The 142,210-nt window shown below is 42.6% G+C and overlaps 11 protein-coding genes across 25 annotated transcripts; 3 read left to right on the forward strand and 8 right to left on the reverse strand.

Annotated features, from left to right (window-relative positions):
* Nucleotides 1-2,056: 2,056 nt before the first annotated feature.
* LOC109872100 (zona pellucida sperm-binding protein 3) lies at nt 2,057-6,262 on the reverse strand. Its single transcript, XM_020463212.2, has 8 exons — nt 5,820-6,262; nt 4,376-4,488; nt 4,191-4,294; nt 3,733-3,910; nt 3,436-3,553; nt 3,271-3,356; nt 2,786-3,021; nt 2,057-2,528 (listed from the first exon to the last, which is right to left on the reverse strand). Exons 1-8 carry the CDS (start codon nt 6,198-6,200, stop codon nt 2,302-2,304), a joined length of 1,443 nt encoding a protein of 480 aa, XP_020318801.2. The 5' UTR covers nt 6,201-6,262; the 3' UTR covers nt 2,057-2,301.
* A 1,389-nt stretch (nt 6,263-7,651) lies between these two features.
* Nucleotides 7,652-9,620, reverse strand: LOC109872245 (interleukin-12 subunit alpha). Its single transcript, XM_020463416.2, has 6 exons — nt 9,383-9,620; nt 9,199-9,285; nt 9,009-9,068; nt 8,720-8,836; nt 8,478-8,522; nt 7,652-8,271 (listed from the first exon to the last, which is right to left on the reverse strand). The coding sequence occupies exons 1-6, from the start codon at nt 9,599-9,601 to the stop codon at nt 8,116-8,118; spliced, it is 684 nt and encodes a 227-aa protein (XP_020319005.2). The 5' UTR covers nt 9,602-9,620; the 3' UTR covers nt 7,652-8,115.
* Nucleotides 9,621-10,607: 987 nt separating this feature from the next.
* Nucleotides 10,608-26,676, reverse strand: LOC109872182 (schwannomin-interacting protein 1-like). Its single transcript, XM_020463319.2, has 7 exons — nt 26,248-26,676; nt 24,199-24,311; nt 18,422-18,539; nt 17,963-18,166; nt 12,515-12,638; nt 12,126-12,219; nt 10,608-11,869 (listed from the first exon to the last, which is right to left on the reverse strand). Exons 1-7 carry the CDS (start codon nt 26,275-26,277, stop codon nt 11,818-11,820), a joined length of 735 nt encoding a protein of 244 aa, XP_020318908.1. The 5' UTR covers nt 26,278-26,676; the 3' UTR covers nt 10,608-11,817.
* Nucleotides 26,677-32,456: 5,780 nt separating this feature from the next.
* LOC109871944 (zinc-alpha-2-glycoprotein) lies at nt 32,457-38,104 on the reverse strand. 2 transcript variants are annotated; one of them, XM_020462984.2, is made up of 9 exons: nt 37,955-38,104; nt 37,035-37,289; nt 36,659-36,955; nt 36,059-36,349; nt 35,700-35,847; nt 35,532-35,555; nt 35,287-35,346; nt 34,344-34,373; nt 32,457-33,336 (listed from the first exon to the last, which is right to left on the reverse strand). In XM_020462984.2, exons 1-5 carry the CDS (start codon nt 38,025-38,027, stop codon nt 35,720-35,722), a joined length of 1,044 nt encoding a protein of 347 aa, XP_020318573.1. In that variant the 5' UTR covers nt 38,028-38,104; the 3' UTR covers nt 32,457-33,336; nt 34,344-34,373; nt 35,287-35,346; nt 35,532-35,555; nt 35,700-35,719. The 2 variants fall into 2 exon arrangements, with proteins under 2 accessions (XP_020318573.1, XP_020318571.1); XM_020462982.2 differs by lacking the exon at nt 35,287-35,346.
* Nucleotides 38,105-52,461: 14,357 nt separating this feature from the next.
* On the forward strand, nt 52,462-63,069 carry LOC109871564 (glutamate-rich protein 6). Of its 5 annotated transcripts, none has more exons than XM_020462447.2 (12): nt 52,462-52,548; nt 52,618-52,729; nt 52,971-53,029; nt 53,120-53,248; nt 54,764-54,850; nt 55,187-55,356; nt 55,685-55,752; nt 55,935-56,101; nt 58,276-58,358; nt 58,455-58,607; nt 58,693-58,927; nt 60,293-63,069. In XM_020462447.2, exons 2-12 carry the CDS (start codon nt 52,666-52,668, stop codon nt 60,557-60,559), a joined length of 1,482 nt encoding a protein of 493 aa, XP_020318036.1. In that variant the 5' UTR covers nt 52,462-52,548; nt 52,618-52,665; the 3' UTR covers nt 60,560-63,069. The 5 variants fall into 5 exon arrangements, with proteins under 5 accessions (XP_020318036.1, XP_031662895.1, XP_020318038.2 ...); XM_031807035.1 differs by having other exon boundaries at nt 52,497-52,548; nt 52,643-52,729; nt 55,205-55,356; XM_020462449.2 differs by having other exon boundaries at nt 52,498-52,548; nt 52,643-52,729.
* Nucleotides 63,070-70,207: 7,138 nt separating this feature from the next.
* On the reverse strand, nt 70,208-74,712 carry LOC109872264 (thioredoxin reductase-like selenoprotein T1a). The gene is made up of 6 exons (XM_020463441.2): nt 74,352-74,712; nt 73,387-73,497; nt 72,574-72,700; nt 71,257-71,344; nt 70,961-71,127; nt 70,208-70,680 (listed from the first exon to the last, which is right to left on the reverse strand). Exons 1-5 carry the CDS (start codon nt 74,489-74,491, stop codon nt 71,003-71,005), a joined length of 591 nt encoding a protein of 196 aa, XP_020319030.1. The 5' UTR covers nt 74,492-74,712; the 3' UTR covers nt 70,208-70,680; nt 70,961-71,002.
* Nucleotides 74,713-75,928: 1,216 nt separating this feature from the next.
* LOC109872265 (stress-associated endoplasmic reticulum protein 1) lies at nt 75,929-79,572 on the forward strand. Its single transcript, XM_020463442.2, has 3 exons — nt 75,929-76,198; nt 76,544-76,619; nt 78,324-79,572. Exons 1-3 carry the CDS (start codon nt 76,115-76,117, stop codon nt 78,362-78,364), a joined length of 201 nt encoding a protein of 66 aa, XP_020319031.1. The 5' UTR covers nt 75,929-76,114; the 3' UTR covers nt 78,365-79,572.
* A 1,975-nt stretch (nt 79,573-81,547) lies between these two features.
* On the forward strand, nt 81,548-88,875 carry LOC109871868 (choline-phosphate cytidylyltransferase A). Of its 3 annotated transcripts, none has more exons than XM_020462878.2 (9): nt 81,548-81,907; nt 85,010-85,130; nt 85,280-85,379; nt 85,558-85,674; nt 85,886-86,037; nt 86,154-86,232; nt 86,331-86,473; nt 87,161-87,349; nt 87,566-88,875. In XM_020462878.2, the coding sequence occupies exons 2-9, from the start codon at nt 85,017-85,019 to the stop codon at nt 87,743-87,745; spliced, it is 1,074 nt and encodes a 357-aa protein (XP_020318467.1). In that variant the 5' UTR covers nt 81,548-81,907; nt 85,010-85,016; the 3' UTR covers nt 87,746-88,875. The 3 variants fall into 3 exon arrangements, with proteins under 3 accessions (XP_020318467.1, XP_031662898.1, XP_031662897.1); XM_031807038.1 differs by having other exon boundaries at nt 81,556-81,721; XM_031807037.1 differs by lacking the exon at nt 81,548-81,907 and adding an exon at nt 84,451-84,889.
* Nucleotides 88,876-89,688: 813 nt separating this feature from the next.
* LOC109871770 (AP-2 complex subunit mu-A) lies at nt 89,689-103,967 on the reverse strand. 2 transcript variants are annotated; one of them, XM_020462761.2, is made up of 13 exons: nt 103,738-103,962; nt 102,760-102,878; nt 93,647-93,912; nt 93,463-93,545; nt 93,305-93,310; nt 93,043-93,178; nt 92,606-92,750; nt 92,195-92,215; nt 91,590-91,715; nt 91,267-91,402; nt 90,957-91,054; nt 90,728-90,839; nt 89,689-90,610 (listed from the first exon to the last, which is right to left on the reverse strand). In XM_020462761.2, the coding sequence occupies exons 2-13, from the start codon at nt 102,831-102,833 to the stop codon at nt 90,476-90,478; spliced, it is 1,338 nt and encodes a 445-aa protein (XP_020318350.1). In that variant the 5' UTR covers nt 102,834-102,878; nt 103,738-103,962; the 3' UTR covers nt 89,689-90,475. The 2 variants fall into 2 exon arrangements, with proteins under 2 accessions (XP_020318350.1, XP_020318351.1); XM_020462762.2 differs by lacking the exon at nt 92,195-92,215 and having other exon boundaries at nt 103,738-103,967.
* Nucleotides 103,968-112,945: 8,978 nt separating this feature from the next.
* On the reverse strand, nt 112,946-126,402 carry LOC109871753 (segment polarity protein dishevelled homolog DVL-3-like). Its single transcript, XM_020462735.2, has 15 exons — nt 124,807-126,402; nt 122,130-122,199; nt 119,988-120,109; nt 117,867-117,979; nt 117,440-117,572; nt 117,231-117,321; nt 117,069-117,138; nt 116,747-116,886; nt 116,449-116,525; nt 116,030-116,097; nt 115,738-115,887; nt 115,323-115,454; nt 114,963-115,130; nt 114,639-114,860; nt 112,946-114,134 (listed from the first exon to the last, which is right to left on the reverse strand). Exons 1-15 carry the CDS (start codon nt 124,965-124,967, stop codon nt 113,764-113,766), a joined length of 2,088 nt encoding a protein of 695 aa, XP_020318324.1. The 5' UTR covers nt 124,968-126,402; the 3' UTR covers nt 112,946-113,763.
* Nucleotides 126,403-130,949: 4,547 nt separating this feature from the next.
* LOC109872064 (piggyBac transposable element-derived protein 4) lies at nt 130,950-138,090 on the reverse strand. Of its 7 annotated transcripts, XM_031807126.1 has the most exons (5): nt 136,338-136,495; nt 135,986-136,080; nt 135,630-135,788; nt 134,158-134,373; nt 130,950-133,650 (listed from the first exon to the last, which is right to left on the reverse strand). In XM_031807126.1, exon 5 carries the CDS (start codon nt 133,602-133,604, stop codon nt 131,427-131,429), a length of 2,178 nt encoding a protein of 725 aa, XP_031662986.1. In that variant the 5' UTR covers nt 133,605-133,650; nt 134,158-134,373; nt 135,630-135,788; nt 135,986-136,080; nt 136,338-136,495; the 3' UTR covers nt 130,950-131,426. The 7 variants fall into 7 exon arrangements, with proteins under 7 accessions (XP_031662986.1, XP_031662984.1, XP_031662980.1 ...); XM_031807124.1 differs by lacking the exon at nt 134,158-134,373 and having other exon boundaries at nt 136,338-136,584; XM_031807120.1 differs by lacking the exon at nt 134,158-134,373 and having other exon boundaries at nt 135,986-135,996; nt 136,338-136,498.
* Between the last annotated feature and the right edge of the window lie 4,120 nt (nt 138,091-142,210).

The following is a 142,210-nucleotide window of genomic DNA, read 5'->3' on the forward strand; positions in this document are numbered from 1 at the left end:
GCTCTGTGCAGGCCAGTCAAGTTCTTCCACACCGATCTCGACAAATCATTTCTGTACGGATCTCGTTTTGTGCACCGAGGCATTGTACTGCTGAAACAGGAAAGGGCCTTCTCCAAACTATTGCCACAAAGTTGGAAGCACAGAATCGCCTGGAATGTCATTGTATGCTGTAGCGTTAAGATTTCCCTTCACTGGAATTAAGGGGCCTAGCTCAAACCATGAAAAACAGCCCCATACCATTATTCCTCCCCCACCAAACTTTACAGTTGGCACTTTGTATTGGGGCATGTAGCGTTCTCCTGGAATCTGCCAATCCCAGATTCGCCTGTCAGACTTCCAGATTGTGAAGCATGATTCATCACTCCAGAGAACGCATTTCCATTGGTCCAGAGTAGCGCTCGGCCATGGAAACCCAGTTCATGAAGCTCCCAACAATTATTGTGCTTATTGTACATTGCTTCCAGAGGCAGTTTGGAACTCAGTAGTGAGTGTTGCATCTGAGGACAGACGATTTTTACACACTACACTCTTCAGCACTCGGTGGTCCCGTTCTGTGAGCTTGTGTGGCCGAGCCAATGTTGCTCCTAGACATTACCACTTCACAATAACAGCACTTACAGTTGACCGGGGCAGCAATTTGACTAATTGAGTTGTTGGAAAGGTGGCATCCTATGAAGGTGCACCATTGAAAGTCACAGAGCTCTTCAGTAAGGCCATTCTACTGACAATGTTTGTCTATGGAGATTGCATGGCGGTATGCTCGATTTTATACACCTCTCAAACTGGTGTGGCTGAAATAGCAGAATCCACTAATTTTAAGAGGTGTCCACATACTTTCGTATATATATAGCGTGTAAAAACATGTTAAATATGTCAATTGTAATGTCAATCTGTAATGTCTTTTCCTGTGTCAACCCACAGTAAGACTAGCTGTCGCCATTGGCTTCAGCTAATGGGGATCCTAATAAATCAAATTAGTTCTGGGTCCGCTCCAAAGACCAAGTGCTAATGCTGCATTCGTAACCAAGTGGGAAGGTGGAAATTACCAGTTGGAAGTTCTAAATACGAGTTGGATACATTCACTATTGTCAATCCATCTGCGTTGGCAGTGTTACGGCCTCTGCAGAAGTCAGGGCATTCATACGTCGTGCACTGCACCGAACTGTTAGTGATTTTGTTTATACAGGACCTCCCACCCACCATCAAGTCAAAGCCCTCCGTGTAACAGTATTGCTTCAGTCCCTCTCCTCGCCCCTACCTAGCGTCGCACCAGGGACCCTCTGCACACCAGTCACCCACGAAGCAACGTTATCCATCGCTCCACAAAAGCCACGGCCCTTGCAGAGCAAAGGGGAACTACAAGGTCTCAGAATGACGTCACCGATTGAAACGGTATTAGGGCACACCCCACTAGCTAGCCATTTGACACTGGTTACATTCACATTGCAACATTTGGGAAGCACACAATGTGGCACTTGATGTCCTCCAGAGGTTCTGCCATTTCATCACACTCTCCATACAGAGCCTTGAGCACATTTAAAGCATAAAATGGCTTTAATGGGCAACAGCAATCATAAACTTAAAGTACAGCCATCACGCTGGTAAATTGTCATTCAATAACCTTAAAGCTTTGTTTCTTTCATCTGCCGAAAAGCAGGGAATTTTCTTACGTGACTTAAGCGCTCAGGGATGATTAGTTTGATTATTAGTTTGATGATTAGTTTACTATGGGCATTTAAATAGATTTTGCCCAGTTGTATGTGGTAAATGCCAGTCACGCTTGGTCATGAATGCAGGGCGTCATGTATTTCATAATCTTGCAGTTCCTTATGCTACAGACGAGTCATATTTTATAACTGCTACATGACAGGAGTGCTGAGAGCAGAGGGTCAGACTAACAGCAGAACAGTGTACGTGCTCCCGAGGCAGCGGCTTAGACCGCTAAACCACCCCAGAACCATAATTTGACACCTATTGCTTGACTTAATGATCCAGGGGCAAGCATTGAGGCAAACTCATAAATTGAAGAGCTAAAAACAAAATCAAATAAGCAAACTACGGATGTAAATGTTTTTATTTGCATTGGCCATGGTAATGTGAAATGGAACAGCAACATTCAAAACTTGAATTCACAATTCTTTAAAAAGGACCTAGAACTTGTTTAGTGGTTTAAGCCAAGGGTTGGGCAATTGCCATCAGAGTGAATTGCATTCAAGTTCCACAGTTGACTTCCTGCATAGCACCCTTCAATCCAGTGAGATGCCATCTTGTGTGACTGGAAAGACTGTTCACAGCAGTGCCTCATTCAGAAAGCGTGCATTTCCTGCCTTCACTTTTGCAAGTACCACCGGTGCCCATAGAGATGTCTGTTGTAGCCTCCTGCATTTCTTTGGGATGGACTGCCGCCGAGTCTAAGGTCTCACCCGGTGTCAATTTTGAGCGGAGTGTCGACGAGTCAGTTGCCAAGCTGATAACTTCCTGAGTAGGGACAACAATCAGGGGCCCCAAGATGGTAGTCTTGCTCCACTCTGAAATAAAATTCTGATTTAGCTAAACCTTGAGTTAATTTTAGAAAACATTGGTTGTCAATGACATTCAAACAGTTCAAGAAGTGTTCAAAATCTTTCCTGAATTCTAGCTAGAGCACATTGCTGGACCGTTAATCTTAACATGCAACCAAAAATCGCATGGGAGAAAAGCATAGGCTGGAGCAAAAGCCAGTACATAGTATACATGCAATGAATCTAGGTTGCCTCTGATTGGCTTTGCATCATCCGTAACCCACCTTCTGTTGTGTCTGTTCCCCTCTTCCAGGCACCAGAGTAAGGCTTTTTGGATCTGGGCTCAACCTTTTGGAGCTGCTCTGTGCGCTGGCCTGGGTGAATGCGGAAGCTGGATGAATTTGGTTTGGGAGTAGTAGTCTTAGTGTTGGTTCTGGTCATGGGGGCAGTAGGCTCCGCAAAGCGTTTGGAGACTACACAACTTAGACAGACCTGGTCGTTCCCATCTGCTGACCTCCAGCTGGAATGAGAATAAGATCTGGTTCGATTGCAGCTCAAAGTTAAATAACTTGCACTCATTAAGGCCATGCACAGTAAATACTTTACAGTATCCATCCGTTAACCTGACAATAATTTAAGGTCTAATTCTACAGTCAATATTGTACAGAATGAAATCCCATGGCAGTGCTAATGAAGAAACCATTCATGTTTGCAGCCTACATACAAACTTCAGTTTTAAGAGGCAGGATGCCCATTCTCCATCTCATACCTGTTCTCAATGAAGGAGCACGCTCGACTCCTTGATTTCCCAGAAAACATGGCGGGGACAGCTTTCAGATGGCAGGTGATGAAGATCTGTGGTGACGGAATGGATATCAGAATGGCCAAAAAGGTGCAGAACATGACAAAACTAAACACAGGAGTGGGCACTTGCCAAATTGGAATCCTCCTGGTAGAATCTGAAGGCGTCCAGCATGATATGCAGCTTGTCATCCTGGACCCTGGGCATGTACCGTGAATGAGAGCCGGTCAGCTGGGCGTCAGTGAGGCATCTAATTAGGCAAGACAGGGAGCTAGGTGTTTAGGGAAAGGAAATAGCCAACTAGATGGCTTTCTACAATTGTTTACCCAACCACAGTTGAGCCAACAGCCAAGCATTGGAAAAAATGTAATGTATCCTACGGCAAGCTGAAGCAACAATCACCAGTCAATACCTTCTAGATGACCTTACCCGTAGTACTCTATGAAGTTGTGTCTAGGGTTTGAGTCTGCGTCGGGAGTTGCCGTGGCCACACAATGGTCCACATAGACGTGGAGGGGCATGTGGTTGCCCATGGTGACAGCTGCCTCCAGGTGTATGGTTTCACCCAGAAAGTAGGCATTTGATCCCCTTTCAGAGCGCCAGTCATCTGTAGAGAAGGTAGGGATGAGCATGTGCAACCAGGCAGCCATTTGGGGATGCTTATATTAGTGTTTAATACCGAATGTTATTGGTTTGAATTTCATAATACACCAGTCACATTGAAAGGAGATTGATGCAAACATTATCAAATGGTTTATGCTGATAATATGGACACTGGTCTACACTGGCATCTTGCACACTAGAGTGCATGTTTGTGTGAAAAGGTTAAGGTCCATGAATAACTGAAAATGTACAAGTTAATGAAGTGAACAAAACAAATATCCTACCCGTGATGAGGCGGAGGCTGAATTGCAGATGGTCCTCAGCAGTCACTGTTGAGGCAAAGGGGATCCAGGTGGGAGCCAGGGCAGCACTGTCAACAGCATACTGCCTAAAACACATTCACATTATTTAAGTGTTTAAAAACCATAATCAAAATACTAGGCATCAATGTTTACTACAGGTAACTCACCTTCCGTAATGGCATTCGATGGGAATCACAGCCGAATCAAATCTTACAACACCAGAAGAGGGTGCAGGTGAATAGCTGAGAATATTGGAATAAACCAGCTCCGTCTCCATAAACTGTGGAAGAGGTGGAGGTTAGGGGTGTTATATGTGCAGCTTGAAGATTCATAATGGAAGTACTGCAAATTTGTTTCCTCAAGTTGCAACTTGAGCGCTGTGTATATGCAGATATTAAAACTCGAGCCACACAAACCTTAGGCTAAATATATCAACTCTGCAAAAAAGAAAGCATACTGTGACCTGCATTTATTTAAAGCAAACTCAGTGTAAATCTTTGTATGAACATAAAATGCAACTACTGAGACAAACTGAAAACAAGTTCCACAGACATGACTAACAGAAATTGAATAATGCGTCACTGAACAAAGGAGGGGGTTGGGGTTAAAAATCAAGTCAGTATCTGGTGTGGCCACCAGCTGCATTAAGTACTGCAGTGAATCTCATGGACTGCACTAGATTTGCCAATTATTGCTGTGACATGTTTACCCCACTCTTCCACCAAGGCACCTGCAAGTTCCCAGACATTTGTGTGTGTGGAGGGGGAGGGGGCCTAGCCCCTCCGATCCAACAGGTCCCAGACCTGCTCAATGGGGATCTGGGCTCGTTGCTGGCCATGGCCTATTGTGGACAGTGAGCACTGATGGAGGGATAGTGCGTTCCTGGTGTACTCGTGTAGTTGTTGCCATCCTGTACCTGTCCCGCAGGTGTGATGTTCGGATATACCGATCCTGTTCAGGTGTTGTTACACATGGTCTGTCACTGCAAGGACAATCAGCTGTACAGCCTGTATCCCCGTCTTAGGCATCTCACAGCATGGACACGGCAATTTATTTCCCTGGTCCCGTCCACACAGATGAGTAGGGACTCCAGGAATCTTTCCTCTGGTGTTTGAGTCAGTAAAAAGGCATCTTTAGTGACCTAAGTTCTCATAATTATCCACCATCTGTAAGCTGTTAGCGTCTTAATGACCGTTCCACAGGTGCATGTTAATTAATTGTTTATGGCTCATTGAACAAGCATGGGAAGCGGCGTTTAAACTCTGTACAAATGAAGATCTGTGACGTTATTCGGATTTTTAAGAATTCTTTGAGACAGGGTCCTGAAAAAGGGACGTTTCTTTTTTGCTGGGTTTATCATGGCCTTGGGCGGGTGCCCCTTTCTATCCATGTAGCCATAGATTCACGAAACCATTTGCAGCTGCGGAGTCCATGGCTACCTTCCTGTCCATGGAAGCGTTTCAGGACATTCTTTAGATAGCCCTTTGGCTCAGCCCCCGTGCATTGAGTCCCATAGCCTTGTGTAAATTAGTTTAATACGTGAACCTAATTAGCCTACTTAGAACTGTGGCACGATTAACTTAATGAAGCTGCAATTTTCGAAAAACTTACTGCGAGTTTGGTTCCACATGCGGTCAACTGGGCAAAGATGATAAACTCTGCCTCCCCCGTTGGAACCGCACTGCAAGAATCTTCAACGCCCTTGCTACCCATTTGATTGAAACCTAGGTGCAGATCGCTGCCGTCCACCAGAATGCCTATGTCAAATAGGTCAGCATTCACCACGACTTCAAGAGAATCTTCGTGGCACTTCACTAGGACTGTTCTCGGCCTAGGAGGACTGGTTGGCTCTGCACTCGGTTTAAAGGATTGGGCCTGACTGACATCTTTATAACTATAACCACGAGGATTAAAAGACTGATAACAATCAGCGAGGACAGAAATTGACAGCAGGGTCGCGACCCACCACGGAGATTTTTGAATAAACTCCATTTGTGAGCTTGCAATCTGAATGTAGTTTGGCGGCTTCGCAGACCCACTAAATTGCTTAAACCGAATTACAAACATTTATATGACAAAAATCTCAAAGCATAGACCAATCATTGAGAACAGGTGGTGTTACCGCACCTGTGTCAAATCAGCGCTAATTAAAGATGAAAAAGTCCTGTGTAACCTAATGAATTTATTTTGACAGTACCGTGCACCTTCCACTGGGTGTCAGTGGTACATTTCCATTGAATGAAAATGACTGATATTTGTCTGTGTAGGCTGTTATGGCCAGGCAGCATGTCGTAATACAAATATACAAAATATAGACTGCTTTGTACTCGCCATCTTCTCAACTCCATTAAATTGCTGACCAACCGCACCCCTTCACCGACGGTGCAGTCTAATGTACCAACCTTGTCCTCGTGGCCATCACATAAACCTAGCATGGTTATCGTTCGAAAACATCCAACAATGCCCACAAATAGACATGTTATTCCTCGTCAACATAGTCTTTATAAATTCACACCTGTTTGAATTTATTGAGGTAAGACATTTATTACCCGAAGGAGAACTTATTATTGCACTTGTCCGCCCTGGCCTAGCTACTAATAATGGGAAGAACATAGGCCATTTGTGAGCTCAAACCGAATGCAAAAATCTGACTTTCGCACAATGTCAGTCAGCGTTTTCGACTGCATGCGGGCTCACGTTTCTCGAGAGTGAAAAAAGGACCAATGCGAGGGAGTCACTTGGTTGTGTTCAGTTAAAACCATACCACCCCCGAAAATAAGAGAGTATAGGAAGGCCTAGTAGTAAACTACATGTCATCATGTCTGCTTAATCTATACGCCTACACAAATGTATGGTCGTTTCTGAACTTTCTCTCTGATCTTAACTTCGCCCTCAAAATAACCGCCCACATATTGCACACAGTTACAGTAGGCTATGATTCCAAGTAAAATTAGTATAATTGACCAGTGTAGGCCTACAAGAACGAGCATATTGGGTGGTTTGGGCACCACCCAAGTCAGTGATATGGGGTTACCACTGTGTATTTTCCTGGAAATAAATCTTACTGTTTCCCATAATTTAACTCAGTTTAATGTATTGACTATATATGGCAACACACACACACTATTCTTGTGGGGGCCAAACAATTTATTCCCATTCAAAATCCTATTTTCCTTAACCCCTAACCCTTAACCTAATTCTAACCTTAACCCCTAGCCCTAATCCTTATTGTAACCCTAAACCTAACCCCTAAGACTAAAATAATGGGGACCGGTGATATGTCCCCACTTGTCCAAATATTCTTGTTTTGCTAACTTTGTGAGGACTTCTGTCACAAGGATAGTAAAAACCACAAAACACGCACACATACAAACAGACAGAGAGAGAGAGAGTTTGAGTAAAATACCATGAAAACAAAGAGAGAAATAAAACAGCTGGCATTAGGCTATTTTAATTCATTGCTTAAATGCATTTTATTTTGGAGATGTTCAAACAAAAACTGTGTAAACATTGAAATAAGTTATATTGATATGTAGAAAATAAATATTTTTAAATCATAAATTAGGCAAATAAATAATACAACCCATTAGGTTGATAATAAATATCACATTTAATATTATTTAGCTTTTCAAGTTAAAAAAAATCAACAAATAAATACTTAGATTAAATACTTATATATTAAGTCATAAATATTTGATTCCTGTCAATTCTAAATCCTCAATAGCTTAATCAGACTGTTATTTGATGATAATATTAAAGAACACTTGTCCACAGGACAAGGCAACTTTGTTATGGTCATGGAAACAATAATTTTTCCCTTGGGAGAATGGTGATGACGACGATGATGGCGATGAGGAATAGTCTCCAACAGCATAGGCGCTTGCCAGGTCCATGATGACATGCCAACTTACATATTGTGTTCTCCAGCATGAATATATCCAATGATTCTGTTGATGGTTACGGTGCGAACCTGGAGCCCCTTCAGCACTTTACACAAATGTACCCTTTCATCAAAGGAATTTTGGTTAGCAGTACCTTGAGTAGGCCTACAACCTTGTGTATCCTGAAAAGAAACATAGTGCACACTGTGTCAAGTTAACTTTATCTCTATTTGGTTACACACAGTTGACATACAAATGACCATATTTGGTTAGGAGATATTTTAGGGACCATTAATTCCACCACCCACATCCCAATGTAATCCCTGCTAATTTTAGTCCGTGAAAGGCCTCTTTATGTTAGTCACGGTTGCTTTTGAGAATCTCTCACCTGCTGAGAGGACCAGACTCCCAACAAAGACAAGGGGAAGCACTTCTGTTTAAAAAACGAAAGCAAATGAAAGGGTGAGAGAAGAGGCAATATATGTCAGTAGACTTGTGTATCCTAAACCTGCAGCTACAATGACTTTCGTATACAAAACTGGTTGTGTTAGAAATATCTCAAAAGGCTATTTTTTTTAGGTCATGTCCTCTCCATGCCAGTATTTTAGCATAGTTATTCCCATATTTTACCTCCTTAATCTCTCCGAGGCTCTGCAGCACATTGGGTCCAAGCAGTTTAGGGTCAATAGCTTGTAGCATGTCACTATAACAACGCAGATCCTCCTCAATGTTCCTCAGACACTTGTCCTATGTGATACACAGGAAAAATGACATGTCAAAAAGTTACCAATATAGGCAGACAGTATGTTAGATTTGCCCCCTTTAGACTGTAAATAAACATGCCATTTCTTATGGGAAAAACTGTTGCTCTGGGCAACAACAGTAATATGTAATTTATAGACAATAGCAAATAGCCTACCTGATCAAACTTTACATTTGTCACTCTGGAACATGTTGAGTGCTGTTGAGTGCTTTTGGTCTGTCAAACAAAGTATAGATTATTCAGCAAAGGATTTCAACATTGATCTTATATAGCCTTATATAGGGAAATTCACATTATTGTCTGAAAAAAATGAATACAGATCACAGAATGGGGTTATTTTTCTTACCTTTGGCGCACACACTTGCACCGTCTGTGTTCTCGTGTTCAACTCCATACCCTGGTCCGTGCAGTTTATTCCTTTGAACAGGTGCTCCTAGTATTGATACGAATTTAATGAATAGGCTGCAGATATGAATTACATAAATAGTCTACCATCAAGAACAGTATTGGAAAATGTGCCTGTGTCTCACCTGTGCAAGTGCGTCCGTGATGTTCCAAAGTAGTGTTTGCGCAGTGGTAAGACAGTTGTCAGTTATCGGGCGGTTGCGCGACACCACTGGGCTGGACATGTTCACGTGCCAGAGAGAACATGTGAGCGCGACCAAGAGCAGCCAAGTGGCAAAATCTGACAGGTTCGAGAAACAACGTAGAACAAATACTTCAAACTTAAACTTTCTATACAAATACATTTGTCAATAATATGCCAATAATTTTTAGATGATTTTGCAATATTCACATGCAGGAAAAAACTATTCTCAGATAACCTGACCTATTCTAACTTTAAGCAAATAATAAATAGGCTACCTACTTAATAACAATCCTTTTGTTAGAAGAGAAAGAGATATAGGCTATAGATTACTCACAAAGCTGGTCGTTTGGCATCATGGTAGTAACAATGTATATCCTTGGTTTATCCTAATTCTTTTGTGTGTCTTGCTTCATCTCTCAGTGTTTTTATACTTTCCTGAGCAGGGAATTCCCTACCACAATAATAATGTTTGAAAATATAAATTGAAAGTAAATCAGGTAACAATGTCACAGTGTGTCATTTTCCTAGATGCCAGTGATATCAATATAATGAAACGTTTTCCCAGAGTGGAACTGGAATTAACATTAACTGCAGTTGAGTTGATTGTATTACATGTTTTGTTTGTGGCCACTATAACCACAGCAGTTTCTCATAGTTTGGTAGAAAATATGTGGTCGCCTCCTCTGCTCTCTAGTGGTTGGCTAGGCCTAGGTCTAGGTAATGATTCAGTATGGGCTTTCACTATGGCCAAAACTCAATAACATAAGTGTTTGGAGCATTGTAGTGCAACATGAGAAAGTAGGGAAGAAGCTGCCTGTTTTGCACACACATGCAACAGTCACTTGCCTATATTCAGATATGTCATAGCATTAATGCCAATTTAATTATGCAATTGTTAACACCCGTAGAAGAAAATAGCTAGTAGGCTACCCTAACCTTATCCAATTTGTAGTTTGGTTTGTATTTATAGGTTTTATGTGTTTATATATATTTATAAGGCACATGTAGGCTAATGTAGCCTTCTTAGGTCCCTCAAGCATCCTTCTGTACAATTCATTAATTCATTTGGACTGTCTCATCTACTGTCAGTTAGATCTGGTTCAGATGGCTATCAATACTGACCATAAGAACACAACATTGAACTAATAAAGACACGCACTTCAAACGTTTATCTATCATTTTAATCTCTGTACACAAAACGTTTTCAGAATGCAGCATAATACAGTTGAAGGACCTTAGTATAATACGACAGAGAATAATAAATAAATAAAAAGAGCTGATGGAAAATGACACTCTCTAAATGCTGATGATGGACTAATCATACTGAACAAAGATGCCATCTTGAACCAGGCCACAAGGCCTCCAAGTCTCTTTCCTGCTCAGCAACGGGTTCTTTATTTAGTCCAGACCGACCAGCTATCACTTTACCAGTGTCAAGAACAGTCAGCTCAGACATCTTTAGTTCTTAACCATTGAGATTTGACTTTGTCAATAATATCTTGTCTTAAAATAATTTGTTTTTCTGTGGAGTAGCATTTGGGTCACAAAGCAGGGATCGAATTACATACTGACCTTTGGTCGCGCCCTAAATATCTGTTCATATTTTGAACATATGGGGTATCAATATTAGTTAAGCACCCCCATTATTTGAACTCTGCCACAAAAAACACCAAAGGGACTCTTATCTTCCATTTAATTTAAAGTGCAGACAAAAGTAAGGTCATTGCAATCTGTCTGTAAACATTTGGCAAAATCAAGGATCAACCAGTAAAGCTTCAAAACATCAGAATGTTTAAACAGGTGGAATTATGCAACAACAGCTGTACTACATCCATTTGTGTGTATAAATTATTCATACAAGATCTGTGTAGTTGCCGCAATGTTTATACACTGGGAAGCCTAGGAGCTAATTCCTTAGCAACAGCACAAACAGCTATGTGTGTTTAGTATTCTACAAAGCACCACAACTGGCTGAGCGGGGAAACAAACAGAACCCTAGTCATCTTCTGTGATCAAACTGTCACTACCACACATGGTTTATGACTAGGGCCCGGAGTTTTGCCTGAACTCTTAAAACTCAGGACTTTGTATGACTCCCGGTTGGGTTTGGTTCCTTTGTAGCCGTGGACAACAACCCTCGTTCTGGAGAGTTAAAGCATATCCAGGCTTTTGTTCCAGCACTAAAACAACCATGAATCAACCATTTGCCTAGTCATCAAAGGTATTAATCAGTTAAATCAGGTGTGAAAGTGCTGACCTGGAACAAAACCCTGCATGCCTTATTGGTCTCCAGGACCAGGGTTGTTGACCACTGCTCTGAGTTGGTTCTGGCTGTCATGTGACATAGGTGATGATGGGTACAGGTGACTATGGGTTTTATTTGGATAGGGTTTTCTCTGCCATGTGTCTCTGGAGGCTCTGAGCATGCCTGTGACAAGAGAGAACAACAAATAACAGGTACATTAAAGAATGCATGAACAATCATCATTAGATCCTTTTTTTTAAAGTCTAGTTTGTTTTCAGAAGATTGTATTTTAGCGTAGACTTTCCATGGCATTTCACCTCCAGAACTAAGGTTACTACAGAGGCCTAATGGTGGTGCTATTAGTGGTGTTGGTGCGCAAGTGTGTGTGTGTATGTGTGTGTGCTTCTATGTTCACAGTACTGTACAATATGATCTTCACCTGGTCAGGTCCTCTATGTCCACCAGCATGGCGTCCTGCTCCACATGGAGCTCATCTCTCATTAGCAGCAGCTGCACCAGCTCCTCATTCAGGCCTGCAACGTCACCACAACGTTATCTTAACATCCTCATAGCCCCTGGAACAACAGAGTTATGATGGTGGTGATGAAAGGTAGATTGGGTGTGTACCACATGTGGCTGGGGCCACCTTAATTGGGGAGGACAGGCTCATAGTAATGTCTGGAAAGGAATTAATGGAATAGTATCAAACACATGCATTCTATGGGTTTTAATACCATTCCATTTATTCCATTCCAGACATTATTATGAGCCGTCCTCCCCTCACCAGCCTCCGGTGGTGCGTGTGCATACGTACGTGTGTGTACTCACTCTGTATCTGCGAGTGCAGATCGTTGGTGATGACCTGAAGCTGGCCCAGGCTCATGTCCCTCATGTCTCCCCTCCTCAGACTTCTCTTCATCAGACCCTCGCTGATATGGGGCAGGTGGGGCAGCTGCACACAAACAGACATGGGGACAACGTTAGAACATTAACTAGACAAGCAGGGGAACATTAGGTACAGTCATGTTTAGAGAGAAACAAGGCAACATACAGTGCAGCCTTGACTTTCTCCACATTTTGTTATGTTATAGCCTTATTCTAAAATGGATTAAATAAATAAAAATCCTCTATCTACTATACCCCATAGTGAAAAATCAAAACAGTTTTTTAGGAGTTTTTGCAAAAAAATAAAATAAATAACAGATATACCTTATTTACATAAGTATTCAGACCCTTTGCAATGAGACTCGAAATTGAGCTCAGGTGGATCCTGTTTCCATTGATCATCCTTGAGATCATCTTTGAGTTATTTCTACAACTTGATTGGAGTCCACCTGTGGTAAATTCAATTGATTGGACATGATTTTGAAAGCCAAAAAGCAGTCAATATAAGGTCCCACAGTTGACAGTTAATTTCAGAGCAAAAATCAAGACATGAGGTCAGAGACAGTATTGTGTCGAGGCACAGATATGGGGAAGGGCACCAAAAACGTTCTACACCATTGAAAGTCCCCAAGAACCCACTGGCCTCCATCATTCTTAAATGCAAGAAGTTTGGAACCACCAAGATTCTTCCTAGAGCTGGCCACCCAGCCAAACTGAGCAATTGGGGGAGGGAGGTGACCAAGAACCCGATGGTCACTCTAACAGAGCACCAGAGTTCCTCTGCGGAGATGGGTGACCCTTCTGCAGCACTCCACCAATCAGGCTTTTATGGTAGAGTGGCCAGATTGAAGCCACTCCTCAGTAAAAGGCACATGACAGCCCGCTTGGAGTTTGCAAAAAGGTACTTAAATGACTCTCAGACCATGAGAAACAAGATTCTCTGGTCTGATGAAACCAAGATTGAACTCTTTGGCCTGAATGCCAAGCATCACGTCTGAAGGAAACCTGTCATCATTCCTACAGTGAAGCATGGTGGTGGCAGCATCCTGCTGTGGGGATGTTTTTCAGTGGCAGGGACTGGGAGACTAATCAGGATCAAAGGAAAGATGAACGGAGCAAAGTACAGAGAGATCCTTAATGAAAACCTACTCAGGACCTCAGAATGGGGCGAAGGTCTCTGAATGTCCTTGAGTGGCCCAGCCAAAGTCTGGACTTGATCCCGATCGAAGATCTCTGGAGAAACCTGAAAATAGATGTGAAGTGACCCTCCCCATCCAACCTGACAGAGCTTGAGAGGATCTGCAGGGAAGAACGGGAGAAACTCTCAAAATGCAGGTGTGCCAAGCTTGTAGCGTCATACCCAAGAAGACTCAAGGCTGTAATCACTGCAAAAGGTGCTTCAACAAAGTACTGAGTAAAGGGTCTGAATACTTATGTAAATGTGATATTTCAGTGGAAAAAAATATATATATATATTTTTAAATTGCACACATTTTTAAAACGTAACAAAATGTGGAAAAAGTGAAGGTGTCTGAATTACTTTCCGAATGCACTGTATTTGGGCCTTTGGGGTTATGGTGATTACAGTGCTTTCAAAAAGTATTCACGCCCCCAACTTTTTCCACATTTTGTGTGTGTTAAAAAGTGGGATTGAAATGGATTTAATTGTCTTTTTTTGTTGTCAATTTTACGCATAAAATTCTCTAATGTCAAAGAGCTTTGCACACCTGGATTGCACAATACCTGCACATCATTTTTCACATTATTTAAAATCTTCAAGCTCTGTCAAGTTGGTTGTTGATCATTACTAAACAGCCATTTTCAAGTCTTGCCATAGATTTTCAAACCGATTTAAGTCACAACTGTAACTAGACCACTCAGGAACATTCAATGTCGTCTTGGTAAGCAACTCCAGTGTATATTTGACCTTGTGTTTTAGGTTATTGTCCTGCTGAAAGGTGAATGTCTCCCAGTGTCTGTTGGAAAGCAGACCGAACCAGGTTTTTCTCTAGGATTTTGCCTGTGGTTAGCTATATTCCATTTCTAAAATACTCCCTAGTCCTTGCTGATGACAAGCATACCCATAACATGATGCAGCCACCAGAATGCTTGAAAATATGAAGAGCGGTACTCAGTGATGTGTTCTGTTGGATTTGCCCCAAACACAATGCTTTGTATTCAGGACATTAAGTAATTTTCTTTGCCACATTTTCTGCAGTTTTACCTTAGTGCCTTATTGCACACAGGATGCATGTTTTTGAATATTTTTTTCCAGTCCAGGTTTCCTTCTTTTCACTCTGTCATTTAGGTTAATATTGTGGAGTAACTAAAATGTTGTTGTTTCATCCTCAGTTTTCTCCTATCACAGCCATTAAACTCTGTAACTGTTTTAAAGTCACCATTGGCCTCATGGTGAAATCCCTGTGCGGCTTCCTTCCTCTTTGGCAAGGGAGTTAGGAAGGGCGTCTGTATCTTTGTAGTGACGGTGTGTATTCATACACCATCCAAAGTGTAATAAATCATTTCATCATGATGAAAGATATTCAATGTCTGATTTTTATTTGATGTTTTACTCATCTACCAATAGGTGCCCTTTTTCGCCAGGCATTGGAAAACCTCCTTGGTCTTTATGGTTGAATCTGTGTTTGAAATTCACTGCTTGACTGAGGGACCTTACAGATAATTGTATGTGTGGGGTGTGGCGATGAAGTAGTCGTAAAAAAATATGTTAAACACTATTATTGCACACAGTGAGTCCATGCAACTTATTATGTGACTTCTTAAGCACATTTTTACTCCTGAACTTATTTAGGCTTGCCATAATAGAGGGGTTGTATACTTATTGACTCAAGACATTTTAGCTTCTGATTTTTAATGAATTGGTAAATAAATAAATAAAAACATAATTCCATTTGGACTTTATGGGGTATTGTGTGTAGGACAGTGACACAACATCTCAATTTAATCCATTCTAAATTCAGGCTGTAACACAACAAAATGTGGAAAAAGTCAAGGGGTGTGAATAATTTCTGAATGCACTCTATATGCAAATAATTCAATCCTTTCTGTTATCCTGATCTTAGAGCAGTTTCTTTAGACCGGGGCGAGTTAAATGCCATCATCTCACCATTGTTTGTTTAGGTACTGACACACACATCAACAGTTCAGTAGAACTCCAGTCAGGGGGGAATTCGCTCGGTCTGACACACAATGACTGTATGGTCGTATTCTCAACTCATTCACCACAATCTTTGGGGAGGGGAAAATATAAAAATTACATCTAGGTAGCTACCAATTTCTTAGAAGTGCTAAAGCTTGTTCCAAAAAAGCACTAAGTCGACTACAAAGTTTATTCCAGTAAATTACTAGGTCGACCAGCTGAGGCTAATAAACGCACTGTCCCGCCCCGGCTGCCTGTCAGGCCTCTTGCACGCACACAGTCACACGCACACTGTCATAGTCACACACACATAGTCACACACACAAGTCACACACACACACTGAGGACGGAGGACAATCCAATCCGGATGCCATATCCTAATTATCTTTGTTTGCAATCATAATAAGAGTAACCTGCTTAATTGCTTGCTCATAAGTTAATTGCTTGCTCATACGTTAATTGCTTGCACATACACTACCATGCAAACGTTTGGGAACACTTAGAAATGTTCTTGTTTTTGAAAGAAAAGCATGTTTTTTGTCCATTAAAATAACATCAAATTGATCAGAAATACAGTGTAGACAATGTTAATGTTGTAAATGACTATTGTAGCTGGAAACGGCTGATTTTTTATGGAATATGTCACATATACTCCCTCTCCGGCCTCTAGGTCATCAGGGTGCTGATTATCCCGCACACCTGTCCCCATCGTCAAGCACACCAGCACCTCATGACACTAACCTGGACTCCATCACCTCCTTGATTATCTTCGCTATATCTGTCACTCCCCTTGGTTCTTTCCTCAGGTGTTATTGACTCTGTTTCATGTTGGGGCGTTGTTTGCGTATTGTGTTTATAGTTTTATTTATTAAAACACTCACTCCCTGCACTTGCTTCCCGACTCCGAGCGTAGAAGGCCAGCAAGGCCAGCATCCCGGAGTCGCCTCTTCACTGTTGATGTTGAGACTGGTGTTTTGCGGATACTATTTAATGAAGCTGCCAGTTGAGGACTTGTGAGGCGTCTGTTTCTCAAACTAGACATTAATGTCCTTGTCCTCTTGCTCAGTTATGCACCGGGGCATCCCACTCCTTCTATTCTGGTTAGAGCCAGTTTGCTCTGTTCTGTGAAGGTAGTAGTACACAGCGTTGTATGAGATCTTCAGTTCATTGCCAATTTCTTGCATGGAATAGCCTTCATTTCTCAGAACAAGAATAGACTGACGAGTTTCAGAAGAAACTAGTCTAAAGTTGGCCAGTTTCATTGCTTCTTTAATCAGTACAACAGTTTTCATCTGTGCTAATATAATTGCAAAAGGGTTTTCTAATTATCAATTAGCCTTTTAAAATTATAAACTTGGATTAGCTAACACAACGTGCCATTGGAACACAGGAGTGATGGTTGCTGATAATGGGCCTTTGTACAATAATGTAGATATCCCATTAAAAATCAGCCGTTTCCAGCTACAAGTCATTTACAACATTAACAATGTCTACACTGTATTTCTGATCAATTTGATGTTATTTTAAAGGACAACAAATGTGCTTTTCTTTCAAAAACAAGGACATTTCTAAGTGACCCCAAACTTTTGAACGGTAGAGTAAGTTAAAATGGTTTGAAGTACAAGTGTTTTTCCATCACCCTGGGCCTCAGATCACACAGGAAAGAGTTCTCAAAGGCCTCAGGAACTCATGACAATCCAATCTGGAACTGGCTGAGACGGCAGAATTTCACTCTCTGTACCAGGAAACATGAAAAAGTCTCATTGTTCTCATTGTTTGACTGAAAGTGGTATCAGTTTCATTTCAACCAACATCTGATCTTGAGAATAATTGGCTTCTTAGCCATTACATTATAGGGCTTTTTAGCAAGTGCTTTTAACACCAACAACTGTAAACGGAAATACCATGCTATTCATTTTGTACTATGCCCTTGCATCTAAGATGTAACTTGATCTCGCAACTTGCATATTTAATGTAAATGCATGTACCCAGAATAATTCTAAATACATTTTTTTCTGACATGGGGAAAGATAGAGGTTGTGTCAAAGGGCAGTAGCCTGGATTCTAACCTATGTCAACACTAGACATGTGTGCCTTAAGCTGTGGCTTAGACCGCTACACCACCCTAGGTATTAAATGTGTTATTCTGACTGCACCATGGCCTCAAGTGTCCTCTCTTTCCAGCCAAGTCAACTTATCAGAAATGACAGGTCTACAACACACACACTGACCAGGTCGGCGACAGGCGAGCGGCGGTGGATCTGGATCTGTCTCTCCACCTCTACCTGCATGCGGGCCATAGGGCGAGCCAACGCCAGGGCCACCCGTGCCTCCTCTTGGAGCCGCCGCTGCACCCGCCAGAAGCCACAATCCTCCAGGGGGTCTGAGTCCTCCTCTCCCGTGTCCCGGTCCGACAGGGATGAACTCTGCTTGCTCTGGATGGACGCACACATACACCACAGTAAGTACACATACACATGCTAGTTATACAGAATCATAGATTGTAATGTAAATACATGCATACTTCATAGTCATCAAACCCAAACACATTGGTGTGTGTGCTCACACACACATTCCACAGTCAATTAGCTTATTTTTCTCCTGTTAAGTCCTGTTATGTCAGGTTCCAAAGTATCAGTTGTGTGAATGAGAACACACGCCACACACACATCTACATCTTTAGCGTGTACCACAGGTGACAGTGGCGTGTCCAGGCTGGTCTCTGTCCTGCTGTCCTCTGCATCGCTGTCCTTGTCACTGTTGCTGTCATTCACAAAACACACCTGCAGATTCACACCACTTTGAGGCCTGACAGTGAGAGAGAGAGAGAGAGAGAGAGAGAGAGGGACAGGAGATAGAAAAGGAGAGGGGGAGAGATAGATTGAACAATCAAATCACAGCCTGAAAAAAGGGGAGCAGGAGGGAGAGGCATACAGTTAGATGAAGCAAGGGGGCAAGATAATCGCTCAATTCCAAATGTATCCATATAACCCTACCCTGATCCATATAATCCTACCCCTGATCCATATAACCCCACCCCTGATCCATATAACCCCACCCCTGATCCATATAAGCCTACCCCTGATCCATATAACCCTACCCCTGATCCATATAACCATACCCCTGATCTATATTACCCCACCCCTGATCCATTTAACCCCACCCCTGATCCATATAACCCTACCCCTGATCCATATAACCCCACCCCTGATCCATATAACCCTACCCCTGATCCATATAACCCCACCCCTGATCCATATAACCCCACCCCTGATCCATATAAGCCTACCCCTGATCCATATAACCCTACCCCTGATCCATATAACCATACCCCTGATCTATATTACCCCACCCCTGATCCATTTAACCCCACCCCTGATCCATATAACCCTACCCCTGATCCATATAACCCCACCCCTGATCCATATAACCCCACCCCTGATCCATATAACCCCACCCCTGATCCATATAACCCCACCCCTGATCCATATAACCCCACCTCTGATCCATATACCCTACCCCTGATCCATATAACCCCAACCCTGATCCATATAACCCCACCCCTGATCCATATAACCCCACCCCTGATCCATATAACCCCACCCCTGATCCATATAACCCCACCCCTGATCCATATAACCATACCCCTGATCCATATTACCCCAACCCTGATCCATATAACCCCACCCCTGATCCATATAACCCCACCCCTGATCCATATAACCCCACCCCTGATCCATATAACCATACCCCTGATCCATATTACCCCAACCCTGATCCATATAACCCCACCCCTGATCCATATAACCCCACCCCTGATCCATATAACCATACCCCTGATCCATATAACCCCACCCCTGATCCATATAACCCCACCCTCATTGAAGTCAAACAGACTCTCAGTCACCTTCAGTAAGCAAGACTTTCAGTCATCATACAAGATGTGAGAATTTGGTTGAAACCTAGACTCCTTGCTTCAAAGTTGGAATAGGAACCGCACTCAACCCCTAAAAGCCTGTTAGCATTGGAATTTCCACCTGACAATGTACCGGTAGGTACACTTTGACCTCCACTAAGGGTCATGTGACTAGAGAACGTTCAATAGGAACAGTGGACAGAAAGAGGCAACACTTCTTTATTTCCAGTAGCTTGACCACAGACAGATGAGCACTTCCCTAAACTGGACTGAAAAGGGGCGGTCCCCTTTATTTAGGATAAACACCAACCCCTTTTCCAGGAAAATGTGTAGGTGTAGGTACTCAAGTTCACTCGTCAGAGAGACTTGCCGTTTCTGAAGGCATGGCGTAACCTTGTGTGTCTATACTCATAAACCTAGTATGTGGGTGTAGTATACTTTGGGTTTGTGGGTTCAGTGGTTACGTGTGAATGCACAGTATTTTAGTGTGTGACGTGTCATTTGAAGTTTGAGTTTATTTTATTTTTTACAGGGACAGTGCACATTAATCAACGTTTCAGTAAAAGTGCCGGTTTTAGCCAGCCGGCTAATTTTCAACCACAGTCACTGGGCAGGTTATTAAGTGACATTGTGCATTTGTTTTTGTGTGTTTGCACTATGCTATGAGCTGATGAGTATTTATAAGTCAGTGTGAGAAGATTACATTGATCAGTGTGTGCATGTGCTGTATGCTTATTACATCTGTATGCTTCCCCATTCAGCCATTTACAGTCAATGACTCTCGTCTTGCCCTTTAGAATGAAGTTCTGGTGTTACTGTTACTGGGTGAAAAACAGAGAAAACAATGTAGCTTTCCGGGAAGCTCTTTCTCTATACCTTTTCTTGTCTCCCCCTGTGGGATTTTCTCCACTTAAATGACTAATTTCAGGGAGGATAAACTAACACTCTGACATGAATATTTAAAAAAAAGGCATCTGCTGCTTCCAGACAATGGGCCAATCCCAAACTTCCCCCTATCCCTTAGGCCAGTGGTTCTGTTGTTTCCCAGAAGTAACTCGCTCAATGGCTTGGTAATTATAATGAACACAAATATAAAAGCAACATGCAACAATTTTAACGATTTTACTGAGTTACAGTTCATATAAGGAAATCAGTCAATTGAAATAAATTCACTCGGCCGTAATCTATGGATTTCACATAACTGGGCAGTGTCGCAGCCATGGGTGGGCCTGGGAGGGCATTTGGGAGCCAGGCCCAGCCAATCAGAATGAGGTTTTCCCCACAAAAGTGCTTTATTACAGACATAAATACTTTTCAGTTTCAACAGCTGTCCAGGTGGCTGGTCTCAGACAACCCCGCAGGAGAAGAAGCCCGATGTGGAGGTCCTAGGATGGCGTGGTTACACATGGTCTGCGGTTGTGAGGCCAGTTGGACGTACTGCCAAATTCTCTAAAACAACGTTGGAGGCGGCTTATGGTAGAGAAATGAACATCCAATTCTCTGGCAACAGCTCTGTTGGACATTCCTGCAGTCAGCATGCCAATTGCACGCTGCCTCAAAACTTGAGACACCTATGGCATTGTGTTGTGTGACAAAACTACACATTTTAGAGTGGCCTTTTATTGTCCCCGGCACAAGGTGCACCTGTGTATTGATCATGCTGTTTAATCAGCTTCTTGATATGCCACATCTGTCAGGTGGATGGGTTATCTTGGCCAAGGAGAAATGCTGACTAACAGGGATGTAAACAAATGTGTGTACACAATTTTAGAGAAATAAGCTTTTTATGCGTATGGTATATTTCTGGGAAATTTTATTTCAGCTCATGAAACATGGGAGTAAAACTGTTGTGTTTATATTTTGGTTCTGTGTACTGTGAACATGCTTTTCCTGTGTGTTTATGGATCCTCCATAATATCTAGCATGCTCACGTGAGAGATGTAACACCTGGCTCTGGTCTACTTAGGGAGGGATCGGAATTTACAGCATGGTTACCTGGAGGAAAACGGGCGAGTTTCATCGCTTATTACATTTCAGTCAAGGGGAGGGTTTAGTATTTTGTAATTGTAATTGATGGAATGTCTATATTTCTCAGTGTTTTAGAGTTAGTTGCTTATTAGGATATTTATATCGATGTGTGCCCGATGCCGCCCCTCATCTCTGATTCTCTGCTATCATGTGCACCTATAGTCTATTTAGTGTGGTCTCAATCAAATGATCCATAGCCTATAGGCTACGAAGAGCATGCTCGGAGAAGCACAGAGCAAAGTTGTATTTCTAAGATAGCTGCTAGGATGGTGTAAATAAAACTAGGCTGCATTGGACATTACAACCCTGAGCCCTGGCATTTTTGCTTTGTGGGCCTACGGTTGCAGTTCAGGAGTAGAGTCAAAGGCTTCTCCCGAAAATAATTGATGATTAGGCCTAGTCTAAAAAAATGCACTATCTTGCATGCAGACTAGTCTATAGCCTATGTTCTGTTCAGTTTGAGAAGGAGAGGTGAAGATAACTACTTTGATAGCTTGCTACTAACTAAAACTGATTTGAATAAAAACAATCTGTTTCTTGCCATTGATGCATTTATCAGAGTTATTGACCTCACAATTAAGCCAGATTTCAGTAACGTACATTGTGGTGCTGAAACTTGAAGCAGCAGCCGCAGCACAATGAATCCGAAATGGGCCGCTCATGGTGCTGAAAGTAGTCAAATTCCAGTAGGCATAATTCATTTAAACTGTCTTAATTTTAGTTAGACTTTACTAACGACAAGAGGGCTTTGTGTTGGAGCCTGTTTCTTCCTATTTACAAAATATGAGGTCGGTCTACCTGTTTTACAGATTAAATTAGGCTATAAACTGTTATATCCATAGATTTTGTCGATCAATACCTCCACCCGCCATACACTCTTTAAATGGCCTACCTCCTTGTCGGTGAAGGGCTGTAAAGTTAAAGAACATTTAAAAATGTACAGGCCTACCCCTTGTTAGTTTTGAAGAAAATAAAATAGATCTCATTAGTGCTTTAGCCCGTAATGCTTTATGCTAGAAACAAGCTGTAAAAGATCCCGGTAAGACGTGACTCGGATGCATATGGGGATATTTTGTTTTGTTTCTTTCAGATGCTGAGCTACAACCTTCTATAGCCGAGGAGACAAAACATGGACTTTGCTTGGGAAGTAGTATAATTATGTCACTATCAATTGATTAAGGTATTCACTTCCTGTATAACAGGCCTGGAGTATGTTTTAACCCAGACAGCTTTTAGGGAAACACTTGTGACCTTCTCTCGTTTTGTTAAGCAACAGAAGAAGAGTAACGTTAGCCAGCAGTTAATGCTTACATTTGTTTCCGTCAGTAGGCCTACTCTGTGTGGGGTGGAAAGATAGGCCTAATTTTTGAAAGTACCATGCTCAGATTCCTAATGACATCTCAGATTAAATTATTTGCAAAAAGGGACAGTTTCGTTGCAAACACGACACACTGATTTGGCATTAAGAAATATGATCAAATGAACACACAGGCCTATCTCTCTGTCCATTCATAGCCTGTAATTTTGGTAAATTGTGTGGTAATAAAAAAGATTCAGCTAATATGTACATGGCATGACATTTTTATAAAAGGCTATTTTTTTCTCTGACCTGCAAACACAATGATTAGATTCAAGCAATGCTTTTACTATAAAGGAGATATTTCCACCCCTAATCTTGTCCATGGTTTGTCTGCAAACCCAAAACCTTCTGGCCCGCAGTTCTTTGCTCTATCAAAATTTGTGCGCTGCCATCTAATGCTTACAGGATAAAGAACAGTTTCTAAAACTGCATATCTAAGGCTCTGGTCTGTCCAAGAAGTGAGGTTAAACGGTAAGCATGTTCTCTGCTATCCACTTGATGTTTTATTATTATTTTTTGTATAGGGGACGGTCATTTGTTTTTAAGCTTAGGGAAAATATATTTTGCTGAAGGGAGGGCTATCCATTTCTATTTCAGAGAGGTCTGATTTTCTCCATGTAAACCTTATTATAAATAACGTTCACTCTCTTATTTTCCCCTCTCGTTCGCCCGTGAGATGTTTTGCCCAGGGGAAATAAGTAGACCAGAATGGTCCCGCCCCAAAAAGGAAAAATAGGGAGTGGGGTGTATCGATTTCTCTACCCTCTCTGTTCTCTATACAAGGACTAGAATGAGACGATGATCCGTTTTTAACAGAAGGAATGCTGATCCTAGACCTGTGCCTAGTTCTCTTCCGCTAGAAAGTACGTCAAACACTCACTGAGCTCCACAGCGTCACACCATCTAGTGGTGGAAAAGGTGCAACACAACTGACTCAATATTTTTAGTATGGCGCTATTATCGCATACTGATACCGCAGCAGCTAAAACTGTCCTAAAACTATGGGCGATCCCATATTTCATAATCGTACAACACACACTAAATTAAACTCAACATTCCAAATGAACCTACCTATTTCAGATAAAGAGCACAAGCAAGCAGACAGACACATGCACGCACACTATCTGGTATACTCATGCATTATCACCATCAGACAAACCCACCTGGAGGAAATGCCATTCTTGCTGCAGCTGGTGTAGATGGCTGGCTCCTCGTCGTCATAGAAACTGCCAAAGGCTAGCTTCTGCCTGATGGACTCTCTGTCATTCCTCTGGGCCTGGTGGAGGCATATTGAAGAAAATACAACAATACCACAATAAACCTGAAGTAAAAACCCTGGTGATAAAAACAGGCATCAACCCAATGATAAAGATGAAGGATTTTAATTTATTGCCATTTTTAAGAGGCATAGAAAACTAAGATGACTGGACAACAAACTGGACTGGACAACAACAAATAAATATAGCCTACAACATTAAAATATATAGTAGGTGGGCCAATTAAATAAAATGTGAAAACTATAGTCAGTATAACAACGAATAGCACATAATATACTATTGCTTAAACCAAGGGAATAGAGAGATGTAGAGTTGGGGTATTGTCATACAAGCACACAAAGAGAAGAGATGGGTGGAGGAATTGAGGGAGGATGAAGAAGAAGGGATGGGATGGAGCGTTTTAATGGAGTATGTCTTGCTGGTATGCTAAATCACTGCGGACTCAGTGAGTCGTGGAGAGAAGGGAAAGAGCAATGCAGCCAGGCGGAACACACACAGAGATAAATGTCCAGTCACCTCGCATTGATTTTATCTCATCTTTCTTTGTCCTCGTCTTTAATATCTTGTGTCATCTTAACTCTCATTAACTCTCTCCTCTACTCTTCCTCTCTTTACCTGGTCTGTCCCATCTCCCACGTCTGACTACGTTTTGATCTACCTGTATCTCTATTTTTCTGTTCTTTCTGTTTGTACTCTACACCCACTACATCCAAAGAACAGGGCAGGTTCTTCATAGAGGCCTGCTTCTGCAACCACACAAATAGAGATCCAATGGAAATGCATCATGCAACAGTAAACATTACTTTCCTTTTGAGATTTTATGTTTACAGTCTGTGACTGCACACACATCCCTCAGGGCCACTCACAGTTTGGGACATCACACACGTATGCACACATGTATGTTACACACACACACACACACACACACACACACACACACACACACACACACACACACACACACACACACTTAGACTCTACCCACACTTCCTCAAGCCCACTTGTAGACTGTGCCACATCAGCTGTGTACACACACACGCATAGTGATTAGATGGTGCTGTGATGTAACGTCATAAATCACAGATGGACGCTCCCATTGTAGAAGAAGCGGCCAACGCTCCACCCCCTCTAGTCTCCTCACACTGGAGACCGCGCCAGTTACTGTCTTACTGGGTAGATAGACCATCTACACACAGCCAGGTACTGTCTTACTGGGTAGATAGACCATTTACACACAGCCAGGTACTGTCTTACTGAGTAGATAGACCATCTACACCACAACCAGGTACTGTCTTACTGGGTAGATAGACCATCTACACACAGCCAGGTACTGTCTTACTGGGTAGATAGACCATCTAAACCACAACCAGGTACTGTCTTACTGGGTAGATAGACCATCTACACCACAACCAGGTACTGTCTTACTGGGTAGATAGACCATCTACACCGCAGCCCATATGAAACATAAACAACACACACTGTATGATGTTTTCGGTATCTTAACTGTAAAAAGCATGGCATTAACATACTCTCAAACAAAATCGCACGCATTGTACAAAATGTACACACCAAAATGTACACACCACCTAGGCGAAACACTAACATACCTCACACGTACACATACACCTAGCAGCACATACGCAGAAATGCACACCTCCAAACAACGTAAACAGCAGAAATGTACACAGACAAGATGGCAAACCAAAAACTACAGGCTAATATATGTAGTCGGAAATAGACGTGCAATCTTGTCAAATATACGCACGGACACACCCTGGTGTGATACAATCAAACACACATAAATACATAACCCACAGATTCATCTAACATACCTATATTAACCATAACATAGCTATATGAACCTAACATACAGTATTTCAATACATGTAAACACATTATACTACAAGAACATACACACACCATACAAACACACACCTGGTAAACACGTTTCTCCTGGTGCACCATTCTTCAGCACATTGTACAGGCAGCAGCCCTATCCTTCCATACACTGCAGTGAGCCAGACCCAGGAGACCCACTAATATGCCTCAGCTACATGCAGAAGGGAGGAGGAAGAAGAGGGAGAGGGGGAGGGAGCGGGATGGATAGAGGGAGGGGAGAGATTCTGCTCAGCTGATGGAAAGACGTAGGCGCTCTCCACTACTCTCCTCTGATGGAAAGACGTAGGCGTTCTCCACTACTCTCCTCTGATGGAAAGACGTAGGTGCTCTCCACTACTCTCCTCTGATGGAAAGACGTAGGTGCTCTCCTCTGATGGAAAGACGTAGGCGTTCTCCACTACTCTCCTCTGATGGAAAGACGTAGGCGTTCTCCACTACTCTCCTCTGATGGAAAGACGTAGGCGTTCTCCACTACTCTCCTCTGATGGAAAGACGTAGGCGTTCTCCACTACTCTCCTCTGATGGAAAGACGTAGGCGTTCTCCACTGCTCTCCTCTGATGGAAAGACGTAGGCGCTCTCCACTACTCTCCTCTGATGGAAAGACGTAGGCGCTCTCCACTACTCTCCTCTGATGGAAAGACGTAGGTGCTCTCCACTACTCTCCTCTGATGGAAAGACGTAGGTGCTCTCCACTACGCTCCTCTGATGGAAAGACGTAGGCGCTCTCCACTACTCTCCTCTGTGTGACTGTTTAGCATGGCTGCTGCTTTCTATACCTGCTACCTGCTCCTCCATCTCTCTCTTTCTCTGTATCCTCCATTCCCCTCTTTCTTTCTTACATTTTTTAACATTACAAAACATACACAAGTAAAAGGGCTCACAAGTGGCGCAGTGGTCAAAGGCACTGCATCTCAGTGCAAAAGGTGTCACTACAGTCCCTGGTTCGAATCCAGGCTCTATCACATCTGGCAGTGATTGGGATTCCCATAGGGGGGCGCACAATTGGCCCAGCGTTGTCCGGGGTAGGCCATCATTGTAAATAAGAATTTGTTCTTAATGGACTTGCCTAGTTAAAGAAAGATATAAAAAAAAATACAACAGACATACATCAAACCTACCCAGACCCAGCTGTTTTCACACTTATCTCCTCAAATTGCACCATTTTGTTCCTCTCCGTCGCCCACACCCTTTCAATATTTAGATAATGAAGCATATTATTTGCTAGAGTTACAGTTAAGTATATATATTTTTAAAGAGAATTGACAAGAACAGAATTGTCCAACCCATCGGGTATCTCACTGCACCCTCATATGCCATGTCTTGAAATATACCGACAGACGGATTAAAAGTAGATTTACATTGGAATACTTCTGACAGACAACATTCTAACTCGGCTCATAACTTTTTGACTTTACAGCATTCCCAGAAGGCCATAGATTATTGAGTCATTGTTAGTTTTACAATTAAGACATGACTCTGCCGTCGTCTCTTCTATAATACATTTTAAACATGAATGCATACTGAACTAAGCTTACATTTTCTGTTAACTGTAATTTCGTTATTTATGTTCCAATATTCCCTCTAGATTGTGCCATTATTAGAGATTTTGAAGTCTTGATTCCAATAGTTTATATTGTCAGTTACATAGAGGTTTTTATGTATCTTACCTATCATATGAATATCCTTTTCTGACTCAAATCTCTCTGTCTTTCTATACCTCCATCTTTCTATCTCTCCATTCCACCATGGGAACACCATGATTGATAGAGCGTGACACGGAAAGATGGCATGATGAAGAAATGTGAAGGAAGAAATTCAAGGACATGTTGAGATAGATAAAGAATTAGGATGGGAGTGAATGGAAGACAAACCAAACCAATGGTGGCGAGACCAGGCTAATAGGTGTGTCCAAACTAGGGACTGCTCCTGTATGTTTTTGACTGTACACTTTGCTTGTTTTCCTCCTGGAGAATTGTTCTTCTTTCTTGACCATCATTCCTCGTGTAGTGAATCATAAGACACATAGAAGGCAAACACGCATGCACTCACGCACACGCACACACACACACGGAGGCTGCTGTGTCACTATGCAGCAGTGGCTCACTGTGGCTGATTAAATGAATGAACCTATGAGTCATACTCCATCACTTCCCCTCATCTATTAGCGATATACTGTGACTATAAAAGAGTTTTAGAGGAAATACTAGTCCACATGGTACAATTGAAACCCAGTGACGAGATAAATGTGTCACAACACTCTTTAATGGTACCCCACTTCCTCATGACCTCTGATTGGTCAAAGGATGGATCAGTTTCCAGCTAATTGCTTACTCTATTCTATCACTGGCTGGCTGAGGTATGCTGTGTTATATTCAGTCTGTGTTGGAGTGGAAGGGACTAAAAGACAAACAGTGCCATCAACTGGACAATCCGTACACACACACTCTACCTTTCATCACCATCTTCATAAGACTGAGATAAAGAGAGAGAGAGAGAGCACTTACAGTAATGTTTAATGATCTGCTTGTTCTCCTTTGACAGTTAGCCTCAGCCACAGGAATGAGAATGTCCTGCAGCTCCTCAGCCCAGCTCAGACTGTTAACCATCCTGCCCTTTTCTCTTCTTCCTTCCTCCATCTCCTCACATGCATCTTTGTTGCACTCGCACCACTGCCCTGTGACCTTCTTCCTGTAGCCCTCTTCCTCTACATCCATGTCAAAGTCCTCCATTAAATGACCCTGACTGTGGAAAGAGCCTGGTTCAAGCATGGGGGTGAGGCTGAATTCTTGGTTGGGGCCTGAGGCAGGCCTGGGATAGAGGTCAATTCTTATCTCCAACCTTTCCCCCATTTTCCTGAGAGGAAGAGGATGAAGATGGATAAAGGAGTGCTTTTGGTATGCAAATGTTCTCATTAGGCAACACAGCAAAGGTTTACACTAGGCTCTGATGTCATTTGTGTAACATCATACGTCGCTCACAAATAGGCCCCCATACGTGATTACATCTAATGTGATGTTTAGAGAGCAGCAAAAAGCTGACCGGATCTCCATCTGAACATACTGTATTTAAACATCCCTTCAGAGTGATGGCTCACAGAGAACCGATAGTGTTGCTACGACAGTGTTACTCAAAGACAGAGAACGGTCAGTAAACAATCAAATTACCATGCGAGTATCATGGAGCCATATAATGTAATTCTGACATGCTATCACATATCTATTACCCATGCCAAAAATAACACAAAAAATGGTACTTACTGTCATTGCAGAGACACACTTGCTTCTGAAGAGACTAGTGATCGAAATGCCAACCCACCGAAGGACAGCGATGAGCCGAGAGTGAAACCATTGAGCCGGATGTAAAGACCGCTTCTGGACGATACAGGGAGAGATGTAGTGTGATCGCCCAAGGATATCAGTCATCTCCAGAATCCGTCGTGGATCACTAGAGCCGGAGACTCAAAGCCCTACGGCAACTAACCAGCTGACATTCAAGACTTCCAAGTAAAGATACATGAAGACCAAAACCCCTGATCTATGCTAGACTTTCAAAGACGCTGACACTTCATGTTCCGTAGTTCTTGTGACTCAATTCCAGGGATGACGACACAGCGATGTTCAATTGTCTGTGTGTGTGTTCTGTAGAGTAGATATGAAAATATATAGTGGTGGACAGAATGGGGTGAACGAGAGGGGCCTCCGTGTAGTCAAACAGTATCATCAGGAGCGAAATGATAAGACTGGAGGTGACAATGAAGACAAAGAAGAGACCGGTATTAAAAATAGGGAGAATCTCAATGGCATACTCCTTGTGTCCTTTCATCTCACCTCCTCAAAAGGAGATGAAAAATCCAGAAGATGAGAAAATCCATAGGTCCCGCCCCTCTGACCTTCTCCTCCAATGGGTTTTGAGAAGGAAGCAAGGTGAGAGGATGCGAGGAGTATGCAATCGAGATTCTCCCATAGTGGACAAAATGTGGAATTGAAGGAAGGGAAGAGGGAAAAGTCCAACCAGGTATAAACCCAGGTTGTTACTGTAAAACATAACTGTAAGTCCGCTGAGCTAAAGCCTAGGCATTATTTTGGCAAAATAACACAAGCATAATTCACTGAACAATTGACTAAACCACCTCCTGTCATGGATTTCTTTATCTGAACGAGAGGCAGACCAAAGCGCAGCGTGGTTGTTTTGATTCATGTTTTAATAAATCCCTTCACATGAACAAACTAACAAAAACAAGAAATGTGAAAACTCAAAACAGCCCTATCTGGTGCAAAACACAGAGACAGGAACAATCACCCACAAACACACAGTGACACCCAGGCTACCTAAGTATGATTCTCAATCAGAGACAACTATTGACACCTGCCTCTGATTGAGAACCATACTAGGCCGAAACATAGAAATACCCAAATTATAGAAAAACAAACATAGACTGCCCACCCAACTCACACCCTGACCATACTAAATAAATACAAAACAAAGGAAATAAAGGTCAGAACGTGACAGTACCCCCCCCCCCCCCCAAAGGTGCGGACTCCGGCCGCAAAACCTTGACCTATAGGGGAGGGTCTGGGTGGGCGTCTGTCCGCGGTGGCGGCTCTGGCGCGGGACGCGGACCCCACTTAACCATTGTCTTTGTCCGCCTTATTGTCCGCCTCCGTGGCATTCTAACCATGGCCACCCCTCTCAATGACCCCACTGGACAGAGGGGCAGCTCTGGACAGAGGGGCAGCTCGGGACAGAGGGGCAGCTCGGGACAGAGGGGCGGAAGCTCTGGACAGAGGGGCAGAAGCTCTGGACAGAGGGGCAGAAGCTCTGGACAGAGGGGCAGAAGCTCTGGACAGAGGGGCAGAAGCTCTGGACAGAGGGGCAGAAGCTCTGGTGCCTCTGGGCTGAGGGGCTCTGGCGCCTCAGACTCCGGCAGCGGCGCCGGACAGGCGGGAGGCTCCGGCAGCGGCGCCGGACAGGCGGGAGAAACCAGAGCTGGTCATGGGAAGGCTTGCTCATTAGTTTTTTAACAAGAGTCTATTTCAAATCAGGACAGGTCGTTTCACTGAGCAGCCATTATGAACATAGGTTGTAAAACAGTGATCACTAAGTTCACTACAGATAACAACAGACTGATACCTATCAGGGTTATTTGTGAGGATAACATCGAGGAGAGTAGCCTTTCTGGGTGTTTGGAGTCATACCTTGTGGGATTGGTAATAATTAGTACTTGGTCAGGTGGTTTAAGCATATCCCCGTTTAGGTCACCTAGCAGGACAAATTCAGACTTAGTCTAAGGGGCCAGGAGAGAGCTTAGGGCATTTAGGGTACAGGCCGGTGCTGATGGAGGACAATAGCACCCAGCAACAGTCAACAAAGAACTATTTGAAAGTTTAATGCTTAAAACCAGCAAATCAAATTGTTTGGGGTCAGACTTGGTGGAGACAACCGAGCACTGAAGGTAATCCTTGGTAAAGATTGCCACTCCCCCACCTTTGGAAGATCTGTCTTGCCGAAAAAGGGTATAACCAGAAAGGTTAACAACACTCTTCCTTAACCACGTCTCAGTAAGCCGGTAATTAGATTCACGGTGTAAGCCGGTAATTAGATGACTTATGACATTATAAAAAGGGGGAAATCATTTAATGAGAATTAACTTTAATGTATGAACAAATCTTTATTATACTGGATGGTGGTGGGTTAAATAAATGTATGTATTCATTGATGTGAAAAGGTCTTTGAACATATAGTTAGTGTCCTTCTGGGAGGTCAGAGATAGTGTCAAAGATCAGGAGTTTAAAGCTATACAGCATTTATTTAAATTGATCATAGCAGAAAATATATACATGTTAGATGAATTTAGTTTTTGTGTTCATTAACCAATTCAATTTAAAATACTCTGTCCGTTTCTAAGAATTTGTAAGATCCTTATTTGCATAAAATGGACAGAGACCAGTCAACCGAAATTAGCCAATAGCATTTATTCTCGAGAGCGCTGGTCATAATGCCATGTATATTGGTTAATATACCTCACATTTCATCATAGAGTTTTTAGATGTCCCTCCTCTTCTCCGACAAAGCAGCTTCAAAAGTCCATTCCAACCCACTAACGCACACACTATATCTGGATTATCTCCTGAAGTCTCACAAGTTTATTACCACTTAGCTGACAGTTCCAGTCCCCCCCCCCCATGACTTGTAATTCCGATGTGACGTTTTATCAAGGTGGGTGGAATCAGGCGCAGAGAGCAGGTTTAGTGATTCGACAGTTTATTCTCCGGCACACAAAAACACACGGTCAACCCAACACACAGGGTGAATAATCCAACACAGGATCAAAATAGACCGGAGAATAAAACACAAGTACTACACCAAATGACATGAATACAAAAACAATCCCGCACAAAACAAGGGTGGGACAACCTACTACATATAAGGGCGTTAATTAAACTAAAATACACACAGGTGAAACTAATAAGACAAAATCAACAGACAAACGAAAAAGGGATCGGTAGTGGCTAGTAGGACGGTGACGACGACCGCCGAGCACCGCCCGAACAGGCAGGAGAGCCAACTTCGGCGGAAGTCGTGACATCCGAGTACATTTACAAAATAAGAGCAGCTTACAGAAGAAAGTGCATATATTTTCATACTTCATAATGCTCCCCCGTGGGAATAGAACCCACAACCCTGGCGTTGCAAGTGTCATGCTCTACCAACTGAGGCACACAGGACGTAACTAGCCTGCTTTACAGAAACATTACAAATACATAGTAAAATATCTATCACCATCTTAGGAATGAGCTCTATAACAGCCAGACAACGATCAGGACACATGGAAATGTCTCTAACAAGCACTTAATTTCCTCACTATTCTTTACTGTATTGTGTGTCAGTCCATGTTAGCGTTGAGCGTCTCCTCTTGTAGTCAGTTACCTCTGGTAACTTGATCCCAGGCAGAGGTAATGCATAATTATAAACTCTGGGTTTTCTTCAGTTGGCACGTAAAACGCTTGGAAATTGACAATCCGATAAGAGTGTTTCAAAGTACCTACTTAAGACCCTGTACTAGTTGTCAGCTGGCTCTGTGTTGAATTCCAATAAGGTTAGTTGAATCTGTGACAGGTCTGAATCTGTGAGAATGGAAGAAAGATTTGTTAGTGGGCTACTATAGCACTAATATAAGAAATAGGACTGTCAGTCAATTTTTTTTTGTTGATGATTATTTTATATTTTGAACTATTATGATTGGCAGCATGGGACAAACATCTACATTTGAAAACACTTTTCATGCAAAGATGTGGTGTATTTAATTATGCCTCACACTATGTTCCCATCCAACCATTTTTATGCAAGTAAAGAATAACCTGTCAGATAAAAAAATTCACGACAGGCCTGATGGAAAACAGCAAAACTTTGTCGCTGTATATTTGCAGTCACGTGATGCTATGTTGTGGTCCTCCCACTATGACTTGGAAAAGCATGAAGGGTTAAATAGGCTACAGATGAAATGAATTAAGATGAACTTCACAGGATTGTGAAAGTGCATGGCGATGAGCTTGATGGTCATTTCCAATAGGTTAAATATCAAGGATTATTATTTGTAGGCTATGCTGGTGACATGATAGCTGGTGCTTGGCTGATAATTGACAAATAAAAATTATCTTTGTCTTATCCATAACCTCATCGTGGCTGTGTTCACACAGGCAGCCCAATTCTGATATTTTGCCACAAATGGGACTTTTGACCAGTCAGATCAGATCTTTTGCCCATAATTGGCAAAAGATCAGAATTGTAGCACACACTCTCCGCAAACTGTTGTCTAGTGAGCATGCACCAAGACCAGATTGGGCATGTTTGCTTTATCAGAACACAATTTGTGACAAAAACATCAGTATAGTTGAAAACGCTATGGAAACACATTGAACTTCGTTTTTTTATTTGAGACATGAAGACATGATGCAAAGTTCTTTATGTGTGCACTGCATCATTACCCACTGCATTTGATCTGCAACAAGACAGTTTGATGGAAACACACCTCCGCTGGTAAAATGTGCATCTTTTTTTATGCAGGTAGAAGATAATTCACATAAATATCTTGACAAGTGGATGGAAACCTTGCTAGTGCTGTAATACTCACCAGAGCTTCCACGACTTCCATAGGCTTCATCTAAAATGACAAGCAAAGGCAGAAATCAATATTAGTAGCATAGTACAGTAGTATTATAGTACTATAGTGTACTGTATTGAAGGAAAATCATGGGCTTAACATGCTGACTAGACCACCTTTGCGAGCAGGTTTATTTTGTCCAACCACTCTAGACGCGATCAGGACACGCAGGTTGAAATATCAAAACAAACTCTGAACCAATTATATTAATTTGGGGACAGGTCAAAAAGCATAAAACATTTATGGCAATTTAGCTAGCTAGCTTGCTGTTGCTAGCTCATTTGTCCTGGGATATAAACATTGGGTTGTTATTTTACCTGAAACGCACAAGGTCGTTCACAGATAAAAGGGTAAACCGAGTTTGTTTCTAGTAATCTCTCCTCCTTCATATGGCGGTTGGCAACAAACTTTAAGTTGCATTACCACCACCAACTGGATTGGCGTGCGGACCTCAGTTCATCTTTCAATCACCCATGTGAGTATATGCTCCTAAAAACCAATGAGATGGAGAGGCGGGACTTGTAGCGTATCAAGCGTCACAAATAGAACCAAGTTCTATTTTAGCGCCTGGCTACGCAGATGCTATGCAGATGCTCGTTGGCGCGCTCGAGCAGTGTGGATGCAATGATTGAATAACATGTGTGTAAATTTATTTTGCGGTGTGGTCAGTACGTTAGGGCTTAAATAAAGCCATTTTTTGTTTAGACGCAAATGTGACAATGCATCAAAAAGCCCTGTAGGAGAATACTATACTCTGACGTTGACAAAATGAACAGTGAGTGATGGCCATGAAAACACACATGACTCATGGCTATAGCTATGTTCAATAAGTATATATTATTCTGTCTTTATCTAGCTTTATTTGTGAGAGCTAGATAACCTTTCATTACTGGCCAGGAAGTTATGATCTCACCGTTTTCACCTTCAGCATCGGGTGCATTTGTAAGATCTACTCTCTCAGTGGACAGATCGACTACAGTAGCCAAGAAAATAAAACATTTTATGCCATTATTCTTTTTCGGAAACCCACATCTAATAAAAAATGAAAATAGTCAGGGGAATACACACATCTATTTAATTTTCACCACTTGTTAAGAGTTGTTGATCATTTTCTAATTGACCTCATGAAATAATACTGCACATGAATTGAATACTTACCATAAGTGGTTTCACCTCCTTGATCTAAAATAATCAATACACAAAGACATTAAAACACAATGATTATCATGCATCAGCATCAAATATAAAAAGAGGTCCTGGAAATGAGACACCTTGTCTCTGTTTAAGTTGGGCTGACATTCATTTGGTTTAATAGACTATACTCACCAGCCAAATGTCCATTACGCTCAGATCTCTTGTCTGTTTTTCAAAATCCATACAACAACCACTATAAAAACAGGCAGTAGAAAAACAAATAGTCCTATATAAGCTGATCCCTCCACTTGACTCTTCACTTCTGAATGTTTTTTCACCTCTGTAAGAACACAAAGAAGTAATTCCATTGGTTTCTGCATAGTTGTTATACAAGTGTTCAAAATCCAACAATTATCTTTGAATGGTGTCCACTTAATTTATCCAACATTTACTAATTCTGACCTTCGAGACCATTTGAATTGCTCATAAACATCATAGTGTCCATGTGCTTTGAAGTAATTTCAAGACATTGAATTGAAACAACATTTTACCCCAAGTGTTTTTCCGTGTTCCGGGAAAGCTTTTATGATTGACCACACATTGATACACTTCAGACTCGGAGGCGTTAATCATCACTGTCTTTCTCAGCTGGTAGGTATTGTCTTCGTTAGGTCTGACCCCTGATGACCGGACACCCTCCATCTCTGTTAGGTTTACATTATTCCTAAACAGATTAATCTCGATGGGTGAGGAGCTGGGATAGGTTCCGGTTACTAGACACGTCAGGTTGTTGTGCCCAGGTTTTAGAGAGCCACGAGGGACAGTGTAGATAAGTGGATCAGCTACAACATTGCAGAGACATAAGAATACATGGTTAATTACAGAACATAAATATGAGACCTGGAAAAAAAGGTTATAAATACAGATATGATTGACAGTGGGATAGGTGAAAAGAATGTTATTCATACAGTTGGTGATTGCATGACTTGATATACAGTAGTTGAATGCACTGACTAAGTGGCTTTGGATAAGAGTGTCTTCTAAATGACAAAATGTAAATGAAAATGTTCTGAAAGAACGAACATACATCTGGAACAGCTTATGAAATTATAAATATGCAAAACCAATGACAAACCAACAGTTACACTCACATGAGTTATTGTACTGAGTTGCATTGAGTTCAAATTTCTGAAAATTATAGAGTGCCTGATAACATTCCACATTCAGAAAGTTGGTTATTTGATATTTGATGCTCTTTTTTCTGTTCCAATTGTTTATAATTAACTGAGCAGCAAAATCTACTGGAGTCCATTTATTTGTGTTATGAATGAAGTTCATTGTTGTTTCTCCATCATAGGCAAACTCAGCAAACAGGGTTTCCTCATCGTGAACAGGGTTGCGTTCAGGGATGTTCTTACAGCCAAACCTCATCTGCACAATATCACCGCCTACAACAAAGATGAGAGGGATGAAAACAAGGCTGATAAAGCAAAGATGGTAAACTATGAAGTAATAGCTGCAACTCACTTTGATTTTTTGTCATGTGCATTTTCAGGTCTTCAGCTCCGGATAAAAACCACTTATCAATCTTCTGTCGACTTGTAATATGGTCTTGCCAGTACTGATTCCCAAAGCTTCTCTCCTTTTCATTCCAGATCTTTTTAGGTACAGGGGACTTGAGAACACTACTGTAGAAATCCACTGGTTCCCCATCCAACAAACCAACAACTTCATAGTGGGAGGAATTAAAGAAGGTGTACATGTACTCAAGTATATGTTCCTCTGTGAGCAGAGGATGTTGGGAGAGAAAGGGAGAAAAATTATGAGAATTAAAACTATTTTAATGAAAAAACAGAACAAATAATAGGCTACATTTACATTTGAGTCATTTAGCAGACTCAGTCTTATCTTGATCGACTTACAGTTAGTGCATTCGAGAAATTGAAAATAAATGTAAGTGATGTCTTGTCTGAATAGATAAACATCTCGACAATATAAACTGTTAGAATAAGGTTGACTATAATATAAGCGTGAAATAAAACGTATGCAATTAATGACTTTGTTCTAGGTTTCATTTTCGTTTTACATTAATGGATGTTTCGCCTTATCAGTTGAGAATCCAATGTTTTGTAGCCTAAAGGTGACGCAAAAATGTAATTTTTCTAGTTTTTCAGTTGCCTACTATACGTATAAATAATTTAAAGATACCGAACCCGGTATTTCGGGTAGCTGATGGTGTAAATAATGCAGTGGACAGTAGCCTATGTGAATAGACGCAAACATAGAATATTTATAGAATCCATTCCCTTCCGTATCTAATTCTATATTCTAGATATTCTGTATCGTATTCCTTATAACGAACAAGTTCAGTTAAAAAGTTACATAGACTATCAGAACAGAACCTCAAAACAGCCCTAGCCAATTAATTTTGTAAAAACATTACATACCTTCAGAGCCTAACTTTACATCAGATTGGGAAATTAACGAGAAAAGCATGAATATACATAAGTATCGGAACATATTTTTGGGTTAGATTCTTACGATCAAACCACCCTCGCGGATAGAATATTTTTTGCATTGCAGTCAATTCTGCAGTCCTCCTAACATATGTATTTTTCTTTAGTGAGTTTGAGCCAATTACATGTCAACAAATATGACAGTCACGTGTTGTTAGGTGAAAATCCTTGCGATAGGTACCATCCATCTCCAGAAATAAAGAAAGTTAGGCTACAATCTTCGGGAAAAAAATATTATATCACTTGCCACACTAATATATAAAACCCTTTTGTAGGATACATATAACCTTTTTCTGAAAGTTCATAACATTTCGACCAACCTAAATGTTCTATATAGCCTACAAAAGGGTTTTATATAGAACCTTTTAGGCTGCCATATGTTGCAACCTGGTCTCAGAGCATTTCTTATTATTCTGTATGTAAATCTGACGTCCTCCATTCAGTACACTATGTTATGTTTCGTATGGTATGTATTAATTTGTGAATGTCCATCATTAATTTTGTATAATATGGTACAAATGACAATTTTTATGATATGTTTCGAATTGCAAACTGTACAAAGGTTAAGAATATACAAACGTACAATATGTTACGACTTTGCAAAAAGTATGTAATAAATTCCAATTTGTTGTTGCTAACGTTAGCTAGTTGGCTAAGTTTCTAACGCTAACGTTAGCTAGGCTAGGGGTTTGTGTTAAGATTAGGAATTCGGTTAAAGAGTTAAGGTTAGGGTTAGCTAAATGGGTTGAGGTTAGAAGGGTAAGCTACAACCAACCATCCTCCTTTTGTTTTTTCCTTAAGTAACCATACCAAATGTAACATATTATAGCAAGATGGCGCCGTACTGGATGGCTGCCGTTTTGCAAACTCCGACCCAACTTTGCTATTTTGTGATTATTTTGCTGTTTATTTTTACTTTATTTTCAAGAACAACCAACAAGAAATGTTGAACATCAGAGCAGCAGTTACTTACCCAAATTCCGGCTTCAAATTTGACTCGTCTGCCCTGAGCACTCTCTGTAATTTCGACCCAATTTTCGGGCTACCCAAGAGGAAACTCCGGCATTACAGAGGCAAGAGGGGGGATCCTGGTGAGATTAAGGCGAAGAGAAAACCGGCCACCTCCTCCCTCATTCTACATACTACAGTCACTTGATAATAAGATGGAGGACCTTCGATCGCGGATCTGCTACCCACGGGACTCTCGAAACTGAAATATTCTTTGCTTTTCTGAAACATGTCTCTCTGACAATTGGCTATCCAACTCAATGGATTCTCCATTCACTGAGCAGAAAGGACAGTGGAGTCGGGGAAATCGAGGGGGGGGGGGGTCCCTTTTCATCAACACCAACTGGTGTGCCAACTCCAGCATGTGGAAGTACTGACCCACTGTTCACCCTTCTTGGAATACCTGATGGTCAAATGTCGACCCTTCTACCTCCCAAGGGAGATTTCAGCTGTTATCCTTACTGTTATATACATTCCACCTCAGGAAAATAAAAATAACAAGCTGGCACTTAAACTGTACAAGACTATAAACAAGCAGAAAAACTACATTCAGAGGCTGCTTTTCTGGTTGTTGGCAGATTCATTTAAATCTGTGTCACTAAGACACGTGATGCCCAACTTCCATCAACACGTCTCCTACACTACTAGGGGTGATAAAGTCCTATACCGCTGTTATTCTACCCACAAACAAGCCTACAAGACCCTCCCTCATCCGCCATTCGGCAAATCAGTTCATGACCCTATACTCGTGCTTCCTGTTTACAAGCAGAAGCTCAAACAGGAAGTACCCATGACTCTCTCCGTTGAGAAATGGTCACCAGAATCAGAGATTATGCTACAGGACTGGTTTGCTAGAGCTGATTGGAATATGTTTCAAGACTCCTCCGATAACATTGATGAACTATCCACCTCCGTCACTGGCTTCATTAGAAAATGCATCAAAGACGTTGTCCACACAGTGAGGGTTCACTGCTTCCCAAATCAAAAGCCCATGATTGGCGCTAAACTGAAGGACAGGGCTATCGCACAGAGCTATTATAGACAACCCTGAGGCTACGGCTGAGGACAGGAATAAGTACAAGAAGTCCAGCTATGACCTCCGCAGTTTCAAAAGGACAATATAGGAATGAGGTGGAATACACAGGCATGTGGCAGGGGCTGCAGCGGAAGACCCAACCGTGATCTGCATTGTATGCATTCTTATGCATTCTATGACAATCACAACATCGTGCCAGGTGTGAGGGCCACTCTCCGAGGCTGACGTGATAAAGGTCTTTAAATCAGGTCAACACCCGCAAGGCCCAACGGTATTCCAGGGCACGTTCTCAGACATGCGCAGAACTGGCAGGCATATCCATGGTAATTTTCAACCTCTCTTTTCCCAGTCTGTAATCCCCACGTTTTAAGATGACCACCATAATTTTTGTTCAAGAACTCTAAGGCTTCATGCCACGTCTACCTCCCTGTAGCACTCACTTCTATAATCGCGAAGTGCTTTGAGGTGCTGGTTATGGCACACATTAACCCCACCATTCCAGACACCCTACACCCAATCCAATGTGTATACTGCAATAGCAGATCAATAGAAGACACAATCTCAATCTGAACACCTCCCTCTGCAATTGGATCCTTGACTTCCCGACGGGCCGACCCCAGGGTGTAAGAGGAAGGAACATCACCTCCGCCACGCTGACCCTAAACACAGGGTCCCCACAGGGCTGTGTGCTTGGTCCCTTCCTTTACTCCCTGCTCACGCATGACTGTGTGGCCACGTACGACACCAACACCACCATCAAGTTTTCTGACGACACAACGGTGATAGGCCTGATCACCGGCGATGATGAGTCAGCCTACAGTCAGGAGGTCAGAGACCTGGCAATGTGGTGCTGGAGCAACAAACTCTCCCTCAATGTCAATAAGATCAAGGAGCTGATCGTCCCAAAACACGCACCCAGTCTTGAAGAAGGCTCAGAGAGCGCCTCTTCCCCATCAGGAGGTTGAAAAAGTTTGGCATGGACCCTCAAATAGTTCTACAGCTGTACCATTGAGAGCATCTTGACTGGCTGCTTCACGGCTTGGTATGGCAATAACACCGCCCTCGGATGGCACCACAGAGTGGGGTGCGGACATCCCAGTAAATCACTGGGGCCGAGCTTCCTGACATCCAGGACCTCTATATCAGTGAAAGGAAGGCCCGGAAAATTGTTAAAGACTCCAATCACCCAAGACATAAACTATTCTCTTCCGAATTGACTAATATTTCCCTGTGTATAACTGCAGTTAAGCTATTCTGCAAACGAAAATCCTCAGTCAAGCAATCCGCATTGTAGAATTTCCTGCTCACATGCACTGCACATTATGGTAGGCTTATCAAGTAGAATATGCTTGACAGGACACTACTGCATCATGGGCAGCGCCATAGAAGCAGCAAAGAGGTCAATCGAACTCAACCGGGTGGGACTTCAAACTTCATTGGCTGATCCCTCCTAGTGACCATGTTTGAGTCATGTTCACCTGGGTCATCAGGAGGGGTCAGTCAATGGCAATTCCATTATTTTGGTTGAGTTTGATTGACCTCTTTACCGCATCTATGGCGCTGCCCATGATGTCACAAAGGCTATAATGGCACACATACAAAGAAGAGTTGGCATTTAGCCGTCACTACTTCTAAACCTGAAAAGAGACAACTTCTACATGTTATGCAGGGAAAACAGCTAAATATATCCAAATCTGACTTAAGTAACCACATTGTGGGCCTGTTACAATATATAAATCATGACTGATTTAGCAAATATCCACTATAAGATTAGATTTGTTGAATGTACGCATATCCTTTACCGCATCTATTGAGCATCTTCAATTTGAAGTAGTACAATTTCTTCTTCACGATTGCCTGACCCCTCCTGACGACCCAGGTGGACATGACTCAAACAGGGTCACAAGGAGCCAATGAAGTTGGAAGTCCCACTCAGTTGACTATGTAAAATAGTGAAAGCCCTCAATGGCGCTGCTCATGCTAATACAGCCTTTTGGCCGCTAGAGGCCTCTATCATTCTCTATTGTATTAACCAATGATTTACAGTGCATTCGGAATGTATTCAGACCACTTGACTTTTTCCACATTTTGTTACAGCCTTATTCTAAAATGGATTAAATCATTTTTTTACACACAAAAAAGAATACAATAAAAATACCTTATTCAAATCAAATCAAATGTTATTGGTCACATACACGTGTTTAGCAGATGTTATTGTGGGTGTAGCGAAATGCTTGTGCTTCTAATTCTGACAGTGCAGCAATATCTAATAAGTAATACCTAACAATTTCGCAACAAATGCCTAATACGCACAAATCTAAGTAAAAGAATGGAATTAAGAATATATAAATATATGGATGAGCAATGTCAGAGCGGCATAGAACTGTGAGGGTCAACGCTGGAGACAGGAAGCGGGTGCAGGGAGAACATTTAATAAATAACAGACATGAAACAGGACAGGAACAGTGTCTGGACAGGGGAAAAATAACGACATCAATGCAGACACAGGGAACAAACGGGGAAGCAGACTGTTATAAACAGGGCAATCAACAAACGGAAGGAGTCCAGTTGAGTTCAATGAGTGCTGCTGCGCGTAATGATGGTGACAGGTGTGAGTAATGAAGGGCAGCCTAATGAAGGGCAGCCTGGCACCCTCGAGCGGCAGAGATGGAGAGCGGGAGCAGTTGTGACAGTACCAGGGGCACAGCATTCCACCTGGGCGAGCCTGACGGGCCTGGCCGAGGAATGAGCGCTGGACAAGCCGGCTGGGCCGTAGAAGCCCGACGAACCGACAAAGGCGTGGGAGGCTGGCGAACCGGCTGAGACGTGGGAGCATGATGATCCGGTTGAGGCATGAAAGCCTGATGGCCTGCCGAGCCCACCGGGGCAAGAAAAACCTCTCGAGTTAGCTAGGGCTTGTAAGCCTGACGAGCTAGCTGACACACCCCCGGGTTCCATTGACGACGGCACCCGGACCTGACTTCACCAACAAAAAACAAGGCCTCCCTGATGCTTCCAATTTCGGTCTCTGCATTCTGTGAGGGTCGACGCTGGAGACAGGAAGCAGGTACAGGGAGAACATTTAATAAAGGGCACAAGGCGAGACCCAGATGCAGATGGTTTGAGTCTTGATACTTATTAAACAATCCAAAAGAGTTAGGCAAGAGAATGGTCGTGGACAGGCAAAAGGTCAAAATCAGTTCAGAGTCCAGGAGGTACAGAGTGGCAGGCAGGCTCGAGGTCAGGGCAGGCAAAATAGTCAGGCAGGGACAGACAGAGTCCAGAAAACAGGTAAGGGTCAAAAACCGGGAGGACTAGCAAAAGAGAATAGAAAAACATACAACATGAACTGGCACAGAGAGACATGAAACACAGGGATATATACACCAGGGATAATAAGCAACACCTGGAGGGGGTGGAGACAATCACAAGACAAGTTAAACAGATCGGGGTGTGACACGGACATGAAATAGGACAGGAACAGCATTTGGACAAGGGAAAAACAACGACATCAATGCAGACATAGGGAACAAATAGGGAAGCAGACAGTTATAGACAAGAAAATCAACAAAGAGGAGTCCAGGTGAGTCCAATGAGCGCTGCTACGCGTAATGATGGTGACAGGTGTGTGCGTAATGAAGGGCAGCCTGGCACACTCGAGCACTAGAGTGGGAGCAAGGGGTGACAACACTAAGAGACAGTATATACATATGAGATGAGTAATGCAAGATATGTAAACATTATTAAAGTGGCCAATGATTACAAGTCTGTGTATGTAGGCAGCAGCCTCTCTGTGCTAGTGATGGCTATTTAACAGTCTGATGCCCTTGAGATAGAAGCTGTTTTTCAGTCTCTCTGTCCCAGCTTTGATGCACCTGTACTGACCTCGCCTTCTGAGTGATAGCGGGGTGAACAGGCAGTGGCTCGGGTGGTTGTTGTCCTTGATGATTTTTTGGGCCTTCCTGTGACATCGAGTGCTGTAGGTGTCCTGGAGGGCAAGTAGTTTACCCCCGGTGATGCGTTGTGCAGACCGCATCACCCTCTGGAGAGCCCTGCGGTTGTGGGCGTTGCAGTTGCCGTACTATGCGGTGATACAGCCCAACAGGATGCTCTCAATTGTGCATCTGTAAATGTTGGTGAGGGTTTAAGGTGACAAGCCAAATTTCTTCAGTCTGAGGTTGAATAGGCACTGTTGCGCCTTCTTCACCACGCTGTCTGTGTGGGTGGACCATTTCAGTTTGTCAGTGCTATGTTCGCAGAGGAACTTAAAACGTTCCACCTTCTCCACTGCTGTCCCGTTGATGTGGATAGGGGGTTGCTCCCTCGGATGTTTCCTGAAGTCCATGATCTTCTCCTTTGTTTTGTTGAAATTGAGTGAGAGGTTATTTTCCTGACACCACACTCCCAGAGCCCTCACCTTCTCCCTGTAGGTTGTCTCGTCGTTGTTGGAAATCAAGCCAAATACTGTTGTGTCGTCTGCAAACTTGATGATTGAGTTGGAGGCGTGCATGGCCACACAGTCATGGGTGAAGAGGAAGTACAGGTGGTGGCTGAGCACGCACCCTTGTGGGGCCCCAGTGTTGAGGATCAGCGAAGTGGAGGTGTTGGGTTACGCCGGGGCCCCCTCGATGTCCAGGGGGGGCGGAGGGACCTCCCGCACCTCAACGTCCTACAGTGGTCCAGCTACCACCGGCCTGAGGAGAGACAAATGAAACAAGGGGTTAATACAATAGTAAGGGGGAGCTGTAACCTATAACACACCTCGTTTATTCTCCTCAGGACTTTAAATGGCACCACAAATCGCGGGCCCAGCTTCCGGCAGGGGAGGAGGAGAGGCAGGTTTCGGGTCGAGAGCCAGACCCGGTCCCCCGGTGCGAACACGGGGGCCTCACTGCGGTGGCGGTCAGCGCTCTCCTTCTGCCGCCCATCGGCCCGTTTCAGGGCTTCCTGGACGGCTCTCCAGGTCTCCTTTGAACGCTGCACCCATTCCTCCACCGCAGGAGCCTCGGTCTGGCTCTGATGCCACGGTACCAGGACCGGCTGATAGCCCAAAATGCACTGAAACGGCGACAGATCCGTGGAGGAGTGGCGGAGTGAATTTTGAGCCATCTCGGTCCATGGGACGAACTTCGCCCACTCTCCTGGCCGGTCCTGGCAATACGACCGCAGAAACCTGCCCACATCCTGGTTCACTCTCTCCACCTGCCCATTACTCTCGGGGTGAAAACTCGAAGTCAGGCTGATCGAGATTCCCAGACGCTCCATGAACGCCCTCCAAACCCGGGACGTGAACTGGGGACCCCAATCAGAAACTATGTTCTCAGGCACCCCGTAGTGCCGGAAGACGTGTGTAAACAGGGCCTCCACAGTCTGTAGTACCGTAGGGAGACCAGGCAAAGGGAGGAGACGGCAGGACTTAGAAAACCGATCCACAACGACCAGGATCGTGGTGTTCCCCTGTGACGGAGGAAGATCGGTGATGAAGTCCACCGACAGGTGTGACCAAGGCCGCTATGGAACGGGAGGGGCTGTAACTTCCCTCTAAGCAGGTATCTAGGAGTCTTACACTGGGCACACACAGAACAGGAGGAGACATAAACCCTCACGTCCTTGGCCAAAGTGGGCCACCAGTACTTCCCCCTAAGACCCGCACAATCCTATCCATCCCCGGATGACCAGAGGAGGGTAGCGTGTGGGCCCACCTGATCAATCTATCGCTAACACCAAGTGGGACGTACCTCCAACGAGTTGGACACTGTGGTGGAGTAGGTTCTAACCATGACGCCCGCTCGATGTCCGCGTCCACCTCCCATACCACCGGTGCCACCAGACAAGAGACCGGAAGTATGGGGATGGGATCGATGGACCGCTCCTCGGTATCATAGAGACGGGACAGTGCGTCGGCCTTAGCGTTACGGGAACCTGGTCTATATGATATGGTGAAATGAAATCTGGTGAATAACATCGCCCACCTTGCCTGATGAGGATCCAGTCTCCTCGCCGCCCGGATGTTCTCCAGATTACAGTGGTCAGTCCAGATGAGAAAAGAGTGTTGCGCCCCCTCAAGCCAATGTCTCCACACCTTCAGAGCTTTTACCACAGCCAGCAACTCCCAGTCCCCCACATCATAGTTTCGCTCTGCCAGACTGAGCTTCCTCGAAAAGAAAGCGCAGGGGAGTAGCTTCAGGGGCGTGCCCGAGCGCTATGATAGCATGGCTCCAACACCAGCCTCGGACACGTCCACCTCCACTATGAATGCCAAAGAGGGTTCCGGATGCGCCAATATGGGAGCATCGGTAAACAACGCCTTCAGATGACCAAAAGCTCTCTCCGCCTCTGCCGACCACCGCAAACGCACCGGCCCCCCCTTCAGCAGTGAGGTAATGGGAGCAGCCACCTGCCCAAAACCCCAGATAAACCTCCGGTAGTAATTGGCAAACCTTTACCGTGGTCGGAGTCGGCCAATTACGCATGGCCGCAATGCGGTCACACTCCATCACCACGCCAGATGTGGAAATGCGATACCCCAGGAAAGAGACAGCTTGTTTGGAGAACACACATTTCTCTGCCTTGACGTACAGGTCATGCTCCAACAGTCGCCCAAGTACCCTGCGCACCTGAGACACATGCGTGGCGCATGTGGCGGAATAGATCAGAATGTCATCGATGTAAACACAGAATGTCATCGAGTAAGAATTGCAAGAAGGGCGTTTATTTACAAGTCCATCATGAGCAGGAACAGGACCACAACAGCAGCCACAAAAAAACAGAAACGCAGTCCAGAAAAAACACCTGTTCAACAGAACAAAACAAACGCAACCCAAACAAATGACAGATACACAAACAATCCCGCAAAAAACCTTAGAGGGTATGGCAAGATTAAATACCCCACAATTTACCTAAACCAGACACAGGTGAACAACAAGACAGAGAAAACAAAACGAAAAAGAAAAGGGATCGGTGTCAGCTAGTAGACCTGCGATGACAACTGCCGAGAACCGCCCGAACAGGGAGAGGAGCAGACTTCGGTGGAAGTCGTGACACCTGCTCCATGCTCTCTGGTCTAATGTAAATTTGGGCGTAAGTGGGTTTTATACACTTCTGGTAAAAGGGTTCCATGGTGGCAATGCAATGCCTGTGCTCACGGTGGTGTGGCCACTGACTGATCATAAGTTACTAGGAAAAACAATTCTCATTTAGAAAACTAAAATCACGTAGTTATCTTTCCAAAAGTATTCTTAAACTTAATAATTTATTTGAAATCCAAATCCAATCCAAATCAAAGCAAAATCAAAGCAAATCAAATCAAATGTATTTATATAGCCCTTCGTACATCAGCTGATATCTCAAAGTGCTGTACAGAAACCCAGCCTAAAACCCCAAACAGTAAGCAATGCAGGTGTAGAAGCACAACATTCAGATGCAAACCCCAAAATTGAGAAGTGTATACACACAAAGATACAGTAATGTGGTTATACTGTCTTTCATGATGTCACAAAATGAAACAAATTCGGCATGGTCATTCTTTTATTTCCCACTGACCATCCACCACCTTCTCTAAAATAGGAATATTGTGTCATTCTCCAATTTGGGATGTAGGAGTCTTGGTGGGAACAGTGTCTTTGTTCTCCGTAGGTTCTCTCCCGCAATAGTCCATGGCTGTGAAGAGAGAGTTTCTGCAAGGAATTTACAACCTGTCATTAAGTCATAAAACTGTGGAGAGAGGGGGGGGGGGGTTGTGTCTAGGATTCTTCCTCCAAGGGCACGTCATGACAGGAGCAAAATGGAGTCGTGGTCAGATTTGCCAAAAGGAGGGCAGGGGAGAGAGAGCCTTGTATGCATCCCGGAAGTTGGAGTAACAAAAGTGTTTTCCAGCGCGAGTACTACAGTCGTCGATATGCTGATAGACTTTAGGTAGCCCTTTCCTCAAATTTGATTTGTTAAAATCCGCAGCTACAATAAATGCAGCCTCAGGATATGTGGTTTCCAGTTTGCATAAAGTCCAGTGAAGTTCCTTGAGGGCCGTCGTGGTATCGGCTTAAGAGGGGATATACATGGCTGTGACCATAACCAAAGATAATTATTTTGGGAGATAATATGGTCAGCACTTGATTGTGAGGAATTCTAGGTCGGGTGAACAAAAGGACTTTATTCCTGATGGTGCGATGAACAGAGAATCCAGATGTCTGGACCTACTCCGACACTATATCCCGAGAGAGCCATGTTTCCGTGAAACGGAGTATGTTACAATCCCTGATGTCTCTCTGGAAAGAAACCCTTGCCTTGATCTCGTTAACTTTGTTATCCAGGGACTGAACATTAGCAAGTAATATATTCAGAAGCGGTGGGTGGTGTGCATGCCTCCTAAGTTTGACTATAAGACCCCTCCAAATCTCTCTTCTCCGCCGGGGTTGTTTTGGGTCGGCTTCTGGAATTAGTTCAATTGCCCTGGGTGGTGTGAAAAAAGGATACGCTTCTGGAAAGTTGTATTCCTGGTCATAATGCTGGTAGCGAAGCGGATCCTGTGTTCTGCCTTTCAACCAGGACAACGGAATGGATCCCAGCCGGCGACCCAAAAAAACGACTCCGTAAAAGAGGGAAACGAGGCGGTCTTCTGGTCAGACTCCGGAGACGGGCACATCGTGCACCACTTCCTAGCATTCTTCTCGCCAATGTCCAGTCTCTTGACAACAAGGTTGATGAAATCTGAGCAAGGGTAGCATTCCAGAGGGACATCAGAGACTGTAACGTTCTTTGCTTCACGGAAACATGGCTCACTGGAGAGACGCTATCGGAGGCGGTGCAGCCAGCGGGTTTCTCCACGCATCGCGCCGACAGAAACAAACATCTTTCTGGTAAGAAGAGGGGCGGGGGCGTATGTCTGCATCATTGAAGGTCCCCAAGAACACAGTGGCCTCCATCAATCTTAAATGGAAGAAGTTTGGAACCACCAAGACTATTGGCCGAGCTGGCCGCCCGGCCAAACTGAGCAAATCAGGAGAGAAGGGCCTTGGCCAGGGATGTGATCAAGAACCCAATGGTCACTATGACAGAGCTCCAGAGTTCCTCTGTGGAGATTGGAGAACCTTCCAGGAGGACAACCATCTCTGCAGCACTCCACCAATCAGGCCTTTATGGTAGAGTGGCCAGATAGAAGCCACTCCTCAGTAAAAGACACATGATAGCCCACTTGGAGTTGGCGAAAAGGCACCTAAAGACTCTCAGACCATGAGAAATCAGATTCAGGTACAAAGAGCATCACCCATGGAGTTTGCTGCAGGCAGAGAATCCTAGGAAATGCTATTTAATTGACACAAGCTGTCTCCAGTCAATCATTCAATGGCTGGTTGTGCGTGAACATTTTTGCACGAATGACAACTAAATGCTGCAACCAGGGGCGCAACTTTGGATTTAGAAGTGGGGGAGCATAATTATTATTATTATTCCCGTCGGATAAACACTCCAAAATAGCCTATCCAACCGCTCGAAGGCATCCACATGGTCCTAATACACACCGCTGCCTCATTTTGAATCACATTATCACATCACAATGGATAAGACCCAGATGCAGACAGTTTGAAGTAACAAGAGTTTATTACAACAACAGGGGGCAGACAAGCGACAGGTCAAGGGCAGGCAGAGGTCAGTAATCCAGAGCAGAGTCCAAAAGGTACAGAACGGCAGGCAGGGTGAGCCAGAATGGTCAAAACTGGGAAAACTAGAACTATAGAGAAAACAAGAGTACGGAAAACCACTGGTAGGCTTGACGAGACAAGATGAACTGGCAACAGACAAACAGAAAACACGGGTATAAATGCACAGGGGATAATGAGGAAAATGGGCGACACCTGGAGGGGGGTGGAGACAAGCACAAGACAGGTGAAACAGATCAGGGTGTGACATCTGCAAAACCTGCAGAGCATTAGATTATAAATGGAAAGACAGGATAGACAGCCATCTGAAAAAATACACACAAAAAAAAATACACTGCTGTTTCATCCTTAGGCAACATAAGACAATGTCAATCAACAAAAATATTTCACAACATATTCATTGTCTATTCTTAAAAATGCCCATCATACCATATGTTATATGGTATGATGCCGTTCTGTACCTTTTGGACTCTGCTCTGGATTAGAAAATGTAGAGGGGGGAATGTATACTATTTTGAGAAAGGAATAAAATGCCTATTATTCCCATATAATGTTGATAACAGACAATGAATAAGTTAAATATTTATGTTGATAATGTCCTTACAATCAATAATCCCTGTATGATTCCTACACAGGCTCATGAGTCTGGGAGGGAGGGCGGCACAGCTTCTGTCACCCATAACCCTTCTAAATCTTCCACTATGAATTCCTGAAGTCCCAGATACTTTTCTGCCGCAGCCACAATCACGTCCAATTTGTTTGAGCCGTGCAGTTTATCACAGTTGCAATGAACGCCACAAATCCAATTTCTTTACATACAGCATGTCCGCTTCTCTTGGTTGACAAATAGGCTTATTCACTCTGGGCATTGGTGCAACCACTACCATTTCATCAACTTCACTTGCAGTCTTTTATTTTTTATTAACAACAAATCCATACAAAAGATACACGGGGGAATACAAGTATATTTAAGTTCCTAGGTGGCTGGTAGCCAATCTAGTACATAGTGGGATCGAATGGAGGACATGAAGGTATTTTAAACTTTGTAGCTTTTATATGATTTATTGCTGAATTTTTATTCACACCCTGGTGGGTGTGAAAAGGGGGATTGTGAGGTTCTGTGTTATGCACTATAGCCTGGTACCATATCATAGGTGATTGAATATTATTTGCTGTTGGCTTGTGTGGGTGTATGTGTTGTGCAACATAGCTGACTTGTGACATTGTGTAGCATAGTGTGAATTGCAACTAATCTAGGGTGTCAACAGTTTCAGGGCCATGGGCCTTTCTCGTGATGGAAAAGGCCCATAAAAATGTTTATGTTACGGAATAACATAAAAACAGGAACTGTGCAATGAGTTGTGGAGGAACATACAGAACAGAGTGTTGCGAGAACAAACTGTCTTTTGTTAGATAACAGGAGCCAGATGTGTGATAACTGTATCGAGAGAATGAGCGCACAGATATTCTACACAACAACGCCTGACCGCTGAAGCGCCTAGGGGGCTGGGACCAGCTCGTGCGCCAACAATCAACTATAGGCTGAGTGACTTTAAACCACGCCCAGTCTCTACTCTGACTGGCCAGCTCAGAAGCAGGAACTACTTCTGTCAGAGTATTTTAGAAGATAATATTAGTGTGTTGGCTAGTTCTCTGTTCTGCCCAGCGTGGTGTTACAGTGAACCCGTATATACGAAAATTGCATTTACCATTTATTGCTTAAGCTAATAAAAGTACATAGCATACAATGTGGTGACTCAGTGTCATAACTTGTCCTGATACCAGATTCGAATTGACGCAACCCAAACAATACTCATTAAGTATATAGTATACAGTATGTTAGTATGGGTATTCAACACAGCTATAGTGTAGGCATTCTCTTGCCAATCGAATTCTGCCGGGATAATCATTCTCACCTGTGTTCTTAATTAATTGTCTTTGCACAGCTTGAAAGCGTGATTAACATGTTATCTAAATCACGTGCAATTACACTGAAATTAATTGGGGTGCAGGTTGTGGCTAGATGATATACAACCACCTAAAAAAATTAGAATTGCATGTTCGATTTACGTTTTACCTAACCCCAACAGTCAAACGGTTATTTTGACACAGAGTAGGACACTAAAGTTGGTAAACCTACTATGTAATCAATTTAAATGTAGCCTCACTAGTTTTTATGAAGTGTTTCTACACCTGTAGCTAAATTCAGGTAGGTTACTTTTCCCACCAAAAAATAATGCTAGTTTGTGAATGTGTCATACAGGCCCAATAAATCACAATTCAATTGAGTACAGACTTCACTATTATGAATAACAGGGACAGAATGTAATATGGTATTTTATTAAATAGTTTGGGTATGGCCTCCTCTCAGGTGAATACTCCACGGAACCAGATGCTGATGATGCATACTGAATGTGCATTATTGTGCTTATAGGCTAAAAATAAATAGGTGAATGACATTCCGTACATGGCTAGTGGAAAGAGGAAAAGAACGAGACGCTATCCTAATGATGATACCTTTGTATGTCCTGTATAATAGAAAAGAGCGAATTATGTTATGCTGCTTGACGAAGTTTAACGAGCATTCAAACCAGCCTTCCTGATTTAACTTTCATAAATTACATTACAACAATAATACACCTAACTTTTACCCACCCACCTGCTAGGACTAAGCATGCTATTGCTGTCTCTTATTTTAGAATGTATAATGCCAGGCAATATGGTTAGATATTAGGTTCAGAAAGCCCCACGCAACCATTTAATCTCCACGGTTACTGACAACATCAGCAAGTTGAGCTACATGCTGTCTGAACAAGCACAACACTGCGGTGAGTGTATGAATTTGTTTAGGTGTGTGTGTAAATGTCTACCTCTGACCTCTGTCTTTTTCTGAAAAGGAAATAATGTAGGCTGAAGTTGCAGGTGCCCCAAATCAAGGCTGGCATATGGACGGTGATGTCACTACTCTACCCAGTGAGGGAGAGAAGCAAGTGCGAGACACAGAGACAGGTGGAACAGTTTTTGATATCCTTCGATGTATAGTTCTGGGCTTAGTTTTAACTTTGATTAATTGAGTGGGTGAGATTATAGCAGGATGCATGAGATCAATGTCACTAATTGAGACCGAAGTCGCAAGAAGACCACACAATTTTGAAAAAAATGAAATAAATGGCAACATATTTACACTGTGTATGAATGATGTCTCATGTCATACTGAATTAGTTATGTTGACTATTTGTCTATTTTTCAGATGAGTCTTCTAGGTTAGAGCAGGAACCCAATGAAGTCGTTTTGCTCATGGATGACCATGTAAGAGAAATGTACAATTTAAGACAGGTCTTGTTATTTTTCTCCTCTCCCTGACTACTTATTTTCTCTCGCTATGTGTTCTCTCTATAGGGGCTGCAAGATGAATATGTACAGTCTTTTGATTGTCCACCAACTCCCACTTCTGGTTTTCTGGGAGTTCTTAGATATAAGAGGGAGTCCCAGGACCAAGCACCAAACCCAAGGAACATCCTCCCAGAGGTACAACACCTTACCCACCTGTCTGCTACCACACCCTAGTCTCCGTAATCTCTTCATAGTCCACTTTATTAGTTCCATGTGTCAGCCAGGTACTAATGATCAGAATATGAGAGGTCAAAGTATCGCCCCTCAAACCCAGCACTTCTATCTCGGAAGAGGTTTTCCACTCAGGGATACAACTGGCATTGTGATGTTATTAATATAATGTGCAACCCATATGCAATAGAAATTGTGAATAGCACAACTGAAAATAAAAGGACTCTAGGAGCTCAGATGCAAAAATGTAATTACCAACGTTTCAACAGCCAAGCTGTCTTCATCAGGGTATAATCACAAACACTGCGGGATGACTCGTTTATGTAGTGTCAAGACACAGGTGTCTGTAATCATGGCCAAGAATGGCCTAATATCATTGGTTAATTATCAAATATTAAAATGTCATACAAAGAACAGCATACAAACAACAAATGGACAGCATACGATCATATTAATTTGATTGCACAAGCCTACAAACAATTACAATGGCAAAGTCACAAGAATGGCTTCAGATCAAAGTCTACGTTGAAACCGAAGGGAGCAGGGGTCTTTAAGTTAGATCCAGGCAGCCTCTCGTTTTGACAATAAATTATCAAGGTCACCCCCTCTCCTAGGGAGGGTGACATGTTCGATGCCAATATAACGCAGAGACGAAATCGAGTGGCCTGCCTCCAAGAAGTGGGCCGCAACTGGATAAGTAAAGTTTTTGCACCTAATGGTGCTACGATGCTCTGAGATTCGTACTTTTAATTCGCGCTTTGTTTTACCCCCATAATTTTTACCACAAGGACAAGTTATAAGATAAATAACTGCCTTAGTGGAGCACGTAATAACACCTTTGATTGGGATCGATTTCTCTGTTTGTGGGTGTTTGAAGGATCTACATTTATAAGTGCCATTTACACTTGTAATTTCCATCCAGTAGGGGCGCAAATAGACGTTGTTCAGGAATATCTTGGTGGTAAATCAGAGTTCCCTTCGGTCTCAACGTAGACTTTGATCTGAAGCCATTGTGATTATTGTGACTTTGCCATTGTAATTGTTTGTAAGCTTGTGTAGTCAAATTAATTTATGATCGTATGCTATCCATGTAGTTTGTATGCTGTTCTTTGTACGACATTTTAATATTTGATAATTAACCAATGATATTAGGCCACTCTTGGCCATGATTACAGACACCTGTGTCTTTTGACACTATATAAACGAGTCATCCTGCAGTGTTTGTGATTATACCCTGATGAAGACAGCTTGGCTGTCGAAACGTTGGTAATTACATTTTTGCATCTGAGCTCCTAGAGTGTGCGGTTCTTTTATTTTCAAGTTTACTCCGCTAGCCAGCACCTCGCCTAAAATAGGTGTTTATTTTTCTTCTAGAATAGCACAACTGAGACATTTTTGGAGACTGTGTATAACTCTGTATTATTGTAAGTGATCCATTGTGTGATCATCTTTGATCACACCCCTGTTGTCCTGCCCCAGCCTCTCGTGGACTCTCCAGTGATGTGTGAGTACTGTGGAGAGAAAGCAAGGCCTCCACTTGGACCAACATTTGCAGAGGACCCTGGGGTAAGGCTGAATGTCATGGACGGTAAAATGAAATGCCCTGCAACAAGCATCACCTAAAGAGGGGATGGGGAATATTAGTGTGAACAAAGCATGACACATGATTTTTATGATATGCCCCTCCCCACACTCCATATGCCCCTCCCCACACTCCATTTGCCCCTCCCCACACTCTGTATGCATATACACACACACACACACACACCCTGCCCTACTCTATTTCTCTCTTTCATGATCTATCTCACGCACATGCCCTCACACACACACACACACACACCCTACCCTACTCTATTTCTCTCTTTCATGATCTATCTCACGCACATGCCCTCACACACACAGATCTTCTGCTGTGCCCAGTACCAGCAGCTGTGTGACATGCTGGCCCATGAAAGGTGGCTTGCCCTGCAGAGACCTGATCAGGAGGATGACTCAACACTCCCACCTAACAATCAGCCAACCAGAGAGGAGGAGGAGCTGCAGGCCCAGGCCCGGGACAGAGCGGAGCACAGGTATGAGGGGTCATGGTTGAAAGGTCAAAATAAGGGACAAATTTGCATCTTATTCTCTGTCTAGGAAACGGGTGACACTAAGGCAGCTTGCTGCCTGAACATGATTGGATCATTGGTTTTCCTTACTAATGGATCATCTGCTATTAGTTTCTTAGTGTCTGACTCTTTATTGTTCTCCACGCGTTGGGATTGAGAAGAATAGTCTGCAATCCCATAAGCATAATCAGGTGTGCTTGATTGAGCTTGCCTTGTGTGCTGGATGGGTGGAGTTTGAATTTAGGACGGAAATCCAGCACATCACTAGCAAACTCCACCTCTTCCTCCTCAGAAAGCAGGAGCAAGAGCGAGAGCGACTCTACCAGGACACACAGTCAACCCTCCGATCTGCAGATACCTGTGAGTACGCAACAGTTTATAAACACACATTTAAATATGAGTCTGTTTTCTGTGGAAATGGTCAATTAATCGCTCTAAGTTCATTCAGGATGGTCATTTTTATATATTTTAAAAGCCATATTTCCATTTAACTTTGAACTGATGTAGTTTTAATGTCATTGACCTGCTGTCCTGTTTCATAGACACACCCTTCTCTAGGACCATCAGCTACCAGCTGTCCACCTGTACAGCCAAAGAGGGACAGTGGACTGTTACACAACATCCTGGGATTGAGGAGGACCTGGAAAAAGAAAATGGAGACACCCTTTATGACCATGAGTCATTTGAGTTTGGCATTTCTCCGCATCAGGTACAAATTATTTTGAACCTTTATTACATTGACTTTGAACCTAACAACATGATGGATGAGGCAGCAAGACAAGTGAGAGATTCTGGTGTACAGGTTTGCATGAGGACAGTGCCATCATGTGGTCACCAGTAGAGGTGCATGTGGAGGAAGCCAGGCCAGTAAAAAAAGCCATATTACAACCTCTGTTCTATAACCCTTTCGTTCATACGCCACCGCGTTATACAATAAGGCTGTGACAACAAAAAGACAAGTCACACAGCGGCGTATGTTTGTTTAATCACAAAACCAGAGAGCAACATCTGTCCGGTGAAGTCCACAAAGCAAATTATGCATATGTTAGAAGTTCACCTAGGGGTCATGATTGGGGCTGTACAAATGTTTGATGTATTAGAATAATTGATTATGCTTATGTTGTATTAAGGGGAGGGTTTATAAGACCCCTTCCTCCTTATATTTATATGGTCCTAGACTACAGATTAACGATATATATTCATTATAAAGGTTTAGAATTGTTCCACAGTTTTCTAGTTCTCTCTCTTATAAAGAGACCCCTCTGAGAAATGTGTGACTGAGACAGAAGTCTGCAGGGAAGTGAAGGAGATAAGACTAGTCAGACATTTCACTAAAAATCAACTTTGGGGAGTGGACATTTACAGCTAAGCTTTTAGATAACACTAAAAGCCTTGTTTATATAGCTTTGTAGGCATGGTTTTGGTCTTAGGAGTAAAAGGTACTGACGTAGTAGTAGTAGTAGTGACATCACTAAAGCCTGTACTTCGGTTTTGATAAAATAACATGGAACCTTTTCTTTGATACAGAAGTTACACGTAAACATGCGTGGTATGTTCCTGATTGTCAACTTCTGTCTGCAATTGCATTAAAGGTTTTTGAATGATTTAATTAAAGATATTGTCATAATGCTAATTTCACCAATGAACCAATGATTGACACGGAAACAGGAACGAACCCTAACACAAACACAGTTATCACTTGAAGCATGGTCAAGCAAGTTTAATGTTTGACAGTTTACTAAACAACTACTGATTGAGAACTACAGGGTTACTGCATTCAGCACAAAGACAACAGACATTGCCTCCGCTATTCCAGCACCAAACATTTAAAGACCATCAAATCAATATGGCTATATATGGTTTGTTTAATACATACAATTTATTTTTAAATTAAGATACCAAAAACAATTTAGTCCAATCAATGTTTCTAAATATCATCTGACTGTCCATTGTACTGATTTGTGTGTGTGCTCGCGCAAGTAAAACAAAACATGTTGACTCGCCCTACTCGTAGACTAGTTGAATGCCAATACCCTGTTCCTCCTCTCTTTCATGTTGTCAAAACGGTCTATGGCTCTGTCATACAGTGCACTTTTAGGTTTTGTTGTTATAGGCTACCTAGCTAAAATGTTTGCTAGCCTGATGTCCTTGCATGGGCAACAATGAACCACTAAGTTAGCTAGTTAATTTAGCTAGGTAGTTAGGCTACATATTGAGCTTCAATCGTCTCAGTCCAGTGGCACAACATATTAATTTATGGTTAGATCAGAATCACTGTCAAAATCATTGGGCTGTACAGAGAATTAAGTCAAAACCACAAGTCCAAATCCCCATCTCCATCCATGGCTCAGGAAAGGGCTGGTTTCGCAAGCTAGCTACTGCAGGACATCAACACACTAGCAGACCAGAAATTGACACTTTTTCTGAAAATTACATTTGGCAAAGGAAGTGATTTTGATTGGTCTGAAGCCAAATCCAAACTGCCCTCCCTTGCGGGCATTTTGTTACACCAGGACAGCCCACAGTTGAGCTCCGCTCAATGCTTATTGGCTAATTATTATTATTTTTTTATCGGGAGGGGGGCCAAATGCTAGTTGGCATCAATCAATCAAATGGCAACATGTTACACTTTTTAGGTCCAGACAGCATTAGATACATGGTTACCCATACTAAGACGGGGGGGGTGCTGTTTCCTTTGCACTGATTTCTCTGGTGAGATTCAGCCACTTGCGAATTGACTGAAAATGATGGTCAAATATTTTGGGGAAGCCTTGCTTCCCTTGGCATCAATGACTATACGCCACTGGTGGTCACATCTGAAAAAACTTACGAATACAGGTTCTTAACTGATCAATGCGTTTTGTATATGGATTGTGTTGGCAGGATGGGGCACAATTTCTGGAGAAGTATTATGCCTGTGGGAGCAAGTTTCTCACAGTCTTCCCAGATGGTTCTGCCCAGGTTTTGTATCCTTTCACAACATAAGTAAACTCATTGTTGGAGATTTTAACTATATGATCATGTAATTTTGTATTGTCCATCCTTATCATTATGCCAAACAGCTATCCCTCTGGCTTCTTGGCCCTGGTCGTAATCTCTGATGGAAGAGAAAGGGTATGTATTGTACATGATGACCACTCCCTTGGGCAGCCAATCAGGGCCCTATTCCAATCTGATGGCAGGGCCACATGTTACCATGGCAACGGTAATGTCTGGTAAGACGGGGACACTCTTTGTGATTAGTAATTTGTAATAAAAAATGTGTACTTATTCAGGAAAATGTCTTGTCTGTAACTTCAGTGTCTGTCCCAGGCTGAGCTTGGACGCGTCAGGAGGTCAGTGTCTGAATGATGCGGGGGCCAGGATCAGAAGGTGGAGTTGGAGAGGCCACAGCCAGACGCCCACCCCCCTGCGGCCGGTCTTCCTATCTTTAAACCGCAGCCTGGGGGTGAGGGTCCTGGGACAGGAACACATGTTTGTGTCCTTCCTTTCTGCTGGCCAACAGGCCAAGTTCAGTGTAGGGGCCTGTTTGCAGGTAAGCACACGCCAACTCACACTGACAAATATACTCATTCCTATACACCTGTCCACACCAACACATATCCTCTTAGATGTATTTGGGGGACTTTGAGCGGTTCTGACTGACATTTTTGTGTACAAAGTGCCCTGTGAATGTTGTAGGGTCCCGTGTCTTATAGTGCAAGAAAGCCCCACCTCTCTGCCCTCCTCTCCACCGGGGCTGACATGAAATGTCAGGTTTCAGGCCTGACATTTGCATAGGCAGAGGTCACATTTTCTGGCCTATCGAAACAAAGGAACGATTTCCTGTGTCTGTGAAACTCACAGCTGGGCTTGCAGTAGAGCATATGAAACTGTGGAATATAGTGGATGTAACAATACTAGTTTCATCTCGCTGTGAAATTTTCAGCCAGATTTAGCTCTCAGCACTAAAATACTAAATCATTTATTAGAATTGAACTAGGATCACTTTCTCTTAGTCACGGATGGAGGAAATCACTGAGTCCTTAAAGCTGAAGTTGTAATGAGTCAACAAACATTTGAATGGTGTGTCTGCATCGCTCAGTGGACATTTAGGAGAAACTAATATGTTGGCAGTTATGTCAAAGATAAAACAAACAGCCAGATTTTTCATTGAATGTAAAAGTTTGAAGCATCCGGTTGGAATTTCCACTCACCACCAAATATGGTGATGAGAGGAAGCCCAGTGGCCGGCAATGGGAGAAGTTGGAGCGACATGGATTTTGTCCAACATTATGCAATTGTTATCATTGATGAAAATTTTGATCTCAATTCAGTTTTCTGTTCCAAAAACTAGAATCTGTTACAAAAACTAGAATCTGTTAGTAACAGTTTTGCAGACTTAACCCTTTGCCAAAGTTTTAAAAAATCGTGTGAAGGAGTGCAAGGGTGAATTGCGTAATTCCACAAGCGCATGTCAGAGTAGGCGTTCTCTAATGGAAATATGCAAATACATGCTAGAATGCGCCAATGGGATCTCTCTAGATCATACTTGGCTCTGCCCACCTCCTTTCTTGTTCTGCTCACTATGATGAATTTGCTCCCACTGTGGTTTATCTTGGGTTAGTTATAAAATTTATTTTGTTATATGAAATGGTGCCAATATTGTACGGACCATATTTAATTTACAGTTATGTGAAATCTTAAGTCATTTATAATTAGATTATTACTATATTTAAAAGCATGTCAGTCATGTCAAGTGCTATTGCCCTACTTTTGTTGAATAGGGGAAAAAATATGATTTTTCATAATATTTTGCACCAGAAAGGTGAGTGTCTATTTAAGCGGAAATCAACATTTTGCCCAATTATTCAACTAGAAATCTTATAAAATAATTTTTACAAATTATTATTCTTAACAGCCAGTGGCTCTGGGGATGATTCAGGCTCCAGGTCCATCCATATCCAAGGAGGAGTGTATTCTATTGGCTGGACGGATAAGGGTCCATCAGGTCATTAGGCATCTCCACCACTGCCTGCGCTGCCCCTCCAACCCAAGGCCTCTGAGGGCTGGACTAGCTCCTAGCCTCCTCTCTCTGGCCAAAAGGTTACTGGACTTCAGTTGCTCTCTTCAGCTTGAGGAGCGTGAGAGGGCCTTTGTCCACAGGTGTCTCCAGGATTGCCTGTGATCTCTATACCAAAGCATCATTATGTGGAAACATTGAACATTTCAGCTCATTATGACACCACACAGATTTGACAATAGTGATCCTATTAAATTAATTCCTAATTATATGGATTTGACTTACATCACAGCATACAGTGCCTTCCTGAAAGCTTTCACAACCCTTGACTTTTTCCACGTTTTGTTACATGGTGGAATAAAAGAAAAATTGTCAACTATTTCACAAAATACTCTGTCAAAGTGGAAGAGAAATTCTAACGTTTGTATAAAAAAAATGTTTTGTCTCCCAGTGTTTGGGATGCAGACTGAACCAGGTTTTCCGCTACAATTTCCCATGTGCTTAGCTCTATTTTGTTTCTTTTTACCCTAAACAACTCCCAAGTCCTTGCCGATGACAAACATACTCATAACATGATGCAACCACCAACATGCTTGAAAATATGAAGAGTGGTACTTTGTGATGTGTTGTGTTGGCTTTGCCCCAAACACAATGCTTTGTATTCAGGATATGAAGTTCATTTCTTTGCCAACTTTTTAGAAGTTTTACTTTAGTGCCTTATTGCATACAGGATGCATGTTTTGTAATATTTGTAATCTGTACAGTCTTCCTTTTTCATTCTGTCGTTTTAGGTCAGTGTTGTGGAATATCTTCAATGTTGTTGATCCATCCTCAGTTTTCTCCTATCACAGCCTTTCAACTCTGTAACTGTTTTAAAGTCACCATTGGCCTCATCCTGAAATCCTTGAGCGGTTTCCTTCCTTTCCGTCAACTGAGTTAGGAAGGACACCTGCATTTTTGTGGTGACTGTGTATTGATACTCCATCCAAAGTGTAATTAATCATTTCACCATGCTCAGTGATATTCAATGTCTGCTTTTTTAAAATGATTTATCAGCCAATAGGTAGAACCTCCCTGATTTTTGTGGTTAAATTTGTGTTTGAAATTCACTGCTTGACTGAGGTACCTTACAGATAATTCTGTGTTGGGGTCTACAGAAGAGGTAGCCATTCAAAAATCATGTTAAACACTATGGCAGTGAATCCATGCAACTTATGTGACTTGTTAAGCAAATTTTCACACCCTAACTTATTTAGACTTGCCATAACAAAGGGGTTGAATACTTATTGACTCAAGACATTTCAGCTTTTCATTTTTAATGAATGATAAATGTATATCAAATACATAATTCCACGTTGATATTATGGGGTATTGTGTGTAGGCCAGTAACACATCTCAATCCATTTTAAATCCCACCTGTAACACAACAAAAACTTGGAAAAAGTCTAGGGTGTGAATACTTTCTGAAGGCACTGTACTTGTACAAACTTCCATCCCATTATGATATCACACAACACCCCCATGGTTCTTATTAAACGATCAGCTCATTATGACCTCACACAGCACCACTTGCATCATGTCACAAACAGTGAACACACAGCTCATTGTGACATCATAGTGCTATGAGACTGTGCCTACTGTGTAATATTGACTGTAATATTAACTTTTTTTTTATTACAGTTGTCTGATAATTTTTAGACCTCTGCAATGCGTAATTGTGAGAAGCTTGATTTTATTTTAAACATGAAATGAGGTATGTGAAACTACTCAATAGTGTCACAATAACTGATCTTAATTTCAATATTAATTTTTGACTTTCAATAGATATTTTATGATTTTTTTTCTTCTAGATTCATGAGTGTGTATCAAATGTACTACATCAAATAATGTTATTTGTAGCAACATACAATAAACAACAAACACAGGTTGGTGGAACCTTAATTGGGGAGGACTGGCTCGTGGTAATGGCAGCCATTGTTATGAGCCATCCTCCCCTCAGCAGCTTCCTGTGATAAACACCTATGAGCAGGGTCAATAGTAAAGTAGTCTTGAATTGTGCTATGTGCTAATTGTTGTAAGGATGGCTCATAATAATGGCTGGAACGGCGCAAATGGAATGCCATCAAACATATGCAAACCACGTGTTTCATGTATTTGATACCATTCTGCTCCAGCCATTACCGCAAGCCCGTTCTCCCCAATTAAGGTGTCACCAACCTCCTGTGGTTGTAACACTAGCGGGGATAGTGGGTTGTACTATGTCTTTCACTGTGGATTAAAGAGTCTGGTGTAATCCAAGATGGCACGGTCTCTGCGTTAAGAGTCTCAACCAGAACTGTTCCCGTCCAGATGAGACTCTGCTTAAGCTCTTGCTAAACCCCTTAATCATTTAACCTAATTAGAAGATATGCTCTTGTAGACATGCTTCTCTTTACGAGTCTAGGTAGCATTTTAGACGGTTATGATAGCAATATTCTTTAGGCAGCAATATACTCCTATTAAGTGGCATGTCAAGAAATGTTGGTACACTGAACACAAATATAAACCCAACATGTAAAGTGTTGGTCCCATGTTCCATGAGCTGATATACACTACTGTGCAACAGTTTTAGGCAGGTGTGAAAGAATGCTGTAAGGTAACAATGCTTTCAAAAATAAACACGTTAATATATTGCATTTAGTTCATTGATAAATGTAAAGTGAGTGAACAGAAGAAGAAAATCTCATCCATATTTGGTGTGACCACACTGCCTTCAAAACAGCATCAATTCTTCTAGGTACACTTGCACAAAGTCAGGGATTTTGTAGGCTTATTGTCAGGTGTATGATTAAACAATTATACCAAACAGGTGCTAATGATCATCAATTCAATATGTAGGTTGAAACACAATCATTAACTGAAACAGAAACAGCTGCGTAGGAGGAATAACCTGGGTGAGGAACAGCCAAACTCAGCTAACAAGGTGAGGTTGCTGAAGACAGTTTACCGTCAAAAGTCATACACCATGGCAAGACTTAGCACAGCAACAAGACACAGATGTGCTGTCCAAGCTCTTTTGAAGAAGCACAAAGAAACGGGCAATGTTGAGGACCGTAGAAGCCGTGGTCGGCCAAGGAAACTTACAGCAGCAGATGAGACACATCATGCTTACTTCTCTTCACAATCTGAAGATGTCCAGCAGTGCCATCAGCTCAGAATTGGCAGAAAACAGTAGGACCCTGGTACACCCATCTACTGTCCGGAGAAGTCTGGTCAGAAGTAGCCTTCATGGAAGACTTACGGCCAAAAAGCCATACCTCCCACGTGGAAACAAGGCCAAGCGAGTCAACTATGCACGAAAAACACAGGAACTGGGGTGCAGAAAAATGGCAGCAGGTGCTCTGGACTGATGAGTCAAAATGAATGAATGAAAAATGTTGCTGTAGCAGAAGGCAGTTCGTTCGCTGGAGGGCTGGAGAGCGGTACACAAATGAGTGTCTGCAGGCAACAGTGAAGCATAGTGGAGGTTCCTTGCAAGTTTGAGGCTTCATTTCTGCAAATGGAGTTGGGGATTTGGTCAGAATTAATGGTCTCCTCAATGCTGAGAAGTACAGGCAGATAATTATCCATTGTGCAATACCACCAGGGAGGCATCTGATTGGCACAAATTGTATTCTGCAGCATGACAACGACCCCAAACAGTTCTTAATGACTTTCGCTGTATCTTCAGCGTAAAGAAGAACAAGGAGTCCTGGAAGTGATGGTATGGCCCCCACAGAGCCCTGATCTCAACATCATCGAGTCTGTCTGGGATTACATGAAGAGAGAGAAGCACCTGAGGCCGCCTAAATCCACATAAAAACTGTGGTTAATTCTCCAAGATGTTAAGGCCAACCTACCTGCCGAGTTCCTTAAACTGTGTACCTCGAAGAATTGACGGTGTTTTGAAGGCAAAGGGTTGATTTGATGTAGATTTTTATTCTGTTCACTCACTTTGCATTTTGTTAATTGATAAATATAAACTATTAACATGTTTATTTTTGAAAGAATTCTTACTTTACAGCATTTTTTCACATCTGCCTAAAACGTTTGCATAGTACTGTAAAAGCGTATTTCTCTCAAATGATGTGCACAAATTTGCTTACAACCTGGTTAGTAAACATTTCTCGCTTGCCAAGATAATCCATCCACCTGACAGGTGTGGCGTATACAGTGCATTTGGAAAGTATTCAGACCTCTTGACTTTAACACATTTTGTTCCGTTACAGCCTTATACTAACATGGATAAAATAACAATTTTCCCTCATCAATCTATAACACAATACCCCATAATGACAAAAATCTGAAATACTTTATTTACATAAGTATTCAGACCATTTGCTGAGACTCAATTGAGTTTAGGTGCATCCTGTTCCCATTGATCATCCTTGAGATGTTTCTACAACTTGATTGGAGTCCACCTGTGGTAAATTCAATTGATTGGACATGATTTGAACAGGCACACACCTGTCTATATAAGGAGCAAAAACCAAGCCATGAGGTCAAAGGAATTGTATGTAGAGTTCCGAGACAGGATTGTGTCGAGGCACAGATCTGGGGAAGGACACCGAAACATTTCTGCGGCATTGAAGGTCCCCAAGAACACAGTAAGCACCAAGACTCTTCTTAGAGGTGGGCAATCGGGGGAGAAGCGCCTTGGTCAGGGAGGTGACCATGAACCCAATGGTCATTCTGACAGAGCTCCAGAGTTTCTCTGTGGGCAACCATCTCTGCAGCACTCCACCAATCAGGCCTTTATGGTAGAGTGGCTGGGCGGAAGCCACTCCACAGTAAAAGGCACATGACAGCCCACTAGGATTTTGCCAAAAGGCACCTAAATGACTCTCAGTCCATGAGAAACAAGATTCTCTGGTCTGATGAAACCAATATTGAACTCTTAGGCCTGAATGCAGAGCGTCACCTCTGTAGGAAACCTGGCACCATCCCTACGGTGAAGCATGGTGGTGGCATCATCGAGCTGTGGAAATGTTTTCAGTGGCAGGGACTGGAAGACTAGTCTGGATTGAGGGAAAGATGAATGGAGAAAAGTACAGAGAGATCCTTGATGAAAACCTGCTACAGAGTGCTCAGGTCCTCAGACTAGAGCAAAGGTTCACCTTCCAACAGGACAACGACCCTAAGCACACAGCCAAGACAACACAGGAGTGGCTTCGGGACAAGTCTCTAAATGTCCTTGTGTGGCCCAGCCGTGAACCCGATCGAACATCTATGGAGAGACCTGAAAATAGATGTGCAGAGACGGTCCCCATCCAACCTGACAGAGCTTAAGAGGATCTGCAGAGAAGAAAGGGAGAAACTCCCCAAATGCAGATGTGGCAAGCTTGTAGCGTCATACCCAAGAAGACTCGAGGCTGTAATCGCTGCCAAAGGTGCTTCAACAAAGTACTTAGTAAAGGGTCTGTATACTTATGTAAATGTGGTATTTCAGTTTTATTATATATTTTTTTGTTGCAAAAATGTCTAAAAACCTGTTTTTGCTTTGTCATTATGGGGTATTATATGTAGATTGATGAGAAGAAAAGAAAATCCATTTTAGAATAAGGCTGTAACGTAACAAAATGTGGAAAAATTTAAGGGGTCTGAATACTTTTCAAATGCACTGTAAAGAAGCCGATTAAACAGAAGCCGATTAAACAGAATAATCATTACACAGGTGCACCTTGTGCTGGGGAGAATAAAAAGACTCAAATGTGAATTTTTCATACACAACACAATACTGCAGTTTCGAGGGAGCGTGCAATTGGCATGCTGACTGCAGGAATGTCCACCTGAGCTGTTGCCAGATAATTTATTGTTAATTTCTTTACCATAAGCTGCCTTCGACGTCATTTTAGATAATTTGGCAGTATGTCCAACCGGTCATGTGGTCGTGTGGGCGAACGATTTGCTGATGTCAACGTTGTGAACAGAGTGCCCCATGGTGGGGTTATGGTTAGGCAGGCATAAGCTATGGACAAAAAAAGGTGCTTTTTATCAATGGCAATTTGAATGCACAGAGATACCGTGGCGAGATCCTGAGGACCATTTTCATGCCATTCATCTGCCGTCATCACCTCATGTTTCAGCATGATAATGCACGGCCCCATGTCGCAAGGATCTGTACACAATTCCTGGAAGCTGAAAATGTCCCAATTCCTCCATTGCCTTCATACTCACCAGAAGTGTCACCCAATGAGTATGTTTGGGATGCTCTGGATTGACGTGTATAGCCGTGTGTTCCAGTTCCCGCCAATATCCAGCACTTCGCACAACATTCCACAGGCCACAATCAACAGCCTGATCAACTCTATACGAAGATGTCGCACTGCATGAGGCTAATGGTGGTCACACCAGATACTGACTGGTTTTCTGATCCTGATTTTTCTTTAAGGTATCTGACCAACAGATATGTATTCCCAGTCGTGTGAAATCTATAGATTAGGTCCTAATGAATTTATTTCAGTTGATTGATTTCCTTATATGAAGTGTAACTCAGTAAAATCTTTGAAATGGTTGCATTTTGTATTTTTTTTCAGTATAGATAGCTTTTGGTGTGAAGAAGAATGATGGGAAGGGGCATCTTACCATGCAACACACTTAGTTATTTCGTTTTGACTATTTACATTGTTAATAGCTGAACAGTACAGAAGCTTCAGTTGTGGAACACTCTAACGGAATTCTCTCATTAAAGGGATTTGTTAAGTGTGGCTTTCCACGCATTTCTAGGAATTGACTCCTGACGTCTCCGCCTAAAGCCGGGTGTACACTACATGACATGAGCCAGGACTTAGCTGCTCAGATACATTTTTGAGATTCGAGACAAAATCCCCATGTGGTTCACCGACGCTCGTTTAATTTGAGCGGGTCAAAGACGCATCCTGAAGAACTCTAGGTCCTTGCGATAGAGTACAATTACTGCTGCCTAGAACCCAGAGTTTTTCCTGGTCAAGTCACATGGTCAGAAAGAATCCAGGGGCTCTAACTGAAAGTGTTACTGCAAAGATTATTCCAGCCATTTCAACTGTCAATGATTAGCTAGGAAATCATTTTATTAGATGGTTTTGGAACATTGCCAATGGTGTGTTAAGAGTAGGCTGTTCCACAAACAGGCCTGGCAAAGTACTGGATTAGATTAGAAATCATTCATTTCATGCTTTATTGTAAGATTAGAATAATTTTATTTGATGTAGGAAATGCTCAGAACTTTTGAGCTAGAGCAGAAGGAGGAGTCGTTAGAGATGGCTGAGGGACTAAAACCAGAGAGCCCTGAGTCTGTCTGGATGTTGATGTGGATACATTACCTGCTCATCGAATATCTCATTCCAAAATCATGGGCATTAATATGGAGTTGGTCCCCCCTTTTCTGCTATAACAGCCTCCACTCTTCTGGGAAGGCTTTCTACTAGATGTTAAAACAATGCTTTGGAGACTTGCTTCCATTCAGAGCATTAGTGAGGTCGGGCACCGATGTTGGGCGATTAGGCCTGGCTCGCAGTCTGCGTTCCAATTCATTGCAAAGGTGTTTAATGTGGTTGAGGTGAGGGCTCTGTGCAGGCCAGTCAATTTCTTCCACACCGATCTCAACAAACCACTTCTGTATGGACCTCGCTTCATGCACGTGGGCATTGTCAAGCTGAAACAGGAAAAATACTTCCCCAACCCGTTGCCACAAAGTTGGAAGCACGGAATCATCTACAATGTCATTCTAAACTGACTTGTTGGAAAGTTGGCATCCTATGACGGTGCCACGTTGAAAGTCACTGAGCTCTTCAGTAAGGCCATTCTACTGCCAATGTTTTCCTATGGAGATTGCATGGCGGTGTGCTCTATTTTATACACCTGTCAGTAACGGGTTTGGCTGAAATAGCTGATCCACTCATTTGAAGGGGTATCCACATACTTTTGTATATATAGTGTATGTACATATAACTAGGAATAAACTGACTAGACAACAGGAAAGATACACAGTAGTTACAGTGTATCAGATGAGTCAAAAAAGTTTGTATATACTTTTATACACTACCGTTCAAAAGTTTGGGGTAACTTAGAAATGTCCTTGTTATTGAAAGAAAAGCACATTTTTTGTCCATTAAAATAACATAAAATTGATCAGAAATACAGTGTATACATTGTTAATGTTGTAAATGACTGTTGTAGCTGGAAACAGCTGATTTTTAATGGAACATATGGAATATAATATAATGGAATATATAATAATCATTTACAACATAAAAAATGTCAACATTGTGTTTCTGATCAATTTTATGTTATTTTAATGGACAAAAAATGTGCTTTTCTCTCAAAAACAAGGACATTTCTAAGTGACCCCAAACTTTTGAACGGTAGTTTATATAGTGTACCTTGAATATAATTTCTATCCATTGTAGTCCTCCATAAGTACTGAAGGGTGCAAATTCTAAATCAATACATTTCCAATACACTTTACATCTGCTAAGTTATCGGTCTCCTGCATTTACAAAGAACTTTAGGATGAAAATGTGATCCTGTTTCTTACACAAATGTATCCCCTCCTGGATTTATCTGTGCACGTAACCTTTGAAAAACAGCTGGTGTGGTTTTTCTCTTGATCTCATCCGCCTAGTCACTTTAGAAAATAATTTACTTATCGTCATACCAACAACCGAAACCAGTTGACCGTGTCGGAGCTCAAGCAGACCGAGCTCACCCATTAGACATTAGACAGACAAATGATTAATCTTCTTAGCTCCACTTCCAGCTATGCAAAGAAATATACAAATTACAAACATTCTGAAATGCTATTTTAAATGTTATTCAAATGCTCATGATCAGATGATGTAAAATGTTTTCCGTGTAGTTCACTAACAATGGTTATAATATAAATAATGGCTCAAAAGCAAAACGTCATGACTATATGAGGCGTGTGAGTTAAGTTTGGGGAAGCAAATTTTCACCATAAAAATGCACCTTCATAATAAATCATTCCATGCATCATCGCATTTGCACTTATGCATGCCTACTATTCGTAATGTGATGAGTAGATTGTATTGTCATAATTTAGGCTAATAATATAACTCAATACCTGTTGGATGTAATGGGGAGCATGTATAGCGTACAGTAGGCTTCGGACAGGGCAACTGGCGGCCCTCGGAATAGTAGAATGCACGAGGAGCAATTTCGAAATTTGGTTTTACATCAGCATTTTTGGGGGGAGAGGGGGGGGGTATTGCTAAATGAGTTTAGCGGTCAGCTATCTAGACTTGTCATGGTCAAATTACCAGCCACTGTTGATTTTGTTAGTCTCATTCATATATTAAACTGCAAGCATTTCTCTCCTCCCTATGGCAAAAAAATATATATTATTGCAGGGAATGAATTGTAAAACAGCTAATCTTCCTCTCTGCCTCACAGCAAAATGTGTAGAATTATAGGAAACTAGCTTTAAAACAGTAAAATATTCTCTCTGCCCCACAGCAAAATGTGTAGAATTTGGAGGAAATTAACTCTAAAACTTTTTATTTTACTCACACCGCTGTCAAGATGGGGTCCACTAGCTCAATTAAGTTGATAATTGTTATAGTAAAAGTCAGATTTGTCTTTTCATTGTTTTCTCCTGACAGCAATAAAGGTTTTACTTCTCAAACTAGGTTTTCTTCGATTGTATTTTGAAACATTGTGAAATGCCTGGCTGAGCATTTGCTTTTCAATGACAGTCACAACTAAACAATCATGCATTTGGTGTATGCCGTGTGCTGCCTTTCCTTCCGACTGCAGGCAATGCTTATGACCCGCTGTGGGTAAATCATACTTTAGTAGCCCATTTTAAATGATTTGATTTATTTCTGTATAGACAGGAAAAGGCTAATTAGGCTATATCCTTTTGGCCTTATGGACACACCGCCTATGGTCATGCCTAACTCACATGGATCGATGTGTGGCTAATTAAAGACCTGTGATCTGGAAGGGGGGGGGGGGGGGGGGGGAAATCTATATTAATCTCTAATATCTGACCATTCACATCAATATTGTTGTGCTTAAATTGATCCATGTGAGCATAAGAGACAAAACTGAATGTTTATTGCAACAAGATGAATGATCTGCAGTAGTAATAGTACAAGAAAATGGCTGTTGCGGTTGCCATAGATCCCAAGCCAACATCAAGGGCAGGGCGTCTAAGGGGCGTGGTGAGGAGCAATGGGGACATCCAGTCTGAGCTAGCAGTCTTCCTGCCTTCAGCGCAGACCTTCATTAACATCACCTCACAGCCCATTGAGAAACCCACCTCAAACCTGCAGAGGAAATAGAGACAAAAGTGAGTACATCAAGCGCATCCAAAAGTCCTTGAAGTTCTGTCAAAAAATGACGCCCTAACTATTGATGGAAGGTTGAGTAGGTTCAGTATTCCTAAACTGACAACTATGGTCATGTGAATAGAACATTTAAGCACACAAACACCATACCACATTGTAAATAAGTCTGAGATATTGTGTGTGTGTGTGTGAGAGAGATGGTGGTTCTTTCCACTGTGCAGACTGAGGTGGATAGAAGACGTGGAGGAGGGTTCCGTACGTGGAGGGGTCTATGGCTCCATCCGGGGGGGATGAGACAGGGTTAGGAGCGGTGGTGGGGGAGTGTGTCCATGGGTACATTCATCTTCATCTCGTTCTCCAGGATCTGGACCAGCTGCTGCATGGAGGGCAGGTGACCTGACTCCAGCTTGGACCACACTGGCACATCTGCCCAGGTAGGTACAAACAAATCAACTCTCCGCACTCTTTTCTGTGTGATGTTTTACAATGCTGAAAGGTCCGTGGAGGATTTGTGCATACTCATGCAAACAAGTAATGTGGCAAAGTGAGCCTTACCGTTTAACGTGATTTCAAACGCTCCTGTTGACATACACTGGTTTTCAATCATGTTGCTGAAGAAGAACACCATCATGCAGGCATAAATCTGAAAGAGACAAACAGAAACTCAATATCAACACCAATCGATGAGTGTTTTGCCATGGATTCCATCTTCTCTGGTGTCTAACATGACATGACACATTACTGGGGCAAAGTTCACTGGTTGTATAAGTTTGTATATAACATGTATATAAGTATAGATAACAATCTCAAATTGTTCCATAGCCTGTGTACCCCAGCTCAAGGATAAAACAGCAACATGTTGTAGCGGTGGGCAGAGGAACACACAAGAGTAATATAGTGCTCCCGTGTTACTGCTTACATAACCCAAGTACATTCTTATTTGCCCACAGTGTGTTTTGCATATATTGTAAGCACCAAAACTATTGGGAGTGTCGTTTCGGCTCTGTACTCCAGCGCTTTGGATTTGAAATGATATAATGACAATGAGGTTAAAGCTTTCATTTGAGGGTATTTTCATCCATATCAGGTGAACCCCCCATTTTAGGGTACCAAAAGTATTGGGTAAAATTCACTTGTGTATCAAAGTAGTAAAAAGGTTATTATTTTCATCCCATATTCCTAGAACGCAATGATTACATCAAGATTCTTATTCTATAAACGTGTTAGATGAATTTGCTGTTTGTTTTGGTTGTGTTTCAGATTATTTTGTGCCCAATAGAAATTAATGGAAAATAATGTGTCATTTTGGAGTAAATTCTATTGTAAATAAGAATAGAATGTTTTCAAAACACTTCTACATTAATGTGGATGCTACCATGATTACAGATAATCCTGAATGAATCATGAATAATGAGTGAGAAAGTTAATCATAAATATCATAAACCCCCCCCCAAAAAAATGCTACCCACACTTGGTGAGAGGTTAGCATGTCTTGGGAGGAGGATATTTGTGCATCTAACTTTCTCGCTCTACTGTTGGAGCTCACTGTATATATGGATGGGATTTCAATGCTGCGTGCACTCTACTTCAGCGCCACTGGCTCATATTACCGTGGAGATCCAGGTTCATAGCCAGGTAAAACAACAAACAGTTGTTATGAACTCCCATGGGTAAGGTATGAGAGTGTGTGTGTCTCTCAGTAGTCACTACTCAGTAGTGACTTGCCTATGACTACTCTTACATTTTCAATGTATCTCTTAAGGACTGAGTTAAATAAACACATATCAACATGGCTATACTTAAACTGTAGAGTATTGTTATATATGCTAACACCAAGTGTCATGTAGCATTTTTTACCTAAGAGAGTCTCACCTTATTCTCCTGTCCCCAGACCCAGATGCCTGGGGCTTGCATACCGCAGAGGGCAAAAGGGTCCTTGCCGATGATGATCAGTCCGATCAGTGCCAGCTTGAACATGGACAGGAAGGAAGCAACATGTCTGAGGACAGCAAACAAGATGTCAACTTCCAGAGAGAGGGTAGAACATAGTGGCAGATATCAAGGTGTAAATCGTCAACAAAGAAAAGGATTTTGCACCCGGCAGTATGTAGTGTGTTAGCCCTTAGGCCCAGAACAGATGAAGACCTGAGGGTCAATTTGTTAACAACCACACATGGAAGAATACATTGCAATACGCTTCAAATTTAAGTGGCAAGTGTTTCCATGGTATGGTGGCACACAGTGTAACCAGTTCTTTTGATATACACTAGATGTCTGATAGTGGCTTCAACACAGCGCTCCCTATGCCTCCATCTTAGCACTCCTATAGAAATTAATGTATTAATGTCTACATTATTATAGACACCTCAATGCATATTGCAATGACATTATGCATTATTACATTGTTAGCTAAACATAAAAATAAAAAAGGTAAAAACATGTCAATTAAAGTATAATTTTTTGAGATGACTAATGTAACTGTCCCCACAACACAAATACGTAAATACATGTAATTTTGTTCTTGAAACATTGAGCTGAAATACTGTAGAATTCCATTCATTCCTATGGAGGACTGCTCCTACTGGGGAGTGCCAATATGGCCGACCGGTGGCTTCAAAGCCTCTCAATGGCCAATACATAACATCAGCAATCCAGGGTTTATATACATCATTGAGTGTAATTTACCGGTAGAGGGGTAGAGGAAGGTAGTTCTCTCCCTCAATGCGGATGTCTGGGTACCGCTGGTACAAGACCTGCATGTACTCCTCAAACACCCTCTTGTACCCTCAGGAGATGCTGAGAGAGAGTCAAACAGGGCCAGAGTCAGGGGAACAGACAGTGGGGCACTCAGAATAACACACAGTCCTCAGAGGCAAGGCTAGATACACTTGGTCACAGCCAAACATATACACAAACTAAAGTCATCTTTGATTGGTTGTTGCGACTTCCATGCTAATACTGGTGTGTTGCCAGTAAAGCATGTGGTGACATTTCATTGTATGGCACACGGTTACTCTATTGCACAAATACATAATTAAACTACTGAACATAACCATTTCACATTCCAAACACAAGTCTCCCTTGGTTTGAGTTAATACCATGCTCTTGATATGGTATAAATTAATCCAACAGTTATTGTCTACAAGGGTATGCAAATCACAGGATTAACGATTTGACAGTGGGAGTAGCTAACTAGATGTTTTTTCAAACTCTCACCTACAGATGATTAATTAACAACAGACAAAACACGGTTGTCATTTAGCTACATAAACATGTGGATGTTGTTAGCTAACCAAAAATACTGCGCTGATTAAGGTTATTTGACTGCACCCACCCAACTTCCTGAGCAGAATTAGTTAGTTAAATCCTATTAGGTAACTAGCTAACTACAGTAGCTTTGCACTGCCGTAGCTAATTCGTTAGCTCGTTACTCCTAGCTAAATAATTCATTCAAGAAAAATAGGTTAGATAATGTTTTGAACAAAAATATGGGACGCTACACCAGTTTGACAGTCAATTCGATTACATGGAAATTATAACGATTCTTGTTCCGAGACAGGAAATGCAAATTCGGTTTAGACACACACAGGCAAGTAGCTAATGCTAACTGAACAACAGAGGTCTACTCAAAATGTATTGTACTCCCTTACCAGATTTGGAATTTAAGAAGTGGCCCTGTTGCAAATTGCATCTTCATCTTCTTAATGCCGCTGTTATCATCCGACGCAGCACAATACAAGGAGAGAACTCCTAGAAATATGATCGAAAAAGGTAGCCACCTCTCCGCCATTCTGCTACGATTTCTTCACTACAACTACTGCATCAGTCCGGTGCTCCCGTCCCTCACTTCTGCTCTGTGACACTATTGCCAGGTTCACGTTCTAGACGGAATTCGGAAATACTTACATTTCCGACTTGCTAACTGATTGAACGCGGCACGTAATATAACTGCAACCAGTTAGCAAGTCAGACATGTCAGAGTTCCGACTAGTATGAACGCAGCATATTGCCCGAGAAATTGAGTTAAGTGAAACGTCACAGTTCAGTGAAAAATTAAGCACATGTATAATAAATTGTGATTTTTCTGAGTATGAATATACATGACAGTACACCTTCAAAGCCACTTACAAAAAACACGTTAACTAGCCAATTTTAAGGCTCCTGTGTGTCGCAGCGGTCTAAGGCACTGCATCTCGGTGTTAGAGGCGTCACTATAGACCCTGGTTCGATCACGGGCTGTATCACAACCGGTCGTGATCGGGAGTCCCATAGGGCGGCGCACAATTGGTCCAGCGTCGTCCAGGTTTGGGGGTAGACCTTATTTTTAAATAATATTTTTTTCTTAACTGACATGCCTAGTTAAATAAAGGTTAAATAAAAAAAGAACGTTGCTCAACCAGAGAAAGCCTGTTTAGACTTTTGTAGACTTTACCCTTTGCAAAAGTTTTTTAAATGCCGTTGTTTACTCAGAGTAGGCGTTCCTTAATGGAAATATATTAGCACACGCCAATGGGATCTCGCTAGCTTTTGCGTGTTCTGCCACTATGACTCATTTGTAGCCAATTGAAATGACAAGCTGTGGTCTATCTTGGTTTAGTTATAAAACTCTTTGGCATAGGTAAATAGATACACGTCATCATTAAAGACCGCATCACAAGAACAAACGCTTTAAAATTGATGCGCAACGAGCGTTCAATGAGTAGGTGACCGTTTACCTGTACAATTGAATTATCAACAACAAAAAATATGTCAATTGTAATATTGAATTATCTTACTGCACACAACCAAGTGCAGTGCCTTGCCTGTCATCTAACTGTGGATTGGATATATTAGTACTGTAACGACCCTGGGTTTATAAACGCGAATATCGACTCTGCCGCTTGAGTACATTCTGACCATTGTTTGTTTGGGTAACCATTGTCCTACCTTACATGTTCCCATATACAAAAATGAAGACACTACTGAAATGAATTTTAAAAACTACTGGAATTAATTTGAAATGAACATGTCTCTGTCAATGCAGCCATCGAAGTCAAGTGCATTAGGTTTGCATTTACTACATATATCAAAGTCGAAAGAGCTGAAGTACTAGAATTGTGAAACTACACTAGCAAATGCAATAATATGGTAAGCGATAGTTTGTAATGATCAAAGTGGGAAGAACTATATCGCCACACAGTGAGCGGCGGAAAGATATAGCAAATATACATTGCACGTTCGAAATGCGGTCTTCCTGTGTGGGCGGGCTTAAGACTTTGCATACGTAGACATTTGCCCTGCTTTTATTCTCCCTTTTGAAACATTTTGTACTGTAGAGTAGACGAGTGCCAACTGCATACCAGTGAGCCAGATTAACCATATAACTAACATTCCACATTTTTGGAAAATAATTCATAACCTACTTATTTGGAAGATGGTCGCCAAACAGAGGATTCGTATGGCCAACGAAAAACACAGCAAGAATATCACGCAAAGAGGCAACGTAGCCAAATCTACGGTAACATTTGAACCATTTTATTAAGGTTAAGGAATATGTTACTTAAAATGAGTAACTAGCAAATGCTTAATTTTCTGATTGTTTGCTAGTTGTTTTTGTTTCGTTTTTGTCAACATTCACTTATGCTTTGCCCATAGTATATGCAAATTGCCAAGTTGCCCAGCTCAAGCTTTCAATCTTTGGTCAGCTGTTGCGATAGTATCCATGAAATGTAACATCATACAAAGTTGTTTACTTTCTATTTAAACAGCTGTATGTTTCTGATTACCGGTTTGAGAATGATACATGTTTGACCGTTGCCATGTTAGTACAGTAGCATGACGTGTACTGTATTTGGTTTCACAGAGAAACCCTCAAGATGATAAGGTGGCTGTGGGACCATGGCTGTTGGCCCTCTTCATCTTTGTTGTGTGTGGATCAGGTGAGTTCTGTTGACTATTTTACTCATTTCCTAGTGATGATGAGCAGAACTCTGAAATTGATCCATACTTTATCCCAGACACATTTGTTGATCTGAAAGGATTGGAAAGGTGTATCCAACATTCTGCCGAGCTTGTCATAAGGCCAGATGAAACCAAATTGCTTACCTATCTATACCTTTGAGGTCTACAAGTGTAGATTTGGAACGTGAAATCGTACTGCTGGGTCAAATTGTGTCCTTCCATTGCTTCTTTCTTCATATCTAAAATTAGCATGTTTTCTCTCTCAAGTGTGTGCAGGTGTTCACATTCCCACAGGTGTGATGTCTTGTACGACTTGTTATGGTGCTGAATATAACGTTGAAATAAAAAACATATCTCATAACCTTATCTCACAAAGAGTCTTTGAAGAAGACCAGGGGTGTAATCATTAGTCCAAACTGTAGCAAATGGAAAATCTTTTGCAACAAAAATGAGTTTCTATTGGACAAATTCAGGTAGGTCCCTCCTTGTTTGGTTCTGTTTGGTTCCTAGTATACACCCACGTCTACAGTATGAATGTCCCGCCTACTTCCTGGATCATGGACCACTCAGTTTTTGAATGGCCTTCAAGACTATATCATCAAATTCCTATGTAAGATTATATTCATATTTGTGGAATCATTTACATTTACCTGATGCCTTTCATTAAGGTTTTTCAATTACATTTTATTTTTGTGTAATTGGGTAGAATTAAATTAATCCACAAATACTAATAGAATTGTACATATACAGTATCTTAAATGGTCACGGTTTCATGATGCTATAATAAGGCCATTGAAAAACAGTGTGGGACATGATCCAGGAAGTAGACAGGACCTTCATACCGTATTCAAACCAAGCAATGGTCTCATTTAGGGGTTTGTTAGGCTCTTTAATATATGCCATATAGCAGACGCTTTTATCCAAAGTGACTTACAGTCATGCATGCATATATTTTACGTATGGGTGGTCTCTGGAATCGAATCCACTACCCTGGCGTTACAAGCACCGTGTTCTTCCAATTGAGCTACAAAGGACCACTATATCTCCACACAGCCATAGGGTTGTCAGCCTCTGCACATCTATCTTTTTGTCAATATTTGCTTTTTGACAGGCAATATCAATGCGCTTGTTGCCTCTCTCAGCTAATATTAGGGAAAGACCAGTTTTGATAAGTGTTCGAAGAACTCCGCCTGCTAACTGTTGGGAGTCTGTTTTCGTCATTTATCCTGGGTCAGACAGAATGTTTGTACTGTTTCTGTGTGGTCTGATTTGACATTTTGGCTTACTCCCTTGTCCTCCCCTCCCGCTGTTTGTCCCAGTCCAGGCTTTTAGTAGTCAGTGGGTTTGGCAACACTTTCAGAGATTCCAGCAGAACATAATAGAGCAATTACATTAGTCACCTTGGAAACATAAATTAATAGTTTGCAGGAAAGGAGGGATAGTCACACTGGCAAGTTAAAAGAAAGGAGAAAAGGTAAACTATTCCAGCAGTATATTCTGGTAAGTTCCCAACAGTGTTCCGAGCTTCAATGACAACTGCTGTTGTCAGTGAATAAAAACCTTCACTTTGGGTCAGGGTTTTCTAGCGTCATCTGAGGGGTTCTTTGACTCAGCTAAATTCCTTGTCAATGAACTCCAGTGTAGATTTGTTTTCTTGACATTTGAATTGTCTCTCTCCACAGCTATCTTCCAGATCATTCAGAGCATTCGGATGGGCATGTAGGATGAAATGTCCACCCCGTTCATTCCACTCAGTATCCGCCCAACCAAGTACCACCTCTCTCAGCTCGATGACGTCACATTATCCTTCACTCAACATTCTCAGTCGTCTTAAGTTGCACACAGCTAGGCCAAGGACGATGAGCCACTGTCTTGCACTTTGTGACTTTCTGTTCTTAATTTGTATTATTTTGTTCAACCTTTGTTATTTGTATCTGGTTACTTTTGGCAAGCTCTGTCAAGTCATTCCTACCTTGTGCCTTAAATGATAGAGGTTAACAATTTTCAGCACACAACAAAAACCCATCAAGCTGCATTCCAATAGTGGGGTTTCTGAAATAATAAGGTGATGTGCTCTGTCAATCTCAGGCAAGTTGGCCATCTTGTGGAATTGTGAGCTCTGTTTTTGGTGGTCCTTTCTAGAAGTCTTATTTGCCACCACTTTGTTGTAATTTCAGTGTGTAATATGAACTACAATTTCTACTTTAATTTAGTGTATTGAAAGAAATGTTCTGTTTTGCTTTGAACATGTTTTCTGTTTGGTAGAATGGCCAAATGCCTTGGTCAGACTGGAAAGAAATTCAGCAACACAAATCTTAGCACAAGATTTGAAGCTGGATATAATACTCATGCCAAAAGAACAACTAAATGGTAGAAACCAGAGCCATGTATTTAGAAAGTTAGGACAATGAAGTTATGGCATTATGATGCATTTACATGACACCTTATAATCAAACAGTTCCAAATGGAATGCTCAAAGCCGCTAACATGGCGTTGGTTTAAGAAGTTGGGAAAACTCTATATGGTTTTGGTAGAAATTAGTGGTACGTAATGATAAGCAGTCCTATTGTTTTTTTGCGGTCTAGTCCTCATCTACTTTTTAAATATTTTGTATCTGTTGATTGGCCCTGCCTATTCTTGCGGCTTTGGGATTGTCAACTGATCCACAGTCGGTTGAATATGGATCAGTAAAAGTAAGATAAGGACATCTTCAAGCTTTGGTAGTTGATCTGACGTCCTGTCCTCATGTTTACGGAAACAGTTCAAGGCTCAAGATTACTGGATAAAATGTAATTATCTTCACTGAACCAGTGTTTAGAAGTAAATATTAAGGGCTGGATGAAAATGCCAACAAGGTTATTTTACTGTGCATAAAGTATGCTGGCAATGTAAGAGCGAAATAATTAATAAAATATGATAATTGGTACATTATTTTGTGCTTTTCTTATGTAAGATGCCAATCATCACCCAGAATAAATACTAACATATTTGCATGTACAGTTGAAGTTGAAAGTTTACATACAATTTAGCCAAATACATTAACTCAGTTTTTCACAATTCCAGACATTTAATCCCAGTAAAAATTCAGTTTTAGGTCAGTTAGGATCACCACTTTATTTTAAGAATGTGAAATGTCAGAATAATAGTAGAGAGACTGATTTATTTCAGCTTTAATTTCTTTCATCACATTCACAGTGTGTCAGAAGTTTACATACACTCGATTAGTATTTGGTAGCATTGCCTTTCAATTGTTTAACTTGGGTCAAACGTTTCAGGTAGCCTTCCACATGCTTCCCACAATAAGTTGGGTGAATTTTGGCCCATTCCTCTTGACAGAGCTGGTATAACTGAGTCAGGTTTGTAGGTCTCCTTGCTCTCACACGCTTTTTCAGTTCTGCTCACAAATGTTCTATGGGATTGAGGTCAGGGCTTTGTGATGGCCACTCCAATACCTTGACATTGATGTCCTTAAGTCATTTTGCCACAACTTTGGAAGTATGCTTGGTGTCATTGTCCATTTGGAAGACCCATTTGCGACCGAGCTTTAACATTCTACTGATGTCTTGAGATGTTGCTTCAATATATCCACACAATTTTCCTACCTCATGATGCCATCTATTTTGTGAAGTGCACCAGTCCCTCCTGCAGCAAAGCACCCCCACAACGTGATGCTGCCACCCCCGTGCTTCACGGTTGGGATGGTGTTCTTCGGCATGCAAGCATCCCCATTTTTCCTCCAAACATAACTTTGGTCATTATGGCCAAACAGTTCTATTCTGTTTCAGCAGACCAGAGGACATTTCTTCAAAAAGTATGATCTTTGTCCCCATGTGCAGTTGCAAACTGTAGTCTGGCTTTTTTATGGCTGTTTTGGAGCAGTGGCTTCTTCTTTGCTGAGCAGCCTTTCAGGTTATGTCGATATAGGACTCGTTTTACTGTGGATATAGATACTTTTGTACCTGTTTCCTCCAGCATCTTCACAAGGTCCTTTGCTGTTGTTCTGGGATTGATTTGCACTTTGCGCACCAAAGTATGTTCATCTCTAGGAGACAGAACGTGTCTCCTTCCTGAGCGGTATGACAGCTGCGTGGTCCCATGGTGTTTATACTTGCGTACAATTGTTTGTACAGATGAACGTGGTACCTTCAGGCGTTTGGAAATTGCCCCCAAGAATGAACCAGACTTGTGGAGGTCTACAAAAAAATTCGGAGGTCTTGGCTGATTTCTTTTGATTTGCCCATGATGTCAAGCAAAGAGGCACTGAGTTTGAAGGTAGGCCTTTTCCAAGCTGTTTAAAGTCACAGTCAACTTAGTGAATGTAATCTTCTGACCCAATGGAATTGGGATACGGTGAATTATAAGTGAAAAATTCTGTCTGTAAATAATTGTTGGAAAAATTACTTGTGTCATGCACAAAGTAGATGTCGTAACCGACTTGCCAAACTATAGTTTGTTAACAAGAAATGCATGGAGTGGTTGAAAGACAAGTTTTAATGGCTCCAACCTAAGTGTATGTAAACTTCCGACTTCAACTGTATGTACACACACACACACACACACACACATCAGTGGAGGCTGCTGAGGGGAGGATGGCTCAAAAATAATAGCTGGACTAGTATCAAACGCATGGTTTGGATGTTTGATTCCATTCACTGCATTCCAGTCATAGCATTTCGTTCCAGACATTATTATGAGACATCCTCCCCTCAGGAGCCTCCACTGGCATGCATACATACATACATAAAATTGTAGTTTCCTAAAAAGGAATTTGCCTGAATAGTTAGTTGCCTCAAGGTGGCAGAATAATACCATTCTCTGACTTCAGAGATTTCAGCGGAAAATTCACCGGAAACGTCAGGCCATCCATTAAAAGAAATAACGTCATTTCCTGGAAAGATGTTCTGGTTGTTGTAGTTCCTATGTGGAGTAAACCACATACTGTAATGTCTTTGAGTAAACCTGTCAATCCGAGGACTGCAGAAGTACTGTGTTGATAATCCTTCTGCTCTTCCCCTCTACATATCGAGCTGCTGGCACAGTTCGTGACATTGGACTAACGTTACCTGCTTGTTGGGAGTCGGTAAATTGTTATACTAGCTAGTTATTACATTTAGCGTTAGCCAACAGCTAGCTAGTTAGCAGCAGAAAGCGCACCAACTTCACAGTCAGTAGGTAGCAAAGATTTTCCTAGAACACTGCCTATGAGCTAGTTTTCAACAGTAACGTTAGCTACTTCTACACTGCAAAACCCAGGCCAGGCACAACGGTAAGTTCGTGAATCATATTACAGTAAATATTTTTTGCTAGCTAGCTATAGTGTGATCAGATTGCTTTCCCATAGAGTTATACCTGGTACAACTGGCTACCTAGCTAGCTATGTACTTTGTTGGATTGTCAGAGATAGTCAAGCTAATATATGTAAGACAGCTTGTTATTAAGAGTGGACATCTGCACTTCGAGGTCACTCTCTCTTTGTCAGTTAAACGAAGCTAGCTACGTGTGATAACCCCTACCTCCGCCTTTCTCTCTACTATCAGATGACAATCGATTGCTGTAGATTGTAGCCAGCAGATACGCCCCGTTTGCTTACAGCTGCACAAGGTCGGACAGGCTTCCCGTGTAAAGGCATCCATTGGCATACTTGCATCCAAACAGTTTGGTACAGTTAAGCATATATAACGACAACATATTGTGGCGTTTTGGTCTTCGGCTAGGTTTTTTTTGGCTGGTCGTGCACACACTTTTTTGAGTCTATGCTCCTTTATTGGTGATTGTTGTCAGTCAACAAGAGATGACTAATTTTCATGCAAATGTTTTCACCTATGAAATACTGCACCAAACATCCCCGTTTGATGTAAAATTGCGAGACTGAGATCTCCTTGGCAAAAACGTCAAACTTAATGATTTCTTGAGTTATCTTAGATTCATTCTGACTTCATTCGGACTATTTTGAGAGTGGCTACACAGTGACTCAAGATGGGTAAATAGTAATATTGCTGCTTTTTTCCCTCGTTATTCAAGTATAGGCACTTTCAAGTGAAGGTCGAAGGTTCGTCTCGAGAAAATATTTTGTGTGCATGAACAACCGGAAAAAAAACCTTGCCGAAGACCATAACGTCACAAAGTGTCATCATAATATATGCACAAACTGAACTGTTTTGGATAGTAAGCATGCGGACGCCTTTACTCCTTTTAAAAAAAATTAATTTAAAAATGGTAAAAAAAAAAAAATTAATGAACAACAAATCAATACATAAAGCACATGAGGGAACACAAGCATACATAGATTACAAACAATGGACAATCGAGCTAGGGGGTACAATATCACATTACAATTACACAAGGACCTTAAGGGACATGCATATACTTACAATTCTAACAGCTTTTTTGTTAGTAGAGCATTTAACTGTCTTAAAATACAGTTCAATTTCTTTTTGTAGGGTACGAAAATGTGGTTTTCTGTTTGTAAATTTACATTTGTGTATATGAAATTTGGCCAAAAGAATAATGAAATTAATTACATAAAAATGATTCCGCTTATTTCTATTGTATGTAAAGAATCCAAACAGTACATCTCTCCACAATAGTGTAAAATCTTCATAAATGTGTTCAATTATAAACCTACTGATGTCTTGCCACAGTTTTCTTACATGCAGCGGACGCCTTTACTCGACACAGGAACCCCGTGAGTGAGTGACAACGTTGGTGATACATACACCCACCATACGTTTTACTATCCGTGTGTGGACCTCAAATTGATTTAAATTAAAAATCATATTTTCAATAACCCCGAACTCGTATCACTAACCGTAATTGTAACCCTAAACCTAACCCCTGAGCATAAAATAGCCTTTGTCCTCGTGGGGAAGTGGGAACTGTCCCAATGGGGAGACTTTTCCTTGTTTTTCTATCCTTTTGGGGATTTTCGGTACCCATGAAGATAGTAATACAAGCCCACACAGTCACGTTGCTAGATGATGTAGACTGGAATGGAATATTTTTTGTTGTCTAAAGTCGCTAACAGGTCCCATATGGAACATACACACGGGTAAATAGTTATGGGAACGTTGTGTTTTAACTGTTTCAGTTTGGCAAGCCTATCACTTGAATCGCATGTATCGTCCTTGGTCTTCTCCTTATCGCAACCAATTTCAGACATGACAAGTGAATCTCTGAAACAGTCCAAGAAAGGCCGAGTTTGTTGCGCAACAAGCCCCCCCCCCCCTTCCTACATAATCCAGTACTAATCCAGTAGTATTTTTTGACTAAAGAATATTACAGCCGTCAAAATGATTTTAACACTCGACTACCCTAAGGTGGAGTGAGTTTTTTTTTTTTTTTACCTGTCACTGATTTTGTTAGTGCAAAGGCATGTCCGGAATTAGACGAGGCAAGAAATACATATCTTAAATTAAATTATTTCCTGAAAAATGTGCATATTTATTATTTCAAACCTGTACGGTATTAGTGTCGACTTCAAAGTGTGGGTGATTGAAAGGCCAGTGAACGTGTTCACCGAGAACATGCCTGCGTTATTATGTAACCGCACCATTCGACCCTGCCGGCAGACGCAGAAACACACCACTCGACCTTTCTACCTCCTTGTAGTGCCCAGTGGATGGACGCCGCCTTGTGGTGGATAATGGAATTGGTGTGAATTGTATTCAATGTAGTAGACTCATTGGGGAGAGACTGATCTATGACAGACAGGTAACTGCCAAAATAAAGGAAACACTTGAGTTAATGAGGGATACAAAGTATATTGGAAGCAGGTGCTACCACACAGGTGTGGTTCTTGAGTTAATTAAACAAGAAACATCCCATCATGCTTAGGGTAATGTATATAAATGCCCAGTTGCCCATTATTTTGACTACCATGGCTAGAAGAAAATAGATCTGTGACTTTGAAACAGGGGGGGTTAAAGGGTGTGTGTCTCAGTCACCAGATTTAAAACCAATCAAACACTTATGGGAGATTCTGGAGCGGCACCTGAGACAGCGTTTTCCACTACCATCAACAAAACAGCTGATGGAATGTCTCATGGAAGAATGGTGTCACATCCCTCCAATAGAGTTCCTGACACTTGTAGAATCTATGCCAAGGTGCATTGAAGCTGATCTGGTGGCTCAAAGCCCTATTAAGACATTTTTATGTTGGGGTTTCCTTTATTTTGACAGGCTTATTTCTTACAAAGGTATAACCTTCAGTAGCTGCAATAAGACTCCTTGTTTGCACATCCCGCTACAGGTGAATGTTGTTTTTGTCCATGCAGACAGCAAATTCTCTTTTTTTGGAATAGTGCATCTTATTGCTTTTTCTCTTTAAGCAAGATGATAGCTGTTACTGTGTGTGTGTGTAACATTTCAGCCCCGGGATGGAGGCCCACAGCTCAAGCCGGTCCAGCCTGTCCAGGAAGAGGAGGAGAGATGGGTCTAACGGAGAGACCGAGGAGGTAGAACGGCCAGGGAAAGTCCCAAGATCCACCGTGGTGAGTGAGGAAGAGGCTTTATGTGTGTGAGCAGACTTCATTTACAGGGAGTTGATGTGTGTTGGTTAAAATAAGATAATGAGTCATGATTCTTATGAAAGAAACCCTTCTCATGGTTGTCATGGTAATAATGTGTATTCGTACACTAGGGTTTAAAAGATCCCGCCCCCTATGCTGATGAGCTGGAGTCGGCTGAGGACACTCCATACCTGCGAGTCAGTATGGACGAGGCCAAGAGGGGAACCCCATGTGAGTCGCACACACATCAACACACACTACACTCAGAAACACATCTCAATCACTCTCAAACTGTAGCAAAGCAGTACCATTCAAAAGACATGAACAGTTCTGAAAATATAAGGAATGTTTCTCTATTGACGTGACCTATGATTGGCTGTCATCACCATCATGTCCCTCTCTCCCACAGTTGATAGGCCAGTTCGGGTGTATGCAGATGGCATCTTTGATGTGTTCCACTCAGGCCATGCCCGGGCCCTCATGCAGGCCAAGGGCCTCTTTCCGAACACACACCTCATTGTGGGCGGTGAGTGTCTCACTCTGGTTGTCAACATTTCCTCGCTCAACATGCCTTGAGTGCCCTCTTGCTGGTTTACTGTCTGTCCATTTATTTGGTTCTTCAGAGGAAATCGTTTTTCGGAGGCATAACGCCAAGCACCCTCTATGTAAAGTGCTCGAACTAATTCAAGTTTACTCACTTCCCATGAACCGCCATGCATCTTTTCCTCTCGTCTCAGTGTGTAGTGACGACCTGACACACAAGTTCAAGGGGTTCACGGTGATGAACGAGGACGAGCGCTACGACGCAGTCAGCCACTGTCGCTACGTGGATGAGGTCGTCAGGAACGCGCCCTGGACGCTTACGCCCGAGTTCCTCTCCAAGCACAGAGTGAGAGAGAGGAAGGATGGGGGGGAATGGAACGCAATGTCGTGCGTTCAGAGTATATTTTGTCTGTGCGGTGTATAATGTATTCCTTCTCTCGTTCACCCCCCTCACCCCACCAGATCGACTTTGTTGCTCATGACGACATCCCATATACATCAGCAGGCCAGGACGACGTTTACAAGCACATCAAGGAGGCGGGTGGGTACCATAACAACCAGCAGGAATGTCCATTATGAATGTCCTGGGACCGTGTGTCACGATGACATCTCTCACCTTTTGGCCCTTTGTGCCTACAGGCATGTTTGCGCCTACCCAGCGGACGGAGGGAATATCCACTTCGGACATCATCACGCGCATCGTCCGCGACTATGACGTGTACGTGAGACGCAACCTGCAACGCGGCTACACGGCCAAGGAGCTCAACGTCAGCTTCATCAATGTAACACTTCATGTTACTATCATTATTATTAGTAGTAATGATTGTATTTGGTTGATTACTTTTGATGAGTCATAAGGAGCAGTAGTTGTGAGAGGTAGCTATTGGTCTATTTGTCATTGCATCGCAGTGCTTAAGGCGTAACTACAGACCCGGTTCAATGCCAGGCTGTGTTACAGCCAGCCCATGACCGGGAGACCCATGAGGCAGCGCACAATTGGCCCAGCATCGTCAGGGTTAGGGGAGGGTTTTACCGGCCGGGATTTCCTTGTCCAATCGCACTCTAGCGACTCCTTGTGGCGGGCTTACTTCAATCGTCAGCTGGACGGTGTTTCCTTCAACACATTGGTGCGGCTGGCTTCCGGGTTAGGCGAGCAGTGTGTCAAGAAGCAGTGCGACTTGTCAGGGTCGTGTTTCGGAGGACACATGGCTCACGACCTTCGCCTCTCCCGAGTCCGTAGGGGAGTTGCATCGATGGGACAATTGGATACCATAAAATTGGGGAGAAAAAGGGGTGAAAGGTATATTTGTCATGGAAGACAGTGGAATCAGAATTAGTTGTAGTACTAGTTGTATTTGAATAAAAGCTGCTAGGTAACATGATTTGTTTACTAGTTTAGTGCAGCCTCACTTGTCAAGGTCTGGCATTATGACACTGCACTGGTATGACACTGTGTCCCTGTCTTTCAGGAGAAGAAGTACCACCTGCAGGAACGTGTGGACAAGGTGAAGAGGAAGGTGAAAGATGTGGAGGAGAAGAGTAAAGAGTTTGTGCAGAAGGTGGAGAACAAGAGCATTGACCTCATCCAGAAGTGGGAGGAGAAGTCCCGGGAGTTCATTGGCAACTTTCTGCAGATGTTCGGCCCTGAGGGAGCACTGGTGAGACCTTTTTTGTTTTGTGTGTGTATTTTAATGTAGATGAGAATGGTGTCTTTTGTGGCAATCCTAATTTACTGCTCTGGGGAATAATATAGTGAAGCGTTCAATGGAAGATGTCGTGCTGCAGATCAACGTGGATTTGTTTTATAGCCTAAGAACAACAAATTAACTTGGAATCTAGACTGAGATGCTGCCTCTCTCTCTCTCTCTCTCTAGAAGCACATGTTGAAGGAGGGCAAAGGGCGCATGCTGCAGGCCATCAGCCCCAGCAGCAGCCCCACCCGCGAGCGTTCCCCCTCGCCCTTCTTAAACAAGGCCTCACCTTCCCCCCCATCCCACCACAGCGCAGCACGGGGATACCACATCAGCGAGGATGATGAGTCTGATGAAGATTAAGGCTCACTTTTATTTTTTTTCTTGGTCTGTTAATCCCGCCCCTCGGTCCGTCAACAATATCAGCATTCAACCCCTCCAAACAAATCATCAGTATGTCCACTTATATATGTATAGCATTGTCTCACTTCATTTGCTCCACCCATTTAATTTTTCCACTCCCTTTTTCAATTAGTGTCCATTTCTTATTGATTGTACTACTTTGTCAGTCCAAGGAGGGTTGATGCAGTGTAGCGGTCACATCTCTTAATTTTATTCAGTCAGTAACCACTACTCACATTACCCTTCATGTCACTTAAATTTTAATTTCACATGATCAATAATTTCTCTGATGCACGCTTCCTACTCAAGATGTTAATCTTAGCGAGGTGATTTTATCTTGTTAACCTTGAGTTTAGTGGGGAATTCAAGTGTCCCCCCTTATTGTGTTGAGGGGTGTTTGGTGCAGAGCTGAGTCTTTTTCTTTGCAATGTAGGAACCATCAGTCCCTTGATCTTCCCTCAAAGTGTTATTGTGCATGTATGTGTGTAAACTGCTAGTTGTGTAGGCATGTCAATGTCCTCCATCCATGGACTGACCTGGACTGTTTTTGCACATTGTAATAATGCTTAGTTGGTTTTGATGGTCAGTCTTTGGACAGTGCCCAGCGTTTGAACTCCAGAACTAGATCTTGTTCAGTAGGGCTCAAAGGAACTTATTTTCAGGAGGTTCTTGTCAAACCCCAAAAAACGTGCCCAATAAGACTTTATTTTAAAAACGACTGGGGAATATAATTTTGTCCCATCTCTCCCTCCTGTAGTTGGGCATTGCTTGTTTTTGGCTGTTGGCCCATCCCTTACTGGGTTTAGTCTCCATGGTGGCAAAGCAGGATTTAAAAAAATGTATTTCCTATCCTAGTAGGCTAGCTGAAATATGGAATTATTTTAAGCATAGTATTAAAATTGCTTCTCATTAGGGGCATGGGCTATAGACCACTTGGTGGCAAGACTTGTCTAAATATACATGGAAACAAGAACATTGTTTTAACCATTAATTGTTTGCGTTGAATTGAGGGCTAAGAGAAACCAGAACAAATGGAATTTTTAAAAAGTTAACCCACAACCATGTAAAATTTCTTTAAAAAGAAATCTGAGTTGAATCCTCCTGCTTGATTGTGAAACTCAATGCTTATTGTAATAGCCGAGTGATCACACGACCAAGACGCAGTTACTACACACGAGACCAGCCACACATTAAATCAGAACCCTGCTCAGTGCACTAGCTGGACCTATCCTTCAGGTTTTGGGAGATTGATTTGACAAGGGTCACAGCCCAATCAACGGCAGGTGCATTGTTCAGAAATATATTTTCCATAATGCATTCTCACATTTTCAAAACTAGTTTTACTTGGCACAGCACGTATGAGTTAAAGAGAAACCATGCAGCTATCCTAAGTCATTACTCTACGTGCTTGACATAGGTCACTTTGTTGAGTGCCAGCTTTGCATTCGTTTTGAAATTTGTTCAATCACTTCTCACCCGGTACAAACTTGGGCCAGCTTAATCAAATTCTCCATTGGCTGTGTTCCAGTATGACTACATTGCAGATTTTACAACACCTAGAGGTGTCGGTCATATCAGGTAACAACATATAGCAATTTGATGACATGGCACACAACCATTGGTTGATGCAAAGACTAGAATGTAGTCTGCCTGGAACACAACCTATCCTTTACTACCACGTGTTCATGTAAATTGCAATAAGGCACAAGGGTTTGTGATATATTGGCCATATACCACAACCCCCCCAAGGTGCCTTATTGCAATTATAAACTGTTTACCAATGTAATTAGAGCAGTAAATAGTTTAACATCCGTGGTATACAGTCTGATATACCTCAGCTGTCAGACAATCAGCATTCAGGGCTCGAACCACCAAGTTTAGAAAAAGACAATGACAGGCAGAGCTGGTTACATGATGGGATTTTACTGGACAGTCACCAGGTTTTACAAACAAGGCAATGTGACCACCGGGGGGTGGGGCGACCTCATCACGGGCTCTGAAAAGGCAGGTCAGCGCCAAGCCACTGTAGTGCTCAGGTTGTATTCCACCCAAAGAAACAAACTACCATTTACAAACAGCCAATTATCAATAAGCTCACTAGATGCATGTCACAGGTAAGAGAGGATGTTGGACTCAAAAGGCCATTTAGAAAAACGGTGGATAACAAGTGGACGCTTCAAAGACCTTGACCCTATAATAAAAACTGCAGACTGGACAGTAACACTTAACCCGGACTTTCCTCCACATTATGGACCCTTCAACCCCACCAGTTTTCACGTTATTTGTATTCTTTCTATACAGGGGCAGCTTGTTTGCAAGTTGAAGGTAGACTCATCGAAATGATGTTGCCATGAGCAGCACTGGCTATTGAAATGAGCAAGATGCAACACTTTGCTATTTTGGTGCCCTGCACTGTGAGAGCTGAGAAGTTGAGCTTCAACGCTCTTAGTTGCTGCAGAAAATGACCCACTATGCTGTTTACTTTCTACATCATATCGCTGAGTCTACCTTTAACCATAGTAAGAGATGCCATACTATGGTTCACATTTTGCATATACAGTATCTGTACGTTATGCCAGTTTTTTTTATTCATCCCTAACATTGTGGAAGAGAGATGGAGGGAAGAGAGAGGGACATAAGAAAATATGTAAAGTGTGGAGGGAGAATGCTAGGTATGCCTCAGCTCGCGCTCTAACATCGAGTCTCGTAGATGCCGCTTCGGCCAATGTAGCGCACCCATTTGACAACATCATGATCACTGTAGTTCAGCTTGGACTCAAACACCTTCAAGTAACGCACCTTCAGCCCGGAGGGGGCAAATGGAACCTGAGGGGTACAAAGACATCCAGGTTACAAGTTCTACACAACCGCATATTAATACTGTATGCTAAAATGCTAAATTTGTCATTACTGCTGAGAGGGTGAGTGTGACTGCAACCTTACCTCAAAGTTCATGGAGATGGGAGGACGGGCCCACTTCTTCTTATCGTTGGTGGGCAGCAGCTCGATTTCAGCACTGATCTGAGATTCCTTCATCCCAGCCATGCGCTTGATCCTACATGCAGGAAACACACAACAATACAACATCCACAATCAAGGAAGGAGATACAAAATAAGAGTGTGATCTTTGGTACTGTGATGGGGAGAAGCAGAGGGCTGAAATAACACTAACTTCCATACGATGGCGTTCTCGCTGGCCTTGTACTTGGCCTTGCCTTTCATGCAGATCACCTGGACACCGCTTGTGTTGAGCGGCGTAGGAATGCGCACCTGGAGCAACAGAAAAAACAAGTCATAACATGATAAACAAATTCTCATACAGCAGTCTAAACCTGAACTTTATAGAATAACAATAGGTGAAATTCACAGACCAAGAAAATACAAGGTTTATGAGACGAAACATAATATAAATTCAAAAGAAGAACAGGTTTACCCCAAGGTTACTAACCACAATGTAAAAAGACAAAAGGCTGAATAGCTACCTCAATTTTCTGGGCCAGTAGCGAGGGTTTGAAGTTGGACTTGATGACCACTTTGACCTCCAGTTTGGTGCGGCCCACCTCCCTGACCAGCGGAATGACTCGGAAAGGTAGGATGATGTCTTTAGTGGTACGGTACCTGGTAAAACCACACCAAACTCATGTCAAAGCAGACACACGCAGGGGGCAACAGTACAAAGACGTCCAAAGATGGAGGGGCACAATCATTGGGCACATATAAATGCACACAGAAAGCGGGATGACTTTCAAAACATGCGCGTTTACAGGGTAATATAGGTTTGAAGTTTAGCCTGTGACACACTTACCTCATGAGCTCATACTCTCCATCCGGGGGGATGAAGCTGATGCTGCGCTCCGAGTCAAACTTACTGAGGCGCACACACTGGTTGAACGTACAGTCGTCGATGGCTATGGACTGCTTACCACTGGTACTACAGGAGCAGAGGGAGAAGGGTTGACTGTCTATGCACCATACACACCTGTTCAGACATTAAAAACTAACACACAAACCAGCCATTAAAAAACACACTACTCTACATTCCCCACTTCCTAACACGTCACCACCACCACCCAAACACACAACACATAAAGACACACAAAAAGGGATACCACAGCAACCCAGTGGATGCTAATCTCCATCCCTGTCAAAGACTGGGTCAGGGTTAAGGGTCAAGCGGGTGGGTAATAAAGCTAACACTCACTGATGACTAAGAAATACACAACCATTGGGAAGTCCACTAAAGATTTGAGGAGGCTAGTTAGATTCTCATCAATTAGCAGTCACACTATTTGATTAATACAGTAAACGTTGGGAGCCTCCTCAAATGTTTAGTAAAGCAGTCGCCATTAATGACACCATAGACAAGACAGCAGGGAGGTATGGGAGTAAGGCCAGATATCAATACAGTACCTTCCTCCTCCCCCTAAATCACTGAGGTACAGAACAAGAGAGGGAAAGAAAGATGTATCGAATGGAAAAAATGGTAAGTCTCAACACAAGCTCTATATAGAGGTCCTAGTCCAGGGACTGACAGTTGGTCTGATAAAGATAGCATTCCTATTTCCTACACAGAATCAACACCAAGTTTAAAATCAATTGAGAAATACATTCTTTATCTGATTCTGCAGCACAAGTCTCTTGTATTAAGCTCCAGCCCTTTAATGACAAGCTCTGTCCAGAGTTGGGGTCAAATGCTTTTCAATTCAGAACAGGAACTAAAATGAAATTCCAATTCTCCTCATGAAATTTGCAAATATAATTTCAGTTTACTTCCCGAATTGAAAAGGAATAAACCCCATCCAAAAACAACCTCTTACTCACCTCTTTCCCACCTCATCAGTGACACCGCCTTTACCCGCCTTATCAATTACAATTTTGTCATTCATGCCAAATTTGCACTCCGGCATTCCACTGAGATAGCTCTTCATTACCACACGGCCGGACACGTGGGCACTCAGGACCTGACCTGGAGGGGATAAAAGTGAAAGGTTCAATCATTAGGGCCTTTTCTCAATCGCATACTCCTTGTGTCCTCTCTCCTCAAAAACCATTGGAAGAGAAGCTCAGAGGGGAAGGACCTCTGGCTCTCTCATTCAATGGGTTTTGAGGAGGCGGCGAGGAGAGAGGACACGAGCTCTATGCCATTGTGATTTTCCCGTTGAAACATTAGTCCTACACTTCCCCTAGTTATTTTTGCTCTTAGCATATTCAACACCTGTTTAGGTCGTTTACTTTCAAGTGTTATGACCAGCATTCACCTTGAGGCGACATAAGCAGGTTGACACTCTCCAGCACATCTAAGAAGAGCTCATTGCGTCGATACTTGATGCCTTCGCGACGCCAACCAATCTGCCCAGTCACCTGACTAGTGATCTGAGACTGCTCTTCCTTTGTCTGTAAAAAGAGAGGGAGATCAACATGATATGAAGTGGAAAAAAAACAGCGTATAGTTGAAACCAGGCCCAATGTCCCAAATAGAACTGAAATAAACAGCCCAAACCAAATGAGGCTCATCATTACCTGATGCTGCATCCGGCAGTGTCCACAACCCCAGAGAAAGAAGAAACAATAGGAGAAACCTTTAGAAAACAGTTGGAAAACAGACGGCACACAAGTTCTGCTACAGAGTCCATTGCAGAGGTCATCAGCAATGACAAGGGGATACTTCTCATCCTCACCTGGCCCTTGATGCCCTGCTGGGTGATGAAGGTCTTTAGTGCTCCAGTCTCAGAGTTCTGGGGATACCCGAAGTCCAGGATCTCTGCACACAAAACAAAGAAACCAAACCATGAATAAATGATGAAGGGTAAGAGAGAGAGTAAAGAAGATACAAATGGCATGACTGTGCGAAGTGACAGTTACCGTCGAGCAGCTCGTAGATCAGCACAAAGTTGTTCTTGATGTTCTCTTCGCTGACCTTGCCAAAGTAGGCGGCCATGACGTCGCACATCTTGTAGAGGAACTCGAACACCATGGCGGCGTTGACATTCTGCTTGGTGACCGCCGCCAGCCAGATGTTGGAGCGCTTGACATGGAAGAAGCTGGTACGTGCAATGTTGGTCACAGGAGAGCGCACCTGCTGCCGGGCATGGATCACATTCACACGGAATGCGTCCACCGCGTTGCGCCTGAGAAAAGGAGGTAGAGAGAGCAAGGTACAGATTACTTTCATGTCAGGAGTAATGAGCAAATGTGGAAGAGGATGTTCCTCCATCTGCAATTGATCACAACAAAAGCAACCTCATATCACACTCTTGGTTAATACGCATATACATAAGTAGTCTAAAGTAATGTGTATAAATTACCAGTCTCCTCTAGGCTTTCAGAGGGATAGTCACACACTAATCACCTACACTACCTTCCATACATTCCCTTTTCAGACCTACTTGACATCCAAGATGTATAAATCACTACAGTTCTTACTACAGATGAGGCAGCATGTCCAGACAAGACTGTCGATTCTCAATCAGTGATGTGCAATATTCTGGAATAAATCAAATCAAATTTATTTGTCACATACACATGGTTAGCAGATGTTAATGCGAGTGTAGCGAAATGCTTGTGCTTCTAGTTCCGACAATGCAGTAATAACGAACAAGTAATCTAACTAACAATTCAAAAAAAACTGTCTTATACACAGTGTAAGGGGATAAAGAATATGTACATAAGGATATATGAATGAGTGATGGTACAGAGCAGCATAGGCAAGATACAGTAGATGATATCGAGTACAGTATATACATATGAGATGAGTATGTAAACCAAGTGGCATAGTTAAAGTGGCTAGTGATACATGTATTACATAAGGATGCAGTCGATGATATAGAGTACAGTATCTACGTATGCATATGAGATGAATAATGTAGGGTAAGTAACATTATATAAGGTAGCATTGTTTAAAGTGGCTAGTGATATATTTACATCATTTCCCATCAATTCCCATGATTAAAGTGGCTGGAGTAGAGTCAGTGGCATTGACAGTGTGTTGGCAGTAGCCACTCAATGTTAGTGGTGGCTGTTTAACAGTCTGATGGCCTTGAGATAGAAGCTGTTTTTCAGTCTCTCGGTCCCAGCTTTGATGCACCTGTACTGACCTCGCCTTCTGGATGACAGCGGGGTGAACAGGCAGTGGCTCGGGTGGTTGATGTCCTTGATGATCTTTATGGCCTTCCTGTAGCATCGGGTGGTGTAGGTGTCCTGGAGGGCAGGTAGTTTGCCCCCGGTGATGCGTTGTGCAGACCTCACTACCCTCTGGAGAGCCTTACGGTTGAGGGCGGTGCAGTTGCCATACCAGGCGGTGATACAGCCCGCCAGGATGCTCTCGATTGTGCATCTGTAGAAGTTTGTGAGTGCTTTTGGTGACAAGCCGAATTTCTTCAGCCTCCTGAGGTTGAAGAGGCGCTGCTGCGCCTTCTTCACGATGCTGTCTGTGTGAGTGGACCAATTCAGTTTGTCTGTGATGTGTATGCCGAGGAACTTAAAACTTGCTACCCTCTCCACTACTGTTCCATCGATGTGGATGGGGGGGTGTTCCCTCTGCTGTTTCCTGAAGTCCACAATCAACTCCTTAGTTTTGTTGACGTTGAGTGTGAGGTTATTTTCCTGACACCACACTCCGAGGGCCCTCACCTCCTCCCTGTAGGCCGTCTCGTCGTTGTTGGTAATCAAGCCTACCACTGTTGTGTCGTCCGCAAACTTGATGATTGAGTTGGAGGCGTGCGTGGCCACGCAGTCGTGGGTGAACAGGGAGTACAGGAGAGGGCTCAGAACGCACCCTTGTGGGGCCCCAGTGTTGAGGATCAGCGGGGAGGAGATGTTGTTGCCTACCCTCACCACCTGGGGGCGGCCCGTCAGGAAGTCCAGTACCCAGTTGCACAGGGCGGGGTCGAGACCCAGGGTCTCAAGCTTGATGACGAGCTTGGAGGGTACTATGGTGTTGAATGCCGAGCTGTAGTCGATGAACAGCATTCTCACATAGGTATTCCTCTTGTCCAGATGGGTTAGGGCAGTGTGCAGTGTGGTTGAGATTGCATCGTCTGTGGACCTATTTGGGCGGTAAGCAAATTGGAGTGGGTCAAGGGTGTCAGGTAGGGTGGAGGTGATATGGTCCTTGACTAGTCTCTCAAAGCCCTTCATGATGACGGATGTGAGTGCTACGGGGCGGTAGTCGTTTAGCTCAGTTACCTTAGCTTTCTTGGGAACAGGAACAATGGTGGCCCTCTTGAAGCATGTGGGAACAGCAGACTGGTATAGGGATTGGTTGAATATGTCCGTAAACACACCGGCCAGCTGGTCTGCGCATGCTCTGAGGGCGCGGCTGGGGATGCCGTCTGGGCCTGCAGCCTTGCGAGGGTTAACACGTTTAAATGTCTTACTCACTTCGGCTGCAGTGAAGGAGAGACCGCATGTTTTCGTTGCAGGCCGTGTCAGTGGCACTGTATTGTCCTCAAAGCGGGCAAAAAAGTTGTTTAGTCTGCCTGGGAGCAAGACATCCTGGTCCGTGACTGGGCTGGGTTTCTTCCTGTAGTCCGTGATTGACTGTAGACCCTGCCACATGCCTCTTGTGTCTGAGCCGTTGAATTGAGATTCTACTTTGTCTCTGTACTGGCGCTTAGCTTGTTTGATAGCCTTGCGGAGGGAATAGCTGCACTGTTTGTATTCAGTCATGTTACCAGACACCTTGCCCTGATTAAAAGCAGTGGTTCGCGCCTTCAGTTCCACACGAATGCTGCCATCAATCCACGGTTTCTGGTTGGGGAATGTTTTAATCGTTGCTATGGGAACGACATCTTCAACGCACGTTCTAATGAACTCGCACACCGAATCAGCGTATTCGTCAATGTTGTTGGCTGATGCAATACGAAACATCTCCCAGTCCACGTGATGGAAGCAGTCTTGGAGTGTGGAGTCAGCTTGGTCGGACCAGCGTTGGACAGACCTCAGCGTGGGAGCTTCTTGTTTTAGTTTCTGTCTGTAGGCAGGGATCAACAAAATGGAGTCGTGGTCAGCTTTTCCGAAAGGGGGGCGGGGCAGGGCCTTATATGCGTCGCGGAAGTTAGAGTAACAATGATCCAGGGTCTTTCCACCCCTGGTTGCGCAATCGATATGCTGATAAAATTTAGGGAGTCTTGTTTTCAGATTAGCCTTGTTAAAATCCCCAGCTACAATGAATGCAGCCTCCGGATAAATCGTTTCCAGTTTGCAGAGAGTTAAATAAAGTTCGTTAGATCCTTAGGTGACGGGTCCACAACTTCTGTGAGCTTGACAGTAGTAAAAATGATATTGACCACAAAGCTACTGCCTAGTAGTTAATCATACCTCTATTTGGAACCAGAGCCGATCCAGGGAAATAGTTCCCAGAAATATGGATCTCTGGAACCAATTCCAGATTACAGACCCTGCAGAGTTAAGTTAAGACAGATGGAGGTAAAGATGGAAGGTGCACTGGTACTATACTTGCTCATTTAACAGAGTCTGTCCTGCTGTTTTTTCAGAAGGTAATGTCCATTAAGGAGGGAAGAGACACATACACACATGTATGTATACACACAAAAGTATGTGGACACCCCTTCTTTAGTGTATTTGGCTATTTCAGCCACACCTGTTGCTAATAGGTGTATAAAATCAGTGAGGCATTAGCTGGTTGCAATAATTAACTTTGTTTTCTTTGGTCACTGATATGTCAGGTGACATGCTGAAAGGGTCATCAGGTAGTTGCTGTGGGTCAGAGGTCATGCATTGGGAGTCAGGAATTGGTTACCATGGGTCAGGGGACATGCTCGATAGGCTGGTGCATTGCTTACCTATTCCTACAGTGGCAAAGACGGCGATATGGAGGAAAATGGCAAACGGATAAAGAGATGAGGGATGATGTAAAGGAGAGAGAGACAAAATGCACACAAATACATTTTTGTGCATAGAGCGAGTAACATTGTGTTGAAATACCATCCATGGTAGAGGAACACTGTAGTCGGCAACCAAATGCAGTTTTAATGTGTTAAATGAACTACTTTTACCACCAATAGAGGTTGAATTTAAAACTTGTCTTAAAATCTTAAGCAGCTTGAACGTGTCGAGCCTCCTCTGGAAAATCTTGGCAGTTGAATGTATTGATTCTGCATCAATCCGAGCTGTAGTGGTGTGGGTTAGATAGTTGGTTGAGCATTTGCTACTCCAGAGAGCTTGCAATGTCCGAGACCTGATACAATAGTGATTATCCACAAGATGATAGTCGGGTATTAGCCCAGTTATTTTCTTTGGTGGGTGCGAAAATCAGTGGATCCATCTGTTGAACTCTTCCTGTTGGATGAGTTGTTTTGTTTAATCAAAGAGTCAATTTCGAGTACGTTTTTCTAAATGTTCATCTGACAACCAAGGTTACGATAAAATATTCCCCCAACGCAATATTTATAGCTTTCACAAGATATTTGTAATGCTGGGCCAATATCTCAGTAGTAAAAACATTGTACTCAATTTAAAAAAAGACAATTACCAGCCCATGTTAAATAAAGGCTTACAAGGCTCGACTGTACTTCTAATAACCGGTTTACACTAATTCCTCTACATGTAAAAACTGCCTTCCACCTCACTTTCCTAACCACTAGATAAAGAGGAAGGGCATGAAACTAATGAAAGCAGCTACCCATAACTATGATCTTGTGAATTAGAGGTTAGGTTTGACAAAGGGCTAGAATTAGAATGATTGATACACAGTGCATTGAGGTGATGCCTGTAAAAAATGTACACACACTCCATCACCATTTGGAGGAAAAGCCCAATAATTTAAAATGGCATTACACTTGTTTTAAGACCAAAGTTAACATAAGTAATTACAATTATCTATTTATTTATTACGCTGACCCCATTTAGTTGACTGGTCGATTGTTTGGTCAATAGTCTGTTGGTCGACAGATGTCTTTAGTCGAGCAGTAGCAAAATGTTTTTTTCTTCTAAATATCATGGTGTACAATTCACCTCTCTGATTGGCGTCTGAGTACCAATCCATTTGAGGCCTTGGGGATGGCACAGTACATTAGTCTAAGAAAATTGTATATAGTTATATTACATAAGAACAATGGTTCAACAATAATACAAATAATATTTGATAACAAATGCTCTTTCACCCGCGTTGGATAGAGGTTGCTCTCCGTGGTTCTGAAACGCATCAATGCGCTGTTGAATTGGCATCTTTTCCTAGACCATGTTGCTATGCGCATAATAGCAAAGTTAACCAGTATATTGGTGTTGAGAACAATGCAGTGGAGGCAGCAGCAGAATGAGGAGATCAGAAAACAGGCCTTGCCTTATGGACTAAGAAAAGTGAGGAGAGAGGAAACCAACTTATGTCTATAATCAATAGACTAATTGTTAAATGTGCCTGGCTTTACAAATCATCCATGTATATCTACAGAAATAACACAGATCCTGCTTCTGTTGCCTGTTTGTGTGTGTTTAATAGCCTACTGAATCCGTGAGCACGAAGCCTCACGCAACGACATGTCAAGTAAACAATTACACAATGTAGTGGTTTTTAATCTTTGCTATAAAAGCTTTACACTTATTTTCATTAGAACAGCTTCTGGTATTATTTATCATATATTTAGTGTTGTTTACATTGTTCCAAATAGTCAGAATAATTACATTACTATAAATATAATTTAAGTATGCTCCTTTTTCTTGATCTCCTTATTGTTAATATTATGATCATTATAATAATAGGTAACGTCATTATCATTAGTAGGCTTAGCATAGTAGTCTTGTATTACCACGGTCGAGCTGTAGGCATAAGAGCACATTCTGTTTTGTCTTAATACCGTAACTTACTTAGGCCTATATTTCAATACTTATAGGCTACTGTATCAATAAATCGTCACACAGCATACGAGTCATTCGTGATTTGAAATGCAATCAAGCATTTGTTATAAAAAAATTTTTTGGGCTTAAACAATATATAAACCGTTCCATTTCGGAAATTGCATTCACGAATGAACGAACGTTCAGAGTTTGTTGTAAGCTATTTATTGACGTGATTATATGCTATAGGTCAGGCCCTATTGGTCATGTGCACACGATGCATACATGTATTTTGTAGAGAGCAAGGCTTGAGGGAATAGGGAATATTTTTCCAAAAGATGAGGGATTTCAGTAACAGAACTTATCAATCAGAAATGGCTGTAATTAAGTTTGCAGCTTAAGCAACACAGACCGCGCAGTAAGTTTGAGCCTGGCACAAAAAAAAAAGATGGATCTCTCACATTTACATATTATTCTGACCCTTTACTCAGTACTTTGTTGAAGCACTTTTGGCAGCGATTACAGCTTTGTCTTCTCGGGTATGACGCTACAAGCTCGGCACACCTGTATTTTGGGAGTTCCTCCCATTCTTCTCTGTAGACCCTCTCAAGCCCTGTCAGGTTGGATGGGGAGCGTCGCTGCACAGCTATTTTCAGGTTTCTCCAGAGATGTTTGATCGGGTTCAAGTCCAGGCTCTGGTTGGGCAGCTCAAGGACATTCAGAGAATGAACCTTCGCCCAGGGCTGAGGATCTAAGCGCGTTGGAGCAGGTTTTCATCAAGGATCTCTGTACTTTGCTCCGTTTATCTTTCCCCTCGGTTTGGACTATTCTCCCAGTCCCCACAGCATGATGCTGCCACCACCATGCTTTCACCATAGGGATGGTGCCAGGTTTCCTCCAGACATGACACTTGGCATTCAGGCCAAAAAGTTAAATTTAGATTTTATCAGACCAGATAATCTTGTTTCTCATGGTCTGAGTCCTTAGATGCCTTTTGGCAAACTCCAAGCAGACTGTCATGTGCCTTTTACTGAGGAGTGGCTTCTGTCTGACCCCTCTACCATAAAGGCCTGATTGGTGGAGTGCTGCAGAGATGGGAGAACCTTCCAGAAGGACACCATCTCCACAGAGGAACTCTGGAGCTGTGTCAAAGTGACCATGGGGTTCTTGGTCATCTCCCTGACCAAGGCCCTTCTCTCCCGATTGTTCCAGCAGGCCAGCTCTAGGAGTATTGGTGGTTCCAAACTTCTTCCATTTAAGAATGATGAAGACCACTGTGTTCTTGGGGACCTTCAATGCTGCAGAAATGTTTTGGTACCCTTCCCCAGATCTGTGCCTCGACACAATACTGTCTTGGAGCTCTACAGGCAATTCCTTCGACCTCACGGCTTGGTTTTTGCTGACATGCACTGTCAACTGTGGGAACGTATAGAGAGGTGTGTGCCTTTCCAAATCATGTCCAATCAATTGAATTTACCACAGGTGGTCTCCAATCAAGTTGTAGAAACATCTGAAGGATGATCAACAAAAACATGATTCACTTGAGCTCAATTTTGAGTCCCATAGGAAAGGGTCTGAATACTCATGTAAATATTTCAGATTTTTTATTTTTAATACATTTGGAGAAAAAAAATCTTAACCGGTTTTTGTTTTGTCATTATGGGGTATTGTGTATAGATTTGAAGGAAAAAGCAATTTAATCAATTCTAGAATAATGCTATAACGTAACAAAATGAGGAAACCGTGAAGGGGACTGAATACGTTTAATACACTATAATGTGAACTCGTACATCGCCTTGGTCCATAAAATTGCCCTTATTTTAGCGCCCCAAAAACGTAATACTTCCAGATCAACTGTAATGTCAATACCATTGTAAAGCACAATTTCTCCCCTTTCCAACAGAATCAATTACATGACCTAAACGCTGCCCATTTCCGCATAATTCAAGCAGGCAATGAGCCCCGTCGGGTCTTTTTAAAAATAGCGAGTGGGGAAGCGAAACTAATGCCCGACAGTGAGAAGGACAGTTGTGGGGGAAAATTGCTTTTTTCCCCCCACTCGATTTGTCCAACTTATCACCTCTAAAATGTAAATAAAACACTAAAGATTTTATATAATGTGTCATTACATAACTATTTGAAGGTTTGTGTCGAATGTTAATCAGGTTTTTAGGGCGGTGCTAAAGTGATCTTCGAAGTAAACAGCGGCTTTGAGAATGATGATCGCATGCAATGACGATGAAAAAAGTGACTAGGTATCCCCCCTTACCGTCCATTTCTTGTTTTTAAATGATGAGAGAAGTGCTACACCTGGTGGAGAGAGATTTTAAGACAGAAATAGTTGCTTTATGCGTGCTGTACATTACGACATGACACGTCAAGATGTAACGGAGGGTCAGTTCTCTCAACCTTTCTCCAATACTATAGAGCCATTACCCTGTCGATCAACGCTTGAATAGAAACCTAGTTCACACCCCCGATTTTGACGTCACAGTCGCTACAGTCCCATTCGTTTTCTTTGTAGGCTTGTTTGAATGTTGCGGTTGCGCACATTTGTACGGAATGGGGTACGTTTACGTTACTTGACTTGATTAAAACACAGGATGTCTACATGGAAAAACACTTAAAATTTCGACCAATCGGTGGGTCGAAAGAACAGACTCTTGGTTGACCAAAATTTTAGAGTTTTCTCCCTCTCATACAAATGCATCCTTCCACGATCCCTCCCCTGAAGCAACCCTGATCAGACAGGGCTTGACAGGTGAAAGCTGTGTGATTAATTACACTGATCAGTTCACATTGAACCTCAGTGATCACTTCAAGGCAGAGCAGTCGGGAAGTGAGCTGGCAAGCTAGGGGTTGGGGTCTGTCAAATTCTAGATTCTATTGCCAGCCGTTATGCCCTTGAGCAAGACACCTAACCATCCCAACAACTATTCCACGGGTCCCCCGTGTGGCAACCCACTGCTCCAACCTGCATGTGCGTCTTTCAGAGGGGTTGGGATAAAGCAGAAGTCAAATTCCTGTTGGACCTCGTGTACAATTTACAAATAAAGTGATCTTATTCATCTCCCTAACTTACCTCAGGCCAACCAGGTGGACACCATTTCCTATCTCCTTCTCCCCTCGTTGTAACAGAACCCACTTCTATAATCCCCAGAACCAATTACCACCTTACTTACCCTATGTCATCGCGGTAGACACGAGAGATAAGGACCTCCCCTTTGTGGTTGTAGATAAACAGTCCTCCAATCATCGTGGCTGCTCCTTAGTCCAAACTGGCCATGGTGAAAACACCCACCTAAGGAAGAGCAAATGGGTGATATGACATTTCACCAAGTCAAATTCATGTTACATGCAGTAGTAGCTTAGATATGATAATGAGAGCCATTTTAGTTAGTCTTAATGTTTTGCAAAATTCCCTATGAATAACCTATGAATAGTATGGGAGTGGTTTCAAGTTCATATGGACAGTTGCTGGTATTGGATTGAAGAATACAGCATTTATTTATTTATTATGCCCAGTGCGGTGGGGGACAGAAAGTATTAACGTTAATCATTTGCTGTAGTTTATAATATAATGAGGCGTACGAATAATATGCATTAAATGAAAGACATTCCTGGAATTCTAGCTGTGACCAGGTACTGTAACAGAAGGCGAGACAGTTCCCCGTGCCAGCACCTGCTTTTACTTAGCTGGACACACATATAGCTGGATTAGCAAGATAATTTCCCTTCCACGAAAGGAGGATGTTGTTTGACTTGACCGACACGGTGTGCATGGCATGAAGCCACTAACGTTAAGCGGTTTACTCGCGGTTTTATTGCCCCACCAAGATGTCTGCCTGACCGGAAAAGATAGCTCGCCATCTCGACAATTTCATAAATTGTTTATATTCTCCCTTCACTTTAACGCACAACTGAAAACGTATACTCCACCATGTCTTGCTAGCTACACATACAACTTCAGTGGATAGTTGACCTTCGGTTTGGGATAAACAGGATGGAGAGTTAGCAAGACATACTATAGTTAGCTAGCTGCCAGCCTAAAATGAACGTTAGCTAGCGCCTTTCTGGTATAAACGCCGGTAGCTAGCTAGACTGTGTTCACTGTTGTATATGTTAAGACTAGTTTGTCTTCGATATAATTACAATCTTACCTCAGTCTTCTCACACACCTAAGTCCACGTCCCTTTTTACTCCGATATATTTCAGGGCTCGTTAGCAAAAGTTCTACAACACACACTCGCTAATTATGCTCCTACTGCTTTCCCCTCCTCTTTAGAAGTCAGTTGACCAGCGTCGTCTTCTTCTTCTTCTTCTTCTTCTTGGTGAGTACACCGCCACCAACTGTACTGGAGTGTGAGGCCAGTCACGACCCAGTTACATTAAACTAACTTCATGAGTCCTCTAAGAAATAGAGCACTGAGGGCCACGCCCCTTTCCTCCCACTACACCACTCAAACTGGAACGAACTACAAAAATCTCTGAAACTGGAAACACTTATCTCCCTCACTAGCTTTAAGCATCAGCTGTCAGAGCAGCTCACAGATTACTGCACCTGTACCCATCTATAATTTAGCCCAAACAACTACCTCTTTCCCTTCTGTATTTATTTTAGCTCCTTTGCACCCCATTATTTTTATTTATACTTTGCACATTCTTCCACTGCAAACCTACCATTCCAGTGTTTTACTTGCTATATTGTATTTACTTTGCCACCATGGCCTTTTTTTGCCTTTACCTCCCTTATCTCACCTCATTTGCTCACATCGTATATAGACTTGTTTCTACTGTATTATTGACTGTATGTTTATTTTACTCCATGTGTAACTCCGTGTTGTTGTATGTGTCGAACTGCTTTGCTTTATCTTGGCCAGGTCGCAATTGTAAATGAGAACTTGTTCTCAACTTGCCTACCTGGTTAAATAAAGGTGAAATAAAAAAAATAAAAAAATATTTAAAAACCTGTCAAAGCCTCTCGAACCAGTGATGCCAATTTAGCAATGTTGTTGTTAGATTTAGCAACTTTTCAGACTACCCTGGCAACTTTTTTTTCAAACAGCACCTAACAACAAATTTAGCTACTTTAAAACATTTATTTGGAACTTTAGCAACTTTTGAAAAGTGACTCAAATTCTAAAATACACGCATTTCCCTCTAAATGACACAAAAACGATTTTCTGTCACACACTCAGTCACAACACACGTGCCTGGCTGCAAAAGTGCATTGTGAGTGACGTCACCAGCAGACGCTCAGCTCGTGCACAGGTAGCAGCAATTTCAGCAAATTGCAAATCATTGTTGGCTGACTGCAGCAGTAATAGTACGGGTTCGACGAGGCAAACCCAATGAATATAGTTGGTCACGAATGTTTGATCTTGAACAGAACTTACAACATCAATTAACATGTCTCAATCAAAATTGTACAGCCAGAAGTACAGAAAAGAGTGGAAGTCTGTCTGTACCTGAACAAATGTCAAGTCATATTATTTGCAGAGATGGCCAGTCAATTTGAGTAACGTTACTGTGTATTCTACGTAATGACGCAGTTTTACGTTATCACGCAATGACATCACAGCGTTATTTAGCAACAAATCAACCTGCCTCAAGCAATTTACCCTGAAAATGAGTTGGCAACACTGTCTCGAACCCCTCACACAATCTCTCCCTATCTACATCATACAGCACCCAAAATATCAACACATAGTCCATCGTTTCCTCCCCTTAACACTCATCACACAGACCTGTTTCACATCCACAACGTGGCATTCAACCCTGTGTGCCCAACCCATAGTCTACTCCACACAACTTCCTACATCCCATACTTCCCACCTCTTCCTTTACTGACCAGTGCACAAGGTAAAATTGTCCCTACTAGCCTATTGTGTCATACTCGCAAATGCTTCACAATGTATTTCTTTGTAGGCTATAGCCTTAAAATAATTGAAATAACATAGCCTACATAATTAATTGTTGTTCCTTCTTAGGCTCCCTGCCTGGTTTCTGACCTATTTGGATTGTTTATATGTTGTTTAATATGACATGTAGCCTATTTGAAATTATGAGTGCTTATGGGGCGGCAGGGTAGCCTAGTGGTTAGAGCTTGGTCTAGTAACCGGAAGGTTGCAAGTTCAAACCCCTGAGCTGACAAGGTACAAATCTGTCGTTCTGCCCCTGAACATGCAGTTAACCCACTGTTCCTAGGCTGTCATTGAAAATAAGAATTTGTTCTTAACTGACTTGCCTGGTAAAATAAAGATACAATCACCTTTTCATGTTTGTTAAAGTACTTTTCATTCATGTCATATGGTTTGGTTTCAATACTTTAAAACCAAAGGGTAGGTCCAGGTAGTCACACAAATAGATGGGTGTTGGTTAAATTGTGATTTTAATGAATTGAATGAATTTGGAGAGGCATTTTATTTTCTTTGAGCAAGGAGGTGGAGGCCCCAGCGCACCACTGAGCGGGATTTCCGACTGCTCAATTCTGCTCATGTACCAGCATCCCACTAGCCGACCAATGATACTCCTTCTTCTTCTTTGTTGGTATCATGGTGTTCACACATTTTGTTTGTGCAGACCTCCACCTACAGTCAGGTAGTGTGTGGTCAATCGCGTTACATTTTGTGATGTGAAAATAGAAAGTGGAATAAGGAAAAAAATTGCACCACCAACTAGCCAACACCTATATACCACTATTTCATAAAATAACAATCCCTACCCCATTCCACTACTTTGACCCTAACTGATCCTACACCAAGCTGATGGCCTGGGAGGATGGGATTCTAAAAAATATACTGTAGATGGTCAGGACACATGTTGGTGATACAGTGCCTTGCGAAAGTATTCAGCCCCCTTGAACTTTGCGACCTTTTGCCACATTTCAGGCTTCAAACATAAAGATATAAAACTGTATTTTTTTGTGAAGAATCAACAACAAGTGGGACACAATCATGAAGTGGAATGACATTTATTGGATATTTCAAACTTTTTTAACAAATCAAAAACTGAAAAATTGGGCGTGCAAAATTATTCAGCCCCTTTACTTTCAGTGCAGCAAACTCTCTCCAGAAGTTCAGTGAGGATCTCTGAATGATCCAATGTTGACCTAAATGACTAATGATGATAAATACAATCCACCTGTGTGTAATCAAGTCTCCGTATAAATGCACCTGCACTGTGATAGTCTCAGAGGTCCGTTAAAAGCGCAGAGAGCATCATGAAGAACAAGGAACACACCAGGCAGGTCCGAGATACTGTTGTGAAGAAGTTTAAAGCCGGATTTGGATACAAAAAGATTTCCCAAGCTTTAAACATCCCAAGGAGCACTGTGCAAGCGATAATATTGAAATGGAAGGAGTATCAGACCACTGCAAATCTACCAAGACCTGGCCGTCCCTCTAAACTTTCAGCTCATACAAGGAGAAGACTGATCAGAGATGCAGCCAAGAGGCCCATGATCACTCTGGATGAACTGCAGAGATCTACAGCTGAGGTGGGAGACTCTGTCCATAGGACAACAATCAGTCGTATATTGCACAAATCTGGCCTTTATGGAAGAGTGGCAAGAAGAAAGCCATTTCTTAAAGATATCCATAAAAAGTGTCGTTTTAAAGTTTGCCACAAACCACCTGGGAGACACACCAAACATGTGGAAGAAGGTGCTCTGGTCAGATGAAACCAAAATTGGACTTTTTGGCAACAATGCAAAACGTTATGTTTGGCGTAAAAGCAACACAGCTCATCACCCTGAACACACCATCCCCACTGTCAAACATGGTGGTGGCAGCATCATGGTTTGGGCCTGCTTTTCTTCAGCAGGGACAGGGAAGATGGTTAAAATTGATGGGAAGATGGATGGAGCCAAATACAGGACCATTCTGGAAGAAAACCTGATGGAGTCTGCAAAAGACCTGAGACTGGGACGGAGATTTGTCTTCCAACAAGACAATGATCCAAAACATAAAGTAAAATCTACAATGGAATGGTTCAAAAATAAACATATCCAGGTGTTAGAATGGCCAAGTCAAAGTCCAGACCTGAATCCAATCGAGAATCTGTGGAAAGAACTGAAAACTGCTGTTCACAAATGCTCTCCATCCAACTTCACTGAGCTCGAGCTGTTTTGCAAGGAGGAATGGGAAAAAATGTCAGTCTCTCGATGTGCAAAACTGATAGAGACATACCCCAAGCGACTTACAGCTGTAATCGCAGCAAAAGGTGGCGCTACAAAGTATTAACTTAAGGGGGCTGAATAATTTTACACGCCCAATTTTTCAGTTTTTGATTTGTTAAAGAAGTTTGAAATATCCAATAAATGTCGTTCCACTTCATGATTGTGTCCCACTTGTTGTTGATTCTTCACAAAAAAATACAGTTTTATATCTTTATGTTTGAAGCCTGAAATGTGGCAAAAGGTCGCAAAGTTCAAGGGGGCTGAATACTTTCGCAAGGCACTGTAATTTTGGAAAAATGTGTTTTAAACGTGCTTGGTTTAAATCACACGCTGCAATAAAAGACTGCTTCCGGGTGAGAAGATTCTTAATGGTTAATGATTTTCAAATAAAATCTAACTTTATTTGTCACATGCGCCGAATACAACAAGTGTAGACTTTACTGTGAAATGCTTACTTACAAGCCCTTAACAAACAGTTAAAGAAGAAGAAAATATTTACCAACTAGAATCAAATAAAAAGTAATAATAAAAAATAACAACTATAATAATAATAATGAGGCTATATGTAGGGGGCACCGGTACCGAGTCAGTGTGTGGTGGTACAGGCTAGTTGAGGTAATGTGTACATGTAGGTGGGGGTGAAGTGACTATGCATAGGTAACAAACAAACAGCGAGTAGCAGCAGTGTACAAGAGGGGGGGGTCAATGTAAATTGTTCGGTGGCGATTTTATGAATTGTTCAGCAGTCTTATGGCTTGGGGATATAAGCTGTTGAGGAGCCTTTTGGTTCTAGACTTGGAGCTCCGGTACCGCTTGCCGTGTGGTAGCAGAGAGTCTATAACTTGGGTGACTGGAGTCTCTGACAATTTGATGGGCTTTACTCTGACACCGCCTATTATATAGGTCCTGGATGACAGGAAGCTTGGCCCCAGTGATGTACTGGGCCGTTCGCCCTACCCTCTGTAGCGCCTTACGGTCAGATGCCAAGCAGTTGCCATACCAGGCGGTGATGCAACCGTTCAGGATGCTCTCAATGGTGCAGCTGTAGAACCTTTTGAGGATCTGGGGACCAATGTCAAATCTTTTCAGTCTCCTGAGGGGGAAAGGTTTTGTTGTGCTCTCTTCACGACGGTCTTGGTATGTTTGGACCATGATAGTTCGTTGGTGATGTGGACACAGAGGAACTTGAAACTCTCGACCCGTTCCACTACAGACCCGTCCATGTTAATGGGGACCCTTTCGGCCCGCTTTTTCCTGTAGTCCGCGGTCAGCTCCTTAGTCTTGCTCACATTGAGGGAGAGATTGTTGTCCTGGCACCACACTGCCAGTTCTCTGATCTCCTCCCTATAGGCCATCTCATCGTTGTCGGTGATCAAGCCTACCACTGTTGTGTCATCGGCAAACTTAATGATGGTGTTGGAGTCATGTTTGGCCACGCAGTCGTGGGTGATCAGGGAATGCAGGAGGGGACGTAGTACACACCCATGATGGGCCCCAGTGTTAAGGATTAGCGTGGCAGACGTGTTGTTGCCTACTCTTACCACCTGGGGCGGCCGGTCAGGAAGTCCAGGATCCAGTTGCAGAGGGAGGTGTTTAGTCCCAGAGTCCTTAGCTTAGTGATGAGCTTCGTGGGCACTACGGTGTTGAAAGCTGAGCTGTAGTCAATGAATAGCATTCTCACATAGGTGTTCGTCTTGTCCAGGTGGGAAAGGGCAGTGTGGAGTGCGATTGAGATTGCGTCATCTGTGGATCTGTTTGGGCGGTATGAGAATTGGAGTGGGTCTAGGGAGTCCGGGAAGATGCTGTTGATGTGAGCCATGACCAGCCTTTCAAAGCACTTCATGGCTACCGACGTGAGTGCCACTGGGCGGTAATCATTTAGGCAGGTTACCTTCGCTTCCTTGGGCACAGGCACTATGGTGGTCTGCTTGAAACATGTAGGTATTACATACTCGGTCAGGGAGAGGTTGAAAATGTCAGTGAAGACACTTGATAGTTGGTCCACACATGCTTTGAGTACACGTCCTGGTAATCCGTCTGGCCCAGCGGCTTTGTGAATGTTGAGCTGTTTAAAGGTTTTGTTCATATCGGCTACCGAGAGCGTGATCACACAGTCATCCAGAACAGGATGATCTTGTTCAGTTCGCTGAGTACTACCTTGGTATTTGCTTGTGGCAGTAAACACAGCTGTGATAACACACGTAAATTCCCTCGGCATATAGTGGGGTCGGCGTTTAGCATCAGAAACTCCAGGTCGGGTGAACAGGAACTCGAGATGTTTTCAACTTCGCTACACCAGGAATTGTTAATGAGGAAACATAACCCTCCCTGCTTTCTGTTACCAGAAGCCGCCGTTCGATCCATTTGGAAAATGGGATAGCCGTCTGGTTGAATAGCTGAGTAGACTGTATCATCCATAAGCCATGTCTCTGTAAAAACACACACAGCACTCCCTGATGTCCCTCCACGATTGAAGCCTTGCTCTGAGTTCAACGTTTATTTTCCAGCAACTGGACATTAACCATCAGGATACTAGGAAGAGGTTGTGTATGCCGTCTTTTCAGCCTAACTTGGAGTCTGCCTTTCATTCCTCTTGGTCAGCAGCAACAGGTAAACACGCTGTGCAGGGAACAAAGGTACAAATGTAGTATTCCTGATCTGGAAGGCTGAGAGATAAGTGTGTAGCTTCCAATTCATGATCTAGAAAGGTTTGTCAGTCATAGAAAATTATTGCATGAACATGAGCAAGCAAAGTAAGAATTCATGCAAAAATAGCCATAAAAAAGCTAAGCAGAGGAAAGTAATCTAGGAAAGAAAATGAGTACATGTATTTTAGGCCTCAATCCCTCCACCCATTCTGCCAGTCACATTCTGTTAAAGTTCCGCAGAGCGCACACATCCCTGGGTCGTTCCTCTTTTCAGTTCGCTGCAGCTAGCGACTGGAATGAGCTGCAACAAACACTCACTTTATCTGTCTCTTCATTCAAAGACTCAATCATGGACACTCTTACTGACAGTTGTGGCTGCTTTATGTGATGTATTGTTATCTCTATGTTCTTGTCCTTTGTGCTGTTGTCTTTGCCCAATAATGTTTGTACCATGTTTTATGCTGCTACCATGTTGTGTTGTCATGTGTTGCTGCCACGCTGTTGTCGTCTTAGGGCTCTCATCGTGGTGTTTTGTCCTATATTTTTTATTTTAATCCCAGCCCCCGTCCCTGCAGAAGGCCTTTTGCCAGTAAATAAGAATTAGTTCTTAACTGACTTGTCTAGTTAAATAAAGGTTAAATACAAGTAAAATAAATGTGGTAAGGATTAACCACGGCCAGTAGATGGGGTTAGTATTGGTTTTAGTCACAGCTACTTCAGTGTTGCAGCTGGATACCATTGGAAAAAGGCACGGTTGAACTGAACTGGGAACAGTCAAACCGCACCCTGAAGATAATCACATTGGTCATTTATTCTGCCTACTGGAAAAGGATAGCAAAATCAATATTGTTTCCAGGACATTCAATTGTATCCCTACATAATATAAGGATTCCACATTAGTTCCATACATGAATGTGTAAGATGGCACCGGAGAAGAAGGAAGCCGATAGTGCCCCCAGCCGATAGTGTTTTTTTGTTTGTTTATTTGTAACTTATGCAATCTCTATTGCACTTCACACTGCCCAAAAGGAACACCTATGTGAGAATGCTATTCATTGACTACAGCTCAGCGTGTAACACCATAGTGCCCTCAAAGCTCATCAATAAGCTAAGGACCCTTGGACTAAACACCTCCCTCTGCAACTGGATCCTGAACTTCCTGACCGGCCTCCCCCAGGTGGTAAGTGTAGGTAACAACACATCTGCCACGCTGATCCTCAACACAGGGTCCCTCAGGGGTGTGTGCTCAGTCCCCTCCTGTACTCCCTGTTCACTCATGACTGCACGGCCAGGCATGACTCCAACACCATCATTAAGTTTGCCGATGGCACAACAGTGGTAGGCCTGACCACGACGAGACAACCTATAAGGGAGGTGGTCGAAGACCTGGCTGTGTGGTGCCAGGACAACAACCTCTCTCTCTCTCAATGTGATCAAGACAAAGGAGATGATTGTGGACCACGGGGAAAAGAGGACCGAGCACACCCCCATTCTCATCTATGGGGCTGCAGTGGAACAGGTTGAGAGCTTCAAGTTCCTTGGTGTCCACATCACCAACAAACTACCATAGTCCAAACAAACTAAACCAGTCGTAAAGAGGGCACGACAAAACCTATTCCCCCTCAGGAGACTGAAAAGATTTGGCATGGGTCCTCAGATCCTCAAAAGGTTCTACAGCTGTACCATCGAGACTGGTTGCATTACTGCCTGGTAAGGCAACTGCTCGGCCTCCGACCGCAAGGCACTACAGAGGGTAGTGCGAACGGCCCAGTACATCACTGGGGCCTAGCTTCCTTCCATTCAGGACCTCTATACCAGGCGGTGTCAGAGGAGGCCCTAAAAATTGTCAAAGACCCAGACAGTTCTCTCTGCTACCGCATGGCAAGCGGTACTGGAGCACCAAGTCTAGGTCCAAGAGGCTTCTAAACAGCTTCTACCCCAAGCCATAAGACTCCTGAACATCTGGGCAAATGGCTACCCAGACTATTTGCAGTGCCCCCCCCCCCCCCCTCTTTACACCACTACTTCTCGCTGTTGTCATCTACGCATAGTCACTTTAATAACACTACCTACATGTACATATTACCTTAACTAACCAGTACCCCCACACATGGACTCTATCAGTACCCCCCTGTATAGTTTCGCTATTGTTATTTTACTGCTGCTCTTTAATTACTTGTTACTTTTATTCTTAACCTTATTTTTTTTGAAACTGCATTGTTGGTTTAGGGCTCGTAAGTAAGCATTTCATTGTAAGGCCTGTTGTATTCGGCACATGACTAATATAATTTGATTTGATGCTACAGCAGTCCTACCAACTTCATCTCAAAATATGTATCCTGGAACTGCATGATCAAGTCATGCTCCCTTAGGATTTTCCATTCATAAAGTGTCATATCCAGACATTTACATTTGAAAGCTTTTTGATGCAGTGGATCAACCAGTTAAAAGGAAGCTTAAACACACACACACACACACACACACACACACACACCACACAATGTCCTTCCCCAGGTTTCTTGACACACACACAAAAACACATTAAAGTCATAAAACTATATTTATAAATAAAAACACATTTCTCAATAAAAGAGTAGTGAGAGTTGGTAAGAAAACCTTTTTTCTCTCCACTGTACATTATCGCAAGACAGAGACACAAATATACCTCTGATTAACAGACAAATGTACTTTAACAATGAGTCTAAACTGGAAGCTCATGTTAAGTGTTGAAAAAGAAACTACATGTATCTGCAACCAGCTATGATAAACACAAGAGAACAGAAAGGGCATCAAGTCTCTTGTACTACATTTTCATAGTCAAACAAAGTCATACAAATAAAAGTCCATTTAAGATTAGTGTTAATTTTCTATTTCTTTCACTTTGCAAACATAAATCGGTTGTTAAGGGACCATTTTAGGTGAAAGAATGTATGTAGGGAGGGAGGAAGCTTTTTTAAACTTTGTCTCTGATGGACTGGGGTTGGGGGGGACAGAGGACGTGCAGATAAGGAGAGGAAAGACAGAAAACAACAAATTAAAAACATCCATGTAGAAAAGCGCCGAGTCATCGTCAGCTGTTTCCCCGGCCTCCCTCCAGGTCACGACCCAAACACAACTCGCCTCACAGGGAGGAAACTGACGGGGGGATTCTTCACTGAAGAAAGTAGAGCAGAAGAGCAAGAGGACATTTCCAGCAGGGTTGGGCTCAATTACATTTTAATTCCGCCAATTCAAAAAGGAAATGGAATTGACCCCAACAATGATTTCCTAGAGACCTCCTCCTCCTGTCTGTCCCTCTCAGCACTAAACAAAACAATTCGTATCCACCATTTTGTGGTGTGCCTATGACATGACCTGCATCACATGACATCGACAAAGAACTCGCCAGAGTTACCAACGGCTATACGCAAGGACTGGCGGGAGCCGGTGAGCTCTGGGGCAGCGTTGGCCAGCTCTCGGCCTGGGGGTGCTCCAGGGGCAGCTGTGGCCAGGTGGAGGGGCTGAGGGGGCAGGCCTGGGGGGGCATAGACCAAGCCGGGGCCGTAGGACAGTGAGTGGGCGCTTCGATGGCTGTAGGAACTGCGGGTGCTGCGCTCGCTAGGGGCCACAGAGCGCTCACTTGGGGCCCGGTGGCTCCTGATCTCTGACTCGCTGCCACTACCACCCGACTTGTTGGAGCCCCCGGCGCCGCCTCTGCCCTCGGGCTTACTGCAGTTGGAGCCGCTGCTGCCTGGAGTCAGGGGAGGAAAACAAACAAAGTGTGTGAACATCCAACTATTTGTCCTTCATACATGACTGCAAATGTTTTATATGATTGACCGTGTGTATGTTCTGGCTTTGCTGCGTGCATGACTTGACAAATTAATTTATCTATTAGAGCAACACTCCTGAATCATCTTAAAATCTCCTTGAGGTTTTTCGATATCATTTATTTACGCTGTGAACACAAGTCAGGCCTGGCAGTGCTGATTCATGCCGGGGCCAACACATATCATTGATATTGACTGGCCAATAAGTTCAAATGCGCCAGATAAATAGCTCAATAGCTTTTAAATCAACAGGAAATATTGTTACGATTGTATTATGATGCAGTTTAATAATTTTTTTTACAATGTGTGTTAACTCAAAGTGTTGCATTGTCCTAGGCTGTAGTGTTGGTTAACTGAAACTAGTTCCCCATCTCTCTTTGTCTGGGTTTGACTGAATTCTGCTGGTGAGACCCAGCTTTCCTCACCGTCGCTGTGCTGGCTGCCAGCGCTGCCTGCCCCTACTCCCGGGAAGCCCTGGGGCAGGTCGGGTTGGGGCTGGGGGTTGTAGGGGTGGGCGATGGGGAACTGGTAGGGTAGGGCCATGGGCCAGGGGGCCGCCCCAGGGTGGGGCAGAGGGGGCAGGGTGTCCTGGTCCGACGCCCCTCCACTGGAGCCGTCGTGGTCTTGCAGAGACAAGTGGGCCATGTCTGAGAGAGAGACAGAGAGAGGTCAAGAACATAAATGTTGTAGTTTCGGACTAGGGGTTGTTTTCAAACTAGGAAATATGAGGATCTACTGAAAACACTCACTGCCACAGAGGTCTCCGAAGATGTAGTAACACTGCTCGGAGAAGGTGATCTTGTTGACGGTGTGGCGGATATAGCCGGCCTTGAGCAGGTTACTTGCGTACTTCCTGGCTTCCCTGCGGTCCGAGAAGCCCTCCACGTGATGGAAGAGCCAGTCCACGACATCTGAGCCTGGGAAGACACACACAATGAGTCTCGACACAAACATACACATTCAAAGGCAATTAACCTTAAAAAAATTAAGTAAGAACACAGGGAATTTAGAAAGACATCTAGACTAAATGAGAAAGTGAAAAACTGGAGAACAGGAAGACAGACAGAGGGGTAGATAGAGAGAGAGGTAGAGGAAAAGAGTGAGCGTACCTATAAAGGCATTGGCGATGGTGATCTTTAGCCACATCCTGTCTCGCACCTCCAGGCCCGACTCCGGGGAAGCCATGGCCTTGGCAACGGTTGCCATGTCGCTGTGGATGGACAAGTGGAAATCGTCGAAGCCTGTGAGGAGCAAATGGGAGGTGTGGGTTACTGGGTTTAGCCAGGGTAGTTACCATGGCTTACAGGCTTAGAATGGGACAATGGGACTCTTTAGTTAGGATGCAGGTTTTCCCCAGTATGACAGTTGATTTCCTTTCAAAGATTAGTAGAGCATAAAAGGCATCCCATTAGGATCTCGTTCACATATTAGACTGTTGATTGCTTCATGACGCAATAAAAACAAGGAGGTATTTTAGAGTGTTTCCATGAGTTTTGATGGAACCCAGGTGTATGTGTGACTCACGCTCAGTCTCAGGGATGGAGCTGCTGATGGAGGAGCTGGTGGAGGTGACCGTGGTCATCGAGGGGCTTATGCCATAGGCAGGGTACACCCCCGTCATCGCTGCAGTGTGGGACACCCACGCAGCAGGGTCAATGGGCCGGATCGGCTCACCTGGTGGGAGAAAAAGGGGGTTAGAGGGATATAGTACACAGATATCACAAAACCATTCATAAAACCACCACAAATATTCACAAACATAAACATATTTTGAGTTGTGTGTTGCATGAGGAAGACACAGCAGGAGAATACTCACTTCTAGGCAGAGCAAAGCAGCTCCGGGGGTTGGGGTCCCAGCACTTAGCCACAGTCAGAGTGATGGGACTGTAAACAGAGTTCACACACACACTTAACACAGAGCTGGCTGTGCACACAACACACATATAGAGTGGGGCAAAAAAATATTTAGTCAGCCACCAATTGTGCAAGTTCTCCCACTTAAAAAGATGAGGCCTGTAATCATCATCATAGGTACACTTCAACTATGACAGACAAAATTAGAAACAAAATCAAAATCAAAACAAATAAACTTTTTACAGACCGAATACAATACCAAAGAAAGTGAAAGTATAAAATACAACATTCTTTCTATGTCCTAAGACTGTGCTTACAACTTGTGTGTGTTTGTAAATGTGCTTGTGAAAGAACACAGGTGTGTGTGTGTGAGAGAATCACCCTGGCTTGTGTACGATGTCCCTCAGCACTCGAACCGCATCGTCGTTGTTCATATTCTCAAAGTTGATGTCGTTCACCTGTTAGGAGTGAGGAGACAATGTCTGATCTGGTTCGTACGCATTAGGTTTCACCGTAGGAAATTGTAGCAAAACAAGCATTTCTTATTGAACATATTCAGGTAGTTCCACCCTGTTTCAGTCCATTTAATGCATCATGAACTCAACCCTGAATACAACTACTTGATCACCCTGCTCCAATGTTGAATGGGGGCCACACAATTCTGGAGTCACAGACACACCTGCAGCAGCATGTCTCCGGGCTCAATGCGTCCGTCTGCAGCCACAGCCCCTCCTTTCATGATGGAGCCGATGTAGATGCCTCCGTCTCCCCTCTCATTGCTTTGCCCCACGATGCTGATGCCCAGGAAGTTATACTTCTCTACAAGATAGAAAGACAGGCACATTGAGACAGTGTAGGATTTCTACTTCATATTTGTAGTTAATTAGTTAATAATCCAGTTTGTCAAAAAACGCTTTGAGAACTACGAACAGAGAGGACTATCCAAAGTTTTATTACAATTTATCAGGAAAAGTGAGAAACACAGCAACAGAAATACTTACCCATGTTCAGTGTAACAGTGATGATGTTCAGAGACATGGTGGAGTCTGTGATGCTGCTGAAGGATGAAGACTACAAAGAAGGAGCGGGAGACAAAGAAGCGTGACGAAAGACGTAAGGTAATTTACATATCAAAATACTGTGTGCGTGTCCGCCCATCTCACCCTTTCCATGTTGGACGTTTTGGGTTTCCGCCGGCGCCGGCGGTGTCGCCTCATCAGGCGAGAGGAGCTCTGCTCTGTGGAACTGCTGAAGCTGGGAGGAGAAAGCCCAAAAGGGTCACAGTATACATAAGGCAAAGGTTCCCACTGGAAGGAGGCAAGAAAGTGGAGGTTAGACAAACGTTGCATGACGGTTTGGTGGAGGGCCTCACCGGCTGGTGGCGTCGTCGTCCTCAGAGTCGAAGCAGCTGGTGGACTCCAGCTCACTGCTCATGAAGGACGAGCAGCTGTCATATTGGCTCAGCTCAGCCGCTCGGCCCACTCGCGAGTAACCGTTCCTCCCACCTGCAGGGGGCGACACGGCACTCAGCGAAAGGCCTCACGCTATAGGCCCAGGCCCTAGGAACGTCATGTAGTTTGGATAACTATAAAGCTGGATCGCTTAAAATGTTAGTAATAGCTTCCCACTGCCCCTTGATAGGTGCATAATCCACCAAGCTTATCCAAAAACTGTCATTTGTCACATCATCCACTAGGAAGTGGACAGTAGAGTTAAGAGAGTATGTCAAAGAGGAGTGGAAGAGAGATGCTGAGTGAGTGACTAAAGAGAGGAGTGGAGGGGACAGACTGCTCTCAGACCAGGCTGGTGAGTGGGTTTCCGGCGCGGTCGCTCCCTCTCTCTCCTCTGGGACACCATTGAGCCCGTCTCAGTCTCGTTGTCCAACGAGTCTCGTCCACCTGTGGCCTTCCCACTGCAGTGCGACATGGCAAAACGGATGGAGAAAGGGATGAGGGAGGGGAGAGAAATTGAGAGCGGGTCAGAGGGGGAGAGAGAAAAGAGTGGCGTGTCACAAAAGTAATAATTTCCATTGAGCAAAAAGTTGTGCTCACGGTTTTTAGGCAGATAAAGCACAAAAACATTATTTGTAAATTCACCCTGTCAATCTACACCAACTTCAGAGCTGGTTTGATAGAGCACAGAATAATTTAGGAAATGACAAACACCATAAACTTGGTTGTTATGGCAGGCTTAAGTAAACATTGGCAAAAAATATATTTGTGGCCAGTAAGCACGTTACTATCCACAGTTTATGTGAGTAAAGTCATACCGTATTTTAAAGAAAAATCACAACAGCTATGATGTAAACAGGAAGTGAAAATGTAGGTGGAAACACCTTTATGCACAAATATTGATACCATCATATCAAAGTAGACTTGGGAGTCAAGCGATTATATGGTGTTCTTTCATTGTGTCTGGAAGCTAGTAGGTTTTGCAGTTAGCATTGGGCCAGTAACCGCGAGTGTTCTAAACCTCACAATGTCCACCTCGGTCACTCTGACCGCACCAAGAACGAAACGCTGTGAATTTATGAATGGGCCCAGAGTGCACTCTGACACTTTAGGGTGATTTTACAAACACACCCTAAGACATATACAGAGTCTTGGAGAGAGACAAAAACACACTTATTCACAAGCACACATACAACTTCTCTTACACACACACAACCCAAAAAATAACAGTCAAATAGATGTGTCATGACTGTACTGTGATGATCCAGATGGGTCAGATCAGCTTTGCATTGGGTGACTTCAACCAAACCCTCTCTCACCTACAGAGGGGGGAGGAGGGAACTGGTGGTGGGGGGTTGAAAGCTCATACCCTGCTGTAAATCAAGGATTAGAACTTTCAGCTGTCTCCCTCTCCAAATTCACACAGGAGTGTACCTTTGTTTCACAGAGGTTTTCTTGACAAAACTCTAAAACATCCTAGAGTAAATACTGGAACAACATCTCTAACATAGAACGTGGGGGATGGTCAGAGGCAATCTTAAGAATAATAATAATGTCATTTTGGTTGTCATTTTGTGACATCATTAAATATTGTTATAAAGCAAATACTGTAACTTGGAAAGTCTACATACTACATGTACAAAGTGTCCATCCTCTACATTGTGTATGAAATAGGACAAACAGAGTGTTTTTGTTAAGAGAGGGATGTGATCTTAGAAACTATAAGAGGAAATTATTTCTATAACTTTGTACAAGTGAGTAGTCACCACCTCTTGAGTGAGAATTAACATGAGACCAGAGGCGTTGAGCTGCAGCACACCTTCCAAAGTGGTTCGAACTCTGAAATCTCAACAAGGTAGTCACCTCCCGGACAATCACTGGTATGGCTGATTAGCTATCCTAAGTATCTAGAAAAGTGAACTTATGTGGGAGCATTCTACTACTCTTCTCAAATCACCGTATTCTATTACTCTCATCACCAATGGGAACCATCGACACGGCTGGCTAGCCTATCTTTCTCCATCTCCTTTGTAACAAGCCGCCATATTGAGTCAGTCCACTAGGGACCCGTTTCTAATGTATTAAGTGTATATGTTTTTCCTGTAGTTAGCTAGTAAATTAATAATTAAACTAACTTGTGTATTACTGAATCATAAGGCTGGGTTTTTTGCAGATGCAGGAGGGTACGACTGTTCAGAATGATGATATGATACGAGGTTATGATTAATCCGTTGACTGTTTATGGAGGTGATAGCTAAAGACCTTTAGAGTATAATTTGGGACATGGTAACTTTCGAGGTGCCCAAACTCCTAATGAGTTAATTGTTACATGATTACTTTTTAAAAAATCAGGTAACAAATAAACATAGTTGATTAGATAAATAACAGTCATCAGATTAATGAAAGTAAAGTCACAACAGTACATTGCGCATACATCTGAACAGGCACACACACACACACACAACTAACTGGTAGGATGGTGGTCTGGAGTCCCCGATGCCCCCTGTCCTCTCCAGGGGGGGTGGCGGCAGCTCCAACAAACTCTCAACCACCGAGCCCCCGTCTGAGTGAGCACCGTCCCCTGACACCAGCTGAGGACAGAGAGACCAACGATGAGACCCCAACAATCATGCACCCTCAAATTATTTGCATTCACTATACAGCTATTTTTAGAAATGCGTTTTACAGCAAACCAGGCCTGTAGCCCCAAAGACCAAGCAGAGGCGACAAACAGACATACACTGGAAAATAACTACTAATAATTTATAGACTGAAAATTGACTGCAAAAAGCTCAAACATATGTTTGACAATAATTTCAAACCTTGCTTACATTTGTATACAATCACATGGGAATACTTGGGAACAGATTTCTTAAATTAAAATCATTTGGAGCTGATTTCCTGGTGTTTGTATAGTCTTATGTCCAACAAGGGGGTCAGAAAACTTGGGGGGCCAAATTAACCCCCCCGGGGGGGGTGTCAGTTGGGGAACCTTACACTAGTTGTTAATGTCTCCAAAACTAATTTCTCAGTACACACACCATTTCCTTCTTAAACAAACCACCCTTTCACTCCTCACTTTCTTTTGCCACTCTCTGTGATTTAATCTTCTCATTAGGTGCAGTGAAGTTCTTTATTTGAGAGTGATGTCTATGATCCTGTGATTTCAGTTTGTCTTAATCAGAACTCAATTGAGAAAAAGAGGACAAGCAAGGAGGTGCAGAAAAACATCTCAGTCATGAAGACACACACTGGTCTGTGTGTACTGAGAATGTATGAGTTGGAGACAAACAACAAGTATGTATTTGGAAGACAGCTAAAAAGATTGACGAGAAGTAAAGAGAATGAGAAACAGCGCGTGTGTGTGTGTAATTAGGGCCGGGACGATACCAGTATTGCGATATTTTTTTCTATGGCAAAAATTAAAACACGAAGCAGATTAAACTCTTTGGTCTTTTAAATCCCCTGCTCTATGTATACTTAACAAAAATCTATAAACGCAACATTGAACAATTTCAACGATTTTACTGAGTTACAGCTCATAAGAAAATCAGTCAATTTAAATACACATTTTAGGCCCTAATCTATGGAATTTACATGACTGGGCAGGCATAGGTCCATCCATTTGGGAGCCAGGAACACACACTGGAGAGCCAGGCCCAGCCAATTAGAACGAGTTTCCTCAGTTTCATCAGCTGTACGAGTGGCTGGTCTCAGAATATCCCACAGGTGAAAATGTTGAGCGTCTTCACTGCAAGTAGATTGCATGTCTTAAAAATAAAACATTTTAATTATATTTTATTAAGAAGCCTGGTGTGAAGATCCTGGGTTGGCGTGGTTACATGTGGGCTGCGGTTGCGAGGCCAATTGGGCATAGTGACAAATTCTCTAAAGGAATGTTGGAGGCAGCTTATGGTAGAGAAATAAACATTCAATTTTCTGTCCAGCTATGGTGGACATTCCTGCAGTCAGCATGCCCATTGCACGCTCGCTCAAAATTGAGACATTGTGGCATTGTGTTGTGTGACGAAACTGCAATTTTAGAATGGCCTTTTACTGTCCCCAGCATAAGGTGCACCTGTGTAATGATCATGCTGTTTAATCAGCTTCTTGATATGCCATACCTGTCAGGTGCAAGGATTATCTTGGCAAAGAAGAAATGCTCACTAATAGGGATGTATACAAATGTGCGAACAAAATTTGAGAGAAATAAGCTTCCTGTGTGTATGGAAAATTTCTGGTATCTTTTATTTCAGCTCATGAAACCAACACTTTACAAGTTGAGCTTCTATTTTTGTTCAGTATATAATATTGTGTGCTATAGCTAGAAAAAATAAATAGATATGACCCTGGAGGACAACATAATGTTGTTTGTTTCCAACATTAGGGCTGTTTTCTTAAGTTAATTATGCTTTGTGTTGTTTCATTGCCACAATACTAATGAGTATCGCAATACTAGTATCGTCCCGGCCCTAGTAATAATGATATTATCAAACAAATGAGTGAGGCTCCTCCCCAGAGACAGAGTGATGTCCGGAGTCAATAGCAGCCACAACAGATGGGTGTCATTGACAAACACTTAAGACAAAGGTGGTGTGTGTGTGTGCTTACCCAAGATACCACACGACCATTAAAACAAGGGAGTTTGGCATTGTCATCAGATATCTCTTCTTTCACCACCCTGCGAGGAAAAGAGAGAACAACATTTACTCAACATGTGTACACAAATGCTGGTAAAGAATACACTGACACTAGGGTGAAACACTCCCAGTCAACAACAGGAAAACCAACAGTCTAAAACATTTATTTTAATAATAATAATTTGCTGCTTTAGGCCAAACCCACAAAAGACATTCTAATAATTCACCTCACGGTAGAAACATATGGGCCAAGATCTAAGTCTCAATTTGGTTAAATTACTGCGTTAGCTAGTTCAATTACTAAGCTTTGATTTTCAACAATGTGTGTGTCGTGTGCGAAACAAACCTGCAGTGCCAAATTCCAATTTAGCCTGGTGTCAATAGAGCACATTATTTAGCAGGCCGAACATACATACATAGTGCATTTGGAAACTATTCAGACCCCTCAACTTTTTGTTACGTTACAGCAATATTCTAAAATGGATCCAAAAAATAAACATCTCATAAATCTACACAAACACAATACCTCATAATGACAAAACAAAAACTGTTGAAGCACCTTTAGCAGCCTCGAGGCTTCTTGGGTATGACACTACAAGCTTGGCACAACCTGTATTTGGGGAGTTTCTCCCATTCTTCTCTGCAGATCCTCTCAAGCTCTGTCAGGTTAGATGGGGAGCGTCGCTGCACAGCTATTTTCAGGTCTCTCCAGAGATGCTCGATCGGGTTCAAGTCCGGGCTCTGGCTGGTCCACTCAAGGATATTCAGAGACTTGACCCGAAGCCACTCCTGCTTTCTCTTGGCTGTGTGCTTAGGGTAGAGACAACAGGTCGTTGTCCTGTTGGAAGGGGAACCTTTACCCCAGTCTGAGGTCGTGAGTGGAGCAGGATTTCATCAAGGATCTTTATGTACTTTGCTCCATTGATCTTTCCCTCGACCCGGTCTCCCATTTCGTGCCACTGAAAAACAACCCCACAGCATGCTACACAGTAGGGATGGTATTGGCCAGGTGATGAGAGGTGCTTGGCATTCAGGCCAAAGAGTTCAATCTTGGTTTCATCAGACCAGAAAATCTTGTTTATCATGGTCAGAGTCCTTTAGGTGTTTTAGGCGAATTCCAAGCGGGCTGTCATGTGCATTCTACTGAGGAGTGACTTCCGTCTGGCCACTCTACCATTAAGGCCTGATTGGTGGAGTGCTGCAGAGATGGGTGTCCTTCTGGAAGACTCTCCCATCTCCACAGAGGAACCCTGGAACTCTGTCAGAGTGGCCATTGGGGTCCTTCAACCCTTCAGAAATGTTTGGGTAACCTTCCCCATATTTGTGCACCAACACAATCCTGTCTTGGGGCTCTGTGGACAATTCCTTTGACCTCATGGCTTGGTTTTTGCTCTGACATGCACTGTCAACTGTGGGACCTTATATAGACAGGTGTGTGCTTTTCCAAATCATATTCAATCAATTTAAATTACCACAGGTGGACTCTCAATCAAGTTGTAGAAACATCTCAAGGATGATCAATAATCTTATAGCAAAGGGTCTGAATACTTATGTAAATAAGGTATTTATGTTTATATCATTTTTATTTTTTGGCAAACATGTCTAAAAACCTGTTTTGTATTTGTCATTATGGGTTATTGTGTGTAGATTGATGAGGACATTTTTTAGAATAAGGCTGTAGTGTAACAAAATGTGGAAAAGGTCAAGGGGTCTGAATACTTTCCCAATGCACTGCATCTCAGTGGTGCATTCAGTTCCATTGCAGACCGGTTTGAAATCAAATACATAACCTGTCCTGACCCTCAATCTGAATAGTTGGACTTCTACCAGGAGCTCAATCTAGCAAAGCCCTTTGGGAGTTCTCCACCGTCCGGATAGACAGTTAGACCTAAGCCATTCTCTATAAAACAGGCTATTGAGGTGTTTCACTTTTTTACATTTTACTCAACGAAAGTATTCAACACTGATGTTACCCATTTCTGACATGCACTGTATTTTGAAACATCCAAACGCTCTGAAGGAACACAAGATTTATCCAAATCACCTTACTTATAAGCTTAAGGCCATTTTCAGTGATTAATGGGACATGGAATAATTTCCTTTACCATTTCACACGCAAAGGTCTGGCTTGTAAACTTGCCAGTGAACAACAGCGCATTCCCGAGTAAGTGACCGACCGTAATGTCCAACCAACCAGTCTACTGCATCCCTTTTTTTTGACAACAACAGCAGGAGGAGAGAAGAGACCATTAACCTGGTCTGTTGGCCTTCTCCCTGATGTTAGCCACTTTACTGGCTATTAAACAACCGATAGGTAACTAGATAGCCCACCTCTCTCAATTATCCATACTTGAATCTTGTGCAATAGGAAAATTGACAATGTTGCCCAGTTTCATAAATAATTTGAACGTTAGTTAGCTCAAATATATAACGGTTACAATAGCTAGCTAACTAACGTTAAGTGTAATAATATTTTTTTGAAAGCGACGAATAACTTTAAAACAAAGGAATAACAAACTCAAGCCATGATTACCATGAAAACGTTGATTAGCTAACGTTAGCCAACCCGTTTTGACAAATTATAATTTAATTGTGAAAGAATAGTTAACGTTCCCGTAACAGACTGTTTAGATGCTAATAATGCTCACCCAAAATCGTCATCCATAGATTTGAAGAAGAACTTGTAGTTCGGTTTCTTCAGAACATTTTTGAAGTCTGCAAGTGTGACCCTGTCCGCGGGCACTGCCAATTTGACCAGGTAAGGTGTTTCCTGGTCGTCGAGGTGATATATGACTTTGGTCTCCCCCATTGTGGGCTGCTGGGGCGAGGCAGGCAGGGTACATCAAGCCGCGGTCCTGGAAGGCTCCCTTTCGGGCCTCGGCTCCCCGCGGTGCTGCGGTGATTCCCCCGGCTTTCTGGCCAGCCGGCTGGCTACCAGTTGTTATTTTGAATCCTTTTAACTCGCTACTGTAGCAACCTAACGTTAGCTAGTATTAGCTAGCTATTTAGAAGCACCTTGCTCCACAAATGTTCAGCCAGACGAAGACTTTTATGTACCCGGATATTATGTTACCAATTTGAAAGGGCGCAACCTACCAAATGTATCTACATTCCAATCTTGACTAAATGTGAATTTAGGCAGTCGTTGTTCACGCTAGCTGGCAGTTACTTTGTTGAATAAACACGAAGAATCCTTCCTCCTGAGTTCAGAATGCAGTCTACAACAAACAACCACCAACCCTAAAATAAACGTGCTCCCTCTACCGGAGAGGAGGAAAGAAAAATAATCGCAATGGTTTTTCAAGGAATAACCTTACTTCGGGATTTTGGCAATGAAACCCGTTTTCTACTTCCCCAGAGTCCATAAACGAATGTATAAATGTTTATGTCTCTGCAAGTTAGAGGTAGTTTCGCGAGTCAATGCTAAATTGTATGTAGCTACACCACAGAACAATGTCGAGACAGATATTTCACTGGATGTATAAATGTGTAGCATAAATTTGGAGGAAGCCCACTGGCCAGCAGTGGGGGAGGTGGAAAGAGATGGATTTTGGCCGATATTCTGAACATTTTATCATTGAGGAAACATTTGATCTCAAAACAGCTTTCTGTTCCCAAAACTATAATGTGTTATGAACAGAGTGGACTAAGTGTTGTAGACTTTACCCTTTGCAAATTACTTATAAAATCGCGTTGTTTAGGAGTGCAAAGGCGAATTTAGTTATTCCACACGCTCACTTCATAGAGGAGTTGTTCCCTAACGGAAATACGCAGATTATGCTAGAACGCGCCAATAGGATCTTGGGCTTGGCTCTTTTATTTAACTAGGAAAGTCAGTTAAGAACCAATTGTTATTTACAATGACAGCCTATCCTGGCCAAACCCTATGGGACTACCGTCCGACATTTCCTCATCTCCCACCGCTTCTAATGTGACTATCCCTGTTGCTTCTCCCTCTTTTTCCCCTGCCCCGCTACAAAGTTTCGGTCACTGAGAGAACAACACTAAAAGAGCACCTGATACTTGACCCCCAAAAAACATCTGGGTCTTTTTTTATTTCTTTTTTACTCCTTTCCCCCAATGTCCTGGTATCCAATTGGTAGTTACAGTATTGTCTCATCGCTGCAACTACCGTACGGACTCGGGAGAGGCGAAGGTCGAGAGCCGTGTGTCCTCTGAAACACAACCCAGCCAAGCCGCACCGCTTCTTGACACAATGCACACTTAACCCGGAAGCCAGACGCACCAATGTGTCGGAGGAAACACCGTACACCTGGCGACTGTGTCAGCGTGCACTGCGCCCGGCCGCCACAGGAGTCGCTAGTGCACGATGGGACAAGGACATCCCTGCTGGCCAAACCCTCCCCTAACCCGGACGATGCTGGTTGATGCTTATTTATTAAACCCTCTTAGGCCTCACTCCCTCCTATCTGAGATATCTACTGCAGCCCTCATCATCCACATACAACACCCGTTATGCCAGTCACATTCTGTTAAAGGTCCCCAAAGCACACACATCCCTGGGTCGCTCCTCTTTTTAGTTTGCTGCAGCTAGCGACTGGAACGAGCTGCAAACACTCCAACTGTACAGTTTTATCTCAATCTCTTCATTCAAAGACTCAATCATGGACGCTCTTACTGACAGTTGTTTTGTGATTTGCGTGATGTATTGTTGTCTCTACCTTCTTGCCCTTTGTGCTGTTGTCTGTGCCCAATAATGTTTGTACCATGTTTTGTGCTGCTACCATGTTGTGTTGCTACCATGCTATGTTGTTGTCTTAGGTCTCTTCTTTACGTAGTGTTGTCTCTCTTGTTGTGATGTGTGTTTTGTCCTATATTCATATTTTAAACTGTATTTTTACTCCCAGGCCCCGTCCCCGCCGGAGGCCTTTTGCCTTTTGGTAGGCCGTCACTGGTAATAAGAATTTGTTCTTAACTGACTTGCCTACTAGTTAAATAAAGGTTCAATTATTTTTTAAATCGGCAAGGACTAGGGAGTTTTTTGGGGGATAAAAATAAACAGAATATAGCTATAAGAACAGGCAAAATCCTGGAGGAAAACCTGGTTCAGTTTGCTTTCCAACAGACACAGACAATTCACCTTTCAGCAGGACAATAACCTAAAACACAAGGCCAAATATACACAGGAGTTGCTTACCAAGACGACATTGAATGTTCCTTAGTTTTGACTTAAATCGTCTTGAAAATATTTGGTAAGACATGAAAATGTCTGTATAACAATGATCAACAACCAACTTGACAGACCTTGAAGAATGCAAATATTGTGCAATCCAGGTGTGCAAAACTCTTAGTGCCCGATTCCGACAGAGGAATTACACCTTTCTTATGCACCCCTACACACTTCTCAGTATTTAGTATTGACTTACCTTATGAAGGTGTGTAATGGGCTTCGCAGGTGTGTTTCCCTTGCGTGTGCTGAATAAAATGTAATTCAACTGCTGAAAACCCTCCTTGCTGGCCAACAGAATTTGTCATGTTTATTACATTTATCTTAAGCCATCCCTTTAAATACAGTGTACCTTCAATTAGAATTTTGTTGACAGATTAGAATACATTGAGAGAATGGGTTCAGAAAATAGGCATCAATGAAAGAAAGCCATCCAGTTATATGCATATTCATCTCCGTGTTAATACCAACTGGTAAATTTTAAAAATAACAAGATTATTTTTGCACATTTTAGGGTTAGGAAAGTATATACACTGCTCAAAAAAATAAAGGGAATACTAAAATAACACATCCTAGTTCTGAATGAATGAAATATTCTTATTAAATACTTTTTTCTTTACATAGTTGAATGTGCAGACAACAAAATCACACAAAAATTATCAATGGAAATCAAATTTATCAACCCATGGAGGTCGGGACTTGGAGTCACACTCAAAATTAAAGTGGAAAACCACACTACAGTCTGATCCAACTTTGATGTTATGTCCTTAAAACAAGTCAAAATGAGGCTCAGTAGTGTGTGTAGCCTCCACGTGCCTGTATGACCTCCCTACAATGCCTGGGCATGCTCCTGATGAGATGGCGGATGGTCTACTGAGGGATCTCCTCCCAGACCTGGACTAAAGCATCCGCCAACTCCTGGACAGTCTGTGGTGCAACGTGGCGTTGGTGGATGGAGCGAGACATGATGTCCCAGATGTGCTCAATTGGATTCAGGTCTGGGGAACGGGCGGGTCAGTCCATAGCATCAATTCCTTCCTCTTGCAGGAACTGCTGACACACTCCAGCCACGAGGTCTAGCATGGTCTTGCATTAGGAGGAACCCAGGGCCAACCGCACCAGCATATGGTCTCACAAGGGGTCTAAGGATCTCATCTCGGTACCTAATGGCAGTCAGGCTACCTCTGGCGAGCACATGGAGGGCTGTGCGGCCCCCCAAAGAAATGCCACCCCACACCATGACTGACCCACCGCCAAACCGGTCATGCTAGAGGATGTTGCAGGCAGCAGAACGTTCTCCATGGCGTCTCCAGACTCTGTCACGTCTGTCACGTGCTCAGTGTGAACCTGCTTTCATCTGTGAAGAGTACAGGGCGCCACCATTGGCAAATTTGCCAATCTTGGTGTTCTCAGGCAAATATCAAACGTCCTGCACGGTGTTGGGCTGTAAGCACAAACCCCACCTGTGGACGTCGGGCCCTCATACCACCCTCATGGAGTCTGTTTCTGACCGTTTGAGCAGACACATGCACATTTGTGGCCTGCTGGAGGTCATTTTGCAGGGCTCTGGCAGTGCTCCTCCTGCTCCTCCTTGCACAAAGGCGGAGGTAGCGGTCCTGCTGCTAGGTTATTGCCCTCCTACGGTCTCCTCCACGTCTCCTGATGTACTGGCCTGTCTCCTGGTAGCGCCTCCATGCTCTGGACACTACGCTGACAGACACAGCAAACCTTCTTGCCACAGCTCGCATTGATGTGCCATCCTGGATGAGCTGCACTACCTGAGCCACTTGTGTGGGTTGTAGACTCCGTCTCATGCTACCACTAGAGTGAAAGCACCGCCAGCATTCAAAAGTGACCAAAACATCAGCCAGGAAGCATAGGAACTGAGAAGTGGTCTGTGGTCACCCCCTGCAGAACCACTCCTTTATTGGGGGTGTCTTGCTAATTGCCTATAATTTCCACCTGTTGTCTATTCCATTTGCACAACAGCATGTGAAATTTATTGTCAATCAGTGTTGCTTCCTAAGTGGACAGTTTGATTTCACAGAAGTGTGATTGACTTGGAGTTACATTGTGTTGTTTAAGTGTGAGCAGTGTATATGAATCATTAAAAAAAATGTATGCACAAAAATACAGATTAATCAAAAAGACTGTGGTTTAATTCATACTGAAACTTGCCACATTGTTATTTAACCCACGGTGATGTTGGAAGATTAGTGTACATAGAATTATAATAGGGAGAATAATGTACAATAGTAGTCTATACCCTCTATTGCCTGCACTAACCCTGGAACTGTGGGATGACACAGTCAAGTGTTGTGCCATGGGCCAGGATGAAACTGTACCGGCTTGGTCTGCGCTCTGCTCCATAAATAATACGTATGATTTTTCTGTTATAAACTGTTACTAATGATCCTCAGCAACAACCACATGGCCGTGACAGCATTTACAGAGGAAATTAAGCAAGTTAGGCTATACCAACTGAAGGGAACTAACAGTAAATTGGCAGTTAAATGTGTTATTAGGCCTACTGACAGTCGATACTGATAGTGGCTAATATTTAACACGATCGAAATAGGAAACAGAGAAAGCTGGGGTAGCATATAATTAAGACATTCAAGAGTGCCCATTGCTGTAAGTTAAAAGGCCATACAATTTAAATTCTGCGTAATGCCACAGCATTTCATAAAGTTCACTGTGGGAAAGTTGATATGCTTCAGTTTGCTGCCATATTACTGGTTTCACATCGGTCTCCACCGATTACAATATAAAATAGATCTAAAACACGTCATTTATATTTACAATTCCTTTATCCAAACAGATGACTCATTAACCTAATTCTTATCGTTATAAATTACAGTATATGGAGAATGCTGTCATTTCTATCGGAAAAATAAAGTTGATGCTTTTTCCACTTGAAACCGGCAGATTTGCTCAACATGGTTTCTTCTTGCTTAAAGGTGTTGGAATTATGAGGGAATTAAGTCAATGTCAGAATACGGCGTATCTATTGACACCTCCGCCACACCTTCATTTATTTGATCTCCACCAAGAACGAATAGCAAGTGAATAGCGTGCTATTCTCGTGCTTAAATTCAAGGTAGGAATACGCATAGAGAAAAGTGCATAAAAATTGAATAACATTCCATTTACGCGCCCATAACTCAGGTAGGAATCAGGGCCTTTGAGACTTAACCAGAAAGACTCACAGGTGTAACTGCTGCCAGAGGGGATTCTAACATGTATTGATTCAGGGGTGTGAATACATAAATGAGATATTTCTGTACTTAATTTTCAATTAATTTGCAAATATTTCGAAAAACATGTTTTCACTGTGCCATTATAGGTTAGTGTGTAGATGGATAAGAATTTTTTTTTTTTAATCAATTTTGAATTCAGACAAAATGTGGAATAAGTGAAGGGGTATGAATAGTTTCTGAAGGCACTGTATATACCAACTTTGCACACAGGCTTGGGGCAATATTAATCTAATACTTTTTTCTATTACGTCCCCATGAACTTGCTAAATATTGCCAAGTTGAACAATACTCTTCTATTACCTATTTCAGAAAGCTTGTAGTCCAGGGAAAAAACATATTTGCATCAGTCTGCTCATCGTCTTTAATCACATTCCATATTTTGAAGCAGTTTCTGGCAAGACTAACTCTGCAAAATAATCATTGCACAAATGACACTTCATGTGTACAGTACATCTGTGAGAGATTTTAAGAGTGCTGGGATCATTCATGGGCACAAATATTAATAGAATAAACTAAAATAATAAAACAATACAAATAATAAGCCTAACCATAATAATAATCATTTCCATAATCATCATCCCACTTGAGACCACTGGTATTATCAGGGGAACTGAAAAGTTGTGCCAGAGACATTCTATTGAGCCCTATGCCATCCTCAGAACCGGAAGCAGTTCCTGTCTTCTATCATACAGAGCAGCGCCTGACAGGACTCAGTGCCAGTTGGTCTTGCACAGACAACAGTTCTTCCTGCCCACGGTTTCTCTTTGAGAGATGTCAATAGTGGTTTGATCATTAGTGCGCACAGGATAGCAAAATAGTTTTACTTCCTGTTGTTCCTCAAGCCAAAATGGCATTTAATGAAACTCTGGGCCTGTTTTTGAGACTTGAACTCTATTTTTTTCCCCCCATATTCCATCCAAGGATGGGTAGGGTATGGGTTGTACTTTATATGCCTCTTGAAAACTTCTGCTACGAGATCCTTTTTATTCATGTGCCATACTCTGAAGCAGTTTCTGTCTGGTATCATACAGAGTGCTACCTGACAGGACTCACACTGCCAGTTGGTCTGGCTTTCCTTGCACAGACAACATTTCTTCCTGCCGCTAGATTTTCTTTGAGAGGAGTCAACAGTGGTAGGATCAATTATGGGTACAGGGTAGCATGGTCGCTTCACTTCCACCAATTCCTTCTCTTCTTCTGGTTGTTCTTCTTCCTCCTCCTCCTCCTCTGAAGACTCTTCTTCAGCCTCCTCCTGCTTACCAATGTCAGCAAGCTGCAGGCACAGCTGCTCCCTGAACTGCTTGTGGGTCATGGGCTTTTTCTTCTTCATCTGGGCCATGTCCTTCTGCAGGAGGAAGCTGTTCACCACAGCAATGTCTATAAAGTGGAAGAAGAAGGTCTTGTACCACTTCATGGTTTTGTGGGCCACACTGTAGCATTTGATAAGGGAATCAGACAGGTCCACACCCCCCATATACTTGTTGTACGGCTTGATTGCCTCTGGGACGGGTATGCACTGTGTTGTCCAGGATCCATTTTTGCTCTGTTTCCTGATTTTGACCTGCTCCCCTGCGAATGCCTTATGAATGGTGGTACACATGGTGACTGGTTGTGCGCCCATCCACTTGGTGAAGAGCAGCTCCCCATCACGGAGCCAGCGGATGGTTCCCTTCTCTGCTCGAGCAGGCATGCGGTTCTCTCGGATGCCCACACGGATTTCACGTATGGTTCCGCATGCTCCCAATTTCTTTTTGTACAGGTCACGGAAGAAAGTTGTGCTGGTGAAGAAGTTATCAACATAAATGTGGTATCCTGTGCCCAAGTAAGGCACCTTCAACAGGTTCATGGCAACATCATAGCTCTCCCCTTTGCCTGAAGCAGATGGGTTTTTGGTCATAAAGACATTGAAGTCGCAGGTGTAGCCATTTCTTGAATCTGCTAAAACATACAGCTTGAATCCATACCTGTAGGACTTGGATTTAATGTATTGTTTGAGGCTGTGACGGGCCTTGGAGTGCACCATGCGCTCATCAATGGAAAGGTTCTGGAATGGGTGGTAGAAGGCCCTGCATGCTGCCAATATCTGGTCTTTTAGAGGTTTGATTCTCATGAGCCGATCATAGTCCACAGTCCCCTTCTTCTTGTCGTTTTCCTCATCCTCTGCTGGGTCACTCATGTGCAGTGAATAGGTGATTGCCCGAAATCTTGTCATAGTCATGACTGTACAACAAAAAGGAAGGCAATATATTCTGTTTCTATTCCAGTAGTCTGATACAGTGTGTACATTCAGCAGACCCATATAGATTACAATGCTGAGGTATTTGTACATTTCCTCCACAGATACAGGTTTCCATGGTTCTTTGATTCCATGTTCTTGTCTTCTCTTGGCATTCTTGTTGGTGTTTGAGCAGAGTGTATCAACAACAGCATTACTGAAGAAGAGCTGGAAGAGCTCTAGAACAGTGTAGTTCTTTGAAGTGTCTAGCTGGGGTCCAGGAGTCCTAGCTGGTTCGAAAGGTAACCATTTATGCTCTTGGTCTGGTTCATCCTCAGTCCTCCACTTCCTCTTTGACCCACTGAAAAGAGGTGTGGCTGCATGAGCTCTGTTTTTGGATTTGGCAGGGCTGGGTGTCCAGGGGGGAGAGGATGGAGGCCTGGCCTTCCTTTGCGGTGCTGCTTTGGGGCTAGAGGTGAGTTTTGTTCTTTTTGAAGCCCTGCTCTCGATTACTTCTGTATCAGGGGGAAGGTCTTCTCCATCTTCCTCACTTGACTCTGAAGCTTCGATCTTAGGGCGAGAGGAGATGCCCCTTACCCTGAGCCGTGTCCTAATTGGAGGGGAGTCATCTCCCCCTCTAGTCTCTGTAACTTCTGTCCCATCTGGAGGGTATTCATCCTCCACTACAGTCTCTGTAACTTCTGTCCCATCTTTAGGGTATTCACCCTCCACTATAGTTTCTGTAACTTCTGTTCCATTGGGAGGGGATTCTTCCCCCTCCATAGCCTCTGAAGGTTCTGTCAGATAAGGAAGGTCTTCATTCTCATCTCTGAAAAACAATTAATAAAATAGAATATCTTTTAGGTGGTGCCATACATATAAACAGCATCATTGTGACAATCTGGTTTCTATCAACTTACTTAGAGAAAGGTTGGGTTTGTTGATAAAATTAAATATTTATGCAAATAATACTGAATGGAGAGCTTGACAGTCCATAAGGCCAATATGATAGATTTTCTAACCCGTTTAATATTGTTTGTTTACAAATACATTTTATACAGTTTAACTAAGCCCATGAGACATTAGTGTTATTTTTCAAGAATCAATAGGTATACACTACCGGTCAAAAGTTGTAGAACACCTACTCAAGGGTTTTTCTTTATTGTTTACATTGTAAAATAATAGTGAATACATCAAAACTATGAAATAACACATATGGAATCATGCAGTAACCAAAAAAAAAGTGTTAAACAAATATTTTAGATTCTTCAAAGTAGCCACCCTTTGTCTTGATGACAGCTTTGCACTCTCTTGACATTCTCTCAACCAGCTTCACCTGGAATGCTTTTCCAAAGGTCTTGGAGTTCCCACATATGCTGAGCACTTGTTGGCTGCTTATCCTTCACTCTGCGGTCCAACTCATCCCAAACCAACTCAATTTGGTTGAAGTCAGAGGATTGTGGAGGCCAGGTCATCTGATGCAGCACTCCATCAATCTCCTTCTTGGTATTAATAGCCCCTACATAGCCTGTAGGTGTGTTGGGTCATTGTCCTGTTGAAAAACAAACCAGATGGGATGGCGTATTACTGCAGAATACTGTGGTAGCCGTGCTGGGTTAAGTGTGCCTTGAATTCTAAATAAATCACAGACTGTGTCACCAGTAAAGCAACCCCACACCATAACACCTCCTCTATGCTTTACGGTGGGAAATACACATGCAGAGATCATCCGTTCACCCACCCCGCGTCTCACAAAAACACGGCAGTTGGAACCAAAAACCTCCAATTTGGACTCTAGACCAAAGGGCAAATTTCCACCGGTCTAATGTCCATTGCTCTGGTTTCTTGGCCCAAGCAAGTCATTTCTTATGATTGGTGTCCTTTGGTAGTGGTTTCTTTGCAGAAATTCGACCATGAAGGCCTGATTCATGCAGTCTCCTCTGAACAGTTGATGTTGAGATGTGTCTGTTACTTGAACTCTGAAGCATTTATTTGGGCTGCAATCTGAGGTAAAGTTAATTGGCGATTTCTGAGGCTGGTAACTCTAATGAACTGGTAACTCTGCATCTTCCTTTCCTGTGGCGGTCCTCATGAGAGCCAGTTTCATCATAGCACTTGATAGTTTTTGAGACTGCACTTTCAAAGTTCTTGAAATGTTCCATATTGACTGACCTTCATGTCTTAAAGTAATGATGGACTGTCATTTCTCTTTGCTTATTTATGCTGTTCTTTCCATAATATGGACTTGGTCTTTTACCAAATAGGGCAATATTCTGTATACCACCCCTACCATGTCACAACACAACTGATTGGCTCAAACACATTAAGGAAAGAAATTCCACAAATGTACTTTTAACAAGGCACACCTGTTAATTGAAATGTATTCCTGGTGACTACCTCATGAAGTTGGTTGAGAGAATGCCAAGAGTGTGCAAAGCTGTCATCAAGGCAAAGGGTGGCTTGTTGAAGTATCTAAAATATATTTTGATTTGTTTTAACACTTTTTGGTTACCATGTGTTATTTCATAGTTTTGACATCTTCACTATTATTCCACAATGTAGAAAAAAATAAAGAACAACCCTTGAATTAGTGGGTGTTCTAAAACTTTTGACTTTAAAACTTTATAATTAACAAACTATAAATATCACACTGGGTGTGGTAATTTCAATAAATAAAAATGCAAATGACTCAATATCAAAATGTGTAAAATGGGTGTTAGAACGTTAAAGATATTTAAGCAAACAATACTGAGTGGATGCTTAAATTAAAATGCTATCCACTCTGAATAATGTAATAGTTCAACTCACAGGTCCAAAAGTCGATCCAACTCCTCTTCAAAGATGGAATCTAGAAATGAATCGTTGCTGCCACATGCCTGAAATTCTCCATCAGAATTCATTTTTCCTGCTTCCTTTCCATTATCATCTTGAACAACGCTGCTGTTCTCAGGTTGCATTGCCTTCTTCCTGGAAATGAATTCAGACAAAAACAATGGAAATTAATTCACACAATTTAAGTGGGAGCCCAAGACTGGAGCACAGAGAAAACAATTGATCATATGATGCATGTTCTCAACTCATTAACTGTGTGTGCCAGGTTTCTAAATGCCAGTAAATTGATCAACATCAAATGTGGAGAAGGGGAGCAAAGACTGGAGTCATACCAGATTTGTAGCTTGCAGCAATAGGAGTCAAGGTGCAGACAAAAATCACAAGAAAGTCAAGAAATATAGGTGTGACTCTTTCTCACAGGACCACCCTATGAAGGTTAAATGTAATGTATTTAATCAGCAAGGTATATTAAAATAGATCCATCTGCAAATAGGTCCATCTTGGCTGTTTGTCCACTGGTTCTGCCTGAAGCCAAAACACATGATCGCAGCCATAACGTCATTCTACCAAACCCATATGGTTCCACAGCAGCACTTAGGCCTTTCAGTTATATATGCTTAATATTTACGTGTCTAACAGGTTACATAACCCAAATTCTTACTAGATATGCACCTCCGTTATTACCTCTCTCTTCCGCCGCTGCTCAACACAGAGTTCGCACAACAACGCAAACAAAAACAACATATAGCACATACACGCCAGCTAACAATTCTACTTCTTCTTTTTTGGTATTTTGACTGTCAGCAAACAGATGTAATAAGTACATGCCGCCACCTACTGTATTGCCTATGTATCAGCCTACTATTCGGAGGTATGAATTCATAGAGTACAGCAGTATGAGTCACAACACCCATAAAACCTAGCGGTCAAACAAGGAAATTGTTCCAATGAGGACTATGTTTTTTTTTTTTATTTTAATAATTATTATTATTATTTTTTTTTTAATTAACAACAAATCAATACATAAAGCACATGAGGGAACACAAGCATACATAGATTACAAATAATAGACAATCGAGCTAGGGGGTACAATATCACATTACAATTACACAAGGACCTTAAGGGACATGCATATACTTACAATTCTAACAGCTTTTTGTTAGTAGAGCATTTAACCGTCTTAAAATACAGTTCAATTTCTTTTTGTAGGGTACGAAAATGTGGTTTTCTGTTTGTAAATTTACATTTGTGTATATGAAATTTGGCCAAAAGAATAATGAAATTAATTACATAAAAATTATTCCGCTTATTTCTATTGTATGTAAAGAATCCAAACAGTACATCTCTCCACAATAGTGTAAAATCTTCATAAATGTGTTCAATTATAAACCTACTGATGTCTTGCCACAGTTTTCTTACATGCATACAATGCCAAAAAAGATGCACAACTGTTTCTGGGTGGTCATTACAAAAGGAGCAATTTGAGTTGATGTTTTCCTTAAACTTCTTCATATAGTGGTTGGCAGGATAATATTTATGAATAATTTTAAAGGAAATTTCCTTAATTTTGTTAACAAGTAGGTATGTTTGTGGCAACATCCAAACTTTTTTCCAACAGATATTATCAATAAATCCATTCCAATAAGGCATGACATAAGGTATAGATACAACATCCTGCTGAAACAAGGATCGTATCGCTCTGTTGTTGAATGGACCAAAAGAGAAACAAATCTTTCCTACTAATGAGTCAACAGGGTCAATAGAAGGTAGGCTCTGAGGGTCAGGTCTTGACATGTTCCTGAATAACATAGCAACACCTGAGGGAATGGCATCTAAAACAATTGCAAAATCTTTAGGTGTTACAGGGACCTTGTAAAGTGATAAGAATTCTTTATAACTGAGTAAAAAACCCTCTGCATTTACCAGTTGGCTCACCAATAGGATATTATTTCTGAACCAATATTCTAAAAACAGAGAGGTATTTTTATACAATATATCCCGATTATTCCATATATAATATCTGTGTGGAGAAAAATTGTGTTTATAAATTAAGGACCATGACAAGAAAACCTGCCGATGAAAAGCAGAAAGTTTCACTGGAACTTTGTCAATATCCAATGAGGACTATGTTTTGTGCAGACTTACCCTGGCGTGACGTTTTGATAACCAACTAAATCTCTCTAGGACAAGGTGATTTTTATCAGTATATTCGCCTGAATTTACCCCGACAAAAATGAAACGCTAGTTAGGCTATCATAAAGAACTACAAATGCCATGATGATCTGGACGAGACTGATGACTCGAGACAAAGGTAAGAATCTCTGGATTAACTATCTAATGTTAGCTACATTTTGTAATTAATAAATTAGCTACATTTCTTTAAATTGGCAATTCTGTGAACTGCCTTGTGCACGTTTTAAATTGACACTATCTGTTAGGAAGGTGTCAGCTAGGGATGGCGGGCAGGAGCTCGCAGGGATTTGTAGTATTGCATTATGTCTACTTTGATACTAATTAGCACTTTCGATTTGGAGAGTAAGTAGTGCCGAATATATGGATAAAAGTAATCTTGTCCGAGAGAGATTTACATGGTTATTAACGTCATGCCAGGGTAAGCTATTAAAAAAAACTCCGCCCTTATTTTAAGTGTTTCTAAAATTCCCTATGAGAACAATGAATGGTGGAAAAACGATTGGAACCATTTTGGTTCACTAGGTTTTATCGGTATTATGACACCTCCACTGTGGGGGGCTCTATTACACGTTGTAATCCATAGATAAATAAATGCCCTACCAACTAACCCTGGATCCATTAAAAATTCACCACTGTTCCACTACTTTGGCCCCATCTGATCCTACTCCAGGCCAGCAGCCTGTGAGGACGGAACACTATAGTTCAAAACATCATGTAACTCTTCTGCACTAAAATCTTGTACACCAAAGTACTTCTCTGCAGCTGCCACCACAACATCTATCCTCTGTGATTTATGTTCCATTCCTGCGGTACAATTGACAACCATGGCCATGAATGCCCCCCCCCCCAAAAAAAAATGTTATTGAAGCACATGTTTTATCACTCTCTATTGGCCTCGTCCTACTCTTAGAATCCCTCACCCTGGATCTATCTTCGTCTCTTCACTGCCTTAGCAGTCGAACACCTTCTGTACTACACTGATCCGGGCAACCTCAAACAGCCTTTCTCTCACCGGACACCTCTGATCTCCAGCACCATGGGTACCCCCACAGTTTACACGTACAACTTTTTCCACTGATACTAAACATTCCTTTGTCTCATGTCCTCCTGCACACTTCTCACATCTAGGAATCTCTCTCCTAAACACTGCTGCCACATGATCATAAGATTGACACTTAAAACACCATAATGGGTTTGGGGAAAAAAGCTCTAGTACAGACAGTGCAGACAGTGTATTGTCTGTTTAACCACGCTCTCCACCGGTCTGCGTCACACCAAACGGCGGGCGTCAAAGACACCGGGAAACTTCAATTTCAGCTGACCTTCCTCAACACTTAACTTCACTCCAGTTATCACTCCTTTCAACGGCACCCTGCTCTGGAGAGGAAAGCAAGGAAAGCAAGGAGCACACGCTCCTACTGGACAGCAGAAATGCAAAAAAAATCGACATGATTCCGCTTCAAGTCACTTTCACCGACCCAACATTCCCCAACCTCTTCTCCACATATGGATCTGCCAGATGTTAAGGATCCATTGTCTCCAGACATTTCACTCTCACTGGGCCAGAATAGCTCTTCCAAAGGTTCTGTGTGATCCATATTAACTCAAAACATGTTCCACTTTTCTCCTTTTTTCCCTGTACGCGGTCCATGCTGTCCCCCCCCACCCCCCACCGACCATACCGCCATCATCTTCTGCTTAATCAGATCTTCCAGAAGGCATGTGCATTCCACCATTCCATATTATTTACTTATATGTTCCACTTTTCAAATTTTTGTTGAACATTGCAGATTGAAATAACATGAATAGAGCCGATGTGATTCCTTATTCTATATGTCAGAGAGGCATGTTTGTGCTACATAGCCTATTTCTATCTGAATGTTCCAAAGCGTTGCGTCCTGCTGAACAGGGGTGTAATCATTAGTCCAAAGAGTTGCAATGAAAATGAGTTTTCATGTAGTTCCCTCCCCGTTTTGTTCCGTTTGCTTTCGTTTAAGATAACATTTTGCAACAGAATCGGTGTAATGAATACATCCCAGTTCTTTGGGGTTGAAGAAAGCTGTAAAAACAGTGAATGTGTGCGTCTTTTATGGCCTTTGAATTCTCTGTAATTTGTTGTTCTTGTTTGTTTGTATACTGGTCTTTTGTGGGGTGCAAATAACCTTGACCTTGGACAACACCCTGTTGTTCTCTGCAAACATCAAAGCAGTGACCCGCTCCTGCAGGTTCATGCTCTACAACATCCGTAGAGTACAACCCTACCTCACACAGGAAGCGGTGCAGGTCCTAACCCAGGCACTTGTCATCTCCCGTCTGGACTATTGCAACTCGCTGTTGGCTGTGCTCCCTGCTTGTGCCATCAATTTCATTTTTAGTTTAATTTAACCTTTATTCAACTAGGCAAATAAAATCCCTGCAATTTATCCAGAACGCTGCAACCCGCCAGGTTTTCAACCCTCCCAAGTTCTCCCATGTCACCCCGCTACTCCTACTGGCTTCCAGTCTAAGCTCGCATCCACTACAAGACCATGGTGCTTGCCTACAAAGCAGCAAGAGGAATTGCCCCTCTCTCTCGAGGCTATGTTCAAACCCTACACCCTAAACAAGATCAATAAGGGAGCTTTTTTGAGCTGCATATCTCACGTCTTCACTGTTCTTTCATGCTCAATGACGCACCATGGCCTCCGCTTATATTGGAGCAGTTTTGAATGATTTCATATGTGGTATGATTACTAGTTAGGATATTGCAGATCTGGACAACTATCCACCTACCACTATTGTCATTAAGAATGATGGATAGAGGGCAGGATAGGCACCGGTAGACTACATTGACCTGTGTGGTATAGTTAGCGGACAGGAAAGCATAGTGCATAAGGGAAGTTCCAAAACACCTTGAAATAGGAAAGAGATATACATGTTTAGGGATTATTATCCTACCTAGACTAGCTTACAACACTGCATTGCAATGAATAATTGAATTAGGCTATTGTTTACAGGTGAGTAGGCATGTATACTGCAGGGAAATTGTCATTTGAATAATGACACAAAAGCCCTGTGATTTTCTAGATTTCATTCCATATGCATCAGTTGTGGGTCTACTCTCAACAGTTTATAAAGTAGAGAAAGGCACAGTAGCAGCCCAGTCTGGCTGTATTTTAAGTTCTGACACTGGGGCCGGCAGGTAGCCTGGCGGTTGGAGCGTTGGGCCAGTAGCCGAAAGGTTGCTAGATTGAATCCCCGAGCTGCCACGGTACAAATCTGTCATCCTGCCCCTGAACAAGGCAGTTACCCACTGTTCCTAGGCTGTCATTGAAAATAAGAATTAGATCTTAACGGACTTACCTAGTTAAATAAAATATAAAAATATATAGTAAAACCTGCAAAAGACCAAATGTGAACATGGGGAAAAACGCACTACACCCTCTGCCCAATAAAAACAAAAACTCCCCAAAGCAAAAAAAAAAGTTAGACATTTCTTACTGTCCCTGTGGAGATAAATACCATTTATTGCATATTGGGTTTTAGTCAACCTATGGATAGTATTCATCTGAGCAAAATGATTGAAACCCAAAGGAAGTCACCATTGTATTTTAGATACATTTGGTCCACAAATGTACCACCATCTCACCACCATCTTCTTCTTGCATCCAACAAAAGTGCGTTTGGCCACACCACCATTTATTTTTTCCACTTCTTTTTGCTCCATCATGGCCGCCGTTGGCCACAACCTGGAACAGTACAAACACACCCCCGGCCTAAGTAGTTCAGATGATATCCCATACAGAAGGACCACAAACCCCATTTTCACTCATCTCGACATCTTGTTAATGTCAGAACATTGCAAGCCAAACCCTTCGCCGCTGATCTGGCCGCTATTCCGCTTGTTGTTCTAGCTAGTAGTAGCCAATGCTACCTGTGCCTCCGCAGGAACACAAAAAATGTTGCTACTTTAGGCAGATAAAGCCATCTCCTTATTTGCTGTAGGCTGTAAAACTCTGTCTGTGGCCATATCTAAAGTAGCTTGTTTGAACGATTTTATCTTGTTGAGAAACACTGGATTTTCAGATTAAAACGAAAATATAACCCTGAAAAGCTCTGTATAAAAGAGCACGCCAAGAGACCATTGTGCTTAAAGCCAAGAGCAGACAAAGCTACACGTGTTTACTGAAAGTGTAGGATGAGTCACTTGAAGACGGAACATTTGAGATCGACTACATTGCAGTTAAGCTGCGCAGACACACACTACACTCTTTTAGACGTGGTTAATTGTTGAATCAAACGTTGAATCCGTGAGGGATTTAGACAAAAATATGATAACGCTAGTGTTCGACACATTTTTCAGAATATTCCACAATTGTGTGGCC

Source organism: Oncorhynchus kisutch, linkage group LG27 (assembly GCF_002021735.2).
Source record: "Oncorhynchus kisutch isolate 150728-3 linkage group LG27, Okis_V2, whole genome shotgun sequence".
NCBI classification, from domain to species: Eukaryota; Metazoa; Chordata; class Actinopteri; order Salmoniformes; family Salmonidae; genus Oncorhynchus; species Oncorhynchus kisutch.

Coding starts and splice junctions, on each gene's coding strand:
- LOC109871564 (XM_020462449.2), top strand. CDS start 52,521: ATGCTGTCTGAACAAGCACAACACTGCG. Junction 54,851..55,186: donor CATTTGCAGAGGACCCTGGG/GTAAGGCTGAAT, acceptor TCACACACACAG/ATCTTCTGCTGTGCCCAGTA. Junction 58,608..58,692: donor CATGGCAACGGTAATGTCTG/GTAAGACGGGGA, acceptor CTGTAACTTCAG/TGTCTGTCCCAGGCTGAGCT.
- LOC109872265 (XM_020463442.2), top strand. CDS start 76,115: ATGGTCGCCAAACAGAGGATTCGTATGGCCAACGAAAAACACAGCAAG. Junction 76,199..76,543: donor GCAACGTAGCCAAATCTACG/GTAACATTTGAA, acceptor TTGGTTTCACAG/AGAAACCCTCAAGATGATAA. Junction 76,620..78,323: donor CTTTGTTGTGTGTGGATCAG/GTGAGTTCTGTT, acceptor CTCTCTCCACAG/CTATCTTCCAGATCATTCAG.
- LOC109872100 (XM_020463212.2), bottom strand. CDS start 6,200: ATGGAGTTTATTCAAAAATCTCCGTGGTGGGTCGCGACCCTGCTGTCA. Junction 4,489..5,819: donor CATGTGGAACCAAACTCGCA/GTAAGTTTTTCG, acceptor CCTCTTCCACAG/TTTATGGAGACGGAGCTGGT. Junction 3,554..3,732: donor AACTTCATAGAGTACTACGG/GTAAGGTCATCT, acceptor TTGCCTAATTAG/ATGCCTCACTGACGCCCAGC.
- LOC109871868 (XM_020462878.2), top strand. CDS start 85,017: ATGGAGGCCCACAGCTCAAGCCGGTCCAGCCTGTCCAGGAAGAGGAGG. Junction 85,131..85,279: donor AAGTCCCAAGATCCACCGTG/GTGAGTGAGGAA, acceptor TTCGTACACTAG/GGTTTAAAAGATCCCGCCCC. Junction 86,038..86,153: donor AGTTCCTCTCCAAGCACAGA/GTGAGAGAGAGG, acceptor TCACCCCACCAG/ATCGACTTTGTTGCTCATGA.
- LOC109872182 (XM_020463319.2), bottom strand. CDS start 26,277: ATGGTGCACCAGGAGAAACGTGTTTACCAG. Junction 12,639..17,962: donor GCTCGCCTGTCGCCGACCTG/GTCAGTGTGTGT, acceptor GTTTGTGTGCAG/CTGCCCCACCTGCCCCATAT. Junction 11,870..12,125: donor GACATAGAGGACCTGACCAG/GTGAAGATCATA, acceptor CTCTTGTCACAG/GCATGCTCAGAGCCTCCAGA.
- LOC109871753 (XM_020462735.2), bottom strand. CDS start 124,967: ATGGGGGAGACCAAAGTCATATATCACCTCGACGACCAGGAAACACCT. Junction 117,980..119,987: donor TCCAGACCACCATCCTACCA/GTTAGTTGTGTG, acceptor GTCGCACTGCAG/TGGGAAGGCCACAGGTGGAC. Junction 116,526..116,746: donor CCGGAGACATGCTGCTGCAG/GTGTGTCTGTGA, acceptor CACTCCTAACAG/GTGAACGACATCAACTTTGA.
- LOC109872064 (XM_031807120.1), bottom strand. CDS start 136,406: ATGTGCTATATGTTGTTTTTGTTTGCGTTGTTGTGCGAACTCTGTGTT. Junction 133,651..135,629: donor TTGGATCGACTTTTGGACCT/GTGAGTTGAACT, acceptor ATTGTTTTTCAG/AGATGAGAATGAAGACCTTC.
- LOC109872245 (XM_020463416.2), bottom strand. CDS start 9,601: ATGTATTTGTATAGAAAGTTTAAGTTTGAAGTATTTGTTCTACGTTGT. Junction 9,286..9,382: donor TCACGGACGCACTTGCACAG/GTGAGACACAGG, acceptor TATCAATACTAG/GAGCACCTGTTCAAAGGAAT. Junction 8,272..8,477: donor GAGTCTGGTCCTCTCAGCAG/GTGAGAGATTCT, acceptor GTTTCTTTTCAG/GATACACAAGGTTGTAGGCC.
- LOC109871770 (XM_020462761.2), bottom strand. CDS start 102,833: ATGATTGGAGGACTGTTTATCTACAACCACAAAGGGGAGGTCCTTATC. Junction 93,546..93,646: donor GATCTACGAGCTGCTCGACG/GTAACTGTCACT, acceptor TTTTGTGTGCAG/AGATCCTGGACTTCGGGTAT. Junction 91,403..91,589: donor GGAGAGTATGAGCTCATGAG/GTAAGTGTGTCA, acceptor TGGTTTTACCAG/GTACCGTACCACTAAAGACA.
- LOC109871944 (XM_020462982.2), bottom strand. CDS start 38,027: ATGTTCCGATACTTATGTATATTCATGCTTTTCTCGTTAATTTCCCAA. Junction 36,350..36,658: donor AACTCAGTACAATAACTCAT/GTGAGTGTAACT, acceptor GCAATGTTGTAG/CTGATCCACTTATCTACACT. Junction 35,848..36,058: donor AACACGGAAAAACACTTGGG/GTAAAATGTTGT, acceptor GTGTTCTTACAG/AGGTGAAAAAACATTCAGAA.